At 38.9% G+C, this 127,757-nt stretch overlaps 1 protein-coding gene and 2 long non-coding RNA genes across 5 annotated transcripts; 1 reads left to right on the top strand and 2 right to left on the bottom strand.

The window, feature by feature from the left end:
- The first annotated feature begins 4,137 nt into the window (after positions 1–4,137).
- LOC115610911 lies at positions 4,138–25,613 on the top strand. The gene is made up of 3 exons (XR_003992394.1): positions 4,138–4,275; positions 24,985–24,989; positions 25,600–25,613. It is a non-coding gene; the product is annotated as an uncharacterized LOC115610911 (long non-coding RNA).
- A 4,975-nt stretch (positions 25,614–30,588) lies between these two features.
- Positions 30,589–81,235, bottom strand: TAPT1 (transmembrane anterior posterior transformation 1). Of its 3 annotated transcripts, XM_030492986.1 has the most exons (15): positions 78,536–81,235; positions 73,653–73,783; positions 69,409–69,527; positions 64,580–64,603; positions 56,403–56,565; positions 52,211–52,346; positions 51,254–51,351; positions 51,043–51,112; positions 44,702–44,782; positions 43,724–43,833; positions 42,061–42,120; positions 40,607–40,675; positions 38,960–39,036; positions 35,381–35,541; positions 30,592–32,711 (listed from the first exon to the last, which is right to left on the bottom strand). In XM_030492986.1, exons 1-15 carry the CDS (start codon positions 78,858–78,860, stop codon positions 32,485–32,487), a joined length of 1,851 nt encoding a protein of 616 aa, XP_030348846.1. In that variant the 5' UTR covers positions 78,861–81,235; the 3' UTR covers positions 30,592–32,484. The 3 variants fall into 3 exon arrangements, with proteins under 3 accessions (XP_030348848.1, XP_030348846.1, XP_030348847.1); XM_030492988.1 differs by lacking the exons at positions 73,653–73,783; positions 78,536–81,235 and adding an exon at positions 65,252–65,318 and having other exon boundaries at positions 30,589–32,711; positions 69,409–69,502; XM_030492987.1 differs by lacking the exon at positions 64,580–64,603.
- On the bottom strand, positions 54,213–55,268 carry LOC115610901. Its single transcript, XR_003992385.1, has 2 exons — positions 54,934–55,268; positions 54,213–54,261 (listed from the first exon to the last, which is right to left on the bottom strand). It is a non-coding gene; the product is annotated as an uncharacterized LOC115610901 (long non-coding RNA).
- Positions 81,236–127,757: the final 46,522 nt, after the last annotated feature.

The raw sequence follows: 127,757 nt of genomic DNA on the forward strand, positions 1-127,757 counted from the left end.
TTCTGACTACAGCTAGTCCTGGACTTGTTCAGCAGGAGGACACATAGTGGTGCAACCCAAAATGGAGTGGCACAGAGCTCAAAGACAGGATCTTGACCTAGTTCTTTTTATAGTTCTCATATTCACCCTAAGACATGTGTCAATGGAGCAGTGCTGTAGTCTTGGGGAAAATACAGAACAGCTTAACAAAAGGACAAATGTGTTACATTAGCAATGTAGTCCCCAGAACCAGAATACAGCTTCTGTCTTAAGCCTTGGATGAAAATTGTTCTAAATAAAAGAGAATATTCCTTCTAAATAATGGGCAGTGAGTGCCCAACACTATTAATCATAGAATCACAGCATCAACTGGATTGGAAAAGTCCAACCGTTACCCCAGGACTGCCAGGACTACCTCTACACCATGTCACTAAGGGCCTCATCTACATGGGTTTTGAACACTTCCAGGGATGGGGCTCCACCACTTCCCTGGGCAGCCTGTTCCAATGCCATTTTTCCTAGTATCCAGTCTAAACCTCCCCTGGCACAACCTGAGGCCATTTCCTCTTGTCCTATCACTTGTTACTTGGGAGAAAACACCTGTTCCATTCTCAACCTCTTTCCATTCTCATTTCAGGTAGTTGTAGAGATGGATAATGTCTACCCTGAGTTGTCTGGATTTTTGCACCTCAAAGACACTGTAACCTTGCAGAAAGGAATATGTCTCTCTTCTTAAGCAGAGATACCTGAAGATCTTACACAGCACTGAGATGATCTGGTGGATTTTATTCCCTGGCTTCCACATAGGGTTAAAACAAAAAGGCCAAATCGAAATGGCCTGATTGACAGATTTTGAACTGCAGTGTGAAGGCATATGACTACAGTGATAAATAACTGCAAGGGTGGAATAGTCTGAAGGAACTTGAAGAGAATGTGGAAATGTGGAAAAGAACAGAATGGAATAAAGTTTCAGGAAATCTTGCCTTGTTGGAGCCAAAGACACTAAGATTTTCTTTTGGATTACTAATTTACTAAGTTATAGGTTTACTACCATTTATGGTAGTTTGCATCAACAAGGGCATACAAATGGAGTTACAGGAAAAAGATATTAGCTTTTGGAGAAGAACTGAAACTAAGTCAAGACCAACACAATTAATGGAGGCATTTCTTCAGTAGACTAAGCCAACACCTATTTTCTGATTAGTATTATCCATGTGTAACAACTTTCCTGTTTTTTTTATGGATGATGCCATTGTTACAAGAAAGCTTTCCAGTCACATCTGAGTTACTTTATACTACTGGTATCTGGCCTGATACAAGGAGTTTGCCTCAGATCTCTGGAAGTGACTGAGTTAAGATAATTTATATTGTATTAGGCACTGCAAATGTGCTCTCTGAGTAGCATGTAGTTGAAATGTCAGAGCTTGTCACTGTGAGATGGTAAATGGAAGCATGACCTCTTCAGCTGCCTCCTACTACATTGCTGGCAACTCCAAGTAAATGTCTGGCCTGAAAGTGCTCTGAGCAGCTGTTGACCTTTCCTTGATGCTTCTTCTCCACTAACTGCATGTCAGGTAGAGGCGAACAACAGTGAAGTGGGAAATACTGCACCAGTTAGCAGCCCTTTCCTTCACTCCCTGTCTCCCTGCCATCCAAATTACAACTGAGTCAGGGATTGCTTTGCTGCGCTTACCTGCTTGGCATTTGGCTGTTTGTTCTGCAAACGATGTGCTGGTATGTGGTTTGCATGCACAGTGTAATGCAGTCACATTAGAGAAGCAGAACGTGTAAAAACGCTGTAGCCTTAGCAGGCTCTCAGAGCATCAAGAAAACTTGTCCTCCAGGGACTGCAGCATCTTTTATATGTGGTCCTTTGTGCCTCAGGGTGATTGGGCTAAAATTAATCAAGATGCCTTCTAGCTTTATTCTTTGTGGCCAAAACTTTTAAATGATCTCAGCACTCAGAGCTGCAGTCAGGTTCGCTAGACAGCTAAACCCCTAATTGCTCACATAAATGAGGAAGCAGTCTTTCAAACCACAGCACAGGAGGTGCTAATGCCTTTGAAAACTTGCTTTATAAGCATCCAAAACAAGAACAGCTGGATGAAAAAACCTGGCCCATACTCTTTGGTGAGCATTTGAAAATCTGGCTGCTTATCAATCATCTCTGTTATCTAAGAGGAAAATGCTCAGATAACAGGAAGATACATGAGATTTAGAGCTTAACTGTAGCGGTTGTATCACATAATTGATTTTTAAGTAGAGCTTGTGATTAAAGGTCTATTAGATAAATAGCCTTTTTCATTAGTTGGAGTTAAGCAAGGCATAGTATTGCCTGAAGAGTTCTAAAATCGTAACTCCAACCCTTCCACCTCCCAAAATAAAAAAAGGTTGAGGTAGAAAACCTCTCACATTGTATTTAGTTTTCCTCTGGCTGTTCCCTGACTGTGTGTTCAGAGAGACAACGGTGCATGGAAGTGGCAGAGAGGAGCAGCATGCCTTCCCTGCACCAGGGCTGTGGAGAAAAAGTGATTTACACCCTTTGTCAAGAACACACTGAAGAGTGAATTCTGCCAACACCCCAAAATCCGACTTATCTATCTTGTCAGCTTTACAGTTTAGCCTGATGCCTGCCTACTTTGCCCAGCTTTTTGTGGGCTATGCCTCCCAGTCCTTCCCTGCCCTCTGCCACCATGCCCTCTGCTTAGCAGTGCCATCCCTCCTGCCACCCAGTGCTCCCCTTCCCTCCAGGTTTGGCTTAGCCCTTTGGAGTCTGCCAGCCCTCCCAATTAGCTAATGCTGCCCAGCAGCACCCACCAGCTACTCACATACCCCATGCCCTCCTTCTGCTCAGCTCCCTATCGACATTGTTTCTCTGACATCCATAGCTGCATCCCTCCTCATCCTTAATTCTCCTGTGGCATGCAAGGCTTAAGGGATTATGGGCTATGTGAGTTCACGGCCTGAACTCTAACTCTTCCAGGCTGGAGCCAGGCTAGCCCAGGCTCTGCAGGCTCTGAGGGAGCAGGGAACTAGGGGTATAGCAGGCAGGAGGGACATGTTGCTGTAATAGACACAAAACACAAAAAATTTGAAAGAATGATTAGGATCCATAAAAATGGTGGGAAACATTACAATTGCTGTGTGCTACAGCCTGCCACGTATTTGCCTAATTTCTTACTCCTGAGGGAAGATAAAAAAAGGAAATGGACAATCTTACTCACATTCATTCTCAAACCTAGAAAACAACATGACATTTCATTGTGGACCTTTGATTCATGCCAGTTTAGGATATGATTGCAGCGAGCCTTTTCTTCGTTTGAATGGAAGATTTATGTTTCTGTATATCACTTTAGGATGCCTTCAGAGAGTCGATGTTTTGTCAGCTACACGTCTTGCCATTATGCTATGCTGTGCCCTCTTCTCGTGACTGTGATAGATCTGCATGACAACTTGTCAAGGAAGTTAAAAATTATATTCATTGCTTTTCATCTGAGGAAACCACTAGTAGCTGCTATAACATGTTTTACGGCTAAACAAAGATAACAAAATGACAGGGATTACATGATGCATGTACTTGGAACTTGTAGCTTCTTTTATGAACTCCCCCCAACTCTGTTTTTCTATCATCTCTATGTTTTATTTCTGCTCACAAGCTTTGACACTTGCCATCCTGATAAATTACCATGTCAGGAATGCTTGAAATTAAAATGGGAAAGGCACATGTCTTTTTGACACTGGAACAAAAGGAGCATTACTTGGTTCCGATGCTGTTTGATAGCAGTTTGAGGGGCAATGGCCAACTGCTTCCCCAGATTTTGGTTCCACTTGTGACAAAAAGATATTGAACAGCAGCTCCCAGGTTCTCTTTGTGGGAGCTGTATGTAATGAGCTGTCTGATAGAGGATTAGAGTTGGGCTTGTTCAGCCTGGAGAAGGCTCAGGGGAGACCTTAGAGCAGCTTCCAGAACCTATAGGGGGCCTACAAGAAATCTGGGGAGGGACTTTTTGCAAGGGCATGTAGGGATAGGACAAGGCGGAATGGCTTTAAACTGAAAGTTTAAAGTAGACTTAGATGAGATATTAGATAAAAATTCTTCACTGTGAGGGTAATGAGACACTGGCACAGGTTTCCCACAGAAGCTATGGCTGCCCCATCCCTGGCAGTGTTCAAGGCCGGGTTGGATGGGGCTTGGAGCACCCTGTAGTCTAATGGAAGGTGCCCCTGCCTGTGACAGAGGGGTTGGAGCTAGGTGATCTTTGAAGTCCCTTCCAACCCAAAGAATTCTATGGTTCTGTGACTCCCTGATGTGGTCATGTCATCAAGGGCATTTCAGTTTGTTAGAAAACAACTTATAGCCTTAAACAAATGCTTTCAAATGAAGTTGTAAAACCCTCCTGCACAAGTGTAATGTCACCTTACAGAAAAAAAAGATTTTAAATAAAGATATTCCTGTTTACCAAACTCGCACACACAGTTTGGTGCCTTTCCCTTCAGAAATGAGGGTATGGCCATGGAGCACATCTGTTCTCAACTACTAGTAATTCCTTGCTTGTGACCAGTTAATTGCTGACTACCACTATAGCTGTTTCTTGTAGTATACTGGTATCTTGTGGCTGGGTCCCACAAGCACAGTCACGAAGTTGAGTCCTGACTACAAAGCCACCCATGCACATGATGCAAGTGGCCAGGAACTGTATGCGGTACAGCACCGAGCCTAGCCTGCTGCCTCACCTCAGGCTACAGTCAGGGACACCTGGCAATCAGGACCGATAGATTCTTCTTTCCGTCTTGTGGCTTCTTTATTTGATTTGATTTTAAGGAAAGCATTTATTCATCTCTTCTTAAAAGTAGGACCTAAGCTGGATTGTTTGGGCAGAGGCAAGAGAGGCTGTGAGATATGGCTTAAATAAGCTATGCATCTAATAAGAGTATCTGTATGTCAGTAAGAACAAAACACTGTAGACAAACCAAGTATAGTCATAAAAACTAGCACAGAAGCAAAGTCATTGATCTTGGTAGTCAGTTGTCAGGAAAAAAAAGATCAGTTTTCATCTGTTTTTGTGACCCTATGATAAACAAAAGTCCCCGTAGTGCAGGGCAACCATCCCATGCTTCCCACAAAATGTAATCCTACCTTAGAAGCTTAGCTGCTGCAGTGACCTTCCTTTGCTTGCTCTGGAGTAAATTCTGTCTGATGTGAGTGAAGAAGATTGGAAGAAGGTTATTTTTAATATCAGTACAAAATAATCTGTAGCACAACAAAATACAAGAAAGGAAGGCATCCGTTCTTTATGTTTTCAGGGACAATGACACCACCACCTACAACATCTTGGAGGAAGTGCATAAACAACACACATCACAGGATTAACCTGACAGGGCCCCTTCGCTCTAGTTTCTATTATTAACTTTACACCTAGTGCAAGTCTCCTCAGATGAACTGTATGAGGTATAACGATTTATCTTACACAGACTATACCTCAGCTGAAGATTTATTACCAGGATAGTAAGAGGCCTGGCTTTTATAAGCCCTTCACAGAGGTGTGCCGACTATCTGATCCCTAAGTTTCTTATGGTGTGGATAGAGAACAATTCTTACTGTTACCTTGTCCAGGCTTCTGGTCTAGGTAGTGAACTTTTCCATCCCTCTCCTTGTGTTAAACTGCATGCTTAAAAAAACCCAACCACTTCTGTCCCTCCCCATCCAAGCCCCCACTTTCCACTGGATGATTGGGACAGCAGCCTGTTACCATGCAAAAGAGAAGCGCAGCTTCTCCCCTTTGCCACCTCACAACTCCAGTTCCCTCCTTGGTCTTCTCAAGTTTAGCACAAAAACGTTCATTATGGCTTAGCAAAAGACTGCAGCCCCGATGATAACATGCTCCAAGTAAATTCCATTTTATCCGCTATAATGTAAGGGAGAGTGGGAGGGAAGGGAGTATTGTCGGTTTGTTTGTTTGTTTTTTGTCAAGAAAGGTGTTTTCAGAATTTTATGAAGGAGATTGACTTTTTCTTTTCTTAGTATTCTCATTAATTTATTATTTCCCGTATTTTACCTCCCACATCATTAAACAGTGAGACACCAAGTAAGGGAAAAGGATTTCCGCTGTTGAAGCCTGCAAAATATAAAAAGAGAAGCTGATCTTTAACACTGTTACTTTGCCTTTTGGCACATCAAAACATTCAATGATTTTCCGTATTATTTCATGGCAACACTAAGCATTTGAGAACAGGGAACATTTATACGGTCAGAGGACACCTGAGGTTGGTTGCTTCACAGTTAAACTGTAGGCTTAATATCTAGCCTGAGTAAGAGGTGGCACGTAGCTATATTTGTGCAGGCAGCAGAGCAAGAGTCAGCCTCATGCTCCAAGAGCCACAGTGTGCCTCTTGGTTCTGCCCTGCTGCAGGCTACATCTTCCCTCCCTCTGTGCCTGAGTTCACAGTCAAGCTGATGAGCACAGCAGGGGTGCAGCCATGTCATCATGCTGGTTTGCTCTTTGCTCAGGTTTCCAGTCTCTGGCTACTTAAGTGTTAGTTCATGTTTAGTATTCAGATTGGCACAGTTTAAAGAGTAGTGAAGTCTGGGGTGCAGGTCATTCACTTAGGCACATCCCACAGGCTGCATCCTTTGGCCTGCGAATGGAGGCCCACACAGGTACAGAAAACAGACGTTGCACACAAAATCTGAGCAAAACAAAGACTAACTTGCATCATCATACTTAACTCATCACATGCTTTCATAAAAGGGACTGCAGTAAGTCATGCGCTCTTTGGTCTGCATTGCGTCTGGTGAAGAAGTAAATGATCAAGTGTTGTTTCATAAGTGCCTTGATTCATAAGGTTTTTCTTTTAAGTCAAGTCTGAGAGAACTGCTGTGATTACTTTGCATGTGATTTATATGCAAACATGCATGAAGCCATGAAAACTCACATGCTAGTTTCAACATCAATTTCATTAGGTATGGCAGACTTCTGGAGTGCGTAGGTTTCAGATAACAGTAGACCTTGGTTGCATTGTGAACTGTCTGAATGGCCATCTTCTCTCATATTAAAGATTAAAATTTTAGCGTTCATTTGCGTTTAATTTCAGTTTCCAGTTTCTTTTCTACTCTTTTGAACAGCCTTGTGATAGTGATAAACAGTGCAGTGGCTCCACAGTACCAAGCAATACCAAAGAATTAGCTGTGGTACCACTCAGTGGTGATAGTAGTCTTCAAGCCTAACCTCTGCATCTTGGCCCAACACTGTTTGGTGCCATTTGAACTTCATGAGATTCTTTTAGTCTTTGCCATTGACAAACTAAAGCTGTTATGACAGGTTAGCACCATTCTTGAAGAGAATCTAGCGAAGTAGAACTTTGATGCTTTTCTCTCACTTTCTGAACAAAATATTAGACAGAACCATGTTAAATAATATGTTTTAATACCCACCAGCACTGGTATTGCCTGGTCACTTGATTAAAATAGTGCCTGTGATTGAATATTATTGGCTTGCTGTGCCATCAGGTACGGTACAAGCTATACAGTATATAAAAAGAGGATCTGTGGTTTGAAGAGGCAGAAGTCCAAAGTGGACATGACAGATAAAAGATTGGGATTTTGATGCCAATTCCAACCAGAAAGCAGCACTAGTCTCTTTAGCATATAAAACCTGCAAATTCTACACAGTTGCTAAGGTAGAAAAGGTCTTTTGACAAATCTGGAAGCCATTGTTTGTTACTCTAATGCTTTATCTGTAAATCTGAGCCTGACTCATATTGTGTCATTCTTTCTGCTCTTCAATTCCCTGAACATTGAATTACCAACATTTGAAGAGCTGAAGGTCTAATAGACTGAGCTTAGATTGCAAACTCCTGTTCTCACTCCTCTCACTAAATGGACACTTCATTTAACTCCTCTGCGTTTCATCCTGCCTGTCTGAAGAGGCAGTCACAGAAAGACTGTACAGGACAATCAAGGGCAGCTCCCTGCCAGGCAGATTATTCCCACAATCTTAATGACTTTATGTTGTTTTGTTGTGTTTAACTTTACAAGTCCTAACAACTCCATAGTAATTTTCACCATATTCACCAAGACCACCAGTTCTCAGTTTCTGTTGCACCTTGCTCACCCTATCATTTACCTCTGTACAGGCTTGAATATTTGCTTTTGCAGATTTGTAGTTTTTACCCTCTGCTATTTGTAGTAAGGAAAATACATAAATTCCCAAATCATGCTGTAGTGGTAGAAGCAATCATCCTATAAAAAGTAATCCACAATTCACTGCAGTAAAACATATTAGTTTATATATTCTGTAGGAGCAGTCTGAGAGTTGGTACAATAGAGGCATGCAATTAAAAAGTGCACATCAGATGTATTTTGAGCTTTCTTTAGCAGCTGTTTCATATTGCCAAACATGCACATTGCAGTGGTTTTGTAATTGGATTTGAGTAGCTGGCAGAATATCTCAATACTCAGAGCAAAACCCAGCAAAACATTATAAAAAAGTGTGCATAGTAATTCCACCCAGGAGTTGCCAAAGCAAGAGCAGAGGGATCACATGCAAAATATTTCCTGCCTATGTGAAATCCGTGAAAATTCCCAGAAAGACTAGGAAACAAAGCCTGCCCTGAGATGGGAATACAGTTTACATTGAACCCAACAAGAGGAGATATATGTGTGTGTAGCTGTCAGCCAAATCTGAATTCTGGCATACATCAAATGTTATTAGTTTGTACTTAGTGACACAGCGTACCACATACACTTGAGAAATCCTTCCAGTTGAATTTCCAGCCCAAGTTTGTGTATATTATAACCATTCCGATATTTATTTATTTTCTGCAGTCACTTGGCAACATCTGAAAGACAGTAAAATCTTGTCTTTTGCTTTTGAATGAGAAACCCAGTTTCTTTTTTAATGTTGAAGTTCTGCCATGGAGGAGGGGGGATAGTATTTTTCTAATTGGATGCTTAAATCATAGAATCATAGAATCATAGAATACCAGGTTGGAAAGGACTTGAAGGATCATATGGATCAAACTTTCTTGGCAAAATCACTAAAAGTTTTTAAATACACATTTTCTCACTGATTTTAGAGAGGAGGGGAAAAAAATCTGGTTTTGCTGCTGAAGCAGGATTTGCAATACTACCAGGAACTGCTGTTCTATTTGTGAGCTAAGATTACTCTCAGTGAAATGGCTCAGCTCCCCGAGGTTCTCAAAATTCCTGTTACGCCTTTGCCAGATTCACAATAGTCTCATATTTGTTATTCCACTAAAAAGAAAAAAAAAAGAAAAAAGAAAAGGAAAAGCATGTGTGTGGCTGAAAAACTTCAAAAGCATCTCTGTGGAACACCTATGTGCTGAAGAGCATTGCTGTTTAACCAGAAGCTGTGTATCCCAAAGCTTGGAACAAAAGACTAGGGGCTGGACATTGTGAAGCTAAAACCTCTCTCTATGAATCTGTTTGTCCCACTTTCTCTCACCTTGAGAAAAACAGTGTACTTGCTGCAGTTCACTTTACTGGCTGGCAAAAGCAAAATAAATTCACAGCTTTCTGTCAGCATGTATTTCATAAGTGCCTCTGGAGCCCTGTTTGAAGAGCACTGTATGGTACAGTACAGTGTCTTGGGAAATCAAGCAGATGTATGCCATGTTTAGAAATGATTTGTCTGTAAAATGAGATCATAATTGGTTAAATTGCAGGGTAATTAAGGAATTTTTGCTCTTCTTATTAGATAAACAGACTTTTTATTGCAAACAGTTCTTGTCTTTCTAAATCAGTTCCAGGAAACCCTATAATGTCAGTCACTATTAGCATTTGGAATAGCATTAAGAGCTTTATACGAGCTCATATTAATCTGTCTAGGTTAACCTTTGTATCCAGGCTGCCTCAGTTGCCGTATGAATCTGCAGAATGTCAGTTCTTCTCAGTGGGCAGAAAGAGGTTTAGCACAGATTTAGCAGTGCTTTGATCGTAGTATGAAGTCATTTTGAACTATTTGTGATGAAGAAATTTTCTCTGGAGCACTTTTATTCAGTCTTATCAATTGAGTTGTTTAATCAGGTGAAGCAAACTTTTAGCTCTAGAAGCTGCTATGAAGACCAGATGAATGTTAAGACAGATAGTAGCGTCAGGAATATTACATTTAATCTGGGTACTGCATCTCAGAACTTCAGAAATACCACTTAGACATAGAAGCAGAGTAAGAAGGGTCACCAGTTCCCTCTCCCAGCTGCAAAGACTGCCCAGGGCATCCTTGCCCAACCTGCACTCCAGCACCTCCTGTGAAGGCAGAATCCCTCAGGCAGTCTGGTCCAACTCTTAATTATGCTCGTAATTAGAAAATTTTCCTAATATCTAACCTAAATCCTCTTTCCTGCAAACTAGGTTTGTTTCTGCTCACCGTTCCCTCGTTGGACATGGAGAGCAATTGACTGTCATTGTTTTTATAACAGCGTTTGAAATACTGGAACATGCAGTGGGACATGTTACCATGTCCTTCCCCCAGTCTTCTGTTTTCTGGATCGAAGCCCAGATCTTCAAAGCTATACTAAGAGTCATGTTTTCATTTCTGTCTTGTGACCTCTCTTCAATTTGTGTATGTCTTTTAAAACATACAGTTCTCCTGTGTAAACATGCAACTCCAGCTGAGGGTTCCCTTGTGAGGAAAGCAACTTGATGACATCCCATACCATACACAGCCTCTTCTTCATGCACTGCTGAATCTGCCTCTTGGTGAGAGCATCTTATTCTTGGTGCATACTCAGTGTGTGTGTCTGTCCCTGCGATATCCAGAATCTCTTATGCAGTACTGCTGCCTAGGCAAGTATTTCCTGGGGTTTTTTGTGTGTGTTTGATTTTTCCCTCCTTTTTTACTTTGTTTTCTTTAATTTCATGTGTTTGATCTAGGACTTTCTCAGTTTATAATTATTATTTTGAATAATCCTGGATCCAAAATGCTTGCCGTGTGTCAAATTGGCATCAGTTGCATATTTTATAAGGACACACTCCACTCCCACTGTATCATTGAGGAAAGTATTGGAAGCATAGAACTGGGTCCCAAAAGACCCCACTTGAAATCCCTTCAGAGGCTGTCACTGAACCACTGATATCTAACTAACTGCCCTGTTGCATACAATGAAAACAATGACATGCCATCAGTTTTCTTGTTTGCATGTGGAGCAGGGTGAAGCGTGGTTTTGTGGTAATAGCACAAAACTAGGAGTCAGACAGAGAGTTTTGATTTTTTTTTTTATTTTTTCCCAACATCTAATACACATGCAAGCAAGCTATTAAAACCTCTCTTTTCATTGATTCCCTTGTCTGTAAAAGGGAAATGATGCTTGTGAAGAACATGGCTCCTCGGTGGAAGATTCTATTGAGTGCACAATATAAATGGTTGTGTATCTGGCACTGACATCACTCATGCTAGTGGAAACTAACGTTGATGAACCCAGTGAATCTGTAGGACTTACACTCTTGGTATCAGAACCCAGGTCTATAACGTGCTGGGGTCTTGTCAGGACACTTTGCTTTGATTCCCTCTGCTAGCATTGGTCAGCAGGATGCGTGTTTGTGCTTGGCTGGCACCAGCACTGTGTGAAACGCAGCTGGAAACAAATTCTAATTACAATTCCCTGCATGCACCTGGCACAGACCTTCTCACCATTAAAATGTAGAAGTCACCAGTGGAAATGGGGTGTGGGACGAGGCTGCGTTAATGACCATTGCTATGATTTCGTAATTCATATTAAAATAGTTGATTTCTTTCCTTTCTACTTCTAAGCTTTCTGGCAACAATGCAAACCAGTTTTTTTAAAGCTTATTTGCAGCAAAAGGTTATAATAATACAACAGCATGAAGCCGCAGTGAGGTTTGGAATCGCAGGGGTAAACGAAACTCATTCCAAATAAAAATGTGACAAAATGCCTGCTCAGTGCCACAAACAGCGCCAAGTAACCCATTGAGGCAGCCGAGCCGAGCGCTGGCCCTGCAGCCCGGGCGAAGGGGACCCGCTGCTACGCCAGGGTTTCAGACCCAAGGGGGGTTCCATGCCCTGTCCCAGCTCCCACACAGCCTACCGGACCCTGCCTGGCTTGTCCCCGTGCTGTGGCACTACAGTGACCATGATGCTGAGCCTTTGAGGGCAAAAGAAGAAATACAGATGATCCTGGAGGGATGGTAAAAAGCCATGTTGATGTTTATGACTGGCTGCCTGCTTGCTATTTAAACATGCAGGGAGACAGCTGATAAATATTTAAGTAGCACAAATTTATTTAGTGCTGTACATGTTTAACAAGACGAATACTAAAGAGGCTAAACAAATTAAGATTTGCCAAATGTGTCTTTTTTCTTCAGGCCTCTGTGTAGTAAGGATGTTTCAACCAGTGTATTAATATATTAATAAATCTTGTGCTTTGAAACCTCAACAAACATCCTGCACCAAGGTAGACACCCTGAATTAAGCAGTATTTTGTGCCACTGCCACACATCTGTGGTGTGTTTGTACCAACAAAACATGTTCAGGTCAGACCAGGCTGGGGATTCTGCACCTCTGCTCTGGCTGTCACCTTGAACATCTTTGTTCTCACCATGAAATGCTTTGCTTTTGCATGAAGATGATTTTAACATTTAATATTGCCCTTGCACACATGCGCACTAGTCTCACCAAACTCACAAGTAAATATACATGTATATACATGAAATATGTGACCCCCATGTATTTGTCTCAGTCACATGTGATGGGGAGTAAATTTGAGTCTGGAAGACACATAAAGCCGCAGTGAATCTCATTTGACTAGTTCTCCTGTCCTGACCCCAATACAGAGGTAAAAATATTTAATGTCCTGTACTAAATTAAGTAACATGAGACCATGACTCAAGTATGCATGACTAAATCTAGTTTAGTGATTCTGTGCTTGAAGTGTGTCACCAAGCTATCCCCAGAAGAGAATGGCTTAGGTAAGATCACCATGGGATCTGCTTGCAAAGGAAGAATCACTTTTGATTCTTGTTTGTATTAGTCACAACCATACAAAAGCCCTCTGGCAGTGCTGAGCTTTTGTTTCAGGTAGTAGAATAGCCATTAGAAATTAAATTACAAAATTGGCATCGAGTGCTTTTTACTTTTGTCATATTTGATTGAGAAAAAGCCTGCCTTCAGCATGACATCATGCAGCTCTCATGGCCATTGACATCAGTGCAAAAGACTCAAAATGTGTATTAGCCACAATTTCATGCTTTCATTTGTTCTCCCGGCAACACTGGAGAAGCTCAGCTGAGATAAGAGTGCTGTATTGCAAACACAGGTTCAACTTCACCCAGGCGGGGATGGGACAAAGCCAGTGCAAGTCTTCTAAATGGAGTAGACGAAGCTGAACTGCTGTTTCTTTGCTGTGAACATCTCCCTGATACAGCTCTCACTAAAGAATGGGCACAGAGCTACCCGCCACTGGCACAGCCCTGCCCCACACAGCCAAAACCCTCACCCACCAGCAGCAATTCCCTTTCTAGCAGACAAAGGAGGCAGTGGCTGCCTCTCGCAGGGTTTTGGCTGTCCCTGTCAGGCTTCTGTCTTCAGCAGCTGCCTGGTTTGCGCATGTGTTAAACCACTTAGAGGAGGGGGTGAGTTTCCACACAGTCTAGTGGCTTCTCTTTCAAGCTATAAAAGCCTTAAGAATGCTTTAGGAGTTATGCTATTGTGTATGAGAAATACAGCCTATGTGTCCATATATAAAACAGGATTTCATATTAAATGCATTTATCCTCATTCTGTCACCCATGCAAAGTTATTTGCACCATTAAAATTATGCGTGACAACTTGTTTACCCATTCTGACTGCACTGGACGGGAGCTAGCTTTCCATTCCAGAGCAGAACATACATCACCTCCAAACACAAATATCACATCTATTTGAAATGCTTGCTGGAAGATTTAATTCCTTTATCAATTTTGTTAGGCAGTATTTCAGACAAGGATAAAGTTTACTGTGGAAAGATCTTCCTTCAGTCTTATTAACATGCAGTAAGAGGCTGTTGAAGCTCTCTCAACAGACAGCAAGGAAGGGACACTTTGCCAGTGAGGCAATAAAAAGCCTAATGGGAGGCTACCAAAGCCACAACATTATTTTATTTGGGAGAGGTTTGCCAGGACAGCAGGAGTGCCGGTGCCTCAGAGCCTGGAGGCTGAAATAAAGACCAGAACACTGCTGTCAAACTGGAGGAAGACCCAAATCTTCAACTAAGTCCCCTGGGTTGATCTATGGAGATCAAGGACAAGGCAAATAGGGTTTTCTTGTCCTCTGTAATTGGAAAGAGATTCAGAGGAGTTATTTTCTGTGGATTTCACAAGACTTGGTTACTTTTACTTGCCAAAACATGATGGGAGGGTCTGAAGGCAGAGTTCTTCATGCTCCCACCAGACAGGGTTACCTGGGGCTCCCTCCACTGCCAAGACCACTGCAATTACCAGAGCAGAAAGGCAGTCTATATCAGCATATAGAAAAACTAGTCGCCCTCTACCTTCTGTATTTATGATCGTTTTGCCCCAGATACAAACACTGTGATCTGTTGCGAAGAGCCATTTAGGGTTGTGGAAGCAGAGGAAGAGCTCAGGGTAAATTTGTGCTGCTTCTGAGTAAGGTTTCAGTAGCATGCAAACACTGGCAGTGCTTGGTCTCTTGCTGTGAGTATCTTTTTTTCCCTAGTCCTGGGGTGAATTGCAGTATGAGATACAGCCTTTAGAAAAACATTAATTAGTATTTCCAATCCACAGCATCTAGCTTGAGCCAGCTGTTCTTTTAGATTCATCTACACATCACGTCTGTTATAAGAACACATCCGTTACAATTTTATAAACAAATTAGACCGTGCATATACTTGTTTTCAGCAGAACACAAAGAGGGCACACGTTTTATGTGAATTTACCCTTTAGCAGCTGAGAAGTTCAGTATTTGAACAAGTCATGCTTTGGAAGCCCCCATTCATATAGTGGCAACAAAACCCTTGTGAAGAGTGAGGGCAGGAGGGGAGAAGGAATCATTAAATACAGTTCCCAAATTGACGATCTGTCTGGGTGCTGGGAGCTGTATGCATTCATGTGATTTAGAGGTTTATTTTGAGCATTATTGTCAGGCTCTTCCTGGTGCATTCTCCTCTGTTTCAGAAGTAACTGGTCAGAGTTACTAAGCGTGTATGCATTATTTACACATCGGTGCTGCAAAATTTCCATCATCCACCTACAGAAAATACCCAAATTCAAGAGCACACTTACCTATTCATTATGCTTAGCTTCCCAAGCCTCAGACACACACTTCAGGCCATGCTTTCCTACATAAAATGCTTTTTTTTTTTTTTTTCATTTACTAATTTACTCCTCCTTTGCCCTACAAATATATATAATTCATTTTGAATATCTTATGCAAAATGCAATGCTGATGGGATTTGAGTCTTGTTGATAAGGTTTCAGTTCTGTAACTGGTATTCATACAAAACAGTCTCTGGGTTTCAAAATAGATGTGATTCAACAGTGCAAAGCTGCTTAAAGGCACAGAAATAACAATGTTTAAAAAGGAAGGAAAAAAAAGGAGTAAGGAAGAATTTCTTCTTCCCCAAGCAAATGACAGTGCTGAAACCTTTCACATTACCTGTTTGGAAGAGCATGAAAAAAGAAAATGTCCATCCTCAAGCTGGCAGCTGGATATCGCTGCAATAGAATCTTGGTTTCAGTGTTTGTGGTGCTCACAGTCCAGTCTTCAGCCAGCTTAAAGGGGGAAGGTGACATCCTCCCTCCTGCAGTTTGGAGCAACATGCACCCTCAAGGCATACAAAAAACCTGAGTTCTTTTAATTTCCAGTTGCAGAGAAATAGAGGTATTTTTGTTCAACCTGGAGCATTCTCTCAGTATTTTCTGGGTGCACCCAGTTATGCCATGAGGGAAAAAAAAAGGTATTTGAACTATTGGGAATCTCATCCTCTGGGGCTGTTTCTTTCTCCCTACCTGCAATTTGGTTGACTAGAGAAATATGAGTTTTATTTGCCCTCATGCGATACTTCCACTCAATGCAATGGTCCTTATCATACCATGCCCTCATCAGTCAATATCCCTCTATTATCCAGAAAGGGTGAATATTGCCTTCCTTATGGCATTTATTGGTCATGGAGAGTTCCTTCATGCTCTCACAATCAACAGAACCCCTTCTTGTTATGCAATTGTATTCTACATAACATTTTTGGGACCACACTCTCCAAACCTATTTGTGCTAATAGCCAAAGCAAAAGTAAGGACACATCTAAGCAAGATTGATGAATGAAGCAGTGTCAACACCACTGTTAGCCTTCCACATTGTGCTACCCTTCATTCACCAGCACTCATCACAAAGGGATGTCCAACATCCAAAAATTGCCAGCCCAGTGCTCCATCGGTCCCTTTGTCAAGCACCTAAGAAACAGCCAGAGCTTGTGCAGCCTTTCCTTGTGCAGGGCTGCAGTCCCTGTTGCTTGAAGGAATACAAGACTCTCCTTCAGACAGTTGTGGCTGTGCAGAGTTACACTGGAATAGCTGTAGCTTGAAAACAGACAAGTTACCTGTGCAGAAAATTATACTTCCCAGATGCAATGAGTTAATTTTTTTCAGGACAGAATATGTACAAAACCATTGGGAATTGACTGGGCTTCTTGTCAAAATAACATGCAAGAGGTTTACTTTGTTTTCTTTTTAAATAGAAACCTCAGAGGAAATAGTGATCCTACTAGAAATCAATTTCAGATACTCATCAGAAGAATTTCTGGTGACAATAATGTTTTACATTTCCGAGTTGGACATCAGACTGGACAGAGCAGCACATAACTCTGGAAAACATCTCCCTGGAGTCCTCAGCTCAGTCTCTCAATTGTTGAAGATCTGTGGGGATTGTACGAACCATGTGTGTGTGCAAGTGTCTTCCCTGATCATCAGAGCTATCAGCAATATTACAGGGTTTGGGAAACACAGACACAAATGCAGCGGGATGGGTCCCAAGCAGCCTCCCCTGGCAGAACTCCAGCAGCTCTGTTCAAACGCTGCAACAGCTTGTGCAGCACTGAGCAAGCCTCCCTGCAGAGTTCAGGTTTCCAGCATATGGTGGCCATGAAAAGGCACAAACGACTTGCACAAACTGTGCGAGAGAGAAATAAGCAGTAGAAAAGTGAGAATATCAGAGATGGAGAGATTATGAGTATCAACACCAGATATTCTGGAAAAGGTGGTCCTAAGTGACTGGGAATGAGAAATTCTTGACAATCCTGTCTGTGCACTAATTCACAGTTGCGTTTACCTCCATCTCATCACTATTGCCAGTGAAACAGGGTCTTCTTTGGAAAGGCAGCTGCTCTTCAGTGTGCTTGGACACTGTCTGATGATCATTGTTCTCTTGTAAGACCACAGTGGGTTAAATAAGACACCATTAGGTTAAATGAGATTATTCAAGTGTTGAAGGGCCTTTTAACAGGAAACAAACACACTGAAACTAGAAGCTGGATGTTAAAAGGAGGGTCATTGTTTAGGAAGGAAAGCGTGTGTGAAACCCCACAATAAGCCTTGGCAGTCTAATTCAAACTAGTTTCTTTCCATCAGTTACCAGGATTTACCCCGTTTAAACCATAACCAACAAGGGAAGAGAACTGTTATAGTAAAGTGGATGTGTTTTCAGAAGTGGTATCTGTTTAAAAAGGAAACCCTCTATGAATCTTATTAAAGGCAAGGCTAAGCCACAAAGTTCACTTAGGTGTTGCTTAAGTAGGCATAGATATGCGCACAAGAGAAGGAAAAGGAACTCAGAGGAGGCCAGCGGGGACTGCCATGGGTACAGCTGCAAAAGCACTTGTAGCAGGATACTAAAAGAAAGCCTGTGAAGATAGGGCTCTGGGCCAGGGTGCTGGCTGCAAAGCTAATGAGATGTTAGAAAGGAAACGCCATCCTGTTTGATCTTTCTTGGGCTCTGCTAAACAACACCAGAGTCTTTGTCAACAAGCAACATCACATTAATGATGCATCCCACATTCAGTTTCCTCCTGCAGTTAAAACAGTTTGAAAGACCTTTCTGAGCTTTTGCTGTCTTGGTTCAGTTGTGCAGCAATCCAGAGTGAAGATGGTGCATAATTCCCGTATGAAATTTGCACAATGATCTGTGCTGCTCTAGGGATTGTCATTGCATTATTGTGAACAAGACAATGAAGATGAACATTACTCTACTTTCAGGCTCTCTTAAAAAAGTCTTCTAATAAAGTCCTCTGAAATTAATGGAACATGTAGTGTCTTTGCATTGAGGAACATTTGAGAAACAGCATTTGTTTTGAACAGTGCTACCGTGTCTTTGATAGTTCTATATGCTAGAACCATACAGGCATATTATGTTTGGATTTTAAAACAGTGTTTGATTTACATTTTGTGATTTTTCTTGAAAACAAATAAATTTGAACTACAACTTAGTAAAGGAGTTCATTGAGCAGAATTGTCCTATCACAAGTCCAACCTGAAGCAGAGTTAGATAGTTTCAACTTATTTTTCAACAGAGTAATGAACAGATGAAAAGTGCCTAATTTAGCAAAAAGACATTGCTGTGTTGTTTTATTTTCATGCTCCCCTTCAACCTCTGCAGGGGAATACTGCTAGAAGAAATGGTACTCACTCAAGTCAAATTTCCAGATCATCAGTTACTATCCTCAACTGTCTACATGGTAGTGGTCATTCCCTACAAGTTTGTAGCTCCCCTAACACAGTGTGACCTCAACTGTAGCACAGTGATTGTCCTTGACACAGTACGGTTATAGTTGTCAAACAACAAATACTCCTGGTAGCAAGGGAAATGTATACAGAGCACATCCTCCACATATGTGAGCAGTGCTGAATGTCATTACATTTTTAAGAGCAATTTATAGGCCAGGATTGGGCAACAGACACACAGATTGATGTGTTTTGGAGGATATTGCTTGAATGGAATGAAAACAGAGAAAAGATACTTTTTCAGCACTTACCCAATCTGGAACCTGCTGTTAGCTTTCTACTACAGCCAATGACACTTCTGCCAGATGAACTGAGGAGCTCCAGTAGAGTACTGCTGCCACAGTCACAACTTAGCTGCTAGATATGGTTAATGTATACTTTGCCTCACTGAAGCAGTACAATCATTTTTAGATTGCCATACTAAATTTGGTCCAATGGTACCTCAGATCTGGAGCAGACCTCCCTTCTCACCTCTAATTGTATCATTCAAAGACACTGAGAAATCATGAGGTCAGGAAAGAGGAAGACATATTCTTTCTCAGATATACATTAAAGACGGAAAAAGTGTTCACTGTGTTATCAGAATATTATTAGCTCAAGAGCTGTATGTGACTGTAAACTCAACTTCTGTCATCTTTTCAGTCAAATCAAATTGTTCTGAAAGCCAAACATCAGCTAACCCTGTTCATAAAAGGGGCTGCTGTAATTGCTGCCTTGAAATGAAGCTGCACGCACAGCTGAGGCAACACTCATGACAGAGATGGGAATTAGGACTTGTTCAGTTCTTACTATGATTGCTCTTAATAAGCTCGTATAATTATATGGTAATACAATGCAAAACTTCTTCTGTGGGTTCTCTGCAGTAGAGGAGTGTTTCCCCCTAGGAGAAAATGTTTAGTTAAGGTGGCAAGCCTCATTTGTGCACTGCAATCCTGCCAGTCTTGCAATACTCGCACTTACTGTATTTCTTAAGGCTGGAACTCCTGGGGTCTTCTGATTGTCTGACAATCTGCGATTTATGTATTTATTTTAGAGAAAAAGCCTCCAGCTCTAAGAGATACAGACAAAAGCTTCAAAAAATAAAGAATAATAGTAATATAGAAGATGTCCTGGAGGTCCAAGAAAAGAAAGGGGCATCCAAACCTTTTTGTTTTTCAAATCTCATGGTGTGTATCAATCATGGTGCTTCAGAGCAGGGTGAACTTGCTCAGAATTTTATCCACAAAGAATGGATAATCCTGAAGCCTAGGTTTGAAATACCCTTGCATATTCCCTTGTTGAAGCCCCACACAATGACAGCAACACAAACGGTTTCCTTTGCTTCAGGGCAGTGCTGTCTTTATGATGGACAAGCGCTATAGGTCCTTCCGGCCTTGTTCCTTACAGATTTTGGGTCAGCGAGCTAGATTCCCTGTACTTTGTTTCATGAATTTCTTAAGCAGAAGTAGTCTTTTATATCCCACTGTGGGAGAACGTGCTGCTGTGAAGCATAATTGAGATTTACTGGTTTTGAGATTATGGGCTGAAATGTGAAAGCATGATGATATATTTGCACAGGGATTTATCGCACATTTCAAAAAGCAGAAAGGATTGTGACTTAAGTGAAAGCTGTCATAGAAGTTGGGGTATACCTTTTAATATGCATATCACTTTCAAGCAGACACGGGCTTTTAAGTAGTGCCAGTTGTTAGCTACGGGAGTTGCCGTGGGGGGACTATAGTATGTGTTCTAATTAATTACCTCAAATTAAAGGTATCTTTAAATGTTACTGCATTGAAGGGCAAGCTATATTGGTGCTTTCAACTTACAACCTAGGGATTATTAATTAAATGTTTTAATTAGGAAAAGTCAGCTCAAACTGAGGAGCTGCCCCACATCAGTTTGAAGATTTCTGTATATTGCAATGCCCTGGAAATTGCTATCATTTGCCTTAAAAAGACAAAGTGGGGTAGGGGTGTTTGTGAAGTTATGGTTTGGGTGTTTTTTGTTTGTTTTTTTTAACAAGTATTTGACTTCAGATTTTCTTCATTAGATGTTACAGACAAGAGTGGGGTCTTCACACTAAATTATCACTGCATAAAATACATTCATCGTATGGGAAACCTGTCAGGGTGAAGTATGTCTCTCTGATTCTGTGTGATCTGCTGGTATTCCACTGAGAGTACAGGCTCAGGGACTTAACTTCTTGCCTGAAGCATTTTATTTCGATTCTCATCCAAAAATATAACATCCAAATCTTTGACACCTCACTGGAAGTGTAAATGTAAAGAGTATTGAAGTGCAAAGGAAATCAGTCAAAGCTTGCACCTTTCATCTCTCCTTCACAGTGCTACCTCTAGGATTTCATGTCAAGACAGTGACATTGTAAGTGGAGCTGATATTGCATCTTAATTGCCTGCTTCAGGTCTTGAAAAAAAGGTGATTTTTGATTATCTGTAACCAAGGCATCAGGGTCCCAAAGCAAAACCTTAATAAAGAGAAAAGCAATCTCAACAGAATATGCAAGAGATCAGTTTCCTAAAAGTATTTAGGTGCCTAAATAAAACTAATTGACATCTAAATCCTTTTAAAGTCTAGCCCAGACTTGGTGCAGTTGGCTGTACTGCTACACGGGAAATGTCCAAAGTTTATACTGACAGAGACAAGTTAAAGATTTGCTTTATCAACTGCAAGATACATTAATAGGAGCATAAAGCAAAAGGCAATCATTATTCTGTTGGTTTTGTTCCCAGTGAAGCCTCGACAGGAGTACTGCCTCCCCTCTTGGGGATGACACTTCAAAGATGCAGACAAATTATGGAGAGTCTACAGGAAAGAACATTAAGCAACTTTAGTCTAGAAAAAAGGATGATCAAGAAGAGGTATGATAACAGTCTTCCACTGAAAATATTGTTATGAAGAAAGTGATTCATTGCTTGCTCTATCTGCCAAGGTAAGGAGAAAGGAAATGAGCATGTTGCAGGCTTCCTCTGCTTCCGCTCTTAACAGGTAGCCACCAGACTAAAGATGGTTTAAATTGCTGCTCCGATATCCTGCCAGCAAGTAAGAATTTGCTCTTTGTTGCAAAAATAACAAATGCCTTGCTGAAAATCCATTTCACAGTCATCACTGCGAGGAAAAAGCAGCAGGGACTGGTGGACTTTCTGCTGCATCTGATAGAAAGGCTCCTTCCTGGAAGATGGGGTCTTTCTCAGCACCCAAGGCTCAGAGGCATTGGAGTGGCACAAAGACAGCCAAGAGTCACACCAAGTGACCCCGGCTGCTCAGCTAAGATAATTTGAAGAAAGGCTTGAATACGAGGGAAAGTAGTGGTGATGTTTCTTCAGGCTTGTGAATCCTTATCCTTCTACTCAAGGATCAGGTGGAACCAAATGCAACTTGGAGACAAGTGCACAGATGATGTTTCCAGGACAGCTTTGTCACCCTCAGCCATGGGACAACATTGCACAAGCTGCTGAAGAAGATGGGAATCCTCTTGACAAGGAAAGCCTCTTTGCCTGCCAACTTCCCAGGGTGTGGAGGCTTTATGTAAGATTTGAGAGGAAAACAGGAGCCCACTGATAAGCAGTAACATCTTGATCTGGACTAAAGTCTAAAGACCAGCAGAAATTGGGTAGTTATTGTAAATCCAAGGCAAGGACAGAAAAGAACATAGGGGAATCCCTTACCTGAATGTTTTAGTTGCCTGAATACTGCCTGAGCTGCACACTGCCCCCTCTCCTGTGTGGCAAAGGACAGGGACAGGGCAGAGCTGCAGCCCTCACCCAGTGTTTGAGGGTTATGGTCGCACACTGCTCTGCCTGGCTGACTTCGACAGGGCTTTGCTTTCCTGATTCTCATCACTGTACATTAGGACATCACAAAACATTTCAGAGGTTTATCCCATTTTTTCCCTATTCTTCTGTAAGGTCCTTTGATAAACATGGATTCTGGTGATAGGTTAGAACTTGCCTCCTTTTATCCCTATAGGCACCTGAAGGCACATTATTAAGGCTTTGCACAACATATTATGGGAGCTTCTTACTTGATTCATATCAACCTTCTTCATGGCAACACCACATGAAGACAAAACAGAACAGTACAAAGCCACCATTCTCCCTACCAAACACACCATCGGCAGTTTCATGGGGAATCATATGGATCCTGCCACATCACTACTGACGTATGTGAGGTTTTTCACTCATCTTAGGTCCTATCCTTGGCACCAAGCCAAAAAATCCCAAAAGTGGCAATCGTTAGGGGTTTCCTTGTGATTTAAAAGAGCAATCTTTAGAACAGAGAGAAAGGAAACGATAGAGCAAACCAACTGCAGTGTTCCAGAATTATTCTGGGCAAGTAATCAGATCTGGGTTTTGTTCTTTTTAGTGCTTGAAGAGTAACATGATGATGAATGAAAGCCAGCATAAATTTGTCAGATCATTTCAAACCAGTGCCTTTCCCTTCAACAGTGTAATATACCAGAAGGTGAGAAGCAGCAGATAATCACATATGTTGATTTTCAAGAGGCTTTTGATACTCTCTCATGTGATATTCTCAAACTAAGGAAACATAGTACAGATTGAAATTGCTTGGAGCAGTTGACAAAGCTTGTTGGGTAATTCTGCTTGGGGAGTATTTATCACCAGTCCATCATCACACAGCAGTAAGATTCTGCAGAGGGCTCTTCAGGCTTCATTGCATTCAATGTTTTTAATCAGTAGTATTGTGCTGGTGCCAGGAAAAGGTAAAGGAAGGGCTGTGGATACACTACATAACGGGAGTTCAAGACAAACTTGACTAACTGCAGAAACAGATGGTAAAAAATTAAGCTGAAGCAGCTCTAATACAGGATTTTACATTTTGGCAGCACTATGCTGCAGCACAAGTGCAGGCTTGGGAACAATTAGGCAGTTCTATAGTAAGGATATCGATCTCACAGTGCATTCAAGCTCTCTGGGGTCAGAAGTGATATCCTGTTTTTAAGAAGTAAATCCCGTACCAGGATATGGCAACTAAAAGCTGGCTGATGAAATCCTGGGGCTTGGCTCAGCTCTGCTGGAAGGCATCAGCTGGAGTTCTGTGCCCAGGACAAGCATGGGACAAGCTGTCTGCACAAAGTGAAGCTGAACTCATTGAAGGGGTTTAGCAGAGGAGCCTGAAGGGAAACATGAGGCAGTCTCAGCTGCCAGGACGTGAGAGAGAAAGAGAGAGAGAGGGAGGTGAAATTTATTCTCCATGCCCAGGATGGGTAAAAAGTAGGGGGGGTTGCATTTCAGTAAGGAAGACTTAAAGCAGACAGTAGGAAGGTTTTACAGGTAATAACAGCATTTGCAGTGTACATATTTGCTGTTCAAGAAGGTTGTGGGATATCTGTCATTTAAGATTGAGGAAGATGTTAAGCGAATATCTATCAGGAGGTATGTGAACTGGATGCTGCATTGGACAGGACCTGAGCTAGAGTAAGCAGCTCTTTCCAGGTTCTGATACCTTGGTCAACAAGGTTAAAACAGGTAAAACAAGTGAGTGCAGCAGTGAGTACTGGAGGAAAACAGGCAGAAACCAACTGAACAGCTCAGACAACAAACCTCAGCCCTGGCATCAGGCTGCTCTCTACTGCTCTTATAGCAGAGAACACAGCTACCAGGGCTGGGCTATGTGATGAGTGCCAACACGGAGAAACAAGGAGGAAATGACAGCACAAGGGAAACAAAAGACCCAGATTATGGCATTGGCCTCCCTGCAGCTGCTCTAGCCTGGTGTACTGGGCTGTCTTCCCTGATTCTTTAAAAGCTGTGACTGTTGTGTGTATGTGTGGCCCAAGAATGCAAGTAGCTTGAAAAGGCCCAGTAGTGGAAGGGCTGAAGCTACTGTACTTGTAGGATAACTCTTACAAATGCCTCCTTTGCCTTCTACGAGGCACTGGCTAGAGCTGAGATGTTCTTACCCTTCTCTCCCATGGCGTATGCCAGGCTGCTACATGCCCGCACACAAACCCACCCCATTTTACATGGGGCAAGTGGAACAAAGCCTTCTTCCTGTGCCAATCAAATCACATCATCATCATCACCACCACAGCACCATCCCTTGCCCTGGGCACTCAGCTGTCAGGTTTGAGATGCAAAAGAAGCCTCTCTAAATGATTCTTTCTGGATGCAAATGTACCATTTACTTACTACAACATGAGGTCAAGTAGGAAACTTCTGTACTGTGCTACAAAGGTGCGTTATTTACGGTTACAAAGGGGGCTTTGACAAAGGCCTCCACGTGCAATCTAGATCCAGGAGAGCCTGTCGGAGTTCACATCAGGCCATAGCCTCACCTTGGCACCCATGAGCAGAAGGAAACCATACCTGGCCAAATTCCTGAGCATTGTAACAAAGGAGAGGAAGTATCTGTCCAAAACACCGCCCCCCCCCGCCTTGCTAGACAGCTTAGCAAGTCAATGATTACACCGACCCATGAACAGGTGGGCTTGTTCTCATCTACATACTCAGCTCTTGCTCTGCCAGCGCTTCTTGTCTGGTATCAGAGAAAATGCTGCTCAAAGGAAGACCTTCCCCAGGTCCTTCACAGAGGAAACTACGTGCTTTGAAGACCTGACACCCTTCAAGGGGAACAAAAGCACCCAGTAACTACTATTACAGCCAAATTTCATTCTGAGACTGATTATTTTTCGTTCAGAGACTGATTTTGTTCGGAGACTGATTTGAAGGGGTTAGGCTGACAGTCACAGTGACAAAATAGCACAGCTTAGGAGCATGGAATAATAATGAAGGAAGACTTTACCCTACTTTGTCCCTAACACATAAACATACACAAATGCATCTCTGGAAACGTGCACCCAAACACATGCCATTCCTACTGTTACACTTGATGTACCAAGTTCTACATTTGCAGAGGCTATTTTCAAACATTAGCTTTTGTTTTTTTCCAGTGGTTGAAGTTATTTATCAGCCCCCTCCTTCCTTTTTTCTTTGTAAATAAAATCATATATATATTCTTTGTAGATCATTAGCAAGCATATAAATGACACAGGCTTTAGAAGTCCCAGTCTGCTGAGCATTACCCCTTGGTGGGCAGGAGGAGAAAATCCCTGATTATTTGTTCTGCGAAAAGCATTATCCTGACCAATCTCTCTTCAAGACACTAGGGAAGACTTTCAAATGCTCCATAATATGCTAAACAAAATTAACAGGTTTCATGTGGCTTTTAGACCACAGCTCAATAATTAGGGAGCTCTGGTTTATAGCTGCTGCAGGACTGTGTTTGAAGGTTACCAGGTGTCCTCATACTTGTATTATCCTGTAGTGAGATCATAACGCTGATAATTTGATACCCATCTCACTATCACCATAGGCTGTCAACAGCTTCTTGGAGTATTACAGCAAACTCAAAGCCCGTAATTATCTGTAGAGGAAGAACAGGTAATTACTATAAAAAGAAAAAGATGACAACATTTTTTAATAGTCCAAGAGCCCTTCCCAAGTTAAACTCCAGTGAGAGTATTTTCTTCTACAGCCAAGATTTATTCAAGATCTAGCTCATTTCCTTGGTGTTTAAACTGTAAGGAGAATTTACAGGTAAACCATAAGACCTGCAGACCAAGTATACTGTATATTGGTCTCTTACTCACCATGCTTTTTCTGCTCTCAGGGACTGCTCACACCAAGGATAAACCGAAGATTATATTGCTCCTCACAGTAGTTATGTGAAACTATGGAGCTTGTATTTTGGTTTCTTAGGGTTCGTGGTTTGGTTACCATATCAAGAGCTTAGCACACCTACTGCCCTTGGGCTCCTTGGGGCAAAAATCCACATTACAGGAACATGGGACTACTGGAATGTTAATGTTCTAGAAAGTAGACTTGTCAGATCAATTAAACAGCAATAGAAAAATTGACGTATATCCAGATCAAAAGCTGAAACTTACCTCACACAAATTGTCATTTTGAATATAAGATGTACAAAGCAGGTAAATCAATTCCACAAAACGACTCTGATGTCATTAGCAGAACATCTACTGTAAAGAATCACTTACTAAATATACACTGGGGCTTTGGTCCTTGCTTTTAATGAGGGGCTAGCCAAAAAACTGGCTAGAGAATTTGCTCCTGCCCGCACGGAGGCAAAACAGCATGTGGTTACTAAATGGCTGAACAAGCACCATAAACCATTACCTCAGATGGAACAGATTTCACTCACCTTCTCCAATGTCAGAGGAATTTTAAGTGACTAAAGACAACTCAAATTTTTAGCCTAATGGGTGGTTTCTCTGCTACTGTATTAAGGACATTGTCTCAAATCAGTAGCTAGTGCCAAGCCTCAATGCAAGGCTCCTTTCGATTACAGATACAGCTTACAGGTGTCGAACGGGAACAAAGTGTTAACTAACCTGAAAACAAGATTCCATAGCTTCAAGGTTAGATACATGTACACATGATACTTCAAGAATTGCTTCCAGAAGAGACTAGTTTAGCACAGCTCCTGCTGCCTTGGCTATAGAAAGAACTTGGCTGATGGCTGTATTGCTGCCTTTAACAAGAATGTCAAGTTCAAATCTAATCTGCAGGAAAATTTTGGACTGATGGTCAGTCCTGTCATCAGGATTGTATTTGCCAACATCAACTCAAACACCCTCCTGTTTTGATCTGGTGTACTGAGACCAAGGATGTGCTGTCCAGTGCTGGATTTTAAGTTTCATTTCCACACTTCTCAGCAAATCAGAGGCATCGTTTCCCAAGGCTCCACAGTTCCACTTACCTTGATTACTTCTTTGAAACTGTTCTGAATGACCTCTTTTAAACTGTCAGCACCAAACAAGTGATTCCTGAGCTACCTTGATACTTCATTTATTTTCAACAGGAACAGCAGATAGAAGCACCTGTCAGGACTGAGCATCACAGGAACATCCTCTTTCTGATATTCAAAGTAGTGCACCCTACATAGAAACGTATTGCTGCTTTTGTCCAACAAACTGAGCAGGGATGGGAAGAAGCAACACCAACATAGAAGCTGACCCTTCCTTGAACACCAAAAATTGCTCTATTAAAAATATACATACCTTGCAATGCTGCTGTCATACCACCAATCTAAGTAATTTATGATAGAAAAACATGAGAGTAGTAAATGCAATATAATGTGTAATATATACAATGTGTTTGCCTATTCAATACAGGGTTTTTTTAGCAAAGTTTACAAAACTGCGCCAGCCACCCTAAAATAAAAAGAGAACCCAAGGCGGTGTTGCTGCAACCCACATCTCTCTACTCATCACAGATCAACTCCTCTATCCCCCGGATGCTCAACGCTTTCTGCAGTTTGGCTGCAAGACAGAACTGCCTCCAATTAGAGTGAAACCTTGGCTCAGCTTGATAGCATTACTCTCCTACAAAGTGTAATGAACGGAAGACATGCACAGCCTAAAACAGGAAAGGCATATTTTAAAATCTCAGTTTATTTCATTGCAAACATGGTAATAGTGTTTTGGTCAAAACTGAGGAACATTTTAAAAGCTATTATAATTCTGGATTTTTCTGTTATTACAGCTGCAAGCTTACTAAGTGTTCTTTGGTGTTATACACTCATGATCCCTCTTACAACTCCTCTGTTTGCAGTGGTTTTTCTAAATCAAACTATAATAGATACTGAAGTCCTAGAAAAAGTCTAGCTTGGCTCAGGCTTAGTTGGCATGGCCAGTGAAAGATACTGTTCTTCTAAAGAAAAAGACATACAGAAATGATACGTTAGGTTTTTGACAACCTTCAAAGTCTAAGTATCCCATACCACTATATATGGGAAAATTCCCTTGAGATAAAGGAGGCCCCGTTGTACTGCTTTCACAGTGTTTGTTACAGCCCCCTTGCTTGCTGCTCAGTACTTACACAAAGCTGTTTGCTTACTTGTAGCCAGCAGAATTAACATAGTCCAAATTTCTAAGGAGGAGCAATTACTCTGAAGAAGTTTCAAGAGCAAACTTTAGTAACTGTGAGGAGCATTTCTGAAGCCATCACTACTCAAGACTGACGGTATAACCCCTAGTTTAGTCACAATGGAGCATCCCACTTGGTAAGACAAACGATGTTTCCTAATATCCTAATTAGGTATTAGGAATAAATACTTCATTATGAGAGTGGTGAGACACTGGCACAGGGTGCCCAGAGAAGCTGTGGCTGCCCCATCCCTGGCAGTCTTCAAGGCCAGGTTGGGTGGTGCTTGGAGCAACCTGGTCTAGAGGAAGGTGTCCCTGCCCATGACAGGAGGTTGGAACTGGATGAGCTTTAAGGTTCCTTCCAACCCAAACCACTCTATGATGATTCTATGAATGTTTCAGGAGTTTCAGGGAGTTTGATTACATTTGTACTATAATTAAGTTGCATTCATCCTTGCTTACTACCACCAAATTGATTCAGCATCGTAACTCAACAGCTGAGCAGGCACAGCAGCCACAACTGGGCAAACACTGGCTATAACACCAGTGACCTCAACAACTTTACTGACTTACAAAAAGACTTCTAAATGAATACTTAAATACAGAAAATTTTGCACCACAAAAAACACAAAGAACCAAGACAAAGTTGAAAAGTTCCAACAAACTCACTCTAAATGAAGAGGCAAGTAAATTAACTGTGTACTTGTGATTGTAAAACTACTTTGCTTGAGGGGAAATTCTACTTGGCTTATGAACATCTGAAAGGCTTCAGAAGATTAATTAAATAATCCTATGAAAAACACAGTTGTTCCTTAATGCTCCCCATAATGAGTAATACCAATTATGAATATACACTCTACTCAGTGTGTGCTTTTGGAATTATTTTGGCAACTGTAACTGTAGTTGAAATACTATTGCTTGCATCAGAACCGCCTAGGTTTTATTTTTGGAGGGATTTATCAATTGAAGAACTCAATTTATTCACTGCTTAACCTCTGATGCTCTTATTTATTTCACTGTTAAGAAAGGGCCTTTTCAGTAAAGCCTACAGAAATAAAGAATTGTATCTATAGATGAGAAATTTGGTGTTTCTGTTTTGTTTTGTGGTTTGTTCCCCCTCAGCCACCTCTAGAGTTCTGAGAGGACCACCCAGGGTCAGAGACGTTGTGACCTTTCATTAAAGATGCACTGCTAGATATCCAAGGAATCCCTATTAATCACAAACAAAAACGTGACAACAATTAGAGAGCTTAGAGCAAGAGAGAACAATGAAATTTCATGCCCAGTTGGGCCTCTACCAGACTTCCAGAGAGTTTAAGGGGAAGCATTGCATTTGCAATGCCCTCTATAACGAGTGCCTCGAGCATACCTTGGAATTACTGTGATCTGTACATCAACAGAGTTATAACAAACACAATAAACAAAGGTGTAACAGCCATATCCCAAAGCCCGGCTATGCTGCTTTTAACTCTAGTTACCACAATTCAAGTATAAAAACAAAGCACGAAAGGCTGCCAGCCTCAGGATGAGGATGTGGGCCAGGACTTCTGTGAAGTTAGCCACTACTCTTTCACTATTATTGTCCTGTGCTCAGTAAACATTGTGCCTAAGCTTATATTGCAATTACACTTGACTTTACTGTGCAGGTGTAACTAGTCCAATTGTAGTAACTGACTATATAAATTACAACTCCCTTAAGACATTATATCTTTTTCATCTACATTGGTTTTGCCTTTAAATACCCAATTATACTAGGCTGGCATCAATACCTTCTTCCTACAAGTGGCATTAAGCAACTGCTACAAAAATAAATCAGAAGTCACTGATAACCCAAGTTCTTACCCACATTCATGACCCACATTTGCAAGAATCTTACTTTATGGAAATCAGAATTTAATACGGTAAATACATTGCAAGTTCACCAACTCTGAAAATTAAGAAAGAAATGTCAACGCTGTACTTGTCCTTTTTTAAACAAATATTACAAAATTGAATTTTATTGAGTTTCACACAAGATGCACATATAAAATTGATACAGAATGTCATTCAACAGAAAAAAAAAAAAATGAAAGCAATTCCAAGCTTTCTTTAGCAACTGCTAAATAATTCAAAAATAAGATACACCAAATTGACAGATAATCTGAATTTCAATGTTTGAACATCTCCAATTAGTATAAAATACATCAAAAGTTAGAGTTTCAGATTTTTCCCCTGCACAAGTCCTCTTCTTCTTACTCTCATCCCTGAACAGTAACCACAGATTTTTGGCCGTTCCTCCAGCTACTCTTGATGGGAAAGGAGAGGCTGAAAGACTGCAGCAAGAAGCTCCCACCAGAGCAGAGCATGCTAACCTGGATGGCAAATCTCATTATGGAGTCTGCTCAGGTACATGATAACTCTGTCCAGCTGTCTCCATTTGTTATATTACTGTAGTCCTGCAAGTTTCAGGGATTAGCATATACATTAAATTTTCACATGTCCATAAAGCAAATAAACTTTGGCTTTCTCACTCTTGACAAATCATGAAATCAGCAAAGAGCAAATTTTGTCTTAATTTGTTCTGCACTGAAGTACTTTTATGATACTTTCCCTTGGAAAGTGAAACTAGTGCTTACTTAAATAGCTGAAAGGCATTTGAAATTAATGCTGTGGTTTACAACAATTTATCATTAACTACAGGGTGTCTTCTGATACAAGTCTCCAGCCTAAATTTTGAGCTGAAATTCATTCCATTCTTGGTCTGAGGATTCTAAACCATCTTTCATCAATTCTCCCACAACTGCATTTCACACCAGAAATTTAGATGCATTGTAATGCTTAAAAGCTTTTTATAGATCTAGTCTATCTACTTAAGTGTGGCTAAACCCAATCAATTACAATGGATCATTTTGATCTGATTGTCAGTATGAGCTTTTATAGCATGTTCTCAGGCATGTTAATACACAGATGTCACTCTTATCAGAGTTAAACCCAAAATGCAGTGTAATATTCTTTTCTGCTGTGTTAATGCCATACATAGAGTTCCAACACAACACTTGCTGCAATTAACACTGCCTTTCCTCAAAATATACAAGTGCCCCTTTATTATTTTTTCCTACAGCAACAAAAAAATCCTCAGCTTTTAAAAATAATTTGTTAAATAATTTGCCTTGCAGGACACACAACACAAGAAATGAATATGCTTCATATTTGCCCAGTTAAGCAGAACCTTCATTACTGTGATCTTTCCTTGATGTTCAGTATTTGGACAAAATAGTATGCAGTAAGTCTTTCATTTAAAGGCAAAATTTTATTCTGATTACAAGATTTTCAAGATACATCTTGAAAAGATTTCTGTTGACAGGAGTAACTATCTTGACTTACTGTTTTATGTACCAATGTTTTATGCGTTTGTTGATATAAGCACAAATTTTGGATTCTGCTTGCAGATGTTTAATAAAACAAGGTAACTGGAAAGGCAAGCTCCCGCTCAAGTTGCATACATTTCCAGGAATATCCTTACACTGGAGGAACCTTCATGAAAGTAGTATGTTCTGGAAGCACGGTTTCATAACGCAGAACAGGCTTATGCTTTTTTCCCAGTCTACTTTCCAGAAAAGTGATACTGCAGCTCTGCCACCAGGCTAGAGACTCACGATCCAGCACATTTTCCAAGAGGCAAGTTAAAGATCACTTACTTGACCTGACCAGATACCAAGCCAAGTTACTTGTAGAAAGAAATTAATATTTTTTGCCATTAATAATTTAAGTTTTTAAATAAATATTTATGTGCCTTTTTTGGCAACTGTCCATTCTGGTAGCATCTGCTGTCCCAACAGCTCAGTATCCTTAGCACATTGATTAAAATAAAAAAATCTTAGTCAATTCTGTTTCCACAAATAGTAAACCTGTCTATCTCCAGCAAGTCTTTCTTTGCAGACCTGTGTTTTAATTCTGAACTGTCTTGGCTTATATCTTTTTCTTCTCCATCAGGAGTTGTCAGAAATTGATCAGAATTGCTTGTTACAAGTAAAGACGGTGAGTTCTCCTGGTGCACAGGTTGACTGGTGACTGATGTAGATCCATTTTCATCTGTGGAAATTCCTGTTGGAACAGGAGACAATTACAAAGATAATCACGAATTTAACACAGACATACTGACACACCTATGACATCCAGATTCATCCAAAGCTGGTCTGAAAAAGTGTGCTGCATCAAATCAACAGAAGCAACAGAAAAATGCTCGGCGGAAGCCACTACCTCTTCTTAGTTTTACCAAAAGAGATTTCCTTTTCTGTGTGAAAGGACAGAAAATGAATTCTACAGCAGTTCAGATAACAAGCAAGAGCATAAGCAGCAGATGTCAGGACATAAACTGCATTATTCTGGTTTACACAGTCACTTTGTTGGCTTAGCCAAAAGATTTTTGACAGTCATTGTGTGAATCACACAAATATTTTCTACTGAAATGAAGAAAAGGAAACTCTGTAGTAGGAACTAGACGTCTCTAATCCTCTACATAAGCACAATAAACCTGTCTTCTCTAGGGATAGCTAATAAATTACTCATGCACTGCCACACACTTTAATAGCACTGGCTCCTAAAGCTGTTCTATTAAAGATATCTATTTTTATTCCTGCCTCTTACTTCAGTGGAATTGAACACCAGCTCCATTAACTCAAGATATTTGTAAGTAATATCCATGTATTATTTCCACATTTTGTTAAAACATTTAAAGAATTAAAATGCACAATAACAAGGAAATGATTTTTTCTTATTTACTATTTCCTCATAAAGACTGAGTTATTGTTTCTAAATGAATCTGAACAAATCTGACTAATGTGGAGAGTACTGCAGACCAGGCCAAGAGAACACTATTTGTCAGAATGGCAGCACTACCCAAATTGCTACAAAAACTTCTTTCTGTATAGCATCTCTTCACAATATACCATCTGCTCCTTGAAGGTACATGAATTACTCCCCTCAGTCTTATGCAAATCAAAGGTACAAAACTTGCACCGAGAAAGGAGACAAGTAATGCTAATTGCAGAACTTCATTACAACGGTGAGTGTTTTCTAACTCAGCAGCTTCCAGAGAGAGCTGGTCAGCCTCTAAATGACTACCAGTGATTCAAACTTCCACCCTTCAAGAGCAAGTATGAAATTTTATCCTTCAAAATTTTAAACTGTCTGTGGTCGAGGTGGAAACTCTAAGGAAAATGAACTGACTTACATTATAAGCTGACAGAAAGTAGACCAGGTTAATTCCCTCACCCTCATACTAGTAAGAGATGGGTTAAGAGACTGTATTGAAAAAAAATGTGGTAAGTGGGGCACAGGGATTAACCAGTATTGCAGAGCTCTGCAGTAATAATGCAAACACAGAGAAGCTGGGTAAGGTAAAATTAGTCTTTCTAATTTTGACATTTTTAATAAATAAAGAGCTGTTAAAAGGTATAACCCCTCGAAAAATTATTAAAAATTGAGCTTTTTCATCACCAATGAAAGTTAAGAATATTCTAAATACAACCAGGAAAATCTTTTTGATTGCTACTTTTCAATCAAAATCTTTCCATTTGTGGAAGCAACATTTCTGCTGACTGACCTGGTAAAACTGCTGCTGCTTCAGCTAAAAATAGTCTTCAGGGCTTATTTATTGCGACTAAGTTTAAGGGTTAATCTAAGTAAGTACGATTTATTATATGTGATATTCAAGTGTAGTATTATCATTATGCCAGTCGACTTATGAAATGTAAAAGACATTCAGACCAATTCATATTTTGTTCTTTCATCATGAAATGAAGCAACTCAATGAATTTAACTATTTAAAAATAAACGTCCGCACCAAGTTTCTGCCTGATGTGATTTGACACAGGTGAGATACAGAGATTTATGACTGAAACACCTGACAGATTTGTAATTCTACTATAGCTGGCGAGGCACTATCATGACTAATAAGCACCTTACATTTCAAGCTTTTCAAGTCTTTGGCAAGCAATAGAGTGAACACAATAAAAGCCCCACTGTTAAGTTTTCTAGGGCTCTCACTGAGCTCTTCACAGAGGAAGATATACAATCCAATTCAGTTGACTGGAACAATGAAGGTTTCTGTTTCCTTCTATAATGTATCAAAGGAATAGAACAATGCCCCATTCCAGTTATATATTAACCACTAAATGCTGAAGAACTATATGAGAAAGCCACGCTGCATAGACTTGAAACGAAGCGAGCAGACCAGCTGAAATTCCTATTTGGGTTTCATAAAGGTTTTTGTTAATGTGTTCATGACAACTACAAGTAATTATACCTATTGTGTGCCATGTTTTACATTAATTTCCAGAAGAAATGCATAGACTGCTTCCTTATTAAACTTCAGCACTGCCAGAGATGATGTGTAAATATTTACTGATTTGTGTAGTGAGATGGCAGAGGCAGTTGGACTAGATGATCTTTAAAGGTCCCTTCCAAACCAAACCATTCTATGATTATGATTTTCAAACAAAAGCATGTTGCTGTTTTGAAGTTTCTATGATCTTCACCTATCAGGGGGGGATTTTATCAGAGATGAGTACTTATAACCAAAAGATAATGCATGGACTAAAAGCAATAAATTCTATTACATTTACAGGGTTGTGTTCACAGCTGTGATATGGTACAATTAAGGTCCAGCAACAGCACTACTATGCAGCAAAAAATGTCCTACATCTGGTTTAATACTAAATTTAGTCTGAAAGCAATTTCAGCTGAAAACATAACAAGGTAGTTAGCCTTACCTTGGGTAGATTTAAATGTGCTCTGCTGTTTGCCAGCTGGCTTCCCTGGGGTGGCAGTCAGGACAGGATTGAATAATTTCTCCTCCATTTTTGCCTCCTTTACATATTGACATGATTTCCCCAGCAATACAATACTGTTAAGGACTTTCAGCGATATTAACCTGAAAAAAAGAAGAGGATTTGTTTACATATTTGCATTAGCATATTAAAATAACTGCATATTATTCAGACTGCAATTATTCATATTAAAATAATTGCATATGGTTACTGCTATCTTGGAAGGATTAGCTAACAAATTAAATCCCTTCTATAGCAAGATCAAAAGGTAATTTCCTTTTCCTAATAATTTGTTTCAGATACAATGCTTAATGTTTTGTTTATTTTCTTTTTCAGAAGGTTTTCACAAATTACAGGCTAATCATAAAAAGTCCTTTTTCACATTGCAAAAGACAGTCAATAAAACTCAACAAATCCAAACAGGCAGCAATGCATTACCATCATAGCACAGACCAGTTGACGGCAGATTCCTTTTCTATTATCACTAATCTGCACACAAACTTCAGCTAATCATTGAAAGTCCCTTTTATACCTGTCTTCTCATTTGAAGAACAGGAAGGTCTCATCAAGTGCTTTTAGATTTATAACTCTAATGAGCTTTGTAAAATATAAGTTCCATTACTAGTATTACATGACACGCAGAGTAATGTCCATTCCAGAGGTGAAAGCAGAGGTGAAGCAGGTGAAGGCTCACAACAGATCAAGGAAATAACAATCTACTCTCTGTAGGATGAATATAAATATTGTCTACACAAATCAACCTATGTAACAGAACTGAACCAAGTGCAGGCTTTACATTCATTCCCCACTCTGAAAATCTGTTTATTATGTATACTGCTAACGGACTAAAAAGAAGACTTGAAGTGAACATTCACAGATTCATGAAGTGGGTCTAACTGCTTAATCATAACGTGATCCAAGCACAATTCAGCAGCAGCTTCACTATTTCTCACTGCATTAATGTAATCAGAACTCGTCAAACAGAAAAAAAAAAGTACGCTGCACTTTTGAGGGAATTTTATGCCATACATTTACATGCGGAAGAAATTTAGAGATATGGAAGAATGAGCAGAGCAGACCACTTTCAGTACTCAGAAGAAACTGACATTTTAGTATCCAAGCAACTAGAAAGATGATATAATTTTATACAAGTTGAAAGCTGTGATTCTCTACAATTTTATTAGGTTATCAGGACATATTTTGTTTCTGAGAGTTAAGAAGCTCTTCTCCATATCTAGTGAGTTTTAGAGGTTTGGGGTTTTTTTTTTTTCTTTTCCCGTACACTTTTTATGTCATGTTTCTGCACTTTTTATGTCATATTTGCTACACTTTTTATGCTTTTGTTCCAAGAGAGTAGGTGTTTACAGCATGATTTGACTCTGATTTAATGAGATCAGAAGCTGAAAAGGCTGTAAATCAACACTTCACTGTATCAGTTTCAGCTTTTCAAGGAAAATTATGCAAGAGTTTCTAGTGATTCTCCTTTGTTCTTTTCTGCCAGGCTCACCACCAGGCTCAAATTTCTAACAATGTATGTTTGCAGTTGTTCAAAATCCTGTAACTTACACTATTACAGTAAAATCTAAAATAAAGACAAAATAAACCAAAATGTATTTAACTTTTGTGACCTTTGCTTTCAAAGAACAGCATTTAATCCTTCATGTCAATCACATTACTTCTTCCTGCTCTCTATCCTCCAAGCTACAGAAACAGAACTGGGCTGAAGCAGTGGAATAGTAGATGTAGGGAAATATAACATATATTGGGAAAAAGGAAAAGCCACTGAGCAGAATGAAGATGCTGAGCTTGGTATACCACAGCATGAATGTGTGATCCTAATAGAGAAAACACTTTGGAAATCCACTTGTTCAATTACTAAGAATGAGATACTTTCCAAAGACTATAGCACAGCTTTGGCAGCAGCAGATTACTCCTGTCTGATGTAGTGACCATTTCACACTGTGTAAATAAACAGTGAATAAACAAGATAAAAAGTATGTGATACAGCTATTTAGATGGCCAAAAGCCTCCCACAAAACACTGCTAGTGAGGAAATACATAGTACCAGGTTGACAGGTAGAGTACTTTGATGCTGGCAAGGCAGAGCACAGAGAGAGGAGCAGACAATGTGAACCAGGGTCACATTGTCTACTGTTTTTTATTACACAGAGCTGGCTTTAGAGAGAACATGGGCACACCACGTAGTATGCTGGGGAAGGAATCGAAGTATGGTGCAGAGGAATATAGCTAATTTTAATATTTGGCCTATATGCAATAGCCCAAAGTCCTAGTATCCGACACTAAAGAGATGTGTCTCTACACTGATGTGGACTAGACACATCAGATCAAGTCCTATGTTTTTTGCAAATCAAGGTCAGATTAGAGTCTTAACTATTCATAAAAACTGTGTAGTAATCCCATCCTTTTCATAAGATACTGTAAAGCAGCAGCCTTCTCTTTTTCCAGTGTACCTGCTGGACCACTGCCCCAGACCTAGAAGTGTTTTACTTCCCAAGTCTTGCTGCCTTCTTGCTGCACAACTTGGTGGGACATTGGAAGAAATATTCCCACAATACTGTAGGCAGGTTCTCTGTGTTGCAGCAACCTGAAGCACTTAATTCTTTATGATCAATTTTAGGACTCCAGTATCAACAAGTACTGAGAGACAACAAACGCTGACACAGTTCAGGACGCAGCTTTTCCAGAAACTAGTCATCCCCATATAGTCTACAGCAAGTGCCTCAGGACAGGCAAGTTAGACTGGATTTAAAGTACGACTAAATGCATTTCAGGTATGTTTTGACTGGTGAGTAGTTAAGGATAACACAAGTATAAACTGACACGGCAGTGAAGAGATACTTGCAAATGATCGGTTGTGGAAAACAAATTGCCATAGGACATTCAAGGCCAGACTGGATGGGGCTTTGAGCAACCTGGTCTAGTGGAAGCTGTCACTGCTCATTGCAGGGGGGTTGTAAGTAGATGATCTTTAAGGTCCCTCCAACCCAAACCATTCTATGATTCTATTCCCTAACTAAGATTACTTACTGACCCCACCCCTCCCAGAAAGGGAAGCCTTGCATTCACTTTTTTTTTCATATAGCAGTTTCCCAACAGGAAGGAATCTTGCATTCAGCTACCAGAGAGAAGAATTCATGATCTGCTCAGAGTACTTCCTGCTTATTTTTGTTGACAGACTGAATTTTTCGTTCTTTTCACAGAAAGTTTAATTCCCCTTTTATGCAGACGTATGGTGCTTTTCTGTCAAATTCTTTCAATCATTTTTCCATTAGTTATTTTCATTACTGAAGTTACTTCTTGTGGGCTAGAATCCCCCAATGCAGTTACAGTACTTACGGACCAATCTGCACTCTCAATTTCAGTTTATGAGCGTGTTTTACTTTTATGTTCTACTGACCATAGACTGTGTCTACACTTACACGTGGATGTATCAACAGAAGCTTTTTTCATATATTTCATCAGATAACGGTAAATACATTTCAATTGTGTGTATTTACTTACCCACAGTAGAACAGCACAACACAAACATAAGCTAAGACTCCCTGTACTTTTATTGAGCTTGTTACGACTCTCATGAGCTGTTTTAAAGACAAAAGTTAAACAGTTAAAACACGGCACACTATTATTATTACAATATTTCAACAGACCTTTCTTATTTGGTAAATTCAAGACAGAAGTAGAATTATTTACATTAACAGAAATTTATTTTAATGTTCCCCCTGGTAGTGCTAACTATTCAAGATTTTGGTTTGAATAAGCATTACACTAGCACTTACTTGCAACTTTGCCAAAGCTACAGTCTGGTAATGTTTCCTTCATCACTGATGCTTAAGTAAAATGCTGAGCAAAAAAAAACCCTTCCCAGAAGTCAAGGGCTGGAAGCTGAGTTAACAATTTTTGTGGAAAATGTCAAGAGATGCTGACAGTAAAACAGAATCAGTGTTTCATACTACGCTAACATTTTGAACACAAAATTGCTTTGTGGGCTAGGTATATGAATCCCAAGGTTCGGTAACAAATGATCCTGAAACCTCAGGTTTACTTCAGTATTTCACAGTTAGGGTTCCAAGTTAGCAAAGCACTTCAGTTTGTTTTAAAGCTATTAGTCTCAGGGATATCATATCAGCACATAATTAAATTGAAAAAAGCATTTCAATCCAGTTCTCACTAGATGTACTTTGCTTAGTTATAAAAGAAATCATGATTATGATCACAGCTGGTTTATTTTTTTGGTGGGTTTTTTTTTGGTGTGGGGTTGGGTTTTTTTTTAATCCTATATAAAAACTAAGCAAAGTCTGTCAATGATATTTTTGCCCATCTCTATGGAAGAAAATTACATTTAAGTTAATTCATATTGATACTCTTCCAGGAAAATGATGAATTACCATCCTGGCTGGCAAAGCAAGGGCACATCTCCAGTGTTAAGGTAACTACTGCTTGTCTGCATGTGTGTATGGGGAAAGTCAGGCCAGCTATTTACAGAAAACATTCTGCAATAGTTAATTCAGAACAGACAGCATGTGGACACAATTCCAATAATGAAGTGATTCATTTTATAGCAGCATGTCCACGTAACAGGGCCAGCTATTTCAGAATCATATATTCTACAACAGCTCAGAAGCTCAGTGCCCCGTATTGTCATGGTTTAACCTGGCAGGCAGCTAAACACCACACAGCTCACTCATATAAAAGAAAACTTAGTCATTAAGCATACCGTTACAGGGAAAACCACAAGGACTCCCATGAAAAACCTAAAAAAACTAGTACGCTACCGCTAACCTTCTGGCAACCAGCTGCTTTGACTCTTCCGAATGAATGAACAGGATAATTGCCAAAAGGAATAAATGTTTAATAAGCACAGATGTAGTTTAGCTCCACTGCTACAATTCAAATGCTTATAAATCCTATAAAATTAAAATAAATTTGATTTTCTATGAAGGGATGATGAACAGTAACATATTCATGAAGTCATAATTAATATGTGATCTAGATTATACTGAACGCTAACTCAACCTTGCAGCACCATTTCCGTGACTTAACACGATCATTTCGTCCTCAAAACAAAAAAATGAGCCAGCTATCTCACAGGTATATATTCTCAAAGTGAGACCTTATTGACGGAAAACTTATAAGAAAGACACAACTTACTAAAACAGCCAGTGGAAGAGGAATGAAACCCATCCTTCTGGAAACCGAATCACTATAATCTGTATATGCCTAGGAAAAAAGAGGAAGAATGAACTATTTATGCAAAAGAATGAACTTATTTTAGCTTGGCACACCCTCTAGATAAGAATCAATCTCTCCTAACAAACACTGTACTGGTATAAAGTGTACCTATTCACATTCTGAAATCCAAATGCAGCTAGCTGTACTCTCAGACAAAAATGTAATACTACCATGACCAGTAAGATTAGCTTCAGTGCTCTAAACCAAGAGCAACTGGAGTATAATACAAATCTCTAAACCGAGAGCAATTAGGACACTGAATCCAAATGCACCATGATATTTCATCTGCACACTATTACTAGCTTAGAGACCTTTTTGTATTAATTTGACTTTGATCCTCAAATACTGTACAGAAAAACCCATAACAGGGATAAAATAACAATTATCCATCACGCTAGTGATTTTAAATCATTCTACGAGCATCTATAATTAGCCTCAGGATAATTGTGTTAAAGTAATTTTGAAAATATGTTTACATTTGAACTCCCAAAACACAACTACTTTGCATGACAGCTTTCATGCAGTATTGAAGTCATGCCAAAGTTAGTGGCTATATGATGCTAACTCGTTTTCCACAAAAGACCCCTAGGAAAAGGAGTGGAGTTTTCAGAACTAATAAACCATTTTAAAAAATGCACAAATTATTAGTTATTTGTAACTGAAGGTGTCTAACTTCTTTATGAGGTACAACTACTTCATTCCTAGTGATAGCTATTAAACATTCCCAAGACAAGTACATAAATTATTATAACAAAGTCCATTTAATAGACAGAGCACTCATCCACAGCACTCACTAATAGTTAAGAGACTCATTACGAAAGGTGTGCTGTAAATAGTCTTCCAGAAAACAGTACTAACGAAAAACACAAGCAGTTCGTGTGCTCTATAAATACCCACGCCACAACAGTAACATGCATAGTAAAAACATCCCTACATATCTGTGCACACGGTGAAGAAAGAATATAAATTCCTAATGAATACTGTATTTTGATCCAAACCAGTTAAAATAAAGCAAAAAGAACAGTAATTGAAAATTATCTCAATGACAACTTGTTAAGGTGAATTACTTCTCATATATCTCAAAAATGCCGAAGTTGGTAAAACCATCCCCTGACTTCTAAGTGTATTTGGAAGAGACTTCTCAATATATTAAATGAAGCCTGAAGTGACCTGAACAACTGGATTAAAAAAATAAGAATATATCCTGTCATCTCTGATTAAAAAGAAGGGTAGAATTTCAGTGCTGTGGGAGTGTAACAGTTCTGTATGTATTTCTTTAAGTATTTGTTCCAATATCCAATATAATATTCTATGATCCGCACTGTAACAATTATGTTAGTTAACACACAAGATGCCTTTATTTTGAGGCTTACATTTTTCTGTCGACTGCTAACAAGGTCAAATGCAAGGCTGGCTCTGTATTCACTGTAGACCTGGAAAAAATCCAGCACATCGGATGTGTGATTCATTTGTTATCACGTTATAAAAGCAACAGAGATATTAATAAAATATTTCTGTAAAAATATTACAGACATCTATGCCAGGCTGAAGTAGCACAAGCCAGTTTTTCTTAGGTCTAACTACACCCTTCAACAGATGAGCCTATATTTCCATGATAAAGTAAGTCGCATATATATACAACAAATAAACAATACTAAGCTACGTTTTAAGAATTGAATAAGATTTTATAAAGCACTTACTAAACTTGAGGATCATCAGAAACACCAAGTAAGCAAAATCATGTATACTTTTTCCCTACAGTTCATAATTGTTTTTAAGCTACATGAAAGGTAGCACTGGGATCAAATTAAACAAATGCGAGCTTATTTATACACTAAGCAAGTGATCCCATGAAAAAAGCAAGTTGTATCAGAAGATAAATGTAGCTTATCTTCTCTTTAAAACAGTTCTGCATATTAAGACATAAAAGCATCTATTTTAAGGATAAGCGGCAGGGCAGCTGCACTGCAGGTGTTCAAAACTTCTGAAAAAGTCGGAGCTAGCAATCGTAACTCTTTAGAACTTCTTACAAAAAATACAAGGTTTGTTAAATAAACCTTGCAAAATTGTCACTCACTAGCCCTATCCTCCAGCTGTTTCAGCACACTGATGCATGCTACACTCTTGGCTATCATGACTTCATTATTGCTCTTTTCCACACTCTATATGAAAGTAGGGCATGCATAAATGCCTCTGGCATAAGGGAGCTTATTAAGTACATCCATTAAACTTGTTTCTACACTGCACATTGTAGTTACTTTGGAGATGCCAGAAAAGATAGCACTTACAAGTTCTGATCTCATTTCCTCAAAAGAGGTTTTAAAAGTGAAAAAACACTAGCTCATCACTACACAAATTTATCAAGTACATTGGAACTCGCACAACACGCAAGACAAATGGCCAATGTCAAGACAAATCACGCCACAACACATAAAAAGTAATCTCATCTACTGCTTTAAAAGCAGGGCTGCATAATACATATGGCCTAAGAATTTTCAGAAGTGGGAAACTAACATAACCTACTTCACATTAGTGCTCCAGGGATAGTGGAAAAATATCTCTCTCATTTCAGATTCCACCTTTAACACACATACAACAACAGAGGTTCAGCAGCCTCACAAGATGTTTTTCCTAAACCCTGAATTTTAACCTACAATCCATTCTGACAGGAACAGGTACAAGCTCTGTCTAGACTTGCAGAACAAGTAACTTTCTGTCAATTTAACTAGTGATCACTTCACAAAATGATCTGCCAGTTATGTGGATTGTAGTTATTATGTGAACTGTTATACAACACTTTCAGTAATTTATGGATCTGGAACTGCTAATTTAGAAGCAGAGGTGTTTGTTCCACATTATAAAGATCCTCAAAAGTATATTTTATCAGGAAATTACCAAGCTTTCCCAAAAGATATCCTATATCTGAAAATAATTTTTACATTTTCTGAACTGGAATAAATTTCAATATTTAAAAAAAATTTAGCAAAATAAACTACAACTTCAAATAGCACTCGGCATTCCAAACAGGATACCTACATCAGCTGTGATGTCGTTGAACTTTGTTATAAAGGCATGTTTCACAATATCCACTGCAATTTCTGAAGCAACCACCATGCAAACATCTGGGAATAACACCCAAAGATGATCTGAAGGTTGGGAAGAAACAAGTTAGGCTATTTAATGTGATGCCAGTATACAAAACAAAAATTATAACAATTCTGCTCAACAGTCAAAAGCCCTCAAGAGTCTGAAGAGTCTATAACTTTACATCACCACTCAGCATGCAGTGTGCAAGTTCTCACTTACTCCACTGCTGTTCTAGAGACTTATCAGTACTATACAATCACACCACAGTTAGGATCAGGTTTTAAAGCCTTTACTTTGTGAAGTTTAATCTCTGCTAGGAAGACAACACTTGTACATAATAGACAGTAGATGTTCAGTATGTATGAAGCAGAGAACCTGCAGTTTTAGATGCTTAAGGTGAAATTTAGGTAGACTAGTAACATTTAAGCAAAATACATCACACAGATCACAATCTTAAAATTGTTAAACCAAATTTTTAATAAAATAACTAAATTTTACTCAATATGTATTCCATATAAAATCATAAGTATAATCAATATTAAATTATATATGGAAATTTTAAAATAATTTATCAAAATTTCAATCTCACTAGCCTCAGAATAAAATTCTCTAGGGGACCCTTCATCCTCAATGTACACCAAGGAAACAGAAGGGCTGGGAAGAAATCATTCAAGACGCTACTTGAAACACAACTAGCAAGTTTGTAGCACAACAGTATATACTTCTAAACAGAAAGGATCAAGTCACTCTTACAAGAAAGCAAAAAATAGAAAAAAGAGAATCTAAGGTATTTGACAAATTAAGTTTCCTTAATTAAATGTCCTGGTTATCCTTATCTTTCTGATTGAGGAAAGAATCAAGAGATACAGTTGTTGATAGCACAGGAATCTGTCATTCTGTATTAACTTTTGCTACTAGCTTACTCACCTGGATTCCATGAGAACTGTTCCATATTTCTTAGACATACAATTAACAGCAGCACATAATTGGTGAACCTCTCCTTTATATCTAGTTAAAAAAAAAAAAAGAAAAAGAAAAAAGAACAACCTGTCAACTCCAAAGAAATATTTCTTTGCATACACAGATATCTAATCATGCTGAGTTCTACCATTTATTAAGTCTGGGATTAGACTTAATCTTTTCTATAAATTATTTGACTGGATTTCAGGGGAGGGGATGATGGGAACCTCACCATGGGCAGGATCTCAACAGTATGCTGGGCCTGACTGGAGGTTCATCTGATGCTGCACCAACTCAGGGTTCCCAGCATCAGAAGGGACTTAAGTTGTGACTTGCTATCACCTTTTCTAATGCATTAATAAAATAGTCATCTTTCCTGACAAAGTTTGTGCATTTCTCGTGCGATTCAGAAAGAACCAGCACCTCCTGGTGCAAAAATGGGGACAATACACCTGCCTGTCATGTCAAGTCAGAAGCAAGACAAATTTCATTTTCTACAGATCACAGATATGCAAATTGCTACATACTGGGTCCAGTAGTGAGGTCGGGAAAAGTAGTTCAACACAACTATTACACCTTACTTGGAAGGTTCCTACTAGTCTTCCACAGTGCCACTTTAAAAAGGAACAGCAGGATACATTAGCTCAGTTATCAAAACCTCAAGAACTGTAACACAGAAGCAGTCTGACTTGAGACAGAGTCCTATGACTTGCCCTCCCAGACTAGGCAGGGTCTTTTTTTCTACTCTGGTACCCTATGTCCAGAAACAACCCATACATACAGCTTGGTCCAGGAAGGATCACACTTTTTAACATATTAAAAAGCACACAAACTGCAGCCACTATAGTATAATAATGTCCCTCATTTTAAAAAACAAGTTTCCAAATACTGGCAAGCCTGAAGGAAAGGAGCAAAAAGAAAAGAACTACTCCTCCAGGAAAGGGGAACAAAAAGCACAAAGAATTCAAGAAGACTGAGAAAGCAAGCACACATTTAAAAGGCACATTTTGGGGTACATAAATTCATCTCTTAGTATGGGCTGGGAAAAGGTCAAAGGAAACACAAGCTTCCAAAACAGAACAAGTGGTATATGTATGGGGGAAGAAACAAAGAAATCCTTTGGTAAAATGATTTTAAATACTAGAAAAAACAGGACACAGGTAAAGTCCTAACCTGCCAGTAACACTCCAACAAGTCAAGTATGTTCTTCTATGCTTCTGAAATAATCAAATACTACTCAATTACCAGAACACAGTATTCTCTGATAAATCTAGTTATGAGGTATCACTTGGCACTGTCACCAATGGATTAATATGCAGTCTAGCATCCCTTGATCTATATTCTCTACCTAACCCACTGGCAATTCAAAAATAATCACCAACTTTTGAGACTTTTGCCCAAAATCTCAAAAAGGCTTCATCTTGTATTTCCCACACTGCCATGATCATCATCAGTGATCATCAATGCGTAAGACAACACACATATCCCATCTTCAGTGCTTCAGATCCCACTTGAGCACTTCTGTTTGTACAGGCCTCCCTGGGAAGTAAGGACCTTAATTCAGGCCTAAACAGTAAACCATGTCTCAAACTAATCCTTCAGACATTTATTACCTGCTCAGAATATGTTACCTCACCAGTCAGGATTAAATTGAGAAGGGGTATCTTTTGCCTTAAATTTCCTCTTACACTGTAAAAATAAACTTCCATAAAAATTCTCCCCTCACTAATTTCTGAGACTGGATGACAGGTTGACACCTGTATTTCCTCTCTGCTTATTCTTCCTGTTCTTACTGGCCTTCCTTCTAATCTGTTATCTCTGCTGCCACAGCTGTTCAAGGCTGCTCAAAGTGAGAGGAACAAGTGAGGTTGCTCTTCTTCATCCTTGTCCCTCTCATCAACTGATTGTCAGAGACTCAAGCACCGGAGAAAGAGCATTTTACTGCAGCTTCAACAGGAAACCCAAATGACTCAGAAATTCGTTTCATTTCTCACCCTCATGGAAAAGGACAGAAAAGGCTCCAGGATATCCAAAACAACCAATGGTAATTAGACCTAAATCCAATTAAAAACGTACCTTTTTTCTAGTGGTTCTGTGCAGTAAAGCCCAAAAAAGGATTGTACTTAGCCAAATCAGATTTTAAATACTTTCACTCCACTAACATGAACCCTGCCATTCCAATTCAAAAGGAATTCTATACCTATATTAATAACACATTTTGCCCTTCTCTAAATCCTTCTGGAAAATAGAGACATTCAGTTTAAAGGACTGAACAGATTGCCAACAGAGACCGAAAGTTGAATTGTCAATGTGTCACAGGGTATTATCACTATTAAAACACATGTAAAAGACTAAAAAAATGGATGTGATTGGAAATAAAGGATGTTCCTAGGACAACACTGCATCTAGTATGGACTAGCATAATCAATCAGCCAGCATCTCACACCATTGATTACTGAACTAATTCAAGCAGGACCTGAACTCTGAAGAGCTTAGGTACCTGGCAGTAGTAGCTATCAAGAAGGTCCATGAGATCCCAGGAACAACAATCCAGAAGTGGCACTTCTACTTGCCCTAGTAGAAAATAGTCTTTGGAGCACCTATTAATTTCCTTCCAGATTCCCTGTCACATCACGTAGGAATCCATAATCAGGAAAGAAAACGTAATTTTGATCATGTTAATCTCAGTGTTTATATGTTTAGATCAAAAGCTGATTATAAATCATAGCATGTAAGTGAAACAAGATTTTTTGGTTTACATTTAAGCAAATGCTAATATACTTTAGTGACAACTACCTCTTCGCAAGTGACCAGTGCACAAGAAAGGATCAAAGACTGAACAAAAAACCATCAAGGAGGCACTGATCTATCTTAAATGTACTCTTGCCCCCAAATCCTTCATCCTTAAAATAAACAGCTGAATTAGAATAATGACATTAAAAAAACTAAAGCCATATGGGAAAGCAGTTTGAATTCCAGAGACCAAAGGTAAAAATATTTTTTTTCAGTATTTTGATCAAAGCCAAAAGAGACTGATAAATCAGCAACAAAACATGAAGAACAGAGTTAAGGAAAAAAAAAGACACTCTAAAGAAAAAAACTGAAGTTCCTAAAGCTTCAGAATAAATATGTTAAATTTTTTGAGATGAGAGACTTAAAAAAATCAAGGTATAATCAGGCCAAACAGCTAACTGAAACTAATAGCATAATGCACTGCACCTAATGTACTACTTCATATGATGTACAATTGTGTTTTGTGAAAAATTCAGTTTAAAGCACAGCTTGAAATTAAAATAAGATGTTTGAAATGATAAAGGAAGGCAGCATGCTTGGCTTTCAATAATGATGAAAGAGCTTCTCTTTATAATTTTAGTCTCCTCGTTCACTAGTCCTGAACCCTACAAAATTAGCTTACAGATACCTATTTCAAAAAGAGAATACACTATTTAAATGTAAAGAAATATTTCTTCCTGCTACAACAAATATAAGGTTCTGTCTTCTGCACAGAAGTCTTTTCCAATGGCCACAGTGTTTAGATTGCCTGGGTGTACATAAATTTCCTAGTAAAAGTCAGGGTGACAATGGGAAAGTAGTTTTACTGCAGCTGAAAAATCAAAGCTGCTGGAGCTGATATGGTTGAAATCATAGATTCCACAGCTGCAATATCAAGCAGGTACACAAACCCCAAGATCTTTTTTAACCTGCTGCACCTAAAAGATAACCAATGTATATCGCATGTTCTGTTCAATTAGTTTTTATGTAGATGATTCACGCTTCTTTTAGATCTAAGGTTTTAATCAATTAGCTGTTAGAGCAGAATTTTAAACTCCCATACAAAGGTGAGAAGCATCACTGACTCCACAGCACTAAGTTCAGAGCTGGAAATACTGGGAAAAATAGCACAGCCATAGATCTGCTTGCTATCCACAAGCCACTGCTGAGCACAATGCCAAGTGAAAATGATTTCACAGTATTTAGCTTCTGTGTACAATTTGATACCTTTTCACTGAATTTAAACCACGTGATTGAGACAACAGTAATATTTTAGGAAGAGCCCCAGAAAAGGTGGGGCAAGGGGGCATCTATTCACTCAGTCTAAGCTTAATCAGCTACTGTTGGCATTGTCACCCTACAGCAAAGACTCCAGACCTGAGAAAAATACTAGAAGAAACCAAGAGAAAGGTGGGAAATATATAGGGGGACCTATATTTAGTGCTTTATTTTAGCACTTTAGTTCAGTCCAGCCAGGCAGTTGTAGCATACTGTGTTCTAGGCTGCACATGATGCTCCAAAGGCTAACTGGAAGCTCAGTGCACAGGATACAGCATCGGTGTAGCATGCCACCACAAGATGCACTACCATTTCAGCTGCTGGAAATAAAACATTTAAAGGATAAAAAAGTTATCAGAATACATGAATTGAAGCAATACTGATCCATTCTTACTGAAGCTGTGACTCAGTGAATATGTTTAAAAGAGGTGAAAACCTCTCCTAAAAACCTGTCTACATTATTTATGAGAAGAAAAACATTGCTATTTATAACCATATTGAGAAGTATTCTGGGAAAAGTTACCTGTTTGAAGGGAATAAATTAGCTTGTTTTGTGCACTCTTCTGTGTATGTACTCACCTACCTCCATCCCCAAACGGTATAATGAATAGCATCACTTTTTCCACCAGGGAAAATAATGAGACACCTGTCATTGTTATTACGGGTCTCCAATAATCATGTCCAGCAATATAATATTGATATACATTTCTTCTAATACACTATTACAGGTGCTTTTTATGGAGGAAATTACTAGCCACTTCTAACAGCAGTCCCTCATTTATTTCAACATTTAAATCAAGAAAGAGGCCTCGCCTTTCAGTAGGAGAGCTAGGTGCACACCTGTAACTATTTTCTGTGAGTACTGTGATTAATGAGAGAAAATTTATGAAAATTCATTTGTTTTCTGTCAGTATTTTAGTAAATATCACTTCTGGATGTTCTCACTGTAAATTTAAATACATTTAATTTAAAAAATATAAGTATTTAAATCTTGGAACCAAAAATAAATACTCCTAATACACAATAAGCATCTTATCAACGCCGCGGGAAGATTATTTTGGGGTTTTTTTTAAGAACTTATGAGGTGGATGAAAATTCAGTGCTTATTTTTCTGTTTTGTGATATATTTAACATTTTTGTGAATAGTCTCTCACCCAAAGCATCACAAAACAATTGCCATTACGCATTTGCATGCAATATTATTGCAGTTTGCAATTAGACAAAAATCCCATCAATAGCCAGAATTCAAAACCTGAAGCAAGTCTTCTGAAAGTTTAACTCTTCATAAAAAAAAATCCAAACCATCCATTTTCAAATAAGCAGCTACATTATTATTATTATTTTTTTAACCTATTGAACATTTGAGTTCTCTGGTTTGAAAAACCAGCACTTGGAATTGAAAAATTTATTCTACTTTGCTTGCTTATCCGTATAAATAGCTTTGACCAAAAAAGTCATATGCACAAAACAGCAGAAACTAGTGTGTTCAAAGATCAGAACATATTACAAGCAAAGAAGCTGTAGTACAACCTTGAAGTGCAATTTCTCCTATTAGTTTTGAAACCAAGAATTCAACAAGTATTTCAGATGGCCGACAGCAGTATTAGACAGAAAAGTATTAGAAAGGATACCTGCTTTTCCTCTTGAGACACACTGAATACGAGTTCCCAAATTTAATACTAAGCAGCAAGACAGGTAAGGAGTGCCAGAAGCATAATGTATTTCCTAAGTACTTTCTACTGCTATCTTGATAGCATGTCAAAAGATAGTCATAACTGGTAAACCCTTCATAAGCCAACTGCTTCATCGTTATAACTCTTTTTAGGGATGGGGAAGTATTTCAAGATCTATCCTCCCAACTGCCAAACAACATGCATTCTGAGATCACTGTCAACACAGCACACTACAAATTCAACTTTCCAAAAACACAGACTACTTTAGACACTTCGAAGCATGGATAATTTGAGTAACATAAATCTAAAATTCCTATTCAATAATGAATTCAGCACACAGCCAATAGGATGCTTTAGAACCTCAAATAAAAGCTAGCCATTTAAGAAACAACAGTGTTCGTGGAAGTGGAATCTCAGTTTCATCCTACTGAACCACATGGTAATAGGGGAGATAAGGCATTCAAGTCAGAATGCTCAAATTCACCAAAGTAAAGTTGTTTTATCAATAACGTTAAATAAATGAATAATTTAAAAGAATCAGGCTCTCACTTCACATTTTCTCCTGATTAGCACAGCTATACATACCGCTATTTGACATCTGAAAAAGATTGTTCTTCTCAAACTTCTTGAAAACACTTCCTTTTATTTCAACGAACTGCAATGTTTAGAAACAGCCAGTTAGTTTTTATTGATAAAAAACTGATACAAACAAATCAGACAAATAATATGCAAATAGACATATGATACACAAAGATGAAGGATGCTGAAAAAAATAGGGTAGCTGTATAATACTTACATTATTGGACATCATGATGGTAAGCAGTGATTTGTTGTGGGAGTTGAAGGCCACATTAAGGGTTGTTGCTTGAACCATTATAAGAATAGCATGCAGGACTAGATAGCAGGGTTAAGGAAGCATCTTTGGAAATATTTTACATTACAACAATACTAAACAGTACCAACCCTCAAATTTTCTATTTTGTTTCCAAAGTTTGACAAAAAAGTTTCTATCTCCCTATCAACTAGATTTACAGCAAGACAGTACTTAAACCTCTATAAGGTACCCACAGTGCTCTGTAGCATGTAGTAGTTATGCTAATTTTCTTGTTCTAAAAGAGCCTAATGACATTAGTCAGGAGAAACAGCAATACAACCTGAAGGAAAAAAAATCTGAAATAAAGATTCAGAGTTAACCTAAAGATTTCAGAGAAAACAGAAGAAAGTACAAGAATTTTGAATTCATCGCCACATCTATCCGAGTACATCTCTCTACTTCATTAGTTCACTGTAAGGTTACTTCAGACTCATTTGCATCCTGAATATGCATGAGTTGAAATGCCCTTCATTGAAAGAAAATGTTTCAAGCTAGGTTTTTTTAACATTCCACTAAATAACAAAACCCCACTTTCTTCCAGACCCTGTGACCCAAAATACTCAAATACAAATCAGAAATGAAAATTTCCATGAACTATCCAATTATTGGTTTTCATTTTATTACGCATTAGGTATTTAAAAAAGCTGTCTACTACTGCAGCAGTATACCATTATGAAGGTTTTTATTTAAGAGCAGGTTAAAAGGTTTTTTCCATTAATTTTAAAAACCTGTAGAACTGGCAATTTTACTCTGAAAGAAAGGGAACACTGATTGAGGAATACTATCAATTTCTCAACTATATTAACATAAAATAATGCACAGCAATTACTCTGTAATTTAATTTAGAAAATTTTGCAATGTATTGAAGAAAAAGGATACAGACATACAGCACTGCCATGAAGAAGTGAGGAATCACACCTATGTGAGCTCTTTTTCTTTCCTTAGGTTCTGTAGCTGTCCAATAAAGAGCATCCAAAATATCTTGTCCAAATGAAGAAAACAGACGATCAGCCACCTAAACAAGAAAACCTTTTTACTACCTTAAAGCAATATTTTTCTCTCCAAGACTTGAATATGCCATTGTAAGTAAAACTCAACCTAAGTTTCCTGTATTTATCACCTTTCATCTCTTGCCCATTCCATTTCCATTTCTGGATTTGATATTGCTCCTTTTGTATACTCAGCAGCTTACTTTCCCTCTCAAATTTACTATCCCCTTTTCAACAGTATTTACAATACATAACCATGTAGCGTTATCTTAGATGCTTCCTTGGAAGACATCCAAGTACAGTTCAAACATCAGCCTTTGATAAAGCAATATATGTGTTTCCTCAAACTATCCACCCCTCTGGGTTTAATGGTGGGGCGAGAAAGGAGAGCGGAAGGAAAGAAAGTGAATTTCCAATGTGCCATAGGGAACAACATCAGCTTATAGGTACAAAAAGGACTGAAATTATAGAAATAGTATTTAGTTCTATAGAAATTATTTCTATACAGAAATTTATATACTCTATAGAAATAGATTTGCCTGTGCTGTTTCCTTACATCTTGGAATAAAGTATATACTCAACATAAACCTCTGCATAAAGCAGAATTTAAAAACAAAAGTACTATAATACAACACCAAGTGATCAAGAGGGACTAGAAATACTGCTAAAAAGGGAAAATTAGTTTGAAGAAAACCCTACAAACATCGGAAGTGTAACTCAAAAAAATATATGCACAAGTAGGAAAACCCCCATAGCAGTGGTTCTAAAGACAGGAAAAACTTGGAGAGCAATCTGAGCTTGTAATTCAATACCACAGCAAGAAGGTCACATGGAGTTACATCAGTTCTCAACACTTCATCATCAGCAAGCACGTAAAATTGAAGATTGTTACGAGCAAAGACTTTTTTCTGCCTATACACTACAGTTCACTAATTTTAAACCTAAGCTGCACCAGATAACAAAAACAGCACTTCAAAAATTAAATTTGGTGTCACAATGCATGTCTGGCTAAAAAAAAGGGGGGTATCTTTCATTGCTTACTAACTCAACCAAACGGAAATAGTAGTGATTATCTCTACTTAACAAAGACAAGTGATATTTCCATTTAGCATCTTTCTGTAAGACAACAGTTTTGGACATGTTAAAAAACCATGTAGCACTATAGAAGGAGATGCACAATGTACCTGCAAATACTGAACCATACTATTAACTAGAAAATATGTTCTTGGGAACAATGTAAGTAAACCCAGATTCGGGATAGTTTCCTGACTTTGTTAATCATGAGTTCTAAACATAAAGATACTGAAGGGAGAAGTCATATAGTTTAACCTATTCAAGCCAACATTTGTCGAAGTTTCATAAAATATGAAGGTTGAATTAAACCAAATATTACTTGAGACTGGATGTCTCAAGTAAACTGTACTATATGCTACACTTTAAGCATCACCTATGAAATAAAATGAATAAAACCATAAGCTCCTGAATTATCATAAACCTGAAGTTCAAAAACCCATCAGTTTGAGAGATATTTACAGTGGTAGTGTTTTCGGCTTTTAAGTTTTGTAAATTAAGGTGGTCTGCATTATTAGATTCCTGCTCATTGTGATGACCCACACTGAGTAACTACACCTGCTGTGGTAGCATCAACTACAGAATGCTTAAGAGTTTGGTAAGTTTTTGTTCACAATATTGTGAGGGGTTTAATACATAAAAATGGTGACTTTGCTTTCCTTTTTATTTAGGCAGTGATTTTTTTTCTTAGCTGACAGGATAGAAAAATATTAAAACCCAGCACACAATATTGCTGCTTGCTTTTCCAAATATGACTTACCTAAACCCTACATGCCGGCTCCAGGCTCCAGCAGAATTCCATGGTGAGTGCTGTCACCAGCGTAACGCACACTGGGGCTTCACAAGGAGCAGGAGCCGGTGGGTCTGAATCTAAAAAAGAAAAGTGTTATTTAAGCCAAAGGTGCTGAACGCTCCCCTGAGGCTGTCTACATGGAGCATTCAGCACAGAATTTGAAGTTTTTGCATTCATTGTATCTGCCCGGGACAATACTTCCTGGACTTTCCAACAGCCGAAAACATTAGGACATTGTAAACATCTCTGCAGCTCAATGAATTAAATGAACTAAAAAATCTTCCTATTTTAAAAATTTGTGAAAATGTAAAGGTTGTTGGTTTTCTTTTTTTTAAAAAAAGCATATTTAACAGTTCCTTAAAAAGCATCGCTTGCATTAGTAGTAAAGACTAACAACAAAATTCACTGAAGTAGTCTAAGCAAGGCAATATTCAAACTATTGAAAGCTATCAACTGGTGGGATCCCATGACATGTTCTGCTAATACTGTGGCTGCAAGCTACCATGGTAAAAAAGTCCCTTAAAAAACATGCCCTCTGCCTGGCATGTTGGGTTTTATGAGACACCTTGGAAATTAAATACCGTTTCTGACTTCAGGGTCTAATATAATTTTTCTAATAACTTTGAGTGGTAACAGACTTCCCCCTTTCCTAAAAAACAAAACAACACCCCCCCCCACCCACCAAAAAACCCCCACAAACAAACTCTCCTCCCGAAAAATCAAACCCCCACTTCTTCGTTCAGACACACTTTTGGTTCTGCCAGACATTAGCAAAGAAATTAATCTCTTTGTTCAAAATAGAATGGCACATGGCTTCCAAATCACAGCAAACGCTGCAGTCTCTCCAATTATGTGGTAAGCACACAGTGCTGTACTTTCTAAGCTTTAAGAGAAGTGACTTGAAGGAGTCTTGAAATAAAGAGAAATTACTTTGAACACATTTATTTATTATATTATAATCTCTCAAATTATGGAACCGTACCATACAATGGTTAGGGCTGGAATGGACCTTAAAGATTATCTAGTTCCAACCCCTATATATGGATGAATATACAAACACGACTAAAATCCACATAGTAACAAGTGCCAAATGCCTTAAATCAAAGGAAACAAACCCCTACAAAGAAACAATTGAAGTGGCTTTTATGATATTTATTTCACTTAGGATCATAGAATCATAGAATATTTAGGGTTGGAAAGGACCTTAAGATCATCTAGTTCCAACCCCCCTGCCGTGGGCAGGGACACCTCGCACTAAACCATGTCGCCCAAAGGATAATGAAATGTGTTTCTTATGCAATATTTTCATATTTTAACGAACAAATGTCTTTAGACAAAATATTCAGATTTTGCACAAAATGTAGTCTCATTTTAGCAATCTTCAAACAAAGGTACAACAGATGTTTAAACAAGGATTAATGTTATTCAGAGATCCCAGAATCCTAGTAGCGTAACTCTTGTGTACAAAGCTCTGATTTAAGAGGTTGTACTCCTAATAGGTCCTATATTCGCAGGATGGAGATAAGATTGTAGCTATGAAATCATTATTTACTTTGTGAATCATTGATCATAGAAGTGCAATTAAAAATTTCACACTGTATATTACTAACAAAACAAAAGATCTCTCCCCCCGCTCCCCAGACTTCTCTTTATCTTACCTCCCAAACCAGAATTTCGTTTTCTTGTTTCACTATATTCACTTAAGTTACTGTTTATGTACTCAGGCTTTTGTTTGCTAGCCCAGACTGAGATGGGTTAAGCAGTAATGTGTCTTTGCAAACAATGAAAGCTACACTTCCATAATGAAGAACTAAAAAACAAATTCTGTGTCTTCTACTATCTTCCTTCTCTCCTTTCTCTCAGGATATTACCACTATTTCAAACTAATAGTTTCTACTTTTCTCAATTTCAAAACCTCACTCACTCTACTTCTTGCATTTCAGTTTAAGGCATTTCTTCTTTCATTTCCAGTTTTCAGTTTCCATTCACATAAACCGATTAACAAGCTCCAGGAATTAGGCAATATGAAGCAGTATCTACAAAATCTATTTTTCATGTACTTGCCAGTTTCACTGCATCCAGGCTTACTACTATGGGTGTGTGCACATTTGTGAGAATATGAGATGTGCCATATTCTAAATACAAATACTGTAATAGAACAATATTTTAGATAGTCTGAGAAAAAGCATGCTTGATATTCTGATGCCAACATTCTTACCTCCAGCATGTTATAGATGATGTAGAGCTTTATGACAGACTGTCCCCTTATCAGATGATACATCATAGAGTAGTCAACATAGTGCATCATGAAGTAGCAGATGACCAATATAACTCCTTTGAGAATGTCACATACCTGAGCAGGTTGTAGCAAACGTCTATCACTGAAATACAAAGGGCAAAAAGTTCCACTAAATGTCATATACTCACAAGATACAAAGTCAATACGAATTTACACAAGCTGTTAATCAAGGATATATTTTAAAGCAGTTTATTACTGCTCCTTCCACTGCTCCTGACTCCAATACATCAGGAACACCCATAACCACCACAGACATTTATAGATCACGCTCCTGAATAGGATCACATTGTCTGATCTCCCACATCCCTTTGGTTAAAATAGTGTATCTGTTGGGCAAGAACTCCTATTTTCTAAAGAACCTTCTGCATGCATGCCCTCTGGTTTTTGATTTACCTTCCCTCTTCCAGTCAATTTTGCTTATCATTTTGAATTCATCAGTTATAGAAATTGTATTTGGTATAACCAAAAGAAAAAGAAACGAAACAGTCATCTTCAATTTCACTATAATGAACTGGATGCTGAGGAACGGGTTCTAAATGCAATTCAGTATCTTCTTTTAGCTCTAAGCTCTGCAGCAATAAATGCAAACAATCTGACATTAGAGCTTGAGTCTGATCTTGAACCAATCAATGCAGAAGTTTTCTGTCTGTAATCCCACAAGTAACCCAGAAGTCTAAATGAGTCATTATACAATTTCATCCTATAAACTAAAGCTACAGAAAGAAAATAGCTTTACTTCAATTGCCACACTAGCATCCATAAACGTAATGACATTGCAAGGCAGTATTTACTTGTCTATTTACTTAGTTTAATATTAATAGGATGCAAAGCATTTAAAAAGTCTTCAAATTAAATCACAAGGTTATTTGAGAATTAAAAGTAATAAAATGGAGAAGTATTTCTACTACACATTTATTTTTAATACACACTGAAAGACTTTTGCAGAAGTTATCATTTTACAGAAGTCAGAACCAATTAACAGAATGCAAGTTATGAATTTTCATTGCTGTATTTTTAAATCACGAGGTTATCCAGAGATTAGACAATGCTCCCATAAACTGATAACACATTTAGAAAAAAAAATTTGAGGAAGTTGATAAAAATTCATGCTATTTTTAAAAAACATCCAAACTATTACTTATGATCTCTGGGAATCAAGACATTTTACAGACCCGGCAGACAAGTCAAAAATCCCAGCCACCTGTCTCATTCTATGTAAGCACAACATCTGAGCTAGAGCGTTATACTTCAGGTTTCTTTGTTGCTTTCCATTCAAAAGGAAGGAGCCCTGAAAACAGTATTCCTGTATTATAACACCCATGGACCACACAGTGTCATTCCACAATGAGCAAATCATGCTCATTCTAGGAGTATGAGTGAGATCATGCTCATTCTAGGAGTATGACTGAGAAAGTTTCCAGAGCTCTCAGATTTACTGAGACCAGCTGCTCCTTCTATTATATACTTTTTAATGCATGATCTGTATTAAAATTAATTATATTCTGAATAATAGAATTCAACCTGTTCCAGTGCACCTTAACTGCTTAAGAGTGGCTTCTCACCCTAAGAGACATTTTCTTGCTCTCAGAAGTCAGTAACAGCAACCACACCACATTTTATTTCAGACTAAGTCCTTGATAAAAAGCCTCGGTGAATTTTCTTCGCCCCAGTTGAGTTGTAGCTGAAAACACCAATTAAAAAACTTAAAGTACCCATTTTCCAGCACATCCTGTATTTGCCTGCTGCTTAAAGAACCTATGATGATGCCCCTGCATGACACACACACAAAAATGCCCTCTCCAACCTGCAAAATTACATCTTGAAAGTTTAGTGCCCTATTTAACTACATCTCACTTAAATGATTATACTTAAATATGTTAGCATATATTGAAACATTTATAGGATTTAAGCAAGCCCACGATTATGATTACCAGTCATACGCTGAGTAATACAGCATGTTCCTTTTTTTCCAACCTACTTCAATTTTGGAAGTATATTCCAAGTCATTTCAGTGTAAGTCCCCCATTCAACATTCATACTGAGCAATACAGATTGGGATAAAGTGATAACGATATTATTACTTCACAACAGTAATGACAGGTCTTAGCATGTGAAAAAGAGAATCAAAATTTGTTACTCAGAAGTCTAGCATCTTCATTCTTCCAGCCAACACCTACCTTCTCATTAGAGAAGGAGGGAGTAGAGAAAACCTGACTAGCAACAGGGACACCCACTTCAAAAACCTATGTTTTCGAAGTTTGGCAAGGTACCAATTTGTATGATGCGATGGTCTCTTGCTGAAACGCACTAGTAAGCAGAGTCTGTTTATGAAGTTTCTGAAGCAGTGCAGAAAGATTCACCCAGGAAAATGCTTTGATGTTATCATGCTAAAGATTTTCTGGCTCACGAGGAGCATCAAAGATGCTCAACCACAAGTACAGTCACAAGTCTCTGTTACTCTGTACTGTTAACCCTATCACTCTTTTGCTTGTGTTGATTTTCATCAGTATGACTACACTCACTTTAGTAAAACCAACTCAGGAGAAGCTAATGTAAAAGCAGGTAACAGCCACCACAGGGGAATACAAACTCTATGAACAGACTGCACACAATCAAGAGCACAACTGCTCTTGTAAAGGTGGTCTCAACTCTGAAAACTAACTCAAGAGAACAATGCCATATGAAGGTGCATCCAAACTTGCACACAGCATCCTATATACTGGAAAGATGAAGATATTCTGAGAATTTGCTGCTTACAGAACAAACTGAGTATCACTACCATTCAATTCAAAGACTGCCCAAAAGGATCAGATCAACTCCACTTGACTGCTGTGCCTTGCAGGAATTAAGATTTTGTACAATAGAGTATGTTCAAATTATGTTTTTCAAGAATTTTACCTCTAAAAGTGACTTGGATTTAGTTTCTTTGTAGTCTGTATATCTAGAAAAAACTGCAGTAAGCAGTATTTTTTACTTGTGACATTTTAACTAAAAATACTCTGTATCAATGTTCTATTCAGAGTTGTACAGTAACTTCTTGTGCTTCTCATGTACATGAGAAGCAGAACCAACAGTAAAGCTGTGACAACTTCTTCAAAACATACCTTTAAAAGAAGTCACAAAAATTTCCATACAGTTTCAATTTACTCAGCTTGATGACAGAAGAACTGTCAGTATCTCTAACCCCTAGTCAGTATAAGGGATTACTGCAAAGGCTGAGTACATAAAACTGCTTTATAGAAAGTAGAAAGAATATCCTGGCACTTACAATATATTCTAGTACTCTTTCATTGTACACTAGAAAAGACCCCTTCATATTGAGTAGCAAGTAATCTATGGTCTACAACTAACACATTTCCAATTGAGAGAGATTAACCATGACTACTGCATAAATCCACAAAAGCACTTTCACTGCAGCAGAATCCTTTTCCACTCTGGCTAATAACATTTACAAAAAAATAATATAAAACCAGGAATAATTATATCCTACAAAGACAAGGAAATCAAGTAAATGGATTAAGTCTAATGATTTGTCACCTTTTGGCAAATACACAGAACGAACCGCAAAGCCTGCAGTTATGAAATGATGTAGTCAGTGTTCAGTGAGAACTGAACATTGCAGTTTTAGTGTATGATCAGGCTCACACTGTTTCAACCTGTATTTGTCACAAATCATTCCTATCCTAACTGTTTAATACATATAAACACACAGAGACTGATGCGATTTTATGCCTGCAAAAACTCTCAGCCCACTCATTACACAGATCACATTTTCTTCATTCATTTCTTTCATTGTACATTTCTACTTATTGTCTCCAATAACTACACAGTGCCAACAGTGGAAAGTACTTTCAGAACAATCTTGAGCACTAAGTAATGAGACCTCATGACTAACGACACATACAAATTCATAATGCTGTATTCATCAACATGCATACTACAGAATGTCAAAAAAAGCTGGTACCAGTCAAGCTATGACAACTATACAAAGGTCAAGAAACGAACAAGAAAAACATAGCATCGTGCTGATAATACTTTCAATATCTCATTTGAAACCAGGGAGCCAAGAGGTAAGAACTAGACAGTACTGAGCTCACAGTATGATACTGTACAACTCTAGAAACCACTGAACAGAGATAAGAGAAGTTGAAACAGCTTAGCTCATTTTGAAAGACTTTGTATTTTTATAGTTGTGCATAAAGTGTGACACAATTCAGAGGGAAAGATTTCACATGAAAATTAGTTATGAGTGATTTTTTCTTATGAGCAAGAAAAGGAGAACAATAACATAACTATCTTATTTTATATTTAATGATTCCAGTTACAAAAAAGCAAGCAGTAGAATCTTTCCTTAGAAATCAGATGGTCTTTTCCTTCAAAGCTACCCCAGACATGCAGTGATGCTGCAGAAGTGAATTAAATATTAATACTTTCCCAGCTTCAGTGAACTCCGCTCTTAGAAGACAGTATCATGAGAGCCTTTGTGCAAGATGCAGTTTCTTTAATATCCTACTGGATTCCAGAAATAATGTTATGTGAATTGTTTCACAATTTAGCTGATTACATAGCTGAACAATAATTTAAATTACAGCTTTCACATCTCAAACCTGTAAATATGCAGGTTCAGGGCATTTGGACTGTCCTTCAGATGGGCCTTATTAAGATACACAATTTCTGCCTTTTAACCTAATTATTTTCTGACATTATTCCATTATTACTTGCAACATTTTTTCTACAAGTCATGCTCTCCAAAATGCTCTTTACAGCATTTGACAAGTGGTTTCCTTATGCTAAGCCTCGGGTTCCCAGGTTCAGCTGTACAGACTAGACTATCAAGGAAGCAAATTTTTAAATTAAACTTCTTCAAAGTATCTCAATAGTAAAGAGTAAGGCTTATCCATTCTATTATCCACTACATAAAATTTTGTATTGCTTCACTATTACTACCACTGAATACACCAAGCTGTTTAAACAGGAGATGATCCTTCAATCTGTGTGAATTTAGAGTGAAAATCCAAGCATTCCTAGCAGATAAACTCTCTTACACTGAAACACTAAGTAGCAAATTAAAACAACACAGAAAACACACACAGGGACTTCAATATTCTACAGTATACACTTGACAAGATGTTCAAACTCCTTAGCCTTTGGGTACCTTTATGATTACACCTACTAATGGATAGAACATCTCCACTGAAAAAAACTATTGTCTCCAAATAATATATATTTCACAAATGCATGCTTAAGTGGATATACAAGCTTATTAATCATTTTAACATAAGTGATGTGCAAGCCTTACTAAAATACTACCCTATTCCACCACACCATGCTTCTGTTTCAGCCCAGCCAATTAACAAAACAAGAAGCATGTCAAGCTCAATACTTATTACACAGCATTTGAGGCAGTTGAAAGTGCAACTACGGCAGAATTTATACAGTACACTAACTGACATCAACCAAGAACTAGGAATTCAGAAATCCAGTCTGTTACAGAAAAAAGTTATGCTTTTCAACACAACTCAAAAGCTCAAGGTTTAATACTCGTGTTTCAAGCTTGCCAGTTTATGGTTTGTCCACCTTGAGACACATTTAGGTAGACTGAATCCAAGCCTTTCCTCTGTTTAGAAAGCTACTGTATTGGTGCATATCCTCCCCCTTTGCTAAAAATAAGCAACTTCCCTTATAAACAGTTATGAAGAATCACTTTGCTATTCTATAAAATTAAATTCAAATACTATCAAATCAGAATATTACCAAATATTCTGCGCATCCACAAACTTGTTCTATACATTTTAGGAAAAAGGAAAAAAAAAAAAATCTAAATTTTTTTAATGATTACTTGTGATATCTATGAGAAAATCCACTATTATAAAACTAAGTCAAACTTACTTCAAGGTATACATAAAACAGCTACCCAGTGAAGAAAAATCTGCTGTGGAAAAACAGTGTTCATCAGAAGCAACCTCCTTAGACAAATGAAAGTTTAAGGAACTAGTTCCTGACTGTCATTTTCAAGGTATGTCTTTCAAGGTAGATCATGACCTTTCAAGTATGTTATCATATTTCATAAAGTAATAAGAGTTCTGTCTCCATGTACTGATTGAAAAACATCAGGTTCAATCATTCATAAGGGCTGTGACCATACAAATGGTCATACTACCAATATATAATGTTTGTGACAGTTTCAACTGAAAAGCATGCTGGATCTCATAGTATCTTTCCTTTAAGTTATTAAAGAAGCAAAACAGCTCAAGGCTTTCAGTGTATTGGCATTTGGCACTGGCATCTACCCCAGCAATCCCCTTTTCATTCCAGCAGCTGTACAATTACAGTTACTTAGCATTAAGTAGAATATTATTAAAAATAAATCACAGTTCATTGATATTTGGCTTTAAGATGTTACAAGTCACAAGTAGCTAATGAATAAGTTTGCTTAAGTGGCTGACTTCCGAAAAGAACGAGATTGGATGTTAAATGCTTTAATAAGCCTTCCTTATGGTTAAGCCATTTGGAACGTAAAATGCACCTCAGGACAAACTGTAATTCACTCTTGCTGTATTAAAAAAAAGGGTCTAAAAAAAAAAAATATCTCAAAACCTCTCAGTACAGCCGTCTATGGTATGCTTTTCAGCAACTGTCACTGCAAAATGAACAATGTTTTAACTTGTATATTGTATACAAAGTAATCAGTAGACAAGTATACTTGTCTGAGTACTTAATTCCTGTGACAGCCGATGCATAAGCACTCTGCATATATTATTTTAAAACTTAACTCTGCACAGTCATATGCTATCATACAGCTTCTTCACTTTTGTCTTCCAGGCTTTCTGGTCCCCTCAATTCTTCTCAACTAGTCTGATTACATACGGTTTTCCAGTCACCTTGTAAAGTTGTTCGGTTTTTGATGCCCTTTTTTTTTTTTCTTTTTCCAAACCAACAGGAATTCAATACATTTTTCTTGTTTAATTTTACAGTTTGCTGCATTTTCAATTGGTCCCTTTAGTGTAGTCTCATCCAAATAATTCAGATTACCCTAAACAATTATTCCTTCATAGTTAGCACTAAATTTCCAATACTGATCTCACAGATACAGTAAATTAAAGACATCAATGCACTATTATTGCAATAATGCTTTAGAGAGATATTTTAATCTTAAAATAATGAACTTAACCACCTGCATACATATACATCCATAAACTCTTTAAGATAACAGTATTACTTCTATAAATGTTATCGTACTATTAAAAAAACCCTTTCATTATATAGGTTTATTGTTCAGCTAATAATTCACTGAAGTGTTCTAGCACTGAGGTTACAAGCTTGTGCAAGAATTTTATAGTATACCTTTTCTAACTGTATTATTTATTAACACTTTGAAATAGAGAGGCAACCACTGAGGTTTATGTTAATTAACAATATATTTCAGTTATTGAAATGGTGGTCTAGTTAAAGTTTTGATAAGGTACCTTATTTCTCTATTTTTACATCACACATACTTGTACGGCAACTGAACCATGGTATTTTGGTTTACATGTGGATAGTTATATTTAGACTTGATCAAAGTCTTAATCTTTCAATGTAGCCTTCATTAATGAACAGCTGTATTATAAATTTCTAATCTTATACGAAGTATTAACAACCGGATTAGCACATAAGGGAATATTTTCCTGCTAGTATAGCAAGTAAAGGTGTCAGGGAAAATAAAACCCAAGCCAAGTTTGTCTGCAGGGCATACACCAAGAATTTTCAAAATGTGCAAAGTGATTTATTGGAAATATTTTCCTACAAATATGCTCCAGTTTGAAATTAAGTTTGGCTTCCAGAAGCAGCTTTTTGATCAAAGTAGCTTTATTTTGATCAATCCAATTCGATACTTTAAAAAGAGATACGGTGTACAGTATGCAGGGCTTCACTGTTGTAAAACTGAGACATACAGACTAAGTGATGAAAAAAGCATGTCCCAAATGAAGAATTCTAAGATACGAAGAGCTGAGTTTGCCAAGGTTTCAGGTGGCATTTCATTTCTCAGACAATAAAAAGCCTCTACATGCACACACCACAGCACGAGACCATGCTAAGAATGAAATGAAACCAACCTTGCTGTTACGCCCCGATGAAAGCTGTCTCAAAATAAATAAAAAAAAATTGAGGTTTCAAATAAGTGACAAGTAAAACAAGCTTTCATTAAGCTTTCATCTTTTTCATAACAGAATCAACTATAACTGAAGTCAATAAATGAACATATGATAAGGTGCTATATTTTATTATGCAGAGAATCAAGTCTAATACTAAGATACCTGGCAATGAACTTGCAGAACTCCCCAAAACTTACATTAAGCATTACAAAAAAAACCTGCTTGAAGAACACACAAAAATATAGCTATGAACTTGACTGAAGCATTACTTAGAATGAATGTAAAAGAAGCTTAAGGCACTACAGCAGGGGGTATAGCTTTTCCAAGGCATCATCTTTTAAATTGTGCTGAACTGGTCTGCAGGCACTCCATGTAAAAACTGCTTTAAATCTATTAAGATCACAACCTATTTCCACAGTGATGCAGTTCCATGTGAAAATATACCTATCATAAACAGCACTGAAAGAATTTCAATGTGTTGGTTATTGAAACCAAGTGTTGGTTTCTCCTTTGAACTATGTTGACTAATTTAGCTATACTATTCATTTGTAATCAGCCTTTTTACTGATTACATTTAGATGTGTAAATTTGGCTGACAGCACAGAAGGAAAAAGAAAATCAGAACTTACTCACCAAGGAGGAATCCCTGTGACACCACATTCCATCCTATAAAGGAAGTGAAAGTGCTCTTCCCTTCGGTCTGATTTACAAGAAAGAGAGAAAGAGAAGGTTGTAATGTTGCTACACTATGCACTGTTATGGAAAGGAGAAAGGAGTACTTGACCTGAGAGTTTACTACAGAAAATACTGAATGCACCTGCCTTCTTTTGCTTGGTAGAAAGCCACACATTTTGGTGGACAGATGCACTACTTTCTCCATGAACTTAACCAGACAATAGGAAGTTTATGTATTTAACAACTAAGGCCCTCAGCAAAAAATAAGTGTGCAACAAAGGTTCAGGTTTATTTAATAACCTGATAATATGAACAAAAAAATAATGTCCATAATAGAATGCCAGTATATTTGTTTTGGTTTGTCTGGGTTTTGTTTTGGGGGGCTGGGAGTGGGGTTTGATTGGTTTGTTTGTTTTACCCCCAATATGCTTTGCTTCTACAGTTTCTTTCTTGAACTAATGCTGTTTTATTTATTTCCTACTGAAAAGTGTAAATCTATGACTTCACAGGAGGGTGATGGGAATTTTAAGAGGTATATATAATACAACTGAAGTTAATGATGTTATTGCTGGCAGGACCTAAATCCACTTACTTTATAGAGAAGAGAGTGGAGTAAAAGAAAAACACAGAACACATTTATAGTCTGTGTCTGTTTCTACATGGAAAAAATGTAAAGATCTTGTCAATCAATCTTCACACAAGAAAATTCATAATCTGCTTGTGTATTTTCTTAAGAAAACTAGAATTTGGAGGGGGAGAAAAAAAGTCTCACTTGCCATAACAAGTCCTTACTTGCTTTGTGGAGAAGATGGAAAATGGTTTTAAGCGTAATTAAATTGGGAGTCCCATCAGAGTTTCACTAACATACTATTTTAGTTTTCATATCTTGGTGTTTTTCAAATAACACAGAAGAGCTTTTCCACATTCCCACAAGAGCTTTTATTGGTGTGTAACATATTTCCAAGAAAAACAAGAAGTTAGCTCTATAGAAGTGTTTGCAAAGCAGCAGAGATATTAATCTGCACAGAATCTCTGGGTCTGAGGTCTTTAATAAAAAAAAGTGTCTGAATTGCAGAAAGAAACCCTACCCATCAACCACAGGTAGGGTTAGTTTTAGGAACCTATCATTGAGGACTGTAATTCTGAAGAGAACTCCATCAAGTACACTTCTCTCTTTACCTTAGATTTATTGTTCCAGCAAAGTATGTGCTTTTATGATGTCAAAGAATAGTTTAATAAAATGAGAGTAATTTAGAAGATTTGAAAAGAATAATTCAGGAAACTTCTCTCCATGACTTGGAATACCTCAGAGCTGGGGTGTTGTTTTTTTTCCTGTAATTTCAGAACATGTCATTTAATTTTGTGAAGTGTTTGTTAATTCTTAGGAGCACTCTCCTATTTACAGAGCATAGAAGTAACAAAGTTGCACCTGCCAAAACCACCACAACGTGATGATTCAGCTTCTGCCAGTTTGACCACAGAGATTTAACCAGCAGCTTAGTTTAGTTAATGACAGAATCTTGGATTCCTCTGACTGAAGTTTTTAGCTATGTTAACACCAATATAGCTCTGACAAATACATTGAACCAAATTTACTCAAATGGAAAGATCAAGTGGCGAGCAATGACAACTTCGTAGTCAAACTGAAGCACTTATACTGTCTAGGCAGAATAAGGAAACAAATTTAAGATACATTACTCTTAGTTCCCTTTCAGAGCTCTGTAAAATGGAATATTAAAACATGAGGAACAGGCTATGAAGCACTCCCGCTACATTTAAGTACTGCACACAGTACCATAGACAGGAACTAGCCCATCTTACATAGAACGTGGTTTTACTGTTTTAAAGAAACAATGGGTAATGTAATATTTTTCTATACTGAAAAGAGCAGATAGTTATGAGGAAATAAAGGAACTGAAGAGTAAACTAGAAGGGAGACGGAACACTCACTGCTCAATCACTTCACTGAGATGTTGAGAAAAAAATCTAGATGAAGGGAGGAGCACTTTTATTTACTACACAGAATGGAATATGATGTGGCAGGTTCAAGTGCCAACTAGTCATGTTTCTCAACATTTACTTGACATTTGTGAGAAAGAGCAAGCTAAAAGATAAACAGCCACCTGCTTTGTAAGTACCTTTTGTAACTACAAATGTTTTACCTCTTGAAATCTATTTTGTTAGATAAAAATCTATTTCCTGAGTGAGAAGAAAATCCCAAATCTTTTTTGCTGTAAGAAATCAAATCAGCATAACAACAAAAAACCCCACCCCAAAATCAAAATGCAGACTCCGAATATTTGGAAATAAGAATCATTACATCTGAAAAAGTTCTAGTACGTACTATAAATATGAATTGTGAACCTTTGAGTAAAAGCCACCAATTTTAAAACATTAACGAATTAGACAAAGCCTCAAGTATTGAACAAATAAAGAGATTCTAAGGAAATAAATTCCATAAGCCTTTGAGGAAACTGTGACAAAGGAAATTGCTTCAGGAGTTGTTACATAAACAAAGTTTTCTTCACTCAAGATAATCTCAGTTTCACTGCATCTTACCTGATAACACTTTAAAGTTAACATAGCCAAGTTGAACAGATTAAACTGGATTCTATCCTGTATCATGCACTAAAAATACTGTCAAGCAAGCAGACTAAGTTTTAACATTGCAGGTGGATGTACACACGTGTGAGTGTATATGGTACGTTCAAAGTCACTTTCTTCAGTATATCGAACAATACCCCAAACCAGAAACTGGTCCTTCAAATTTTTAATTGTAATTTCAGAAGAGCAGAAAACCAGTCAAAAAGCAAAGCTGAGTTTATAAACAAGGAAGAACACTTTTTAAACAGGAAAAAATAGTAAGATCCAAGCGATTTCTTAAAATCCATTATATTTGCCTGAATTTTATTATTTTAGCAATAGTATCCTTACAGATATTAACAAATAGGCACATAATTTGACCTGTCATGAGGCTAAAACTAAATAGCTGCCATATTTTTTATACAGCTAGGAAAACTCTCAACATAATGAAATACTGAGATTCAGCTCTAAGTTAACAGCACAATAAAATATTACACTGCCACCTAGTGCCTATGTTAAGCATCACCGAAGTACAAACATTTCCAATTAAAACTAGGCTTTAAAATATTATTTCTTCCACAACTAGACTAGCATTTACTCTAATCAGAACATACATTCTAAACAAAAGCACTTCACATATGAAAAACTATTAATAACGCAAATGTGAGCAACTACCAAAAAAATTAATTGGCTACCATAAATCAACTTCAAGTTCGGAGCGATCCAGAATGAAAGCCCTTATATATTCAAGGAAAAGTTACAACACTGATACAAATAATCCCTTTATTTTAGGCCACACTTAAGTCTTACATAACCAGCTTTACCATGAAGTTCCAACTTCTAGAACAGAAATTAGTTCCATCCAATTTTTGATGCCTACACCAGAAAGGCAAACCAAAAATCCTATGAATTAGCAACAACTTCTTCATATTGATCTGAACAAAAAAGCAAGGCATTAAGATCTAAAATGTATTAATATTATTCTAATTAGTTAGTCCCATCCAATTACTCTCTAAGAGTCTTTGAAGGAAAGAAAATAACACATTTTATTCAGGGATTCTTTGGGCAAAGTTTACCATGCAAGTATAAGGAAAACTGTTGTCAAAAAAAAAAAAAAAAAAAAAAAGCCAAACTTCTGTTTCAATATCAAAGAGCCTATCAAAAGACCTGAGCCAAGTCATTAAAGCCAATCTAAGAAATCTTGAAACTGTTCAAATACATGTTGGTTAAAAGAACAAAACTATAGGGTAAGGTTACATCTCTGTCCTTTACTAACCTGAATATGCCTAAGTGGTGCTGTTATCAAACTGTTGTGTCTGAAGAAAACAACGATGACAGTTAGTGACTGGTGGCAAAGCTTAGAGATCCCACATACAAACACCCTTGTTTTGGCTAGTTTAGACCAAAACTTCTGTTTTACAGCGGAAGAAATCATTAGTAGTTCAAACAGCACTGAATGGCTATAAAATTAAACACACACATAAATAAACATTATTTAAGGGTATCAACACCTTTCTCTTGAATCAACTTACCGTAAGCCATAGCAAGGCAAAGTGATGAACCGGAACATTGCCAGAAAAACTCTCAAAGGAAGGAGGGTGAATATATACAGAAAAGCATCCAGGCACAAAAAGATTCCAAAAAACATCAACTAAATTACAAAAATAAAACAAAAGTATGTTAGTAGTTTATAAAGAATTGTATGACTTTAAGAAAATTACATTTACATAAGACTAGTTAACCAAATAAGCACAATACTCTCGCTTGTTCAATCTGCTGAACTGTAACAAAAATAACATGCTACGCACTTGGAAGACTATTCAGCAAAAATTCTGCACCACAACATCCAAGCAGCAAAGGCTTTTGCAGACCTCCATGGCTCACTGAACTCAGTCTTTACTGGATAGATGAATTACATGTGGATATAACTGTAATTCATTTTCCAATGGTGACCTTCCTCTAAGGTTAAAGAAGTTAACGTTTTTAACCTTTGGGGTTGTGGTGTGTGTCAAGTAGAGCTGTGTGCACATGTACACAGCCATTTGCTGCCTACCTCCTTTTTAATATGCTTTTTTTTCTTACCTTGTTAATTCTCTATTGCACAGCTAATTATCAGATGTGGTAATTCTCCTTCAGAGAATACCCACCTTTTTCATACAAAGAATATAAAATACAAAGAGGTAAACTTACAGTTGCCCTCAGTTTAAATGCTTTCTCCTTAATTTACAGAAACAGTTAAAGCCACTTCATTATAGCCACGCGCCAAGCAATTCCGTGATAATTAAACTAGACCTAAACTCTGCCCTTAGAAATCTCTTAATTAGAAAGCTCTTGTATACCACTCTCCCCACATGACCTTCCTTCTTCATTTACTTTTTGAATTTATCTAAGATTTACCTGAATGAGACTCTAGACGTAGGCTTTTACACCTCTGTCACACCAGAAGCTACTGTTTTTTCCTGCAAGGAAAACCACCAGCTACACAATTAAGACTAGCAACTTCTAAGCAGGCCTATACGTCCATGACAGATATGCATTTAAAGTTTTTATGTATTGCTAATAGGAAAGAAAGACACTGGTTTGGGGAGTGGGAGGAGAGCAAACCAAAGGACAAGTAAATGACTTTCAACTTCCACAACCTGTTTGCCTTTCAAAATACCTTCTTTATCAGCTTGAGCAACAGCCAGTTCAATGTCCAATGAGCTAGTATCACCGATATGTACCTTTCTCTCACTCATGCATCCTTCTAACTTTGAAAGCAATCCTACAGAATACACTCCAGTACATCTCTCTGCAAGCCACTGATGACTGACTAGGGTCTAAGAGCACTGCTACCATTTCTGAACTGTTGCCTTCCCTTCTAATATTATTTCTACCCATTCTGCAGTCTGGACTTCAGTATCACCATGACATTAAAGTCTTCTCTCTGATACTAACTCGTTCACCTCTAGTACTGTTTTCTAAGATTTCAGCAGAGACTTATCAATCAAAATAATCAGGAGCGGTGGTTACAAATAATGGATGAATTTATCCATTGCATTTTAATATGCCATTAAGTTACCCATTTCTTTGCTAATTTTTAAACCAAGTGCTGAATATCCAACCACTGAGGATGACTGGAGCTGAACCTGTATCTTCCTTTTTTTAACTCCTTAACCCAAGCAAAATAGAAAGATAGCCTGTCATTTTGCCTCTGCATTCTTTGAGGGCATCTTTGTAATCTCAAAAACAACTATGCATTTTCTTTTTGATTTAAACAGACTCTTTCTCTCTGCCTGGGGCAATTACAGGTTTTCACATTCTATAATCTTGCATTAATACCTGCAATTGTTTAATGTCCCCATTTTCCTAATTTTTCACTACACTGCACTTACACGCACTTGCTGAAACATAATCAGCACTGAACCTTACCCTCATTTTGGTAAACGTTATTTTTGCTGTTATATTCCAGATACTCAGGAGCTAACAGAAAAGCTTAATAAGCTTTTCCATCATCTTAACTATGCTTTAGCAAAAAAGCTCAAAGTTTAATTTTGAGATCAATTGACAAGTTTTCCTCTGAGACAGTACAATAAGGACCACCTTTCATTTACTATAAATAACCTATTACTGTGAAGAACTTTCACTGAAACTGCACAAAAAGCTTGAGTGGAAGTAGCATTTATATTACAAATTATCTAGTTTGTCTAAATAAAAAAGTATTCAGAACAACAACAAAATATTACCCTTTTAACATCACACCCCACTCTAAAATTAAGTACATGTAACAAGTCTATGTTAAAGAATATCTCCCAAGATTAGGCTCTGATAAATTCACTCCAGTTTATTCTCACTCTATCCGATTATGATTTTCCTTCCTAGTATGTAATTAATACTATTGGGTAGTAAACAATACAAATGATTAAGAAAATTCTTCTCTTCCTTTCCTAGTGCCTCGCGTGCTTTATTTCAATTAAGCAGAGTTTTGATTGTCACAGAGGCAAGTGATGATCTGTACACTATTCGGTTTACTTTCTAGGTGCTCGTCATCATACTTTTTCAACAAGTATGATTCAATTTGCTACAGCTAGTATGCATCTTAACGTGGACTAAGCCCATGCAAAGAAGTAATAAATTTATTTCATAATCTCTCTAAAAAAAGACAAACATCACTTTTTAAATCCACATGCTTACTACTCAGTTTCATATTCTTTCATATTAAAAGTACAGACTGAAGTTTGATTTACCATGCAAAATCCATCAATTTCACCACTTACAGCATCAACCTTATTTATAAAAGACTGTTGGCCTTGCCTTGTTCTTAAACACTGAAATTTTTATTGGAAATCTATGCAAATTATCATTCAGAATAATTCCTGTGACTTGGAGAGGGCATGTAACAGTATACATAATTACAGTGGAGATGATGTAAAACTGCTATAATGTTCAACTGAGACTCTACCATAACTGGAATATTCTACCATTGAGAGTAAAGTTCACAGTGGGACTGTGAAGACAACATCCCTGGAGAGATCCAACTGTATCTGGTCCTGAGTGAGCTGTTGTAGGTGATGCAGTTTTAAGCAAGGGCTTGGACTACATAATTTCCAGAGGTCCATCCCAATTTCATTCATTCTGTGATTTTCTGCAGTAACTGACTGGGAGTTCAGTTTTGTGAAAAAAGGTCTGAGCAAGGATGAATTTAATGATACTGAAGGAGAAACCTGAGGGCTGCTGACAAAAGGAATCCTACTGTCCCTCCATACAGCTACCCGTCCACCCTTGTGAAGGCTCTGGATTCTCAAGAATAGTACCCAAGCAATTCAGCTCACTATCCTAGTGAAGAACAAACAGAGCAAGAAAAGTGAAGCATTCACTGCCAATTTATGAGCTGATTTAACTCTTAGAACGGTCCAACAAAGCACCACAGCTCATGCAAAACAGGCAGCATGCATAAGGCAGGAGACTGAAGTGAGAGGAAGAGTGACATAGAATCTTCCTTCAATGTAAGTTAGAGTTAAATTGATTTAGCCCTACTATGTAACTTCATCCCCAGAGGTTTTGAGAATTTTAGCAATATTACTTTTAATGTTATCGTTACACTGCAGCCTAGCCAAACCTTATCACAATGCTGCCTTACTCATCACCCTTGAGCACATTCCTCTGCCTCCCAAATCAAAAAGGTTAAGACAGAATAAAACTCTCTTCTACATTACAGCAGTGGCATTAGCTCACTGCATGGACAGAATTAAATCTAAACTGACATAAAGGAGGTGGCAGGAATGCTTCAGGAAGGGCTGTAGCACTGGGACAGAGAGGGAAGATGTGGTAAACAGTTGCGAAAGCAAAATAGAAAGCTATGAAAATTAAGTCAAAAACCTTAGACAGAAACTGACCTATCATCATATTTTAAAGGACTGAAATCTTCCCACCCTCAAATAAATCTTTAAAACAATTATTTTTTATTTTTACAAATGTAAAATCACATTTTGCTGTAAAAAGTTTTATTTTGCTTGAATATTCCTTTAAGGATCAGTGACATCTTTGTATTTGAATTCATTTGTCATCATCCGGACTTGAAAGTTAGACATGTCTGTCTTTGCTAATAACAGCAGCAACAAGCAAACAGGCAAAAAAACCTGAGACATAAATGCTTAAGTTGCTAACACTAAAAATTAATCATTACAGATATTTAACTTTCTTAGTAGCAAGTCTTCGAAAAATAAGTATTTCTTTAAATAATGTAATGCAATAGATTTAATCTCTAAACTAAAACAAATCTGACAATATACTTCACCTTTTCCAGTTCTTTTGGTATCCGCATGCACGTGTATACTCTTTCTCTCCGCTCTGTGTATTTTGCTTCATTGTGTTCAAGGAAGTAGCCTCTTGTTAGCTCAGCACTGATGAATCTCAGCAATGAAAGATCTACATTCAGGAACACATAAGCAGAAGACACTTCAGGCATGACCTCCAAAAAGTGAGAAGACTGCTATGTTTTTTTTTTACTTGCTACATATTTCACTTATATTGTATCTAATCCCAAACGTTTCTGCTGATCATAACCAGAACATCGAATAACTTGGTACAGAAGGAGCTATAAGAGAAGCAAGTCCTATGCTCTCCCATTCCCCCATTGCCTCAGGGGAACAACCAAAACAAGCTACTTTTCCCAGCCAACCATTTTCATCCCACTTCTCCAAAACATTACTCAAAGCAGCTACACTGGATGCAGTACGTTGAGTGGACCTAATCTTTAATGTACTGACAGTCCTCCTAAATCTACTAAGTTCTATTTTAGACTTCTTAAAAGCTATTTTCTCTCCCAGTAACGCTAGCAACTTGTTTTTTATTTTAAAGAACAACTTTGTGTAAGAGCAAAATGTTCATGGATACATGATCCCAAGTGATTCAGTGCACAAACAGTACAAGCATGCTGATCATTTCACGATCAGACCAAAGCCTTTCAAGACCAAAAAGCCATCAAGCACATACAGGTCTTCTACATTTTAACGGCTACAGGTAAATAAGCCAAAGGCTGACTGACCTATGTTTAGTCAACTCGTATGGCTTCTAAAATAGACTTTGTGCAGAATAGTCTTGCAAAAGGAAATAAAATATGAAAATTGTAATTATGAAAATTCAGGCTGTCAGGACAAGGATGTTGAGTTTAAGCTTTGACACTCATTGACAAGGTCTGACATTACCACCTTCTGGTAACACTTCAGAAGCGACAGAACACTACAATAAAATCCAACATTTCTGGTTACTATTGGCATTTAAAAATAGAAACTCTCAGTGTTCACACAACATGCAAAAGATGGAAATCACCTATCGAGACAGACAGATGAAACTCTACAGATCATTTACCATGACACAAGAACACACTCACAAATAGTAAATTCAGATTTCAGCCAAAGACTTAGTGACTACTGGGCAGGGGGTGGACTTTGCATGGTACAATGCTTCCCATTTTTGCGGAGGAGGAGGAGGTTCCCTAACACACCCTTAGTAAAACAGACTAGATAACAGCTGTTAGGAGAAGAATGCAAGTATACATGCTACGTGTAAAGACTTCACCCAAAACTGATAGTGGCTTCTCAATATTCATCACATTGAAGATGATGAAGAACATTAGCTGGAAGAGTAGCCAGAAAATTACAAACAATTTTAAAGCAAAGAAGGAACCAGCTCAAACGCAAACATAAAAGAAGCAGAAGCAGCAGGGTGTGCTTATAACCTACACTGCTTGGAGTGGGGGGCATGTATATTGCATGTGATTAGGATTTGGGGAGATGACAAACGGGCATTTTGAAGTCTGTGATGGTGTGTTAACACCCGGTGTATGTCTAATATTCTGATTTATCATGTTGCTGATACTGATCACAGCTATATAATTCACTGCTGGCTCATTATGTATTAATAAATAATTTAAATCAATATTTGCTTTAAACTACATGAACTGAATGGTTTTTCCCTGTATGAGCTTGTTTTGATAGCGATTTTAATGAGATACATATATATTGCTGATCCACTTCCAGTAAGCAGGCCAAAACCATGTAACCCTTAAAGGTATTTATTTTAAAACAAATGAAAACAACACGTAGTTTAATGAGTAGTAAAAACCTAATATTTACAGGTAAAGGTTCAATCAAAGTTCATTCCAGTGAAACAAGGCAGAAGTTCATTCTACTAAATCATTGCTCAGATGTCTTACAAACTTGTTTTCTGAAGTCTTTCTTTTTAATACTCTCACTTATAACTTTTTTGAGTTTGATTTTTTGTTCCCGTCCCCTCCTTCCTTTCTTTTTTAAAGCAAGAGATAACCTTAGATATAAACACACTAGTTAGCTACTCTGTTAACTGCGAAGGTGTATTTTCTTCCACCTCAAATAACTGACCTTCTTTAACTTAAAGATGATGCATCTCAAATAACTGAAGTTTCCTGCAAAATAAATATGGCATATACACCACAGAGTAACTCAGCAGACCCGCACAGCTCCCTTCCAACTTGAGATATTCTAACTAATGAGCTATTTCCCCCTCCTTACCCCACACAGATTGGTTCATGGGTCTACTGAAAAGCAAACGATTTTAGGTTTCCTCCACCTCGTTAGACTTTCATGCCCTCAAAATTAAGAAATGATGACTCCTCATGACTGAGGCTGATCAGTACACAAGCTTCAGACTGTGACTGCAAAACAATCTCTCCAGTGACAGGGGATGCACTGAAGCACACAGTGGCTCAGCCACCTCCTTTCTGAGCACTTACTGCCACCCAGCATCAGCCCTAGCTCTGTGTCAGCTGTGAAACAGATCAGTGGCTGACCCTGCAGGAGAAACACAGCAAGGAGAAGAACAGCATGAGACTCGAAGGCAGGACAGAGCAATAAATCATCTGAAAAAGTTTAATTCTGCTATCAAAGCATCATTTTCTTTTAAGAGTAAGTAAACACTTGAATTTCTACTTCAAATTCCTTCCCTACTTCTACATTCCCTCTTTCGCAGTCATGAAGTTTCAGACTGTGTTTAAACCCTAGGTTTAAACTGTTCAGACGGCATACTCTTAATGCTTTTTCTCATTTATCTCCCCACCTCAGGACAGAAAAGTACAAGTACCTTCAAAAGATAAAAGGCCATTAGTTCCTTCAAAGTAAGAAGATAATGATTTACCTAAGTTGTACTTCAATGCATAGCTACAGAAAGGATAACCATTAACCAGAAATGGAAAGGAAAATTTGTGCAAATGTGAAATGTATCGTGCCTCGGTAAGTTTCTACTGCTGTACAATCATAACTTCAATCCTAAATGCAACGATTCCAGGCACTCACTTCACTCCCCTTAATCCTAAAAACACACTTCTATCATAAACACTCAACTAAATCAATCAAGATTAAAACAGCACAATACGGGGCGAGGGGTTTTGAGTATTTCCCTCTCCTCCAAACAACTTCTCTGTACAGAACTGGTCCTGCTTTGCCATCGTGAAAAATCCCTACTTCTATTGTGTAACACATTGCTATCATTAGATGAGTTAGAATTTTTAGTTGCTCTATCAGGAAACCTGTTCTTCTAATGTTTTCTTGCCCTGAAGCGCCAGAAAGCACCAATGATTTTTAACTATTTCTAAGTTTACAATCAATTTTTGGAACACAGTTAGGAATTCCTGTGTACACACGCAAGTAACAATTTCCATACTTTTTACAAAGCTATTTGTACATCTTTCAGGGACATTAGTACACATCTTGACCACTCTTCTTTTCCCCACTAAAAACCAATTCATAACAATCAAGCCAATTCCTTACAACTATGGAAATGACATCAGTTTGATCAACATCCCAGAACTGCGGTCAATGACGCTGCATTTCCTATGACATAATACATGTCAGAAAGGGACACAGCACCTGTCAAACTCAGAGGGAAAGCCTTCAATTAGTGGCAGATTATTCAAGTTAAATCCTAATTCCTACTTTTTCTTTTCTGCATTTGGTAAGACCCGTGGGATCACCTTCAAACCAACACTGCGGCAGAAAGCCTGGACATTTGAGCACCACTTTCAGCACTTCCCAGATTTTCAGCAAGCCACTCAAATAAGAAAATGGTGCTAATAAAGTTATTTATAATCTTACCAACACTGAATCAACCCTGCCACACTGAGTGATCATTTTTACAAAAAAAGGCAGGGCTGTTTTCAAAAATTACTCTGTAGATACCTAAAAAAAACCCAGTTCAAGTATAAATGTAAATATAACTGCAGATGGATAGCAAAGACCATGACATTTTTCCTTTTTTTCCCAGAAAGTCCTCAGTTAGTAGATTACATTCACTTTAAAAGGCTTCTAATAATCTGCACACAACTTTTAACAGTACTGTTATACACAGTAGTAGGGGCAAAGTCTCAAAGCTCGTGTATGTAACAAGAACCCTTAAGACAACAAAGCATTTCTTGTACTTAAGCAAGAAAGTTCATCGAGCCAGCAGCTCTCCAGGCCGTGAGGCTCAGGAAACCCAGGCCCGGGTCTGAGCCCCCTGCTCCTGTCAGGAACCGGTGTGAGACACGCTCGCTGCTGTTACTCCTTGGCAGGTACCGACCCAACAGCCTGAGCCTCCGCTTCAGTGTATGACCGTGGGACGGGTAATAACCGTGTTGTTTTAACCCCTCCTAGCACGCCGCGTGACAGCACGCAGGGACCCCGCTCCCCCCCTCCCGAACACGCTCGTGTGGAAAGCGGGGACATCATGAGTCACTCAAAGGGGCTTCATTTCACCGACACAGGCGAGTTCGCTGTCGAAACTTAACGCGGGGAGAGCGGAGGCAGCTCAGCCGGAGCGGAGCTCCCCGCCCGCTCGCCCGCGCTACCCGGGCGGCCGAACGCCGCCGCTCCCGGGCCCGCCAGGTCCCGGCGCACTTTTCGAAGTCGCTCACCGAAGTTCGCACAGGGCGCCCTCAGCCCTGCCTCGGGCACCCACCCCGGCCCCGGCCCCTCAGGCGGCCCGGCCCGGCCGGCGCTGTGAGGAGCCAGCGCTGGCGACGCGCCCCGGAGCCACCGCCCGCCCCGGGCAACACCGCCCCGGCCACCCCGGTCTCTCGAGGGGGACAACCCCGCCTGGGGGCCCTCGCTGCCCTCCGCCCGCCCCGGCCTGCGGGAAGAGGCCTCTCGCCCCACCGCCGCCCCTCACCCGAAAGGCTCCGCTTCTTCTTCCTGCCCCGGTCGCTCTCGCAGAAGCCCAGCGTCTCCGCTCGCTGCTGCGGAGACGGCTGCCCCGGGCCGGCGGCGGGCGGCCACAGCTCGCTGTTCCCCCAGAGAGTTTTCGGCTCACCCCGGCCGCTATCGTGCTGCTCCGGGCCGCCGCCGCGCCGCCCATCCCCGCCGCTGCCCGGCGCGGCGGCGGAGGCAGCGGCGTCGGGAACGCCGGCCATGTTCGCCGCCAGCAGCAGCGCCGCCCGGCCCGCGCCCGCCGCCCCCGAGCCGCGCGCCGCGCCGCGCCCCTGGCGGTGACTCATAACCGCGCGACAGCGGCGCGCCACGGCCGCCGCGCGACTGCCCAGCGCGCGGGGCGGGGGCGAAGGCGGGCGGCGCCATGTTGGCGTGGCGGTGCCGCAGTTAACCCCTGAGGTGCCGCGGCCGCCGCGCTGCAGGGGCGCCTCAGCGCCTTCTACTGCCCGGCTTTGGAGCTTGTTCTCGTACTATAGATGCTGCTGGGCGAAAAGAAAGATACTTGTGTCAGGGGAGAGACCCAGCGGGCCCGCTGCCATTACAAGAAACGTGCGTAATGCCCACGGTTTCACCCACTACAACGGGCTAGGGGGCAGTGGTTCAAAACAGTTGCAGATAACGTGTTTGATCTACCCGGCGCTACGCAAATAAAGACCTTGACCGAAAATGAAAACCGAGGTGAATTATTAACTCTAAAGCCAAGAGCACTTCAATGAACAAGACCGCCCACTTGAGGTTACAGTCCGTGCTCCCAGGCCTGTGTAGCTCTTCCTGCAAGAGGCCTCTGGAAGAAGTCACAGCGCCAGGCCCACCTGCATGGAGGCAGGTGCTGCAGTAGCCGTCTGGCTCGCACGGAGCTCACCGTGCCTCCCTGGGCAAGGGAGGGCAGGCGGCAGAGCTCAAGGAGCCCACAGAGGTCAACAGGCTCCACCAGCCCAAGAACCAGGGTCTGGAATCTTGTGGTTCATGAAGTGCTGAAGCTGGAAATGTTAGTTACTGGCAGCATGATACAGGCAGTGGTAAGGCTTATCAGAGGCATACTAGTGAAAAATAATCGTTCCTGTCTCAAAGTGCTTATAATTTATAGAAGTGTCAACATGAAAATATGAGAAGCAGGAAGCTCAAGGTGACAGTAAAGCACTTGTTTGCAGGGGGAATTCACATGGACACGAGGACAAAATACCTCGCCTGAATTTGAAGTACAACATTTCCTTCACATTCAGTTCTCAGGTTCTTATCATGTATTCAGAGGCCAGATTCAGTCAGCTTAATATTTAGCCACGTGTCCTGCGAAAACAAAGAGTGCTTTATTCTTTCTTTGGAAATCCATAGTAGTCTTCTTCTGTAAGTTTCTCATACAGTCATCTCAAAGAGCATTTCAGGCTTTGGATAGACTGGAGGTGCCCATTTCCATTGCCATTAGTGGTTTTAAATGCCTAAAATCTGGTAGGATTCATCCAGGTCTTGACATATAGGGAGTGGAGCGCTTTTACAGGCACTCATAATGTGTATTGAGTACCATATCGGGAGCTAACAGCGATAGCTACTACACATCATTAGTTTGGGCTTTCTTCTCCCGTATTTTCTCTGCAGATGTAAAAAGCTGTTGGAAAAACAGGATGCAGAACTAAGAGCTCCAAGAAGAGCTGAAAAATTCCCTCAGCTGGAGTCCTGTGGCAGTCCATGCAAAGTTGCATGCACCCTCAGACATACTCTGGTTCTCTCCTTCCAAATGTGTATAAAAGCTGTATCCATCAATAAGATACACTGCATGATATTGAAGGACAACAAATTGTCACGAACTTGTTACAGTCTTACCTGAAAGAAGTTGTTTGGAGCATCAAGCAGCATCTAACAATCCGCTATGTTATTTCTCCTTCGGGCTCACTGAGATGCTATATAACGAATTGCTGGCAGCAGTTGTGATAGCACAGACATTTTCTATTCAGGGTTGACCCAAGATAACCTTGCTTAGTTTACAAGATCCTCCAGTTCTCCACTTGAAGTAGTTCAGCTGAAGGCGCGATAATAGTGTGACTGCAATATGATTCAGCTAAGAATTTGCTCGTTTTTTTGATGCTTCAAAAGCACACTTAGCAGCTACCCTCAAGTTTTTACCCAGTGTCTTTCTGTATGTTTTTTTCTGTACTTTACATCGAGTTTGTAACACATTGTTGGCCAGAATTTTAATGCATTCTTTTCCGCGTGCAAATGTGTGTATTTCAACTATAATGTGGTATTTTGGCATGGTGGCCACTTCCAGAAAGTAAACCCAACTGCAGCAAAATCCAGTCTTTAGATATTTGAGTCCTTGAGCTAGCCAAGTCAGAGGGGAAAAGTTGTTTAGTGAAAAAAACTTAGCAGTGTTGATATAGGAAGTAGTGGTTCATTACGATATCTGCTGTTGGGAGTTATCTGGGACCATCTGCTGTTAAGAAGCTGTATTTTGTTGCTTTCCATAGCTTATCTGCTGGGAGACATGCTACAGAATGACTCTGCAGCATGTTGGAATCCACTTTGCAGTTTCATAACCATTCACCAATCTTCTTCCTGAAGCGATTTTCTTAGAGCAAGACACGGCCCTATGTTACCACGGCTGGAGTTCTGCTTTTTTTCCCCAAGAGATAATTAGCGGGGGTGGGGGTGGGGTGGGGTGGAGGATTGTTTCAAAATAATGACTGTGTCCAAAGAGAAAAAGCAGTTTCATTCATACAACAAAAATCATTAGGATAGTCATGCAGTGAAGATAGACAGGGAAGTAAGAGTTATTTGAATTTTATTACAAATGTCAGCAGTGCTGATCTTTGGGGCTTTGTGCAGGCTATTTCATTTTCTGCCTTAAATCTTCCATGCATATGCTAGAGTAATGTTTACGTACCGGCAATGTGTCTTAAACATAATCATCACAGAGGGATTTTTGGTAATTTGATATCAGGAAAGTTTATTCTGGCACTGTCGAGTATTAAAACTTTTATAGTGTGTCCAGTTGTGCTAAGTACTTATTGCTGCAACTACTATGTCTCCTAGTGAGGATGACCTTTTTCTAAAGAACATTTTTACATGGTCTAAAACTCCTACTTTTTTTGGTAATGGGTTTTTGTGGTTTTTTTTCCACAAGATGAAACAAAAGGTCATTAAGAAGAAGATTCGGATCATTGTTAATAATTTTTTGTAGTGCTTTTTGCAGGCTGAGTTTGCAGGCTGAGCTTTGTTGTCTTTTCAGACCTTGCCATATATGTAATTTAACCCCACCAACTCTCATATCCCCTCTTAACACAGACGGTCTCAGTGAAGTATGCTAAGAAGAGGTCAGGTAAGATTTTCTTTTTAGAGAGCAATATAAACACGGAAAAAATATCTGTCAATGAAATTATAGATTGATATAATCATAGAATGGGTTGGGAAGGACGTTAAGATCATTTAGTTCCAAACTCCCTGCTGTGGGCAGAGACACCTCCCACTAGATCAGGTTGCTCAAGGCCCTGTCCAGCCTGGGCTTGGACACTGCCAGGGATGGAGCATTCATGACTATAACTCATATGAGAAGTAAGTTATGGACATAGATTAGTAAATACGAAAGAAGTGTGGAGAGAACTGTGGAAACTCAGTGCCCTGTACCAAGCAGAGGTAAGTGAAACTGGAGAACACATTAACGAGCAATAAAGAACAGGCAGGTGCTAAAACGATGCTAATAACAATACAACACTCATAGCTGTATGAAACAGTTCTGAGCAACTACAGTAGTCATAACTATATGAAAACATGTCATATCTATCTTCCATCGTAAGCTTTTTGTCACTGAGACTCAGACTTCTTCAGACTTTCCAGTATAATTCAAAAAAGACTAGACACTAAAAATTTGTTGTTTAATAGTTTAATTTCTTGAGTGTCCTGAAAGAATTATATGGAGTTACAGTCTTCAATGTGATTTTCAATCCTTGTTCATTTTTAACAATGCCATCACTGGGTACACCTTCTTTGAGGAGGAAAGTCAACAAAACACATGATGAATCCAAAGTGCAATAATGCTGATTTTTTTCCCCACAATAAATATTTTCAGACCCTTTTGTAATATAAGCATATTATTTTGTGTTGGGTTTGTGACTTCTAGTTCATCGATCCACTTAGTATGTGGGTGCATATTCATTCTTCTACTAAAGGCAATGCATCTCTTAGCAACAACTGATATTAACAAACTTAGTTCTAAATCTTTCAGAATCGCAGCTGTCATATATTTGCAAGGTACCAAAGTATTGGTTGGAAGTATAATCTAATTCTGTCTCAGTTCTGTTTGGTAGCTGAAGTTAAAAATATCTGTTTACGCCCACAGGAGAAAAATCATGTAAAGATTATTTCCTCCATTTTATGTTCAACATCTAACCAGCACATGAATTTTTGCATGGGATAATCTTCACATTTGAAAAATAACCAATATAAGAAATTGTTGTACAGACATTAGCACCCTACGTTTCGCTTAGTAATTGGTTTTTTTTCCTTACCTCAATATAAAGTTTACAATACTAGAGTTTTTCCAGACTCGTAGGCTCACTAAAGATTAGATTGACTCCTAGGTAAGCTAAGGGCATTACTCAACATCAGCATGTCCTTGAATAACGCAAGTACAAACGCTGTTATGCAATACTACAGTACAGGAAAGTCGGGTTCGACTTCTCGCTGGTACATTTCCATTATTTGTTTGCTTTGGATACTGTATTATATAGGAGGGGAGCTGCTACGCAATTAAAATCAACATGATTTTCCACACCTGCCAAAATTTTGAAATTTTGGGAAGAAATAATTCTTTTGAGGTACTTTTATGTGGTGTCTTATCTTGGAACCATAGTTCAAGGAGGACTAAAGGGCAAAGGTACAGAAAGTTAGTTCAGTATTACAGGTATTTAAAAACATGCTCACGTTATCTTAAAAATAAATTTCATAATATGTTTTGATTTTTGTTAAGACTTCTAGGAGTTCCCTAGTGTATTGTTTTTATAGCTCTTTCTCTGTCAGATATCTTGGAATGTTTTTTATCAAGGCAATACTTTTTCTGTGAGTATCAGTGACAGTTTTTTCCTGCCCATGGTCTGATCTCCATTTCTCAGTGTCAAGATTTCTTCAGGATTTATATCTTGAGCAAAATGCCACAACTAATAATTAAACTGCTGCCTGTACTAAAGTGCAGATACCTGAACCTCTGACACCTCTTATGTAAGAAAAGCAGCAAATGGTCTTTTCAACATCAGCGTAACAACTCAGTGATATATGGGGCATTTCCCTTAAGGTTCACACATTTGAAAGCAAGGTAGCAGGAAGGTTCCTAAATTTCTTTTATTCTAAGTTATTTTATCACAATCTTGGAAGTGCTGGAAGAAAGGCTTTGTAATCTCTTCTTTCCTCATTTTTTCTTGCTACATTCTGTAGCTATACTACAGAACATTTAAAGATGGCTCTACACACGACAAGATGGTTTTAAGTGTTATAAAGGTGCAGCTGCCTTTGACTCCATCTTAGCTGCTTCCTCAGAAGAGCTAAGCCAGACATGAGGTGTGAGGGGAATAGGTGGGAGGAAATCGGTGGAGAAAATGCAGGCAGAAAAACGGTTATGAAAGCTCCAAAAGCCATAAACTGGGAAGAGAAAAGCACCTGGGTAATAGCGTCTCAGCACCTAAACATGAGTTTCCTGTCCCTAAGAATGAAATTCCCAGCATCAGACAGAACGTGTAAGTTTCAGTCTACCATTTCTTTATATTTTTCCGGTCCAAGGAGCAGCGGCGATAGCCCAGATTTCGAGTGGCCTGGGGTTTGTGCCTGAATTTACAATGAGTTTTCAGTCATGCCAAACCCAGGTGGAGATGGAAATCTCTAAGAATATTAGCAATCAGAGTTGTGGTAAACCATCCTATCGATTTTAATCAGTTGAAAATCTCAGCTCAGCAAGAGCGTTTCTATTATGATAAACTATGCAGATATATACATACATACAAGCTTTGTGCCTAAAATTAGGTTGTGAGATCTCTAGATAGGATCTTAAGTCTCTCACTTCTGGAAGGCATCTCTACTCAGAAGAGAATTCAAATGTGTTAGGTTTAAACATATGGGTAAGTGCTTTTCTGATTTTAGGCAGTAAAAATGTGTTCTTCAAAAATGTTGATCCTCCTGTAGGGCAACTGAATCAGTTGAGAGGTTCTGGGACCCCTAGATGAGATTTCTATTTCTGAAAATCATGGCTCATTTTGTAATTACACTTGCACATGAAAAACATGAACCAGAGCATATGTAGAAAAGGAGATGTATTGCTTATAAATGTATAATTAATGGCTTTGAGACCAAACTTTCAGTCATTGTATGTCAAAATAAAGTCCTGACCCTTAGTGGACTGGTGCAGTTTTCATGAGGTTGGGACTGGTCTTGAATTATTTTAAGTTCGAAAGAAAAAATGTCATATTGTTTAGTTGTTACTTGCTATTTAAACAATGCTGGAATAGGTACAGATCACTGGGCACAAAATAATGGTGAAAAACCTTATGCAGAGCTGCTCTTCATGAACATGGATGTTGTTTTTATAGATATAAACACACACAAATATTTATTTACATATACATGACAACAGAATACTGAAATCAAGATCCACCTCAGGAGCTAAGTATTGTTTTAATGTTAGAAATGTTCTAAAATCAGCCGGTCCCTTTCAGGCAAGGATTCAGTATTAAGTTTTTTTAATACTTGTCACCCATTGAGACTGGGTTTTGTTTTTTGTTATTAACTCTTACAAACCAGTTGTCAAACATGACAATAGCATTTGGGTAAAATTTAACTCTTGTTTAATTCCAGTAACTTCAATGTAGTCTGCATAATCTTTTATGTATTAGTGTGCAGATGTAGATTTTTGATGTATTTACAAACTGTGTCTATCAATATATCAAATTGTGCCTATTGGGAGCACAGTTAAGCATTAACAGGGGTGATTTCTTATGTCATGCACCAGACCCTCTATAGTAGCATGATGAGCTAAGAGTACATTGTCAGCCAGAACTCAAAATTTCCCGTACTTTTTTTGCTCAAGTTTTAGATTTTGAAGCAGGCAATTTTAATTTGGCAGGCTCTGTACAAATCCAATTACCATTTGGAACTTCAGGAGGATTGTTCTACTTTGAGGAGTAACAAGAAGCGCTGGAATGTGTCTGGGATTGCTCTTTCAGCCCTGGCAGGTCATAAAGAAAGGCACTTACACTGAAAATGCTAGATATTACTGCAAAGTAACCCTACCTGCCCTATGTTTACATCAACTAGCAGAACATTAACTGAACATGTTTTTCCTTTCCATTTTCAGATTATTCTTGTTGTGAGATCCTGTAATTTACAACAAGTTACACGCATCAAAGCCACATTAAGAGTTCACAGAACTCATGGAGGGAGATCAAGAGTAAAAGCTGAGATTCCATGTCAGCCACTGAGCTCACATTTGGAATATCACAACATAGGAATTGGGGAAGCCATCAAATGATTAAAGAATCCATCAATTTAATTGAAACAATAGGAAATCTATTTCTTTTTGGAAAACCTTATGAAAGTACATTTTTAATTATGGCAGCTGACTAAGAAAAAGTCCTGGAAATGATGTCCCTTAACATTATTACATTTAAAGTACTGTCAGCATTTCTGTTACCGGGATTTACTGCGGAGTACTAGATTAACTTCGAACCCAGCCTTAAGAATATATGCTTCTTTACAATCTAATGGCTTGTTTTGGCCTAAAAAACTTGCACAGGTATGCATTGATGTTCATGTGTTTGTTTAGAGCATTTGCCCGCAGAAATGCATTCACATAACCCGGTACGCACACGTTCTGTAGAGATGTTTATAAGCAAAAAGAGCCCTAGACAAGCAGTTACCCAATCAGCTTGCACAAAGATGACTCCCATGCATGCGGATATTTTTGTGGGCATTAGTCAGCTGCTTCGTTATAATAACTTGATCCAAAGTCTGACTCTAGAGTTATTTTAGTGACCAGGATGCACTATTTTAGTTCTGTATTATAAATCCCTACAATATAATCGCTAACAGAATCTTTATCACAGCATTGCTAGCAAATCATTTATGATCATTATGATCTGCTAGCAGATCATTTATTCAGTCTACCCAGGAATAAATGTTTGATACATAAATTTTAATAATTGCTGCCCTGCCCAGTCAGGATGACCCCTTTCCGAATGACTGGAAGTTACATGACTCACTCCCTCCTTTGTATATTCCCAGCTGGCACATTCAGTTCCCTCCCAGTACTCCCATATTTCACAATCCATAACAATCATTCTCCCCTTTCCTTAAGTGAGATTATTTGAACTGAAATCAAGAGAGTTATCAATTAAAATAAGAACAGTTGAATGTCTGAGTGTTGCCCCTTGGATGAAAGCAGAACTATCATCTTAATTACAAGCAGCATACTTTATGATAATGTACAAAGCACATCTTGTTTAATAGAAATATTTTGGATTTCCAGTAAGATGGTTAAAGTAAAGGTCCAGTAAGATGTCCTGATGTGTCTGCAGAGCACAGGCATACGTTTGAATTGGACTCCAGGGTATGGACAAGCAAGACTAAGAAAGCGATACCTGAGAATTAAAAGGAAAAAAGAAAAAAGATAGTAATATTCACAGAAGTACTTTGTCTTCTGATTTACTCTGTCCTACTCACAGCATGTTTCCTGGCTTCTGATGCTGGGAGTTAGGATTGCTCGTGGTGCCAGTTCACCCTTGTTTTTCTACAGTGTGCCTCCATGACAGATACTGTTCTCACCTTTTTAGCCATGTTTGGTTCCTGACCCCAGCAGCCAAATATTTAAAACTTTGCCTGAATGTTTTACATCTCTAGCCCAACTTGGGTGAGCGGGTGTAGTGCCTGGCTGAATCAGCCGCATGATCAGCATCGTAGTGTCCTGAAGGCACAGCCAGGAGCGGAGTGTTTCACTCTGGAAAATAACTGGTGTTCTGGGAGAGAGGAACACGCTCCCATTTGTTTGCAATGACTGCTCAAACACTGTGATGCTAGAAGCCAACTGGTTTAGGAAGTTAAGGAATAGACTGATCCTGAACCAACTCTTTCTGTGTAACAAAGCCCAATTTCTGTGGGCTTTCAAGGAAGTAGTTGAGGAGGTAATTCAGGACTGAGAAAGTGAGAGCACTGTGTCTTACTGAGTTAGAGGCAGTTAGAGTTGACAAACAGTTTTGCAAGGGTGCCACTTGAATTTGGAATTTTAGATCTGGGCTGAGGGGTGTCATTTTGAACACACACAGTTAAAAATTGTAACAAATTCAGAAGTGGGTAAACAACTGAAGTTTCTCATGTGGGAAGTGGATTTCCAGCTTGGGAGCAGCTGTAACAGGCCGTTTTGCCATTTACTAAGTATAGCTATTCATTTTAATTTGCATAAAGAATATGGATATGTAAGCCCCCAATTACTTTAAAAGCAATATTTTGACCAATACAGTGAAGCAATTAGCTCAATGAGGAAATGATATTACATAGCAGAAAGCTCGGTTTGCCAAGGATCAATTTGTTGACATTTGAATCAAACTAGAACTTAAATGCACAGAACAAAAAGTAGACTATTTTAGTAAAGAGCTATCTCATCAATTTGGAACCAATGAAAAGCATGCCTGCTTCTCAGCTAGAGAAGTTAAGTAAGGGATTTCTCTGCAGTAGAAGACTTACAAATGATAATTTAAAACATGAGGAGAGTAAACCAGTTTATGATTAAAGCATGAGGAGTCAACATGTTTTTTTCTATATTCCAGAAGTAGAATAATTTCCATAGCACTTTTTCCCTATATATAAAATGATACTATTTTATATTCCACCTCTTCACAGAACTGTGATGCTTGATTCAGCAACCTCTGTTAATATCTCTGAAATCCCCAAACAGGAAATACAACAGGAAGGAAAATACCATAACTTTGATTTGCATCTGGATTTCCTTTGCTTGATTGTTGCAGTTGTTTATGTACTGTCATAGAAATTCATAGCATCTCCCCTACAAATAAAGCACAAGATTTTGCTCCAAGAATTTTCCTGTCTAAACTGGAGATTATAAAAGTAAAAAAATCAAGTGATTATAGCTAAAAATGAGTGAGCTACAAGGGAATGAAGAACATAGCTGTGAAAGGTAACAAAACCGTTACTATAATATACGTATTTTGATATTCATATAAAAAAGGGAAGGGACAAGGTGCTTTTTACAAGCAAGAAGGATTTCTTTCTCAGTACAAGATGGATGTGAAGGTTGCTGGTGCAACAGGCAAATGTGTGATTATTTAAATTGTCCAAAGCACAACGAATTTCATTTATTCTTGAAAATGATAGCAGGTTTTAATCTTTTTATCAGCATAAGCGTGGATTTAAAATATAAGGCCCCACATGAAAATTTTACTTTTGTTTTTTGTAGAATCATATAAATGGCTACAATAAATTGACAAGAACCATTAATTCCTCTTCTAATTAAAGAGAAAGGTGATATCGAAGTTCATTCATATCAGTGTTGGGTAGTCACTCAGAAGCTAGTAAGGGTTCACTTTGTCCTCTGAAGATTGTGTAATCATGCCTGCCAGAAACAACTATATTTAAAAAAATCTACTGAAATGCATAGGGACCACCTCCACAACTGAAATTAAGTCAAAATAGGGATACAGATGAGCTCTTTTAACACCATATAGCTACGGTACACAACAGTTTCAAATAGAAAATTAAGATAAAATATTCAGAATTGCATTGGCAAAGATCCACTTCTGTGATAAGGATTAATCTTCATTATTTTGACCATGAACCAAATTTTAACTGGTGGGAGTTAGAAAAATCTACCTACAGGAACACTTTTTATTCTAGCATGGTAAACTTCAGGATTTCTTGCTCTTTCCTCCTAAGAAATCAATTGGGATTAAAGATAGGATACTGGAGGCAGGGCACTGCCTCATAGTAAGTAGAGTTCTCATCAGCTATGGCCATGCTTATGTTATCTGTTTAACCAAAACATGCATAGATTTTATGAATTCCAGTACAATAGGTCTTTTAAGGTCCACACAATTACCAGTAACTGAGAAGATTTCTCCCCTTGAAAACAAAGAGGGCCCCAAAGTGTCTGTGTGCTGCTTTTCCATGTTTACACTTCCGTGAATGAGCTAGGTCAAGTAGAGGACTAGCTCTGGCACGCCTGAGTTCTCTGTGATCTGCTTTAGCCCCCTCTTGCAGTTTTGGCAAAAGGATTTCAAGCTGACAGAGGTCATTTATGTCTCACTTATCAGTGGGCACCGGATTCTACCTCACACTGCTGTTGTAATTTGGTCCAGACTGTAGGCAGTACCAGGGCATTTGACTTCACCTGTGCTTCTGCTTCCATGTGGCCTCGGTGAAGATTGCCTGTGGGTCTCTTACTTGTTCCTAATTTGTAGGTTCTGAATTTATGCCATTTTGAAGGAAAAAAAACCGCAGAGACTGATCACTTCTGTGATGAAGAAATTCCATTAAGTCTGAGTGTATGTTCTTTGTATGGGCATTTTGGAATCATTAGTGATATAGCCTATTGAATCTGCATACTTGTAATAATAATAACAAGCCAGCAATCTACATTCACAGTGATTAACATCTTTAGTAGTAATACAAAGCATTGTGTATTGTAGAAACAGTCAGCAATTAAGTATATTTTGTATTCTAGAGACTTGTCCCAGCTAGGCTAAGAAGGCAAAACCAAAAGGCTCCCCAAAATACCTGGGTGCAGCTAGTAGTATTGACAGACTGAGTCTGCCCACTGCTTGCAGAGGTCACTGCAAGACATGTCAAAGCATTCTTGGGTGAATATTTGGTGTAAGAGAAAAATATGCTCTGGGCAGTCTATCCCACCTGTGGCTTGGCTCCTGCAGGTTCTGGGGGGATGATGAGAAGACAGGACAAGTTATGAGAAACATTTAGACTGGGCCAGTATACTGTAAGGGCTGCACACACCTGCAGAAGCATATATTCTTTTTAATTATGGCATTTCTTAGCTGTCTGTTGACCTCAGGGACCTTCAGCTTAGAACTCTGTTCGTTATTCTGTGTCATTGGTGCATCCAGGCTTGTACTTACGAGTAATCCCTTGATTTTTAAAAATGCTTCTTTTGCTTCACTGTAGTTTTTATTTTCAGTGTGGACTTCTATCAGATATGTGTAGTTGCCAGTGAAGAGTTCTTTCAAGCAGTTGAATTATCACTCTCTCTGCTATAATTCTGATGTGAATATAAATTGTTTGCACTTGTCTGATTCTAAGTACAGTTTCTCTTTGAAAGACCCACTATGAATAAAATCCAAAGAATTCTGTAGGAAAATGTAAAATAAAAAGGTGACTATGCTTCTATAAAATATTTAATAAATTTAGCACCAAAGGTAAAATGTTTTCGGCACTGATAAACTCAACACTTAGAGCATAGAATCAAACTGAAATACAACCTATCAGTAATCTCTTCTTCTATGCTGCCATCTTGTGACAGTAAATGTGACCTGCTGGTATATAATTAGAAAACCAAGCCCTTTAAATACGACCTGTGCAGCTCGGTGAGGACATTTTATTGAAATACTCTTTCTGTCCTTACATAGTCAGTCCATACCGAACCAATAGTAGGGAAAAAACAGAGAAAATACTTTGGCAATATTTCTGTTAATGCAGTCATCAGGGAGGAGTTCCAAGCTTGGCCACTGTGGATAGGGCGGTGAAGTCATTCTCCGTGAACATTTACGAGAAGGAAATTTCAAGCACCCATTAAATCAATTCCTGCCTCTGGTAAACAGATCCACCAGGCAGCCCCTCTTCAAAATTCCCTAGAAAAAATACCAAGTTAGCTTTTCTATCACTATGGGAAAGCAACATGAAATAACAGCCAGCCTGTGAGTTCCCTCTCCTCTCTGTAACATAAAGGAACAGATGTTTAGCTTGGGATAAAATTCAAGGTTGAATAAGAATATGTTATAGAGCATTATATCCTTCTGTTTCCACAGTTTGGCTTTGAGAAGTCCATTGAAGATGAGTGAATGAGAGCTAGCAAAAGTAGGTGGCTCTTAGCTGCTAAACATGCAGTAAGATAGGTGATGCCATGCACTGTAGCATTAGCACAAAGCAAAGCCAGCCTGGAAAGCCTCTGGTTTTGGTGATGCTACTCAGGTTGAAGTTTTGCATGTGAAAGCACACCAGCTTTACAGTAATGGATAGATGGTACAGTAGATATTTACATCTAACACTTCCCATGCACTATACTGTAGAAATGAGCTTTCAAAGCTGGAGGACATGTTGAGTAACAATAACTCAAAATGATCTGAGGGTGGAAGAATTTGTTATGCAAATATCATCGGATAGATTACAGGGCATAACTTGTTCAAGAATAAATTTAGCTTGAGTTTAGAGAAAAGCTTCTAACCACTCAGTCAGTGAGGTTTTGAAATGGCCATCTAGAAGAGCAAAACAAACCTGGCTAGTAACAGGATGTATCCTGTTAAAGCTGTTGAAAATATGCTGGCTGGAATTCAGGAGATTGTCTGCAGTCCAGTCCAGTGGTTTCTGCAGTCGAATTCAGAATCCACCTTTTGAAAGCTCTTGTAACAATTATAGTTACATGAACAAATGGAAAGTGATGTATCTTAACAAAATAATGTAAAAAATACCAAACTCAACAACTTGAGAGACTTAGATGTATCTTGAATTGGTAGAGGGGAGAGTTATGTCCTATGAAGGACATAGAGCTGTAGCGCACAGAGAGGAATCTAAAAGGAAATGGAAAAGGAATACCTGAATAGAAAGTGGAGACCTCTGTTACCCCCACTGAGCTGAAACTGGCAGATTCAAAAGTTAGTTCAAGATCATTGGACCTAAGTGTGCCTAAGTTTATCTCCAACACTGATGAAGCCTGGCAGATTCACTCGTTCCCAGGGAAGTGCATTTGTAGTAAGGAGGAGAAACTGCTGGTTGAAAGAATTTGTAGTGTACAGCTCCAGTTTGGAAGCTTGCAAGAAGAAAGGTGAGAAGTCCAGTTGAAACAACCCCACATTACTGAATTGTTTTAAATATTTTCTACTTTAATTTGTTGTTCACCTTCAGTTTTATTCAAATAGTACATGATCAGTGTGAATTAAGAAATAACATTATTTAGAAACTAGGTGGAGCTATTTGTTTAGCACATTCAGTGCATGTGATATGTTGCACTCTGTGCAGAATAAAGTGCATGTTTTATGTACACAAATGATGCATGTATCATCACCTATGTTTCATTATGCATACATTTGCTAAACTTCAGTGAATGCAGTGATTTATTTCATGATGGATCTGAGAGCTGATGTACTGTGCACATCGTGTACATTTGCAGAGTGGTGGTTCTTTTTATGTTAGAGAGTATTTTCAGACTTCTTGAAGAAGGCAGTGGCAATTAGTTGAGTGGCAGAGTCAGAAACTGCATTTGAGATTGACTGGTGAGAAAAGTCTAAAAAGGAGCCAGATGTTGCAGTAACAGATGCTTTGAAATTATTGAGTTGTAGGACAGGAATATGTAAGATTAGTGTAGGAGAGGTGTGGCGTTTTGCAGATCTTTTGAATCTTCTACTGGATGTACCAAAGTAAACACACTGCCATTTACAGGTGCTCAGAAAGAAAACAGCAGGGTGGAGATTGAAGAAGGGTGTCAGAGACGGGAAATTAAGCTCTTGAATAACATGTGCCATGTTGTTCCTGCTTTCACAAAGTTTGCTTTGACAAGTGCTGCCAACATAACCGGCTTTCTCTGAACAGCAGTGAGCTAGTGGTGAAATACATGACTCCTACACTATCTACATACATTCTTTTCCAAACCTACTTTGTGGTTAGAAGGCAAAACCACGTGGTAAGAAAACTGGGTTGGATGCCATTTAATAAGACTTCATGGCCCTAAAATCTTTCCTTCACCCAGTACCATTCCCCAGGGAGCTCTGTACGCTTCCTTCATTCTGCATCTTATAAATACCTCGAGTCCAATTGCGCTGAAGAGTGACATGCAAGTTGCAGCCATCTACAGAATTCAGAAATCAAACTTCTCTATTTCTGCCCCTGGAGTTCCCTGTGTCTTTGGCTAAACAAGGCTGTGCTGTTGCTCGGAAGAGCTGGGAAGCTTCTACTTCTGCTGCTTCCGTAACAGCTTGAACTTGCAGTAGAAAAGCTGGCCTGTGTTTGACTTACTGAGTGCAACTGCTGGCTTTAGGAAAAAAAAAATCAAATCATGCAGGGCTGATTTTTGGCGGTGGGACTTTGTGAGTAATTCAGTCAGCAAAACAGAGCAGCGTGGCAAAGTAATATACGTTTTTTTTCAGCCATGAGGTTGCAAATAAATTGAGGATTTTCTAATGTATTACAGTCTATTATTCAGTGTGGAGTGGTTAAGCTTATTCCAGTTTTTAAAAATCACAGACATTGGTGATATTGCTTAATACCTGGCTAAATACTCATAGTTAAGGTTGACAACATTGTGATAAAAGACCTGACTTGTTTCGGTCATACAGTCTTTTCCGTCCCACTGTTTCCATTCTCTTGACTTTGCAAAATAAATGTCTTTTGTTAAAATTATCTTTTCTCTCAAGTTTTCTGGAAGTTCGCAATGCTAGCAATACAGACCAGTGGTGCGTGTAACAGAGAAGGCTTCTCCACTTTGTATTTCTCTCAAGCTAAAAACTTGGCAAGATCTTCCATTTCTGCTTGTGTTTGCCTTTCCATAAAGCTTACTTCCATAACCTGAAGTTTTCCTAAAGTCTTCTATTACTGCTTACTCCAGCTACCTCCTCCATAGCTCAGAGTTTTCATCCACTTTTCATAAGCATAGCCAGTCTATATATTTCTTCCCTTTTCTAAAGTCATCTTTGAAAGTCAGTTATCTCCTTTCTTATTTGCTGCCTTAATGCTGCTTCATTTATGTTCTCTTTACTGTTATCAGTTTACAAGAGGCAAATAGTGCTATTTTTTTTTCTACTCCACACAATCCATCACACACTATCTCCTGTGCCCAGATTCAGGCAGGTCAGCAAATAAATACTTTTTGTGAGATTTCCATCTTCTGCTCAACTTTCATTAAAACAAAAGAGGTAATGCCCTCAACAGCAGGGTTAAGAAGAAGAATACGTGAATATGAATGAAGTCCAAGAACTTTTCTCTGATGAGAAAATGACCAACTAAGAATGCTTATATAGTAAGCATGTTGATACAGCAATGCTAAACAAACATGTTTTCATCTACCCAGAATTAGCGTTCTTCCCTGTTTGGATTATGTTGCCTGGATATAGCATAGGTAGATCACATGTAATGCAGCAATGTTTCTATAAATAATTTCAAAGAGGTTTTAGCTATCTTGCAATTTGTGTGGGAAAGAAGACAAACATGTTACCAAAGTTTTGCATAACCCACTGTAAGTAATCTTTGCTTGGGGCCACTACTGAGAGAGACTTTCTTTTGACAGTAGGAATTATATAAAGAAATCAGAGCAGTCAAGGGGAGCTTTTGAGTTCAACCCACAATACCCAGAAGGAAAGCAACTTTCCAGGACAAATAAGTGGAAATCAAGGAAAATGCCAGTGGGTTGCTGGCATGGAACCTATTGGCAAGGCTATCTAAACAGAAGTAAAGGTGGTGTTGGAGTGGCAGTGCTCCAGTGGCGGGTGGGAAAGAGAGCCTGAGCATGTCTTCTCTGAAAAGGTGAGAAAGTTGAGCCATCCATCACTGTTGACTAAGTGTCTGAAATGCAATTTATAGAAAACCTTTTTTTTCAATTAGGGAGAAAAGGGTGAAGAGAATGAACCTATTCTCTATCAAAGATACAGGCAGGTGGGGAACCAAGCACTATGCATGCAGTTTAAAGGGAAATGTATCTTGTCAAAGTAAGCTGCAATGAGGCTAATTCATCACTATATCAGGGTACCTACTGTACTCAGAGAGGAGGGAAGGTTACCAGGAGTGTTTTGGACCAGTCAACTGCTTGGTAAATTCTCTAAGCCTCCAAGGACTGTTCGTATGTTGTAATTTTAGATGATGTTGAAACATGGGCTAAAGATGGAGAAATACATGGTTGCATACAACAACATGGTATATCTTGAGAATGGGTATGAATTGTCTCTATCACTGTTATAGCCTGGACTAAGGAAGGATGTTGAGTTTAAACACAGTTAGCTAGTCTAATTAACAGAATATTCAGTAATTTCAGGTAAATCCAGAATTACCGTGCCTCTAGCTTTATTAACAACCCAATTTAAGGAAGGACCATCCAGCCTCTGAGCAGGGTTTCACTATGCCCAGTGATCAAAAAAATGAATTCTGATATAACAGTGTGGCCAAGCATGAGTATCATGTTTGGCCCTGTTAAGCAGCCCTGTTTCATTAGTTCTCCTCAGTAGAGGAGGAGGATTTGCTCTCATTTTGTCACCTAGTTGACACACAAAGGCCTCGTCTCTCAAGTCCTGTTGTATTCCTCTGAAGTGACATAAACCTGCACGCAAGCTTAAGAATCCCTTTCAAGTGAAATAGGAAGAGATTATTTCAAATAAAATTAGACAAAACCTAAGTGTTTTGAAAATACATCCAGTATCAGTTGCCTGATCTGGCCCTGGAGCAGGTAGGTGGTTACTGTCAGACACTTTACTACGTTGGGCGCCAGGGAGCCACAAGCCTTTGAGCTCCAGAGCTGCGTGCACCAGCCAGGTGGCAAGGTAGGTGCCTCGCCAGTGTGGTCTCAGTCCCACCACCGCAGAGCTTAAATGCAGGTGATGGAACATGGGCAGAGGGTCCACAGGGGATATCCCAAGCAAGGCTTGTTGCAGCGCTTTCTCGCAGGTAGCTGTTTTCACAGCAGCCTGAGCCAGAGACACACAGCTGTGCCCCATCCAGGCTGACCTGGGCCACAGGATCTGAACTGCTTGCATGAACTGCTGGTGCACACAGGCTCTGATGCTAGGCATATTAGAAGTTAAATCAGTGTGATCAAGGGATACTTCACTACCAAGGAGAAATATTTTGAGAAGTTTGGGAGCCTTGAATAACATGAATTAATTAATATTGATGAATGAATGAGTTTGTTTTAATAACCATGGTGATGAAGGACTGCCTAACAATGTCCCAGTTGCTTCACTGAAGTAACTCCCTGCAGAGGTAGCAACTGTTGTAGGTACCTGGTTAGAAAAGAGCAAGCCATGTGGTGAAGAACAGGGGAAAAGTAAGCATTAAAAGTGAAAAATCACAAGCTAAGGACTTGGAATTCACCAGAACTGCAGTAGGAAGTGACCTCCTGCAGGAGCCTGCAGTCCCCGGGCAGGCAAGGATGGGCCAAACTCCTGATCCAAAGCATTGCTGGTTCACCATGTAATTTGGGAAGGAATTACAGCACTGCTTGCCTGGATGTCATGCCTCTGCCTTGACCGAAGGCTGTTCCTTGTCTTTCTAAGCTGGAAGGGTCACATCCTGATTAGGGCTAATAAGTTGAAAGTGACTCACATAACCCACTCTTCAGCAATACATTATATCTGACTACCGATGTACTAAACATGGGCAGAATTCATCTCTGCACAAGTATGTTTTAAACATCTGTAGTATCTACTATTGTATCTAAGCATTTCAAATAGGATAAGACTAATTTATTGCCCTTCTCTCAATTCAAGCCCTATCACACCATGATGTTCTACAGTCTTAATATCAAAATAGTTCATTCAGTACCACCTTACTCACTTTTCTTATTATGTCTGGATTTACAAAGGCTTGAGCAGTTCCTCATGTCACTTAAAAAATTTCTTTTTGTGTATTCACTGTCAAAGCAGTTGACTGGCAAGCACACATCTGTACTGCATAGTCACAATGCATGAAGTGAATTTGATGCTTTACTAGAGAACTATAACAAAATCACTTTTGTTACCTGCTACAGGACTGGCCAATCTCTCTCCAAACCTCCTTCACACTCTAAATATTGTTCCTGGTAATATAAGAACTGAAGGAACTGAGATTAGGATTCCTTTAAAGAGAATTTATTAAAACCTCAGAAGGTCTGTGTACATGAGAAAAACTTCCAGAGCTAGGATTAAAGTTGGCACTTTAATAAAGAGTGAGATTCCTGAATAAATTGGTGGTCCCACAGGTGCTGAGCATCTGCCACTAACGTTAACTTCCGTAAGAGCAGAAACCAGGCAGCACCTATGAAAACAAAGCTCTTTTTGTAGGTACTTGAACATGCCGAAAACCAAAATTGTGCCCCACACTTCCCATCCCTTTGACTGACCTCAGTTTGGCTAACTTGCTTTCAATATGCTCAGTTGCTGCACAGCTGTTCATCACAGCCACCTAAAATCAGGGATGTACATTCACAAAGCTATGCCTATTGGAAATGGGAAATATGATCGGAAATACTCTCTCTTCCCAGCTGTATGCTGCTTGCTTATGCTAGAGATTACTGTCCTCAGGAGGAATCTTGTCAACATTTGCTAATCTGCTTCAGACAACCACAACTGGGTTAATTTAAACAGCTGATGAAACTGGTTTGCACTAGTGGGGCTGTTTGCCTGAAGTGTTCTAGCAAATCCACCCAAGATCCCTTCCAGGAGCAGAGCCGTGGGGACAGCTTCCAGCTGCTGGCTGTGCAAACAGCTGGGAGTAGAATGGTTGAACAGGCACTTGGAATCTTGAGGAGGACATCTGTCCATGGCCTAACATGGAGTTATCTGAGACACTGGGAAAACAAAAATGAATCACAAAAGCAACACCGAATAAGGATAGAGTCCAAAACAAGGGTTTGTCTCCGATTTGTTTACCATGGATGGAGATTTCCGCTAGAATTCACTGCTGATGTCCAAATGTCCTTCAGCATCACAAGGAGACTAGTCCCTTGTGAAAAAGTCTTTAATGCCCTTAAGATGTCCGACAGTGCCTGAGCGTCCAGCTTTGTAACCCAAGTACCCTCTTCTGCTTTATGATTTCAGAAGACAAAAGAGAATGAGAACAAGTAAATAAAATGTAATCTCTTTTCAGTGAAAAATTCATCTGTATTAAAGCTCACAAATACATTTGGTAGCTTTCAGGCATTATTAGCAGCAACAATGTCTGCCTCTTATCCTTTCCTCTCAGTAGGAAAATGAAAAGCTGAAAAACACTGCTCCTTTTACCTCTCCCCAACATCATAATATTTTCATCTCCATAGTCAAGTATATAACTCAGTCCTCACATCCGTATTTTCACAATTGTGATAATGCAGCATTCTCTGGGCTCCCTTTTGCTTTTTTCTAAGATATATTATTACCTTCTGTATATTTTGCTCTCTTACTTCCCACCATATTTCCGGCACATTGCATGCCCCATGCGCTGGGTGAGAACTTTAACTGATTTTGTGGCTGTAAATAACTCCATTAATAGATTTAGATTAGTGCCAGATTTAGTATAATGCTGCTTCTACAGCTATGTTTCAAGTGTATGAGCACAGACTGGCCTCATCTGGGCTGGTTTTGACTGCTGCAGTGCTTTATCCTTCACACTGTAAACAGGATCCTGTGGCTCACATCTGAAGATTTAACCCTGCAAAGACAGGAAAATATCATCTATGAAGCAATAAAAATCAGTAAGCTTCACTGTGGATTTCCCCAACCACTCATTCATGCACCTCAGATAGCCAGTAACATCTGGCTTGACAGGATGTTTTTACATGTTATCTCCAATTTGTGTTGCATTAGACACCAAAGTTACAAGGTCTGATGTGTTTTTACATGGTCTTTTCATTGTCTGGTGTGTTTTGCTAGGGATACGCTTACTGGTTATTAACTGGATAAAACCTGATATTAGCTTGGCTTTGTTTAATTTCTAATGTTATTTACTCTGCGATAACTGACTAACCTCAGTTAACATGATGAATTGTTTGCTCTGTAATGACCAGATATTCCATTCCATTATGTAAACTATTTGCATAGTGATTATGATTTAATGTTATTGGTAATTAGAATTATTTGCCTGCTGGTAATGCTGTTTAAATGATCTGTCATTAATCACAGGGCACACCTTACCAAGAGCTCTAATGAGGAAAGCTGCAGTTTAATGTCACTAAACTATCGGTCTCCTCTGGGCCATTCTTTTACATCATGAGGAACTGTTTTCTGTATTTATTGATCATTCATTGATCATTACCATAAAGACCCGGGGCTTTGTAAATGTCTTTATTCTTTGATGCAAGATATCGCTAGATTTTGAGTCACAACGATCAAAACGTATAGCTGCTAAACTTTGCTGAACAGATTTTCATGGTTGCAGTTTTAAACCACATCACAAGCTCCTCCTCTTGAGGAAGGACAAAGATCCATAGTCCACATCCCTCACATTAGTACTCATAGAGCCAAGGGCATGTCTTTGCTAAAGAAAAATTAAAAAAGACCGCAGCCAATGAGACCCTGGCCAGCAGAGCATTGTCTTTAATTCAGTAAAAGAAACTTCCAAGGCGAAGCTCCTCTTCCCCTGCAAAAAGCCAACTGAGAAATGTTACTGTTTATTTTTTTTGCACTTGCTACTTCATGTCCATCACTTTTTTAGGAACCGCTTTTATTCACTGTATAATCTCCTTCCAATAAGCTACTAGTAAACTAGTTGGTGAGAAGAGCAGCAAAAACACACTCAAAATTCTTCCTCCCTCTATTTAGTGATTGCTGTGCCTAGTTTGATGAGCTGAATGACTGTTACCATGTAAGCAGAGAATCCTATCCCCTTGGAAAGCTGAGCGTCCATTCAAAGCTGAGTACCACAAAGCCAGACCTCTGAGCTGTGCAGTGATGAGCCAGCGTCTAACAGCAGGCTGAGTCCACACTGCAAATGGCACTTTCTGTGTATCAAAACCAGGACAGAACCATTATTTACCAGGATTTCCAAGGCAGGAATTAGAGCGTAAGACTTCCAAGCACAATGCTAAGACCCAGAAAAGCAGGATTTAAGGCACGCTCCAGAACCCTGCACCCCCACGCATCCCTGCAGGTCACAGACAGGTATTTCAAGGTCATATGAGAAGTCTAAGGCAGATTTTCACATATCCAGTCAGTGCAAAACCTGAATGTTCTGTCTTCTGAGGCTCTGAAGTTACTTAAAGTCGCACCTATCTGATTAACCAATGTAAGATGATAGAGTTATTCCCAAATGAGAGACATTCTGAAATGAGAATCAAGCCTAGTAAAGAGCCTTTACTATGACTTAACTGCAAGACGTTTAGTGTAAATACTTTTTCTGAGAGTCTGAAGGAGCTAGAACTGTATATGAAGAATGAAAATACGTGTCACAACACTTTCTGTAATTTTTGTGGAATAAAGAACTGTTTACCTGTATAGCGATTCAGTCAAATTGCAATGCCTGTTTATCATGCTAAAAGATTCAAATAGTCTGAAAGAAATATTTGTACTGAAAAGCTTTATTTAGAATCAAAAGGAAAATAGCTGAAGCCTATTGAACCAGAAAATATATTCAAAGGAAGATCAATGTGAATAAAATATCTCTTTTAATATTTTACTGGAGTAAAAAACCCAGCATCAGAATGTTATTTTTAATTTTGAGCCTCTGTAAGATTATGAACAGTCCTGGTTGTGTCTTGGAAGGTTAAACAAAAAGACTAGTCAGTTGTATAAGGGAGAGCTGGATAATAGAGGAACATGAAGAAGAAATACATTCATACGTTTAAAAGGCTAACTGATGACTGATCAATGCAAATAAATATAGAATATGAATGACTGATGAGTCTTTCTCATGGAACCTGTGTGCTTCATAAAATCTGAACTATGAAAGTCTAGTAAAAGATTTGGAAGACAAGTGTCTCTGCATTCTTAATGAATAATGCCAAAAAAAAAAAAATACATTTCAAAGTATTTGGTGGTGTGTGCTTTGCACCAGTCTGTGCCCTTTACAAAATATCTATTGACAGAATTAAGCAGCCAAATAGTGAGATGTACATACAGCAGTGTATTGGAAACGTGGTGGGTATCTTTGATTATTCAGAATACAACAGCTACTTTTTTTGTGAAGCCAAATAAAATCAAGTAAACAATTGTCCACTAACATTATGCTTTTCTCAGACAAGAACAGTATGTTTCTCTAAGTCTTTTGATAAACACAGAACAATTGCCCTATAATAACAAGAAATTGAGGGAATGTTGTTTTATGAGTTCTGTGAGCATTTTGCTAAAATAGCAGCAAATGGCTTTTTCTATGAATGTAGAGATGTGTTTTGCATTTTGGCTCATTTCATTTCACTTATTTCTTTCATCAGCAAATGAAACCATAGAGGAGTATATTTTTTTAATTTAGAGTTAGATTTTTTTTTTTTTCCTAACAGTGATTCCAAGAAATATATTTCAATTTAGGTTAGAATACTGCCATCCATCAGACAGTGCATTCAGCTAAAACCACTGGAATCAAACAAGCGTGAGTGTTAGGGAGATGCTATGGGTTGCAACAGTGCTGCAAATCAGCTGTATAAGAAAACCAAAACTATAGGTCTGATTTCAAATGTAGGAATCCAGAGTTACATATTAGCTTTATCAGTGTCTGCGACTCTCACCCTCCCTCTCTGTCCCCCACCCCTTCATCAATTAATGAGCTTACGAAATCCGATTAATGAATCCTCTGAGTCTTTGCACATGGGCAGAGAAAATAGCAGGGAGCATAGAAAGGCGTTGGAGGAGAGGGGTACTCACAGACCCTGCTGTTCATTGAAGTTTTTCAGAACATACCTATTGTGGAAAAACAGTCCAGCTACACCCATGTGTTCCCTGTCCAAGAGCTGAGCTAATGTGAGTTTAGTAGCAGGAGTCTGTATATAAGAGGAATATGCAAGGAGGTAGTCTTCTGATCTGGAGGGGACAGATGATGTGGGACAGCCACGAGGTGCGCAGAACCCACGGTGTCCCAGAACCCTCATGATTATCCTGGCAGTGGAGGATCTGGCCCTGTGCAGACTGGGGCACCACAATTCTTCCTGCTGAGAGTCTTTGGATTCTCTTTTTCTTGTTCATCCTGAGGAATTTGGGTAATTTCTAGCAGTTGCTTTCTTCTCCAGGCTGAGGAGACAAGATGATTTGTACATACTGGACTGATGCCACACTGCAGAGACTGAAAAACCCCCTCAGCAAAGAGAATTACATATACATATATGCTAAAATACAGCCTGTACAGAAACTTACATAGCACAGAATAGGGCAAAAAGTATAAGAAAATACTGAAAAAGCTACTGCATAATAGTTACTGAATTTACAAAAAAATCAAAAAGCCACTTGCAAGGATACATTTGTGTATGTTGTAAAATAAAACATACGACACTCTCTTAGCAGTTTAATTCTGATTAAAACTGACTGAACTTTGCTTGGCCTTCAGCTGAGGAGTAAAAAAGGGTAACATCTTAGAGTCACATATAATACTACCTCAGTGCCTCCCTAATCCATAACAGAAACATTAATCACTGTGTCTTTGTCATGGCAGCACGGCAGTTTGCAGTCTGTCGGTGTACTTGATTTATGAACAGCTGATGGCCATTGACTGCAGCAATCCACCAGACAGTATTTTGTACTTCCTTCTGCTCTAATTGTTAGAGAACACTGACATTATATTCCACCTATGTACAAGGTTACAATATATATACCTATATATAGCTTATATAGAGGCTTAATTTTGTCAGCTCCTTCATTTTCACCTTTCTTTGGTCTGTTTTTTGTGTCTTACTCTCCCCACCTCCATCACAAAATGCTTTGCTGATATCAGACCCCCAGCTCACCACCTTGCTTAAAAGTCTGGGCTTCACTGTGCTCAAGAGCAGGATCAACACGCTTCTATCTTCTAGAACTATCAAGGCGAGCTGCTATCCCAGCTGAGCAAGAAATGGCATGGTCCTCCAGCCTATTTTCCTTCATATCTCAGTAGGTTTCCTCTTCTCCCATAAGTTTCACATGAAATTAGGAGTTTCAAGATCTGATGCAGATTCTTTTGGGCATAAGTCCCCGATATGGCCAAACTCTACTTCACATGGTTGCTTTGGAAGGAAAAGGAAGGGGATTAGATTTGCATTTTGTTCTTTTGCAGCTGCCTAAGGGGGATACTCAGCTTGAGCTACCATTTAGAACCACCTGGAGGGTCAAAGAGAGGCCCCTCCTCAGCCTCTCCCCTTACAAACAAGGCATGAGTCCTGAGTCCAAAAATGCCAGGCTCTAGTCTCATCAGCTTTTGGAGGGAAGCGGCAGCTATAGAAACCCACACATGTTGTGAATGTGCCCATTTTGTGTGGATTTTCTGCCATGGTCTGGTCTCTGGGAGAATTCTTCCCATTTCTGATTAAATATTTGTATCCTCCCTTTCTCCATGTTGTCTCATTCCTTAGCCCCCTCTGTGCTCTGGACTGCAACCTTTAAAAGCCAAGGCTATGACCAAAATTTATTAATCATAAGCCTATGACAGTGCAGCAGTTTGCTGCATTCAGTAGCATTTAGGAGGATATTGCTTTGTAAACTGTACTGTGCTATTCACTGTTGCCTGTAACAAAGCACTCTTTGTTGGTTAGTGGTATCTTGAAAATAATGGTTAAATTTAAAGTATCTCCAATTCTGAAGAGTGTGTTAAAGGGAAAAAAAAAAAAAAGAAAAAGCCAACTATTAGAAAAGCTGGGTCTTTTAATGCTTTATCTCACCTCTCCTGGTAAGAGAGAGAGGGATGTATTCACAAATATTTGAAGGGTGGCTTGAAGAGATAGTGGTGCCCTACAGGAACTTGTGGCATCAAAGGGTATATAACGAGGCATAATGGGATGCAACTAGGAATAACACTATCCAGATAAGTAGTCTTTCACCCTGGAAGTATGTTCTAAATGTTCATAAATGCAATAGCAATTGCAAACATTTCTGGGGGAGGTTTCCAAGGTATGCTGGGTATGGGCTGGCTAGGTGGGGAGGGAGGGAGGAAGGGGAGGCTGAGCTGCACCCTTGCGCAGGCTGGCACAGCACTGGCTCCTGCGCAGCTCTCTGCCACCCCGGAGCGTGTCAGGCTGTGTGCCACAGGGGTTCACTCCCCAAGGAACCTGCTGGAAGCCCCTGTAAAGCTGAGCTGAACGGCACACCCCGGCGTGCACGGTGGGCATGCTTGGCTCATGGGCAGGGATACAAAGCAGGTCGTGGATGCCAGCATACATGAATTACTTAGGTTATAACCACTGTAAGTGATGAGAACAAAACATTGGCCCATTTCTAATGACAGGGAGTTTGGGAGAAAATGTGAGATGGAAAGCAAAGTCAGCTGGTGAGGCTGCAGAGCACGGAGGTGCTGGTTTGCTTTACCTCTTTGGGTTTTCTATTTTCAATAAAGAGCTTGTCTTCTCATAATGTTTTTTTAATGGGTGAAAATTTAAACATTAATAATATTACGATAAGCAGAAAACGACTCTGCATCCACCGTCACCCACGAGATGGAGCTCTCGGCTCAGGAGCAGGGAGGATTTTCTTTGTGTTGCCGAGAAATGAAACGTTTTTACTCTCGCCCTTTTGTAATTTCTGTCTTTTGCTAATATAATGCAGATTGGTTTGATACATTATTTATGGAGTCCAGAACTAGTATAGGGAATGCTGTCACTCATTTTAATGATTTAGATATGTTTTTTTATTTTTATTATACACTGTAGACTTTGGAAAACCTTCATTTGGATCCCATTTAGAATACAGGAAGTTGCCCAAACCTTGGATGTGAACCTTAATTTACTGAAATCCTTGTAAGGCTGAGAATATTTACTGCTGGCATTTATTGCTCCTGTGAGAGTCAGAGCAAGGATGGAGGGTGGGGGGAGAAAGAGAGGAAAGACAACCGTAACTTCAGCCAAAAAAGCAAAGAACATATGTTGGAGTCGTGCTCGGCTGTGTGAGTGCAGCAGCAGGGTAATCTGCCTCCGAGCTGCTCTGCCGGGATGAGGAGGTGCCTTACCGCCTTGGAGGTTCAGCAGAACTCTAACAGGACTTGTCCTTTGGAGAGCCGAGCCTGCTTTTCTGAAGCCTCCTTTTATAAAGTGGGTTTCACGGGCAGTTAGGACACTTGGCTTGATGTACCCCAAAAAAGGATTGGGCCCTCTATTCTGCTGCGGCAGAAGTCCCTTTGGACTTTACACTGTGCTCTGCAGGTAGAGACCATAGCGATTTTAGCTGTATGGGGTTGCAGAAGTTCCAGGGGTGCCTGAGGGAAACCTGAATGCAGGACCCCAGGCAGCTCTGTCTGGAGCAAGGGGAGTGCTGCAAACCCACCACTATGTTGCAGGGGGCTGGAGAAGGTGACCCAGCAGCCAGAAGTATGGAAGCAGGAAAAGATCTCATATTTTTCCTCCTCCTTTCATTTACTTTGTGCCTGCACAAAATATTAAGCCTATATAAGCTTTGGTTGTTAAAACTTGTAGAGAAAATACTCCTAGGACAGGGGCAGTCTTTGGTCAGGCTACAAGTGCAAGTGATTTCATCAGCTTCCAGCCTTTCAGAAAATCAGAGTTCTGCACTTCAGGAAAAAGAACAAGAAATTCGCACAGTGTTTTTTCCTTTAGAGAAAGCAGAGCAAAATTTTTGATATTTTTTTTTAGGTGTTTACTTTATGCCCCCCTGATCCTCCACCCCCCTTTCACTCAGCTGCTTAACCTACCTTTCAACCAGTCTCTCTGGTGGCTTGTTTGTCCTGCGCCGTGACAGTTAAAATGGCTAATAAAGCAGCTGGCAGGAGGATGAATGAAGGGACTATGCCAGCTATTGCCTGTATTGTGGAAAAAACCAACAACGGTGAAATTTTGATATGCCTATGTTGAAATTTCCTCAGCAACCTGTATATTATGGACCAGAGATTTCTTAAATGAATACAGTTTTGTGAATCTCTAAAAATGCAATATGTTTTCTAAAGAGCAGTTTAATTTAAGAGATTGCCTATTTGCATGAAATACCCACTACTGTTTGTTACTATTATTACTGAAACAGCTTTTGATGATATACGGTCATTATTTTGAGTTTAGTTATGCTTTGTTAATATTTATTGCTGGCACTGTGAAAGGATCAGGGTGTTGCTCAACAAGGAGTACCAGTGTGTGGTGATAAGACAGTTTTTCTCTAGGAGCTCACAGCCAGGGTATGGCCATACAGGAAAGCGGAATGAGGTGAGCAACTGGGAGGTGGCAAAAGCAGACAAAGTCAGTCTATGGAAAGTTGTTCCTCTCTTAGAGGTTATATACTGCATGTGATAGTGGAGTGAATCCCAGATACAAAACATTATTGCTAAGGTCTCAAATCTCAAATATAGCTCACTTAGAGAACATGATTGAAACAGCAAGTACATAAAATTCAAAGATCTGTGTTCATGATACACTATCTAGATGCTTACAGTATAATTATAATCATAGCACTGGATTGTCTCCTGCATAAACACCTAACATGTCTCCAGTAAAGACCTTCTGAAGTACCTTAAAAGACATGCGGGTAGTTCAGATAGGCAATGTCTTCTCCTAGAATTAGAAAAACTAAAATGAAGGGATTTGCAATTTTTTGTGGGGCTGGAAGGTTAGTGATCATCCTTTAGCTCTTATTGTGTGAGTGGGAGGGCACCCATCTTGAGCAAACCACTAGATGCAGTTGTTCATTTTTACATTAAGATGTCATTTCACATTAATTTAGAGGACTCCACTGCAAAATGTGGTGGCACAGTTTCATTCTTAATAATCTCATAATGATTTCAATTTTGAGAAGATATTTAAGCATTGAAAAAGATAAGAAAATGGAAATTCAATCATTAGAGCTGTTCAGAACAAGTTGGACAAATATCTGTCAGGGGTGACATAGGTATAGTTGATTCTCCCTGGAGGCAGAGGAGTAGATGAGATGACCTATTTACCATTTTCTAGGACTTGTGTGAGACTGGCTGTAGGTGCTTAAATGCTGAAAATATTCTATGTCAAAATAAAGAGAAAGACCAACTGTGTTGAAATAAAGTTCAACTTAACCTGAAGCTAAACAAGAAATTTGTAAGGATCATACAATTGTCCAAAATCAAAAATGAATAGTATCTAAAAGACATAAGGAAGGTGAAATTTTAAGAAAATACATGGAAGATAGGATGGGAAGTGCTTAGAAATGGCATCCAAGGAACTTCAGCTCTGCTGTATAGCAACATTACCAAACAGAATTATTCCAGAGAACAGCATTTTTGTGTTTCTAGTTCCAGACTCAAATGTTTGCCTAAAAATAGAAATTAAATAGAAATTATCCTTCCTTTTTTTTTTTTTTTTTCCTCTCCTCTCACCTCTCTTTGTGTCATCGTAGTGTTCCCATTAAGAATATAGCCAGCAGCTACTTTCATTAAGAGAAGCCTGTGATCTCAGCTGCAGGAAGAACAATGGAAACATGCTGTTCTTCTCAAAATGCCCCTGTGGATATAGGCTTCTTCTGGTCTGCTTTTTCATCATAAACTCTCTTCACACCAGTGCCGCGAGCCTCAAAGCAGCCAGGGAAGAGCAGGGTCAGATTGGATTTCTGGGTACCTCCGTCACTTGGCACAGGCTGGGTATGTGCTGGCCGTGTCCGCAGGTTGAGCTGCAGGATGACTAGGCTGCTGTTCTGCATTGCTTTTGCCATGCTGGTGCCATGGTCTGGCCAACAGCCTGCAGACCAGATTTCTTGGCATCTTTCCTAGAAGGGTGCTCATCCTGTATCTCATACCATATGCTACAAAGGTAGCTGGGGCTGATGGGCAGCCTGAGTTTTCCATACTGTGGACACTGGGAGCTCAGCTGTAATCATCCTGTCTCTATAAATATGTCCTCAGAGAGCCAGCTCAGGGAGTATAGTGGGCTATATTCTGCTCATATGACCTCTCATTCAAGCAGAGTAGAGATGCAGCATCGTATTGGGACTTTACTTCCACTTAGGAGAAAACAAAAATTTTGAAAGATAAGCTTCCCACACTCTCCAGGAGATTTTCTGTAGAACTTCTAAAAATACCTGTATGTGAGGGGAGAAATGGTTGTTAATCCTACAATGCTGTCTTGAAGTGTAGGATACTTGGGGGTTGGACTCGATAATCCCCAGAGGTCCCTTCCAAACCTAATGATTCTGTGATTCTGCGACAGACTTCCATAGTTTTAACTACTCAGAGTGTAAAGAATCACCTATTTTACTAAGATCATGTAATCAGAGGAACAGAATACTACTTTTATTCAAGATACCCTTTTAAATTAAAATTCATTCCCAAACTGACTACCCTGGTTTATTTATAAAACCCTAAAAATCTATAGCTATTTTCTGCTTTCCCTCATAACAAGATGGTTATATTTGGCAAGGTCATGACCTTCTGTGATCATTTGTTTGAGACCTTCATTGACTGGTGGGTATGCTGAAGAACCAGGCCTTTTAACTGACACCGTTTTACTTCAGGATATCAAATGCTAGAAAGGCATTGTCTTGTTGGCTCCATTTGATGAATTCTTGCAGGTGGGATTCAATTGAATGTGTAACAAGCAGTGTACAGTGACCTGATTATTTATCTTGTCAAATGGAGTCCCTGGACATAACTATCAAGCTGCCATTGACACTGGAGTATAACCAACTCTGTATTAAACTGTCCAGCTGTGATGTGGAGACTGCAGCAATTATTTACTTAAAAAGCATAACACACGGTGCTAAGGATGTTTGAAAGATGTGAGAGCCTGTATAGCAGTAACTGCTGCCTCAGTAGCCTCTCTGAAGGTGCTCCAATCTCAAATTTTCACAAGACTGCTCTAAAAGCTCCTGTTTATATCAGCTGTAGTGCAAATTAGTGGAACATGCCCACAACTAAAGTGTCTTTTTTCTTAGTATTTTCATCAGCTACTTCATTCAACATAGGGGGTATGTTCAACTAGTGATTTTTCTAGATCTTGTCCACCAATGGCCTTCATTAGACTTCTTTAACACAGTTGTGGTTCCACTGCAACTGAAGGGATCTTCTACTGATGCCTCATGTTGTGGTTTAACCTGGCAGGCTGTGAAACACCACGCAGCCTGCCCTGGTTTCAGCTGGGATAGTAGCTGGTGCAGCACTGTGTTTTAGTCTGCAAAAATAATTATTTGCTTTAGTCTGCAAATAATGCTAATAACACACCGATGTTTTAGTTGCTAAGTAGTGCTTACTCTAAATCAAGGACTTTTTCAGTTTCCCATGCTCTGCCAGTGACGAGGGGCACAAGAAGCCAGGAGGGAGCACAGTCAGGATACATGACCCAAACTAGCCAAAGGGGTATTCCATACCACAGAACATCGTGATCAGTATATATAGGCCAGGGGGAGTTGGCTGAGAGGGGCTGATCACTGCTCAGGGATGGGCTGGGCACCAGTCAGCAGATGGTGAGCAATTGTACTGTGCATCATTTGTCTTCGGTTTTATTCCTCTCCGATTTCTACTATTATTTATTGTTGTTGCTGTTATATTTTGCTTTATTTCAGTTGTTAAACTGTTCTTATCTCAAGCCATGGATTTTACCCACCCGCTGGGGTTGGGGTGGGTGGGTAGTGAGTGAGTGGCTGTGTGGTACTTAGTTACCGGCTGAGGTTAAACCATAATGCAGCCATTCACTCACTCTCCCTGGTGGGATGGGGAGAGAATGGGAAAAAAGGTAAAACTCATGGGTTAAGATAAAAATGGTTTAACAGGAAAGACAAAGAGGGGGAAATAATGATAAAAGAATATATAAAACAAGTGATGCACAATCAGTGCTCAGAATGCTCATCCTGTTTTTAAAGGGTAAGAACTATAAGTTTGGAGAAGGTGTGCTCATTTTCTGTGCATAATAAAAATGGTGAATCTCTGCTTTAGAAGCAAGAGAGAAATCTCCCTAAACTGTAGGGTTGTGGCTGGGCCTCCATACCAAAACGGAGAACTTTTTGGTGAGGTAGGGAAGTGAGCCTTTATCAAAGAGATTCTCGAAGGTGAGACTTTTTACAAAAGATTTGCTGTGAATTGGACCAATTGCAGAGTGTCTCTGCAGTTGTGCTTTGCCTCTTCTGCATCATACTTCCTCCAGCAGGCAGCCCTGGGAGCAGGAGGGGCTGCACATCCCTCTAATGCCACATTTCATCCCTGTGTCACCTCCACAGATTGTTTTCTGCTTATCCTTTAAGTCCTCTGGTCATCATAAACTCATGTACGATCCAACGCTCTGATACCATACTGCATTTTAGACACAAGACCAGCTTTGAGAGGTCCCGTTTGCTTGCAGAAAATCTAAGCATCAAAAAATGCTGCATATCAACACCTATCAGAGTCTGTGATTCCTGGTATTCATGGGAATTAATTGGCTGTGTGAAATTTGAGAATTATACAGGTTCACTGCTAGAACTAAGTCACAATTAGTGCCAAGTGCTTTTACCACTAAAAAAGCCCCACGGATTAGGCCTTTCAGAACAAAGAAAATCTGCTTCTGAACTTTTTGCCGCAGTTGGATACTCAGTCATAGAATAGTCTACATACTGCCAGTACATTTACAATGTAAACGCTTTCTTTTCAAGGTCAGGGTTTTAAAGCACTAGACTGCTATTGAAACTGCAGGGGCAGAGCCTGAACAATTCTACTGGTTTTCTAAAAATAAGGAGCTTTATAGCTAAACTGCAGGATGTATTTTAAAAGAAAGAGTCTCAACATTTTTCTTTTTACTGCTACTTGTATCCCATCTCTACCAATTTTTACTGCTTTACACAAAGGCACATCTATCGTAAGGCATAAAATCAACACTCTTCCATTCTAGGAGTTAAGCCCAGTCTTACAATATTTGTGATGTCCACAATATTCAAACACATTAACACAAAACCCGACCCACCAAAGGGAATATAGCTTTACAAATGAAAGGACAGAAAGGGAGAATACCAGCTTGACTACTTCAGACTTCTTAGCTGCAACTCCTATGTTGAATTTTACATTTTAAAATGTCATATTTTCATTTAAAACCTGCATCTGTCAAATACCTCAGGAAATCCTGCAGGATTCTGAGGCATGAATGAAGCAATTGCTTCCTTCATTGTAAATGATTAATTCTAATCAATCAGGGCTTAGTATTCCCAAACCTCTAAAGCACTCTTGTTTAGTTTTTGCGGCATTTGAAAATGTTTATTGACTGAAGGGTGATAATGTTTTTTCTTGTTATTGGAAAAGATTTGCTGTTAATTGTGATACTTTAAAATGCTGAGGACTAAATTCTGGTCATTTGTAGCTAGGCGTGCTGACAAAGAAACAGTGAAGTGTCAGTGCACTTACAAGGTTACCAAAAGATCATCCAGTGTTGCAAGTAAAAAACCTGCTTTTATGCATACTTCCCTGGAGGCTGTGGCAAATGGTGATGTGTTTTCAGGTTTAGAGGATGGTCTGGTGTGTACCTGTCTGTTCCTGCTTCAAATTTCAGGGTAAGCTACACTGACCATAGCTTAGTTTTGCTCAGACCAACTGCTAAGCTCGGTCCTAGCGTAAAGCTCCATGTAAGTGCTGCCAGTCTTGCTTACTGGCCGCACAGGACCAAGGAGAAGCAGATGATGCTGAAAACCCTCCTGCGTGGATAACAGTGACTCATCTCACATTTTCTTCTGCAAGATTTTTTCTTTAGCTCTTAGTACCAGATTTAAAGGTGAAAATCTTAACCTCTTCTCTATACACACCAACGATCTTGTTTTTCAATTCTAAGTAAGTCTAATACTGATGCTGTGTTATCCATCATTAGCCAACTGTACATGAACAGTTATTTTTACATGGTATTACATTTTTGATAAAATATTTGGTTGAGTAAGTATGAAAAACTAAGCAAATGAAATTACGTTCTTTTGTTCTGAAATTTATAGTTCTAAATGTAAAGCTTTCCTTTTCCACTTATCCTAACTTCTGTCCTGAAGAACGACTCTTTTGAAGTGAGACAAAATGTGGCAACTAAATTGTCCCAGTCCAAGTCTTAGCTGAATTTAGGTACTGGGCTGTAAAACTTCGTTTTTCTTCTCTAAATATTTTCAGTTGCATCTACATCTTTCAACTTTTTTCTTTTTTAGTGTTTCTATTAAGATTTGCAAAAAATATTATAGAGAAACTAGCAATACTTTTAGAAATAACAGAATTGTATTTGATGAAATTACTAGTTTTTAGGACAAGACTCAACTATTAGTAGCTTTAGTGTGCAAAATGTATCACAGAGCTATAATGCTTTCTGAGTTCATTCCTTCTTGAAGCAGGTACACTAAGAAGAAAATGTTTTCATTCTTTAGCGTATAGAAACCTACATACAGTTTGCTATTACTGCTGCCCGCTGCCAAAGCCAACATCTCAATCTGTGCCATGAAACAGGAGTATAGCCAGTGGGTGGCCTCGAAGCATGAAACAAAAGGAGGGAGAGGCAGTGAGGAGGGGAGAAACTGTGCGTATGTCCAGAGGAGTTAAGTAGTTAGAGCATCCATTAGGGAGATGAAGGACAAAGACTCATATTTTTCTTCTGTATGATCCAAGAAATTTGCTTAAACTCAGCTCTGCCACATCCCCAGTAGCCAAGTTATTTGGTTACTCTGTCCTTTCCAAATGTCTCTTCTTAGAGATATTCTGTAACAAATAAATAAAAGGTATCCCTTGGAGCAGGGATATTCTGTTCATGTTAATTAACCAGTATTCTACATGTTCTGCCTCTTTTTGTTCCTGTGGTAATTATATGAAGTGGAATGGCATGAGTAGGACGGATGGTCAGCTTAGGATGAAACTTTCCATGGGGATAGAAAATGTTGCTGAAGTTCTTGCTGTGAACAACAGCAGAGCATGGTTGCAGGATGTGTCTCACTCCTCAGGATTCTGCCAAATGAGCATACCTGGTCAGAGTTAGGTGCTCAAATCCAGGCGAGTCAACCACTTTGGCTCCTGAGGCTTGTCCTATCCTCTGTACTGCAATTGTACCTGGTAAAGCAGTTCCCTCTTCTTCCAGAAGTGCTCTCTGCTCCTACAGGCTCCTAAATCAGGGGTAGAGATTAGATGGCAATCATCTATGAGCAAGATATTTCAGTGACTAAGTTACTTTGAGGATTTATTCATAGCTATTACTGAAATCAGGGGGAAATGCACATCTAGATTTCTCTGCAAGTCAGCCCTTAGGAGATTCAATGGGAAAGGAATGTCTGGGCATCATCTGGTTATTAAATTTTATTTTTGATACCTCTGTAGATTTTATAGCTTTGCAAAAACACATACCAAACATGTTATTTATTGCTCATAGTACATCCAGGAAATGTGTCATAGTACAAGATGGACTGAACATAAAAGAGAGCTGTTTAGGTTTTGCTTTTCAAATGTTAACAAGTATATGGCAATGCTCTGTGAAACTGTTAAATAGATCAATAAATAAGTCCAGTGATAGCATATTGAATTTCAATAGTCAGTGCAAACCAACACTTTGAAAATGCTGAATTTGGCTTTTCTAATGACTAAGTCTGTGTCACTTTACCATAAATACTCAACTTTAGCAATTATCATCAAGGCCTTATTCAACAAGTTTCTAATTTTAAGAAATGTAATTTACTGCAGTAGTGAATTGTTGATATGATACCTATTCTTTATTCCTTGATGAGTTTAACCCATAAATTGATTGTTTAAGTAAAAATGTCTGCAGAGAAATTTTGGTTAAGCCTAAGGAATAAGAAGGGGGAAAAAAGCAGTATTTGTAACAGTCTTGAGATATAGAATCAAAGGTCCCCTGATGTTTGAGTTATCTGACATCCAGAAAGCTGGAAGCATCCAGTTTTTAGAGAGAAGAGCTCAGCTATCCCAGCTTACCTAGGTAGTAGGATTTGTTCAAGGACTTTTGCTGTGGTTAGTCAGTATTTATATGGCAAGACCTTCAGTACTGTAGTGCTGAAGGTTGCAGCACCTAACCCTGCCATCTCAGAGATCCAAAGTACAAATTATGAACTGGAAGAGTCAGACACTAAACATATGTTCCCAGAAAGGACAGAAGACTTCCCGACCTGAGCTGGGAATCACAGGCAGCTTTCCAGGAACCAGTGCCTGACAAAATAAAGCATTGCAAAGCACTGATTTTAGAAGTTAACTGAAAATATTAATAATGGACTGCTGTAAATAAATTTATGTAACAAAAATATGGAATAAAAGAGGTAAAAGAGCACCATAATTTTATAAATGTAACAGAAAGAAGCCAAACACCAAAATTCTTCTTAAAGGACATAAAACCCATTAATAGATGGCTAGCCAGTTGGTGCTAAATGTTGTGCAAGCTTTTTCTGTTAAGGTATGAGAAAGTTAGGACCTTTCTGCCCTGCAGGTGAGGACCTCAAAGATCAAAGATGTTCAACTGGAGAAGAATACCACTGTAGGGCATGTAGATCTTTATTATCTAATTATTAATATCTTATTATCCAAACATTAATACAGGCTGCCTTGTTACAAATAAGGCAAGTGGGCGTATTCCCAGACAGACTATTATCTAAGTGCATGAGTGTGTATTCTGGGACTAGCTAAACCAGCCTGGTCTCATACTGTGGTCAGTCCTATCTGCAGCAATTCATTCCTTTTTTTCATCTTGATTTTTCTTTTCTTGTCATCTTTTCTGACTGAACTTTGGCAAACAGACTTCCTTTCCAAAACACTTTATGAGAATGTCTTATAGAATGGACTAACACCTATTAACATTACTACAACCCTTCAGGCATACTCTTTCTCCATTTCTGCCTTATTCTTTTCGTTAGGATCAATTCCTCTTTTTTTCAAATTGATGTTTGTACAGAACCTAGTCTAATAGGGTTTTGGTCTCTCAGGTGCAGCTGCATGGAGCAGCAACCCAGTAGGATATATGAAGTAGACAGGTGTAATTTAAGGCCTCGGCCAATGAGAAATGAAAAGGGAAGCTCAGCAAAAGTAGAAAAAACACTGCTACCATCTGAAGTAGTCAGAATTAGGTATTAGACCAGGCGCAGACATGGTCAACAGGGAGTGTACCCACAAGATGTGTTCATATTAGGCATGAAATATATCCTGACAGAGCCAAGAAGTTTAGAGCTCTGGGTGGTACCTAAACAGGCACCAGATGAAGCTTCTGTCAGAAGCAGAGTGTTCACTGTGAGCCAGATGGGCTTCCCACAATGGGAAAATATTTCTAGGAATGGATTTATAGCGAAAAAAAATTATAATTTGTTAATTTGGGTGTAATGCTTAAGAAAAATCCCACATTTCACGTGTCTGTTGCCAGGCTGTAAATCAAAGGGTACACCTGTAGCCACCAAAACACAAAAGTTACAGATATTTCATGCTTTTCTCTCTGCACCTGACTCGATTGCTTCTACAGGTAAACAACCTGGCACATGTAATACTGAGCCTAAAACCTGCACTCTCCCGTTATGACTAAATTGTCTCATGACAACTTTTAATTGCTTCCTTCCCTTTCAGAAAAAATAAATCAATTTGCCATGCAATTCTTTTTCATGTCATACTGTGATTCCTCATTCCTGCATAACATTGTCTTCTCTGGATAAATAACATGTAAACTACATGGCTTATGGAATTTAGTGCAATTTGTCTAGGTTGGTCTGGTTGTTCTCACTCTGGTTTGTCCTGTTCCTCGCCACTTTCCCCACCCCACTAGCCTTCCTGAGGTTTACAATAGTACATTGATGGTTTTGTGACCTACTAAGCATGAACATTGTGCAATGTGTCTGGGAGCTGTAGGTCACTACCTATATTTTAATCCAAATGCAGTAATTTAATAAAAATATTGGATTCAGCTTCTAGATACATAAAGTATTTTGATGTTGTCAATGTCACTTAAATCCATTGGGAATTAATTATGTATGTGGAAAGTAGCAAACTTTAGAGGAACTATTTAATGTTGAGAAAAATGGCTAGTGCACAACCAGCCCAATGGCTAATGCACCAACTTTTGCAATATAACAGCAATAAATTTTCTGCATACATGAGAGATGCTGATAAAGCAGAAAGTTTAGTAACTTATACTGCTGAAAGCTCTATGATCACCTGTAATCCCACTGCTTCCACTAAGTGTACCGGGTACTGGATACTTCTAAAAGAACAAGTCCATGTGGAAAATTACTTTTTCTTTCCCTTGTACATTATTTAACCAAAGGTATTCACATTCATGTCAGTAATTTTTGCCTGTGAAAGGGGTATGTTATTAGGTCTCTATAATAATAATAGAACCATTATTTGCTGATTTTCAGGTAAATGTTTACAAATTATGAACTATTAATACCTAATTACATGTTTCAGCAAATAAGTTTTGTTTCACAGTGGAAATGTTTATACCATTTGATTTGTCTTAATAGCCATTTCTGTACATATATACATTAGAGTAGTCAGCACCAAGCAACTCAAATTGGCATGAAAAATATTACCTCACATGCTGATTAAAATGATTTATAAAATGGAATCAGTAAAAAAAAACCCTGATGTGGGCTGTTTATCACTGAAAAAGATCATAGTTTCTGACACTTTATTTAGTTCATTTATATACTCTGAGAAACAGATTACCAGAAACTAACTTTTCTTGCCTTCAGTGGAGCTGGGTTAGGGACAGATCATGAATGAAATCTTTGCTCTTGAGTCCAATTTTGGTGCTACCTGAAACTGAGAGCTGCTTTTTCAGTTGTTCAGCTCTACACATTGACGTTGGGGCAGACCTTTAGGAAAGTGGAGATTTCCCTGGAGAGACCAGGTTTCAGCTCTATTCCAGCCCATTTGTAGAAGCCTTAAAAAAGGACTCAGAGTTTACTAAAATCACAATTCCTATAAATTTACGTAATTACTGTAAATCTTAAAGAGGTGAAGGGAGGTTTGTTTGGGATTTGTTTTGTGAGGGTTTTTTTTATTTTTTTTCTCCGTAGATGGCCCTGTTACTGAAAGGTCTTGTCTTTTTAGGGAATAGCAGAAAGAACTATCCCAGAACATGTTCAGACTGTTCTTCTCTACTCAAAACTATCTGTAGCTGTATAAAAGCATGACCTGTTATGTCATGTAACACCATAGAGAAATTTTTAAACTTGTGGTGGGAAATTATTATTATTATTATTATTATTATTATTATTGTGCTTGTGATGTGTTATTAGCACTTCTGGTCCTGGAGCAGCCATGGGGTGTCATTGCTTTGAGGGTTATTTGCACTGGACTCAGTTGAGCTGCGCAGAAATGCTTGTAGCCTTGGATCAATCCAAGCCTGGATGAAAGCCTGATCTGATCCTGCCAAGAGGAAAAGTTTTACTCATGCCCCAAATTCTTTCTTTAACATTGCCTACTTCATGTCACAGACCAAGTGCTGACTCTTTGGTGACAATCTGTACAAGAAAGATGTTTTTCTTGCCTCCTTATGGAGTGGTACTGCTTTCTACTCCTCGGTAGAAAAGCACTACTGACCCCCATCACACTTTGGAGTGCACTGTATCCCAAAGGTCATCTTCACCCAAGCCAAATCATCTTAGCTATTCTTCCCAGTCTAGGTCATACCCTAAAACCACCTCAGAAGCAGTTCTGTCTTTTCTGCACTGTCCTTTTAAGCATTGGGCTTGGCAAGAGGTATCTTCTGGGCTTGTCTTTGTGGGGAAGTTTGGGGGAAGTTTGATGCTGAACACAAAGTCAGGAGATGTGTGGTTGCTCCTGTGCTCCCGCTCAGCAAGCCTGGCTCTGGCAGACTTCTCAGGGGGCAAATACAGAAAGGAAGATCGTTCAGTGGCTGAGAATCTGTCACACTTGTTTAGTTTAATGTGAGAGAATAGGGGCCATAGTGTTGCAGCACTGGGGGTTGCCAGGCACAGTGCTGACCTCAGTTAGGTTGGTGACAATATATGAATTCAACCTGCACCCCATCTGTAGTGGAATTTCGTTTCACCTGAATATGTGTTTTGTTCAAAGCTTTTTGATCCTTTGTTTGCTTGGGGTTTTTTTGTATGAGTGTGTAGTTAGGGCTTAGGTGAGGAAAGGAACAAGTGCCTAGTCCAATCCTGCCTGCTATTTGGATGTGTCTCTCGAAGCAACACTGTTCATTCCCATAGGATGCCCCAGATAAGCCAGCAACACTCTGCTGTCAGTGGCATTAAGAGCTACACCTTGCCAACGCTGCAAAGGTTCTTGTCCTCTCTCACAGAGGAGGTGGACAGTGCAAAAGACTCAATTCACCATTAACAAGTTGCTGTGCTATGCCTTCATTTCTATGTGTTCATTTAGAGTTTGTAAGGCATTGCTCACATATACAGACACCCTCCTGCTTTGGGAGTTTTAAGCAGCTTTAAGTTCTATCAGTAGATGAAGTTTTAAATGGTTCCCTTCTGCTCTGCCAAATTTTTACTGCACAGTTTGGCCAAGCTGTTGGTTTTATTTGCTTTTAGGCACATTTGTACAGTTTGTTAATGCACTATAAAAAGCCTAAATATCAAATTTGACCATCTTCATCTTTCACTTATGCACACTTTCACTTCCTACAAATAAAATTCTCAGCGCCCTTATAGTCCAAACTACCCATGTGCTTGGCCTCTGTATTTGCTGTTTATTTAGGAACAAGATTGAGGAATTTCAGACCATTTCAAATGCTGACTTTGAAATATACCCTTCGTATAATTTTTGGATTATTTCTTTTTATCACATCTTAACTTTGAATATCAGAAATCCTTCTGCTGTGGATAAGGGTTGTTATTGCCAACCTAATTTCAAATGGACTTTAAAAATCCAATCTTTTTAGCTCTTTAGGTTTGATTGTGCATGGCTTGTAGGATTATAGCTTCTTAGTTTTAATGTCTATTTTTGAATGCTGGTTTGGGGTCAATGGTTAGAGACTCTCAGTATCATTTTTAGTGCAGAAATATCCTTTTGATTTACATGTCTGAAGCGACAAAACCTCTTATTGTTATAATTTCTGAAAAATTGCCAAGATACAGCAAAATCTTTCACTGCTTGCTGCACAGAGCTGGTTCTTGCCTTCGTGTCATGTACTGTAGAATTCATTATTGTAATGCCTTGTTTACTCACATTTCTTTCTGGTGATAATAGGCTTTTCAGCCTTCAGCATTCAAGGCCTTTGTCCATAGAGGGAAAGAAAAATCAGGCAAAACATCAGGCTCTTTCATCAAGCTTTTCAAATCTGATTTCAGAAGTTTGCTGTTAACCATTTCAGTAACACAATAGAGGAACAAAGACCTTCACAATAAAAGATCTGGAATCAAAAATACCTCTGCAGGGAAACAGCTTTTGTTCATAAAGCTGTTTTGATGCAAAGTGTATCTTCCAAGATGTATATTCCCTTTTCAGTAGTAAGGGCTGCCTACCTTCAAATGCATTCTTCAGTGTATTTCTTTCAAGGAAGTCAGAAAGTAATGTAGTAGCATCCTTTCTATTGACATTCGGTATATGGTCATTAACCATCAAAGTACCAGATTTAACAATTGATCTATACCTCCCCGAATGTGTGAATTTTCTTGTACACTTCCTTTAAGAATGCAGCCAAGGCTAATGGGATTCAAGAAACTGTTGAAAAATTCTCAACCAATTTTCTTTCTTTTTAAAACCAAAATATTGTCTGAAAAATTGATGCCATTGTCAAACATGTTTTGGTTTATGATTTTTTCTTTTAACTTTTTTTAAATAGGAAGTGTACACAAAATGTTAGTTTTTGCTATAAACATATTTTGTGTGACTATTAAAACAATAAGAAAAGCTTTCTTTACCACCAACAAACCTGCCAGTTAAGAAGTGTGTGTGTAGTTAATCATAGAATCATAGAATCATAGAATCATAGAATAGTAAGGGTTGGAAAGGATCTTAAGATCATCCAGTTCCAACCCCCCTGCCATGGGCAGGGACACCTTGCACTAGACGATGTCGCCCAAGGCTCTGTCCAAGCTGGCCTTGAACACTGCCAGGGATGGAGCATTTATGACTCCTTTGGATAACCTGTTCCAGTGCCTCACCACCCTCACAGTAAAGAACTTCTTCCTTATATCTAACCTGAACTTCCCCTGGTTAAGTTTAAACCATTTCCATTAGTCTTATCACTACAGTCCCTAATGAAGAGTCCCTCTCCAGCATCCTCGTAGGCCCCCTTCAGATACTGGAAGGCTGCTATGAGGTCTCCACGCAGCCTTCTCTTCTTCAGGCTGAACAGCCCCAACTTTCTCAGCCTGTCTTCATACAGAAGGTGCTCCAGCCCCGTTATCATCCTTGTGGCCTCCTCTGGATTTGCTCCAGCAGCTCCATGTTCTTATGTTGAGAACACCAGAACTGTACACAGTACTCCAAGTGGGGTCTCACGACAGCAGAGTAGAGGGGCAGGATCCCCTCCTTCGACCTGCTGGTCACGCTTCTTTTGATGCAGCCCAGGATACAGTTGGCTTTCTGGGCTGCCAGCGCACACTGAAGCCGGTTCGTGCGCAGTTTCTTGTCAACCAATACCCCTAAGTCCTTCTCTGCAGGGCTGCTCTGAATCTCTTCTCCACCCAACCTGTAGCTGTGCCTGGGATTGCCCTGACCCAGGTGTAGGACCTTGCACTTGGCTTGGTTGAACTTCATGAGGTTGGCATCGGCCCACCTCTTAAGCATGTCCAGGTCCCTCTGGATGGCATCCCTTCCCTCCAGCATATCAACCGAACCACACAGCTTGGTGTTGTCGGCAAACTTGCTGAGGGTGCACTCAATCCCACTGTCCATGTCACCGACAAAGATGTTGAACATGATCGGTCCCAACACCAACCCCTGAGGGACACCGCTCATTACCCGTCTCCATTTGGACACTGAGCCATTGACCACAATTCTTTGCATGTGGCCATCCAGCCAATTCTTTATCCATGGTTGGTCCATCCATCAAATTTATGTCTCTCCAGTTTAGAGACAAGGACGTCATGCAGGACAGTGTCAAATGCTTTGCACAAGAATTTTGCTTGGGAATCAGTATTTCAGATGGCTTTTCCAGAGTTAAGACAATTTTTTAGCTTTTCCAGAGTTAAGACGCAGAAATAAATTATTCTTTGTAGAGTTAAAAGTATTTTTAAAAGTCTCTATCATGCTCATATTTATAGCAGAATTTGAAATCTGGCCAAGGGTGTTGGCTTGATGTCAATGACACTCCTTTTTTTCAGGCTCATGAAAATTCATTTTCTTCTTGCCCTGTTGAGACACATCAGAGTTTTGTGGCTAATTGTGAGATTTCATCTAAATTGAGCAGGCTCCATCTTCTTACAGTTCCTGTCTGCCAGTTAAACCGTTCTGTGCCTGAGCCATCCCCCAGCATGATGACCAAAATATATTATCTACAGGCTGCTCAGACTTTTCAGCAATGCTGCAGCTCTGTTGAAAGCATTTTCCCAGTTAGAATACTGGCACATTTGATACCAGCAGCATGCAACCCCTGAAAGACCTCTTGGTCCATAGCAATTGTGTATCTTCCAGTAGTTTGATGAGGACTGCCAACTCTCAACCTTCCTCTTGAATGTATGGTTAGTTTGGCGTCTGTTTACCTGATGCTTAAGCTCTGGGTAGTCATTTTTAAAATACCCAAGCTGTGCATATGAGTACTTACCCTTCCCCATACCAGTACGTCCATCTGGAAACATGTCACAGGCCCCATTGGCATTCTGGGAGAGTATTTTTACCCTTTCCCATCATTTATGTAGTATTTACTGATGGCTAAATACCATTACTTTAATTTAACCATAAAAAAGCAGGAGCATATTTAAATATGGAATTTGAGTGTTTTAATAAACTGCACACATTTTAAAATAGTACAGTCAGATTCCTGTTTTAAAGATGAACAAACTTTTATGGGTTGGGGTAAAGATTCATAAAGTAAATGTTTCCCTGTGCTTTATAAGCATCTTATTGATGTACAATAAACTGATTTTATTCATGATGAGTTTTGTAATACTATAAAGAGGAGAATCTGAAATAAAATATGTTTGGAAATGTATGCTTTAATGAGTGTATGGTGCAAGCACATCCATCTGTAAGTCTGAACTTTGGCATTCAGGTAATAACTGTGCTCTCAGTTTGGCATCTATCTTATGGTCAGCACTATGTCACTAAAATAATTAAGAAATGTTGAGTGTCGTAAGATCTTCCATTTGAAATGCTGCATTAGAAACAGAGTTTTACTAAGTTATTTTTACTTGCAGCATTGGCACATGAGGATAAGTTTCTTTTCCTTTAAGGCTCTTGGGGCCCGGTGAAGTCCCCACATTCTGTGCATTCCTGTGGGTTTTGAATTGCTCTTAATGGGTGAACATATGAAGACGTAAAAATGCTTTACCCCCAGCCATAAATTATTCATACCAATAGGCCACTCCTGCTGCTCCTGCATAGGCTGGGAAAGCTGGTGAACAACACATGGACAGACTGATATTCCTAAGTGCTTTAGCATGAATCATGTTGGAGAGGTTTAAGACAGCCAGCAATTCCCTGAAGATGGAGCGTATGTGCTTTCTTCTTGGAGCATGTGCTCAGAAGAAACCCTCAACTTATTCTCCAACTAGAGTACATTCAAAAAGATCCTTCTGAGTATATTAAGTAGGAACACTTCAGCCTTCATTAACGTGCCTAAAAGTGAGCAAGAGCATTAAAGAAAATGTTGGTACACAAGTTAGGTATGATCCTGAGCCTGCAACAAGCAGCTTTCAGAAAGCATTAAAGGAGGATTGAGACTCCGGCTCGCAAAACACCAACTTCATCTGACAAAGAGAGAGGGAGAATGAATGTGTGAAGCAAACACAGGGATGTTCATTGGTGTGAGGATGCTGCATCCCCATGCTTCAGATCAGCTTAAGCATGCAGCAGAGACCCGCAGGCGAGCCAGAATTGTGGAAAATGCAAGCACCAGTCTGCACATACGGGTGCTAGTTTTCAGGTTATATACGAATGTCTTGACTATGGGTTTTTTCCCCTGTTTAATTTTGTGATGACAGCAGCCCACAGTTCAACAAAGTGCAACCCCCTATGGATGTCATTGGCACATACGTAAGTGCTTTGTTGAATTAAGGCCAATGGTAGTGATGATATCAATATGTGGGAACCAGATAGCAGTGGTGTAATAGATTCATGAACCAAACCCCAGAAAGCTGGTATTAAAAACTTCAAAATTAGTTGAACATTTTGTCTTGGCACCCACAGGTAGGGGAAGGCAGATATATGAGATGCTGAAGAGCTTTTTAATTGCCCCCTTTTTTTTTGTTTTGTTTGCACTTTGATATTTTATGTCCTTGGTTCCTTTTTACTCATGTATTTAAAACTAGTAACAGTGTTATTTAAAATTATTTTTTATTACACCAGAAGATATGAAGCTATACAACATAAACCCAAAATAATTATTACTCCTATTAGGAATTATATTTGATGAAAAAATGAGTATGTTAAAAAGGAAAAAGATACAGTTCTTCAAATCTTCAGTCAGAATCAGAGGAAAAGCCCTCAGAAGCAGAGATCCATTATACAGGCAGATCACTCTGAACTGTAAGGTCAGTGCACTTGTGTAGAATTTAAGGATTACTGTAGGATCCTTTTCATAGTCTCATGTTTGCTTGTCTTAAAATAAAACAGACTAAAATTGGTTGAATTTCCTTGCAACTATGTAATTAATATGTCCTCATTAGAAATCAATTAGCTCTGATAATTCCCATTGGTGCCATGGCTGATAAACTGAATGCCAATCAGTGTAATAAAAACAGTGAAATATAATTTCTTGTTGTTCAAAGTGATGATCAACTAATCAGCAGTGAATTTAATCAGAACATATCAACATCAATCAAACATATTAGTGCTTGCAAACTATAATAACCAGCTACGTCTGACAAGTTATGCGTACTGAAACAATTGTAGACCATGTGCACATTGAAGTATACAGTTTACACATACATGTGCAAGCAGTTTAAACATATAAGAATGTAAAACTTCCATGAATAAAGTAGTTAGCCTTGTAGTAAATGTCCATTGCTTGAACAGCCTACGATTTCTAATATTTGTACTGTGCTTTATTGTTAATGGATCCAAGAGACTCTTAAAATCAATGCCAGCTTTTCTGCATGTCCTGTAAGTGTGTCCACACAAAAGCTTTAGTCTCTTCTCCCTTGCTGATGGGCAGTAAGTAGGGAGAAAAATGTACCTAGCATTTTCCTAGATTTTCTTTCCTTACTTAAACAGTAAGAAGGGAGTGAACTCGGGACCCTCACCTGTTTGGACTCTCACCCGACCAGTGGGGCCTCAAACAGATTTAAGATGTCTTTCTGGAGAAGAGCCTGGGCAGGACTTCAGAGCAGAGACCCTGGCTACAATCAAAATAGCTTCCAGGGCAGTAATGGGCTGTTTTCGTCTAGTCATCAAAATTCAAGCTATTTACTGAAGAACTTGAGCTCAGGCACATAGGATTAGTTGGAATTTATTAATTCCTCTGGTGGAAATCTAGACTTCACTTCAGGTTCAGGTTCAGGTCCTGACCTTTAAGATGAATATATGTGCAGGGTTTAATTCTGCACTGCACATGTTTGTGGTAGTGACTGAAGATCTGAAGAAGAATTTTGAAGAGTATTTGATATTGAGAAGCATTTTAATTTATCTTCAAATAGACCACAAGTGTACATCAGAGCAGCGTACATCTGTTTGGGGTTAGTTTCTGCAGCTGAATGAGTATTTTGTAGTAAATAACCTACTTAATTGATTTAACCTTTCTCTGTTTGCATATTTTCTAAAGATACTTTATAATTTTCTTGGATTAATGGAAATTACTCTTTCAATAGGTTCTCTGAAGATCACCTGTAGATTGTTTACATTTGACTCACTATTCAAAATTAAGAATGTAAAAGATCTTTCTGAACATCACTTGCCATGATCATTATATGTATTCACAAATTAGGAGACATTTCTGCTGAAACTGCTCTGAGCTACAAGTTTAAATCCACTTTGTGAATAGTGTCATTATTTGCAAAAGTTCTTCAACACTCCTGCCTGTGAACTCATCTGCGGGAATATCCGAAGGAAGTAAATAGAAAGAAGACAAACAGCCGAAATGCATTCACTGTTTTTCTTGAGTGAATATTCTTAGAAAATATTTAGAAGTATTGGCTCTGTTATTAGTTATATAAATATTCATGCAAATCTGTCTATCAGATTGCCTCCCTGAAATTACTCAGGCTTTTTTAGTGACTTGGAGAGAAAAGTCTCTTAAAAATATATTTCTGCACATTTTCCAGAAGTATAATAGACTAGATATGGCCTTATAAATTACAGGCTTTCCCATACTCATCCAGTCATGGGGCCAAATCTCAAAGTTAACTTTAATGGGATTTTGGCTCAGCAAGGTTGGAGGAAGGGCAGCAGAATTTAGCCTATGATTTATACTGCTTTCAGAAATTGCTCAGTGAAAAAAAAAACACCCCAGCAATGGTACTTATGTAGTACAGTTGCATGTAATTTATTTTCTGCATAACCCACATGAAATTTAATAAGACATAAAAAACTCACATTTTTGACTGAAGACTTACAAATTCTAGCTTTAGTGAAAATAACTACTGGCTTCTCAAATGAGTTGATCAGGTAAGGTAAAAAAAGTGGAAAACATCTATTCATTGCAATGTGGTTTATTTGATTATTTTTATTAAAAAAAGAGGGAATTGCATTTCATGAAACACACTAACATATGATAGAAATTAGGAAATGTGCTATAGCTGTGTTCTCAGCGGGGATGAAAAATGAGAATGCTCTGGTAGTCTAGGGAGATAGGGTTCAAACTCCAGGGCCAGGAGTTATATTAGTCTCCAGGATAAAAAGACTGATTTTCATTAAAGACAGTGGTACCCACTGCCTTTAAACCAGGAAAAAAAAAATAAAAAATTGTGGATTTAGGAGCTTCCTCTGTAGAATATCATAAGTTGGAACAATTACCATAAAGAAAGCTTTTGTAAGCTATCAGCTTTGGTAACTTCTCCATAGATTTTTATGCACACTTGTATGTGTTTGATGATGAGATATCAAGACAAAGTGGCAATCAAAGCCTGATGTAGTAAATTCAAACAGGTTTGTGGCAAATAAATGGAATTCAGTGAATAATACTGTTTATGGACTTTGAGGTAAAACTTAAAGCAAAGCACAACAAAAAAGCAAAGCAGAGACCTGCATGCATCCAGCTTGCCACCCAAAGTATAGCTGCCAGCCAAAGGGGCTTTGCTCTGCACCTAAAGAATTAGGCATCCTTTGCAGAAGAGAATGATACAAAATTGGCAATTACATATACAATTTTACTTAGGTGCAGTAGTAATTCTTCTCATGGAACATGTATGTTGATTACAGACCCAGGGACTGTTAAAACAAGACAAAAGAAGAAATGCCAGAATTTTAATTGCCAGAAGTTCAGTAAAACTTGTTCCGTATAGCCTCAGGGCTAATATGTGCTTGTTGTTCTTTACAACTATAGCACAGCAGCTGAGAGACACTGGATTTACATGCAGTACAAGGATGATTCAGATTAGACATTGTGAACAGACTGCCTGGGGCAGCTTTGATGCTGGAGGTCTGTAAGAAGGAATTAGATAAATATTTGTGAGAAATACAATAGATACGGCTAACCCTCTCTTGGTGCAAATGGCTGGACCCCCAGCAGCATTCCCAAACAAAGCAATTTATACAAAGCTAAGCTTAGGTCAAAGCTATATATTCAATAAACCATAATCAGAAACTCTTTACTATTATATTCTTTTGACACCTATAATTAGTCCAAAACAAATATTTTAATTGTACTGTTCAGGTTTTACATTTGACCTAAAACATGTATTTCCCTATAGGTAAATACAAAGATAATCACAAATTCCACTTTTTTTTTTTTTTTTTTTTTTTTAAGAGGGACACTGTTGCTTTATGCTCAGAGGTCAACACTAAACATTTAGAATTCCGCTAAGGGCAAAATCTTTCCCTTGCATGCAGTGTTCTCAGAAATGAGGTCAGGCATTTCTCAATCCCTGGCAAGAAAACTTTCTGACTCATTACTCCACCACAAAGCATACAGAATTTCCCCTTGGGTCCTAGTCAAATTGTTCAAATGCTTTGGAAAAATATATCTTTGACATCCCAAGAAAGGGAATATAGAAAAGATGTCCTCATAGCATGAAAGGATTAGAGTCCTCTTAGATTTAAAGAAGAATGTCTTG

Source organism: Strigops habroptila, chromosome 7 (genome assembly GCF_004027225.2).
Source record: "Strigops habroptila isolate Jane chromosome 7, bStrHab1.2.pri, whole genome shotgun sequence".
Taxonomy (NCBI): Eukaryota; Metazoa; Chordata; class Aves; order Psittaciformes; family Psittacidae; genus Strigops; species Strigops habroptila.

Coding starts and splice junctions, on each gene's coding strand:
- TAPT1 (XM_030492986.1), bottom strand. CDS start 78,860: ATGAGTCACCGCCAGGGGCGCGGCGCGGCGCGCGGCTCGGGGGCGGCG. Junction 39,037..40,606: donor CTCTTCCACTGGCTGTTTTA/GTAAGTTGTGTC, acceptor TCTTTAAAACAG/CTCATGAGAGTCGTAACAAG. Junction 32,712..35,380: donor CACATTTAAATCTACCCAAG/GTAAGGCTAACT, acceptor CTGTTCCAACAG/GAATTTCCACAGATGAAAAT.